The 144,179-nt window shown below is 39.3% G+C and overlaps 1 protein-coding gene, 2 long non-coding RNA genes and 1 pseudogene across 6 annotated transcripts; 3 read left to right on the forward strand and 1 right to left on the reverse strand.

Annotated features, from left to right (window-relative positions):
• Positions 1-10,726: 10,726 nt before the first annotated feature.
• Positions 10,727-83,920, reverse strand: PRRX1 (paired related homeobox 1). 2 transcript variants are annotated; one of them, XM_038542570.1, is made up of 5 exons: positions 82,459-83,920; positions 28,021-28,196; positions 23,617-23,798; positions 19,787-19,858; positions 13,977-14,114 (listed from the first exon to the last, which is right to left on the reverse strand). In XM_038542570.1, exons 1-4 carry the CDS (start codon positions 82,697-82,699, stop codon positions 19,804-19,806), a joined length of 654 nt encoding a protein of 217 aa, XP_038398498.1. In that variant the 5' UTR covers positions 82,700-83,920; the 3' UTR covers positions 13,977-14,114; positions 19,787-19,803. The 2 variants fall into 2 exon arrangements, with proteins under 2 accessions (XP_038398497.1, XP_038398498.1); XM_038542569.1 differs by lacking the exon at positions 19,787-19,858 and having other exon boundaries at positions 10,727-14,114.
• LOC102156399 lies at positions 33,770-61,872 on the forward strand. Of its 3 annotated transcripts, XR_005362098.1 has the most exons (4): positions 33,770-33,883; positions 34,763-34,989; positions 35,479-35,527; positions 61,623-61,872. It is a non-coding gene; the product is annotated as an uncharacterized LOC102156399 (long non-coding RNA). The 3 variants fall into 3 exon arrangements; XR_005362100.1 differs by lacking the exon at positions 35,479-35,527 and having other exon boundaries at positions 61,623-61,870; XR_005362099.1 differs by lacking the exons at positions 35,479-35,527; positions 61,623-61,872 and having other exon boundaries at positions 34,763-34,998.
• Positions 83,921-121,457: 37,537 nt separating the features above from the next.
• On the forward strand, positions 121,458-130,115 carry LOC111096665. The gene is made up of 3 exons (XR_005361648.1): positions 121,458-121,560; positions 122,346-122,698; positions 129,810-130,115. It is a non-coding gene; the product is annotated as an uncharacterized LOC111096665 (long non-coding RNA).
• Positions 127,083-127,902, forward strand: LOC611381 (annotated as a pseudogene).
• Positions 130,116-144,179: the final 14,064 nt, after the last annotated feature.

Below are 144,179 nucleotides of genomic sequence, written 5' to 3' on the forward strand. Positions count from 1 at the left end.
ACCCAATCCCCCCGCCCAGCTCCCCTTTTACTACCCCCTGTTCATTTCCCAGAGTTAGGAGTCTCTCATACTTTGTCACCCTCTCCGATTTTTCCTACTCATTTTCTCTCCTTTCCCCTCCAATCCTTTCACTATTTTTTAATATTCCCTGTATGGGTGAAACCATATAATGATTGTCCTTCTCCGATTGACTTACTTCACTCAGCATAATACCCTGCAGTTCTAACTACATGGAACCAAATGGTGGGTATTCATCGTTTCTAATGGCTGAGTGATATTGCATTGTGTATATATATATATATATATATATATATATATATATATATACACATATACCACATCTTCTTTATCCATTCATCTTTCGATGGACACTGAGGCTCCTTCCATAGTTTGGCCACTATGGACATTGCTGCTATAAACATTGGGGTGCAGGTATCTTGGCTTTTCACTGCATCTGTATCTTTGGGGTAAATCCCCAGTAGTAGAGGAATATTGAAAAAGAAAACCAGAGCCGGGGGGCATCACAATGCTGGATTTCAAGTTGTACTACAAAACTGTGATCATCAAGGCAGTGTGGTACTGGCACAAAAACAGACACATAGATTAATGGAACAGAATAGAGAACCCAGAAATGAGCCCTTAACTCTATGGCCAACTAATATTCAACAAAGCAGGAAAGACTATCGACTGGAAAAAAGACAATCTCTTCAATAAATGGTGCTGGGAAAATTGGACAGCCACATGCAGAAGAATGAAACTAGACCATTCTCTTACACCATACACAAAGATAAACTCAAAATGGATGAAAGATCTAAATGTGAGACAAGAATTCATCAAAATCCTAGAGGAGAACACAGGCAACACCCTTTTTGAACGTGGCCACAGCAACTTCTTGCAAGATAATCCTACCAATTTAAAGGAACATAAGCAATACATCCTATCCTCTTGTGGGCAAGTTCACTTTATTCTTTTTCTCAAAAAAGCATTGATTCAGTAGTTTTCTGGAACTCAAAGTAAAACAAAAGAATAAATTTTAGCTGGGGGTTTGGATTGACTGAAAGACCAAACACAGACATTACTTCAGTAAATCAAGTTAGGTTTACTTTTTGAAAGGATCCTTAAGGAGGTTAGTGCTGTCAGAATACATAGCGTGTTTTCCAGGACAGATGGATGGGCAAATTTCTACACCCTAAGATCCTGCACAGTTACAGATGATAACATCTTAATAAATGAGGGTCATATCAGCCTTCATGAAGCTCAGCTGCTCTGCTGCCTTAGTCTGCATAGGCCAGAGCAGGCCTGAGCATAGGCTAGCCCGAATACATGCCTGAGATCATCAAACTTATTATTATTTTTTTCATCAAACTTATTATTATACAATATATTATTACTAGGTACAGTTTCACATAGTCCATTTAGACATCTCCCTCAGCCTCCATTGGTCAACATGAGTTCAGTCCAGGTATGTTCCAGAACTCAATACAATGGAAAAAAAGGGTGATTTGCTGACATCTCCAAGAGCCAGACCAACAGGATCTTAGATTGCCTGTAGGGTTTTATCTCCTATACACATATAGGTATAATATCTGTTATCTCCTTTCCTTAAAACTTTGAAATATCTTCCTGAACTTACGCTTCTGTAATAACTTCTGCTGTCTATGGCTTTCATACATGGCTTGCGATGTTTCCCCACCATATTTTTTTTTTTTTGGTTAATGATATTGTATTTAATCAATTTCTAGTAAATAAACAAAAAGGTGGTCCATATAATGAGTTCTTTGATATTTAAAAAATATATTATCAATATTCATAAAGATCAAGCTTGTTAACTATCATGTTAACTCTTTATGAGCTTTCTAGTTTTTAACTTTATCATTTACTGAGGGAAGTATGTTAAAATTGTCATTGTGGATTTTTAAATTTCTTTTTGTAGTTCTGTCATTTTATATTCCATAAATTTTAAGGCTATATCATTAAATATTGTTAAGTGTTATTTAAAACTGTTATGACTTCATGTTGAATTGTTCCTTTTATCATTGTGTAATGATCCTCCCTATTCCTAATGGAGTCTTTGCCTTAATGTCTATGTTATCTCTTATTTATATGGAAAGACCAAGTTTCTTTGGTCTAATATTCATTCAATTTATATTCTCTTCAAAACATCCTTTTGTTTTATGCATCTTCTGTCAATAGCATATATTTGTAGGATGTTCAGTCCCATCCGACCACTAGCAATTTATTTGGTGTTGAGGTGAGATGGGGAAGGAGGCACATTCTTTCCCTTGTAGGGCAGAGCCTAGTTAGGAACCCAGTGATAGAAACAGCAGGTCATGTGAGAACCAGCCCAGACTTCATATTTTTGATGTTTGGAAAAGGACATTCTGCAATCATTCTTAGCCCTCCATGGTGACTGCTTTTTCCTTCACTGATCCAAAAACAGTTAATTCCAAAAAGACTCTTTGAAGTCTTCTCACATGGAGCCAATAATGGAGAGGTTGAGAGACAGGAGAAATAAGGAAATGCCATCCAGGCTGAGAGAAGTTCTCTAGCAGACTGGCATCAAACACCTCATCCCTGATGAAAAGTAAAACTGAAGTAAAACACAGGGCTTTGTCTTCACTCAAAAATTAACTCTGTGCCCTACTGCTTTGTGTCTGAGTTCTTTTGTGTTACCAAAGAGAAAAGAACAATTCATTGAAACTCCTCAATCAGGGACGCCTGGGTGGCTCAGCAGTTGAGCGTCTGCCTTTGGCTCAGGGAGTGATCACGGAGTGCCAGAATTGAGTCCCACATTGGGCTTACTGCATGGAGCCTGCTTCTTCCTCTGCCTGGGTCTCTGCCTCTCTCTCTCTCTTAGTCTCTGTCTCAAAACAAATAAACAAATAAAATCTTAAAAAAAAAAAAAAAGGAAAGAAACTCCTCAATCATTGTTCTGTAGAATTTCCACTGAGGTAGAAGAAAGGGCTTCTAAACTTTTGGTGCCATTTTTGTATTCAAGGCAAAAAAATCCAAAAAACAAAAACAAAACACACACAAACACACCTCAATTTTTAAAAAGTTTTTAAATTTCAGTTAGTTAGCATACAGTGTAATATTAATTTCAGATGTACAATACAAAGATTCAACACTTGCTTACATCACTCTGTGCTCATCACAAGCACACTCCTTAATCTCCATCACCTATCTAGCCCATCTCAACCCTCTCACTCACCTCCCCTCTGATAACCATCAGTTTGTTCTCTATAATTAAGAGTCTGGTTTTTGTTTGTCTCTCTCTCTTTTTTACCCTTTTGTGCATTTGTTTTGTTTCTTAAATTCCAATATAAGTGAAATCATAGGGTAATTGTCTTTTTCTGACTGACTTATTTCACTTAGCATAATACTCTCCAGCTCTATCCATGTCGATGCAAATGGCAAGATTTCATTCTTTTTTATGGCTGAGTAATATTCCATTGTATATACTTATACAGTGAAATATTTTATGTGTATATATGCATATATGTGTATATGTGTGTGCATGTATACATACCATATCTTTTTTATCCATTCATCAATTGATGGATACCTGGGCTGTTTCCATAATTTGACTGTTGTAGATAATGTTTCTATAAATATCAGGGTACATGTATCCCTTTGAATTAGTATTTTGTATTCTTTGAGTGTAATTGCTGGATTGTAGGGTCGTTCTATTTTTAAATTTTTTAGGGAACCTATATACTGTTTTCAAGAGTGGCTGCACCAGTTTTCATTCCCATTAACAGTGCAAGAGTGTTTCCCACTCTCCACAGCCTTACCTGTTGTTTCATGTATTGTTGATTTTAGCCACTTTGACAGGTGTAAGGTGATATCTCATTGTAGTTTTCATTTGCGTTGCCTGATGATGAGTGATGCTGAGCATCTTTTCATGTGTCTGTTGGCTATCTATATGTCTTCTTTGGAGAAATGTCTATTCATGTCTTCTGTCCACTTTTTTTTTCTGTCCACTTTTTTAATTGGATTATTTGTTTCTTGGATGTTGAGTTCTATAAGCTCTTTATATATTTTGTATACTAATCCTTTATCAGATATGTCATTTGCAAATATCTTCACTCATTCTGTAGGTTGCCTTTTAGTTTTATTGTTTCCTTCACTGTGCAGAAGCTTTTTATTTTGATATAGTCCCGATTGTTTATTTTTTATTTTGTTTCTCTTACCTCAGGAGACATATCTAGAAAGAAGTTGCTGCAGCCAATGTCAAAGTCGTTACTGCCTGTAAAGACACGTCAATTTTAAGAGTAGCTAGGCAACAGGAAAAACAGCTTGTGTATACTTTTAGGAAGAGAGAGGCAGTCACACACATTCTACATGTTCCCTCTTTTCCTTTCTGCATTTTTCCTCCTTCTCTTGCTGCCACACTTCCCTCATCTTTCTGTTTTAATCCCATGGGCTTCCTGACCAACACCCCAGGACTTTTTTCACTATATCTGAGTTGTTCCTTGATAGTATATAAGGAAAAGGAAATCCACAACATGATTCAAGTAGGATGTTAATGCTTTATGTATGTTGTCTTATTTAATCCCCCCACCAATCTATGGGTTAGGTTATTGTTTTACAAAAGAAGAAAAAATACACATAAGGCATAAGCAACTTCCTGAGATTATGCTGCAAATAAGTTACTAAGCAGGGACTGGAAACAAGGTCCATGCTTGTCTCATTACATCATGTTATCCCCTTAAATTCCCTTCCATATAGTTCTTGTCAGTTTGCTATTCTGCACTAGGACTCTCATACCTCACACACATACTATTCTTCCTCCATCACATGTATCAAAACTATGTCTTATTCTTTCAAGATCATGCAGAATGATAATAGCTAATAATAACTTCAAGGCATGGGTTACCTCATACAGCTCAGTTAACGGAAGTCTCCTGGAAACCTGTACTCTGAAGGTACAAATTAGATATAATAGTAAACTGAGGGAGATATTTTTGGTAGAAATCTTTCAGAGACATTGATACTTCTAGGCCTAGAAGCTTGATTGGGTGAATTAAGTTATATGCAAGATTCTTTTTTTTTTTTTTTTGTCTTCTAAAAAATGTATTATAACATCTTTCCTCTCCACTTGGCTACAACAAAATCTAGGATTACACAAGCACACCCACCTCAGTCTCCCATCTCCCTCCCTAACCCCCACCCCCAGCTGAGGTGGTAAGATATATATGCACATTCTTTTCTTCCCACATTTAACAAATTCTGAAATATAATATGCATAGAAAAGTACAGAGATCAATATCATGAGAATACTGTACTTACCACATAGTTTTGTCAAACTTTAGTACTTGTCATATTTGCTTCTCCTATTTTTTTAAGGAATTAGATATTTTAGATGTGTTTGAAGGACCCAGGGTGCCCTTTCCAATCCTCTCCCCTATATCCTTACTCAGAAGTTACTTTTTCTGAAATTATTATTCTGAAATTTTCATTCCTATGCATCTTTTTATATTTTTACCACATACATTCATTTTTACAAACAATAAATATTTTAGAGTGCATTTTTAAGCTTCATATAAATAGTGTCATACAGCCTTCTAGAACTTATTTATTTCCCCTCAAAGTTATGTTTCTGAGAGGTATCCAAGTGGATATGTATAGCCATGGTTCATTCATTCATTTTTTATTTCTGAATATATTCTGTTATGTGAATATATCACAATTTATTTACTTGCCCATTGATGGACATTTTGTTTCCAATATTTTGTTATGATAAACTATTCTGCTATGAACATTTTTGTTCATGTCTTCCTGTGCACTTGTGTGAGTTTCTCTAGCAGTCCAGTTTTGTTAGCCTGAATTTACCTCTTCTTAACTGAATGACACTAAGCAATAAATATATGACTCTAAGAAATTGTTTTCAGATGCCTTCAATTTGTAGATGATCTGGCTATCTTCCTTTCAGGAATGCTGCCTTTTTTTTCTTTATAACTAGAATAACATCTTGAGAGATCTTTTCCAGGAAGTCCAGAGTGTTAGGCATTAATTTACTGAAAGTGTTGTTTAGTGTATTAATTTACTATAACATTCAATTACTTTATTAGGGAGAATCCAAAAGATGCAAGATCCACAATATGGATATCCATATAATATCTAGCTTGGGAGAATTAGAATATGTGGTCATTGAGAGCTATAAATCTATAATATACAACAATTAGCTTGAAATGTAGATAGTATAGAAGAAAGGAAGGATGGAAGAAAGGAAGGAAGGAAGAAAGGAAAGAAGGAAGGAGGTGCATTAGTCAGGCTGAGCTAGGTTGCACAATAAATAGACCTTGTATAGTGGTTAAACATAATAGAACTTTATTTCTCTGTCATACAATAACACTCCAAGATGATTCCTGGTCAGCAAGAGTTGTAGTTTGCTTCCTGCAGTCATTTTTCATAGTTCAAGGTTGCCTGCTGCTTTACCATTTTTTAAATATGGCCTCCAAAGTTGAAATATCCTGGGGACTGAGTGCTACATTGTGCCTAGAACTAGAGATGGAAGAAAGAGGAATTGTGTTGTTGCCCAAGTGGTGCCTGATATAGGCAGGCACCCTCCTCTGGATGCTCTGTAACCCTCTACCTGCAGGACACAGCGTCTGGGTCATGGGCATCAACAAAACAAATCAGGACAATAGAGTCCTCTCCCAGGATGTTTGTAACAGGAGCTTGTTCCTCTGATCTTTTTTTCTAAAGTGAGATAGTGGAGGTATGCATCAATCAGTAACCACTTTCCCTGCTACCTGGAGAAAACTTGCCTGCAGAGATGAGAGGCAGACAGAGAGTTCTCGTGATGTCAAGTCTCAGTTCTATAGTTCTAGTGTCTGTGATTTTCAGAACCACTCTAATTCTTCTAGAATTAGAAGAATTCGAATTCTTTTCATTCTTTGACCTACCCCCTATCCATATAAAAAATCCCCTAATTAAACCATTTCAGCCTAATTTAAGTTGAGTTTCTGCCACTTGCAACTGAAATGTACCTGACAGTGTAGAAACTAATAGGTAAACATAAAGCATTGCTTCTTATAGACCTTGAAATCTAGAACCAGATGACCTGAGGTACTTTGTAGAACAGGGAGGATCTCTACCCAACGCCAAATGTCCAAGACTCCCAAGGGTCAGACAATAACAAACTCTGGAAAATATAAGATTTCCCCCTTTTCAAGTGGTATTGGGAGTTTGAGACACAGTGCTTAAAAGAAGCTAGAGAAATGACTAGGAATCTTAGCCCCTCCTCAAACTTCTCTGCTTTCCTTTCTCCCCTCAAGCCTGATGCAAAGTTTCCAAGCCCCATCCACTGTAAAGCACCTTACTGAGATGCTGCTGAGGAGAGGCGACAGGTTAACTTTGTTCAAAACTCTTCTGTGAGCATGTCCCAAGGGAGAAGACTAACTAAAACCTTTAAACCAAGGCCTTAGGGGTGAGCAGAGCTCTCAGCCCTGTTTCTACAAGAAAAAAACAAAACAAAACAAAAACAAAGTAGGGCCAGGATAGATCCACATTCAAGAATTATGTCTCAATAAGATTTCTGGCATGGATTTCTGTCTAATGGGATCTCCAGAAAGAAAGCCAAGTCAGATCTTAAAAGAGTTATATGGTGCTCATCCACTGGGCAGTGCCTGGGCAGGAGTACAAATGAAAGTCCACATGTTTATGTCCATACATTTCTGTTATAAATCAAGCTAACTATTCAACAAATTATATTCTACACTCTTATCTTATTGAATGTACTTTCATAATGACCTAGAAATTCAAGTTTACATGTAGAACTCTCAAACTTTTGGAGTTCCTTTCCAGCATATGGCAGTGTGGGAATGGTCAGACCCTGGAACCCCAGCCTGTGGCCTGCCTACTTCCCTTTTCACATCAGCCTATCCTGGCACCAAAAGTAGGTCAACATACGCAAAGGTGGCAACTGCATTGTGTATATCCAAGATCCATCTACATACCCTGATCCCCACAAACAGTGGTCTCAGGAAGAGAGGCCCATGGGGGCTTTGAAAATGGGCTCCAGATTATTGGGACAGGGAATTCTAAATCCCAAGTGTCTGAAAGATGGCCTACAATGAGGAGTGCAGGTTCCAGGTGAACACATCCTTTGGCCCTGCAAACTTGTTGTCCAGAGGAGGACATAGTCAGAAGAGTTCTAGAGGGCTCCAGGGCAGGGTGTATGGACCTTGTCAGGTCTAGGAGCCTCATGCCAGGGTCTAGCATCCTGGGAGCTGTTCTAACTCCAGCAAAGCAACTTCTTTGGGTTCAGGGGGCAATCCTAGTGGGTTTTAAATAAAAGCCCTTGTGGGATACCTGGGTGGCTCAATAGCTGAGTGTCTGCCTTCGGCTCAGGGTGTGATCCCAGGACCTGGGATTGAGTTCCGCATTGGGCTCCCTATGGGGAGCCTGCTTCTCCCTCTGCCTATGTCTCTGCCTCTCTGTGTGTGTCTCTCATGAATAAATAAATAAATCTTAAAAAATAAAAAATAAAAGCCGTTGTAATTTGAACCAGTTGGTGGGTCTCTGTCACCTGAAGCTGAAAGAATCCTCTTTAATAAACTTTCAATGCTGAAGTGTCTCAAACAAGTGGTCTATAAGCCACTGCTTCCATTTCCATTTTTTAAAGCACTCATTCTTACCATGACTTGTCAAAGTGTACCTTCTTCCTCCAGTACTGTAGTAAACTGTACTTGAAAAAAATCACACATCCAATGGCCTTTCCTACACCCCCAATTAAGCTGTCTACTCTACAGCATTGAGTATATTAAAAATTCCCTTCTCCTTGAAAACTCCTCTTCGCTTAACTCTGGGATAATAAAGAAGCTGATCTTCCTCCCTGGGCTGAAACTACAGTTGACCCTCTAAACAACATGGAGTTAGACACACCGCCCCCGGTGCAGTCAAAAATCCATGTAAAACTTTCAAATCCCCCAAAACGTGACCAGAGCCTTATCAATGACATAAGAAGTCTATTGAGACAAATTTTGCATATGTATTATATGCTGTATCTTTACAATAAAGTAAGCTAGAAAAAGGAAAATGTTATTAAGAAAATCATAAGGGGGTGCTAGGGTGGCTTAGTTGATTAAGCATCTGCTTTCAGCTCAGGTCCTGATCTCAGGGGCCTGAGATTGAGCCCTGTGTTGGGCTCCCTGCTCAGCAGGCAGTTTGGGTCTCCTTCTGCCTCTGCCACCTCCTTCCCGCTGCTTGTGCTCTCCCTCTTTCAAATAAATAAAGTCTTTTAAAAAAAAGAAAGAATAAGGAAGAGAAAATATTTTTACAGTACTGTACTGTAAAAAAATCCACATATTAGTAAACCTGCACAGTTCAAGGGTCAACTACACATCCAATGGAAGCACAATGATGCCCTCTCCTCTTGAGGAACTCATTCATCCTTGTTCCTCAAGGTAGGAACACCTTATCACCTCCCTATAGATGAGTCCCAAAGTTCTATCTCTGATCTCAACCTTGGTTTCAAGCTGAGATTTCATATTTTGACTTACATTTCGGTTTTCAAATTCAGTAACACTAAATAACTAAACTGCAATAATTGTCTTTTGTCACTGGGTCTCCCTGCTTCTGTTTATTTCTGTCAGTTTTGTCTGTGATTCATTCTCCTAGTTCCCAGATTTCAAACCAGGATTATCTAAGACTCATTCTCTTTTTCCTGCCATAAAGTCCTATTGATTCTTTCTTTATGAGATGTTTCCTATTCAACCTTTGCTTTTTGTCCCTCTTCTAACTGTTCTGCTTGTAGTTCCCGTTCTGCTCTGGCTTACCTTCCTTCTTTTACCACAATAATCCTGCTAAAGTAGTATTTTTTGCATGACCTTTTTTTTTTTTTTTTTTTTTTCCTGCTCAATGACTTTCAATGGATTTCTCTGGCCTGAGCAAAATTCCAAACTCCTATGTCCTGACACACCATACTCTGCAAGATGAAGGCTCAATTTCAATTTCCAGTGTTTTCTTCCACATGGCTTCAAAATAAACTCTCCAACCCATCTGGGCTTATATTGCTATGGTCCCTGAACACAAATTCTGCCTTCATCCCTTCTCTGCTCTCCGACTTGGAAGGCCAGCACCTCCTCTTCTCCCAGTCCTAGCTGGACTTCTCCTAGTCCAGTTCTTCTGTGAAACCTCTCCCACTTCAGCTCCATGTTTCTTTCTTCCTCTCTGGTCTCTCATCTACCTTATTTGTTTGACACATTCATTCATTGTCTTGAGCTGTTGCATACATTGGTTCATCATAGAGTTCTCTTATAAATCAGATCTTAATCTGTATGAAAACAGAATCCATATCTCCCAGTTTGGTTTTCTATTTCCTCCCCTATTACCATACACCCAGCACTAAATACAATAGGTACGTAAATTTAACTCTCTTTTTTATTCTAAAATAAAGTTCTGTGCTTTATATTTGGTCTGTTTTGCCATATATAGCTGGTATTGTGGATGTTAAAGATGTGGGTAAAAAAATAACTAAATTCTCATAAAAGTTCCACTTTATGTGTACCCGTTATACCAATAAATGCCCCCTCTACCTCCTACCATTGTCTTTGCTTTTGAGGCATGGATTACTTTCCTTTTTAGAAAATACTATCCCACTCCAATAAAAGTTCTATTCACAAATCCCTCTTACTTTCACTCTTTTCTGCATGTACCCTTAGGTCCTAGCAGATCTATTTTTGAAGTTCAAAGAGAAAAGAATCAGCAGACTCAAATGTGTATAACAAAAGACCGCATAGTAGTATCCTTCTTTTTATTGAAAAGGAATCATTTCTATTCTAACGCAAACAATGTATATTTTACATCATAAAGCAAGATATAATTTACATATTACATTTCTTATGAGATCTTTATACCCTAAGTGTCATTCCCTTTTTTATTCAATTACCTCTTCTGGTTTGACTTAACCTGCAAGTATCCTACAAATCAGCATCTTATTTGGGGAGGGATTGGGGTGACAGACAGTTTGCATGTATTCATCTGCATCTGGGTATAATGAAGGTGAGGAATAGGGGATATGCCTTGGAACTTTGTTGGCCTGAGGCCCTCTGTTGAGACTTGGCATAGAAGCCAAAAGTCTATTCCTCTAAATCATATATCAAACTTCTACTTTAAAAAAATCAATAATAAATGAACAATACTGAGTGCTTGTCTCATGTGTATATTTGATCAGGTGCTTAGATAATAAATGTTTGTAGTGTTGTTTAGCAATGAAAATTCCTATGGCTGACCAGCGCTGGCTACTCTCTGATTTTCCCAGACATTGCTTCCCATGCATCTGTGGCAAAATTGCCCAGTTTCATGTAGTGCTTAGGTTTTGGGTTCAGTCTTTTCTGTTCACTACTGAAAACGGATGTCAGGATGAAAGCTTCAAATGATTTTGTTTTATATGACCTTCTATCCCTTTCCTCCATCTTTGAAAATTCCTCCTTCCTAGCAACATCTTGTCATGTATGATTTCTGTTCCCTGTACCATAACCCAAACTCACTTTTAGCTATTCCTGGAAGTCCAAACTCCAAAAGTTCACCAATTCCTTAGATTGCACTCATTTTATGAAGAACATTTTAATCTGTTAGACTACACTGTTCCTTTGAATCTGGATAATCCACAGCAGCTAGTAGGACAAAAGAATTAGTCAAAGGACTCCTTAGGAAGCAAGTAATATGTGGTGTTCAGCCAGCCTACATAAAACATTGGTAAGAAATATTTTAATAGTATGTTAAAAGAAGAGAGAATCAGTGGATGAAAGCAAAATGCATAAGATGGGCTTTCTTCTTGTTATTAAAAGAAGTACAGATTCAACATTTAAAATATATTTTCAGAATGGTGGCTGTTTGGCTGAAAAAATACCACCGTTAGCTCAACTTGATAGGCCAAGGGGGGGGAACACAGGTGTGCTGAAAGTGCATCTTAAACTCAACAGTCCTTGCCTGTCACTCAGAGTTGGCATATTTGGCCAAAATCAATCTAAAGCTTTTTAATTACTGATAATTAAGTTCTTAGAACCAACCTGGACAGGATAAAAATATGTCAAAAATAGTCTGTTCTGTGTATCTTAAATTATTCTTTGGTCAAGTGATGTGATTTTTGAGAAGTCTGTTAATATAAACCTATTTCTCATTTCCAAATACAAGGCTATAAGTATTTACAGCAAGGTAACATTTCCTTGCTAGAAAACAAGGCCTCCAGGTAACGTATCCTTCCATTAATGTTGTATTCTTTTATAGTCCCTTTCCTCCCATGGCTACAAAGTGCTGCACAAACAGAGAATACAGGTAAAGAATGAAGGAGCAAATGAATAGAGCCTCACAACACCCCTGTGAGGTAGGTAAGTATTGTTAAACCCATTTTACAAAAAGGTAAACTGAGGCACAGCATGGTGGTGTGGTTTGGTCTAGTCCACCTGACAAGTTACAAAAGCACAGCTGGAGACAAAAAGAAAGAAACAAAGACAGGTCAGTCCTGGCTCACAGCCCTAGGTACTAAACTTTATTTCAAAATATTAGAATAGCCCACAGTTGCCTTTTAAATTTTTGGAATTTAGACAAGACTTTAAGTATTCCCTTTAAACACGTGTCTTTCAGATTTCTGTTAAGTGGAGGAGGGGCAGATGACGACATGGTTTTCCCTCCTCTAAGTGTAATTCCTATAATGTGTCACGATATATTCCCATTCCACCAGAGCTCAGTCTCCAAACTCAAGAACATTTTTACAGCCTCAAATAGGTTCCAATTTATTTAAAGTCCAAATGTGAAAATGAGACCTGTTCTCAAATAGATGTCCTATTAATTGCTCTGTGGCCTTAATGAGAATTTTGTGTTGAGAAAGAAAGGAAACAAAATCCCTAAAAACATCTCATCACTAGAGATTAAGGGCAGTGGTGATGCTGTGAAATTTGCTTTTTGTAGTGTTTGAGAAACTGCAAACTCAAGCTTGCAAGAATATTTTATATATATATATATAAAATATATAAATATATACAGTATATATATAAGTGTGCATCTGACTATCCTTAAGGCACTAAAGAGATGTAGGCCATGCCTTTCACAACTCAGTCTTTGTTTTCCTAAAGAAATTTCTCTCCCTCTCTCAAGTGAAATATATTTCTCTGTCAAATAGCCCGTGACAGCAAATCATTCAAAAACAACAAACATCTTTAACTTAAGATGGCAGATTGGTTGGATGGGGGTGAGGGGTGGTGGTGATGGTAATATTATCATCTACAGCTTAGAGCTTAAATCTATAGTTTATATGAAGAGCTTAGATCTACAGCTTAGAGCTTAGAATTAGCCAGACACAGCCAATCACATTGGATTAGACAACCCAGTCACCAGATGTTGTACACAATTGCTTTTTTTAACAGTAGCTGATGGAAAAACCTTACCATGACCAACAGACATGGAGACAGTGAGACAGGAAATCATGTCTGGCACAGATTCTTCAGAAAGACTTTGGCTTTTCAGAAGTTCCTAGAGCTTCTATACGGAGAATTGGGAAGAAGGATCGGGCAAGGCACTGAGGTTCAAACAGGTCACTGAGAGACATTAGACAATTATTCTGAATATATATATATATATATATATATATATATATATATATATGGTTTCTTTGGCTGCTGTAGGTTTTTTAAAACCCATACGATCATGGGGGTGGGTGGGCTGAACCTAACTGAAGAAGCTTGGAGTACATTAAAGCAAAGCGCATGAATAGAAGAAAAAAACAAAATTAACACACAGAAACAACTGGTGGTGGTATCCCAGAGGGAGGAGAAACATTGGTTAACTAATTTTCATTTTGCTCCTCTCCTGCTTTTCTCTGCCATGGTCCCAATATTTTTAGTTCAGGTTTTTTGTTTGTTTGTTTTTATTTATTTATTTTTTTCCAGCAGATGAAGAAATGACAGAGCAGGATAGGTGTCTTATGGTTTTTGATTTCTTCTTAGGCCTGTTTAATTTTTTTTTTTCCTCAGTTGACTGTTGGCACCTGGTTCCTCTGTAAACTATATTCCTTGGCCTTCAGTCTCAGGTTGGCAATGCTGTTGGCCATGTTGATGCCCTGTGCAGGGCTATTGTTGGCACATGTGGCAGAATAAGTAGCCATGGCGCTGTAGGGACAAAGGAGAAAGCAGGGAGAATAACAGGCATTAGTTTCACAAAGCTGCAAGTCTGTGCCCCAGATGGATGCAACTCTCAGCACGGGGCAGGTAGGGGCAGGTGGGTTGGATGGATGACCTCTGAGGTCCCTTTCAGCCCCAGATCTCCACTGGTCTAAGGCACTTGGGAAAAGATGGCAGTGCTTGGAAGGACAGGGGAAAGCACGGGAGAGTGATACAGGGCGGGCAGAGGTGTTTGCTGTGTTGGACACAGTGAATAATAATTTATTTCTAGGGTGAGAGAAGAAAGCTGCTTATGTTGAATAGCAGGATGTTTCATCAGCCGACCAACTGAAACACTATTTAATCTCTCTTCCTGCCTCCATCACCAGCCTGTGGGAGCAGTGAGCAAGAGAAGCAGGAATTTGAAAAGGAAACGGCATTTTGCCCTCTTCACACTAAATAGCTGACTTTAAGTCTAACACATTTTAGGTGATCAATGGATACCATACTAAATAGGGTACTTGAGAACCAGTTGAGCAACTCATTCTTGATTCAATGGTTGGTAGCACTAAGTACTGCCAAATCCAGAGCTTCCTATCCCGACTGGCCTTGAGTTTATAGCTTCTTCTCAAAAGTACTTGAGCAGCTCAAGATGCCTTTTGGGTTCACTTATTTGGGAAATGTTTAAATCCCTTAGATAAACTACCAAACGCTCCAGCCAGTTTCAGGATTTCAGACCTCAGAGGTAACCGTTTCTTTTTGTCCTTACTCCTGAGAAAAAATCTGAAGTTGTTTTTCATTGTCAGAGATTGTAATTAAGACCTAGAAATGCGGCCAGACAGAAATGGGCATTTGGTGGTTTTCTGTTAATCAAATCCATGAATTTCTTTTAAAGGAAAAAGTAATAGTCTCTTAGACTTGGATGCAAATTATTCATTACTGTCTACTAAACAGTTAAAAGGGAACCCATTTTAATTAAATGAAAATGTTTCTAGTTGTTTCTAAGATTAGCAAAATCCCTTTCAACTGAGGCCTGAAATGAGATAGACTTCTAAATGGAATGACATGTGCTCCGCTGTTGCCTGCATTCCAGTGCAATTTTACCAGCCACACAGGAGTTTGTGGTTCTGGGGATCAAGTGACAGACTAGAAAGAGAGAAAACTAAAGCTACTCTACAAATAGAGAGCCTGTGTCATGAATCCTTATTTGGGAGACCACAGAGTCGAGACTTATAGTCAAGACTCACAATAGCCTATTTCAGCTCAGTTACTAGCAATTAACCCAGGAAAATTAGGTTAATGAAATGTAATTAGTCCCAGATCACTAGGTCTTTCCAGAAATACACATCCTTAATTTAAAACCTTATAGCACTGGTGTGAGTGTGCCTGTGTGTGTGTCTTAAGGCAGAAGGAGGAAGAAGGGTTCCAAGAGAATCCTATGTTCTTCCATTTTATTTTTGCCCGCTTCACTCTTACCCATTTCTGGATAGATGCTCTTAACCATCTATGCAAAGTTAGGTTCTCATAGGGCACCCTGTAATTTTCCATTTAGCACTTATTTCAATTCCTCGACTGAAGGTCATAGATCAGACACCACACCTGACCCTGTTCACCACCATATCCCCAGGTAGAGCTAACATCATATCTGGCACGTATTTGACATTCAAGAAAGCATTTATTGAATAGATAACTGAGAAATATCTAGTATGATTAAATGGGTTCCTGCTCAGTGTCATTGATCTCTGTCATCCTGTTGTGAGTAATGATTTTTTTAAAAATGTTTTATCAATATGCTTTCATCCTTAGGAAGTAGTCCTTTGTATTAATTTTGGTCTCTTAACAGAATGAGCAAAATCAAAGGGCTAGGACAAAAGCAGGGGCTGATGACTACATATTCTTGACCCATCAAAATATCTTTTGGTAGTAAAAAATGAACAAATATTAGTGCAAATTAGATTTATACAACGGACTATCACTTCTACCACTGTCTACCAAAAGAGGAAGAAAAAGAGTCCCCAGTTAAGGTAAGTTTTAATTAGGAGTGAGATAAAGGATCAGAACAATCTTTTAAAATGGGACAAGGTTTTTGTCCGTTTGTTTTGTTCTGTTTTTGGTAATATATTAAAAAAAAGTCATTTATTTTCAAAACCCATATACATATCACCATTTAATTCCTATATGAATTACTTGCTTCCATTCAAGAAACTATCAGAAATATATGCAAACCTATAAATCCTACACTGAAGAAATTGCTAGGATATACTGAAATCTAAGATCTCAATAAAATCAAAGATGTAAATAGTTAAGAAAAGAGACATTTGGATTTAGGAAATGTTCCTAAGTTATAGATTATGAAATAAACCAAGTCAGCTTTTCTCAACCAGTTTTCGTGAGAGAATTAAGTTCTGAATATGGTACATAGTACCATTTAAAATGCATAAGAGAGAAGCTGAAATGGTGAGTTCTCTGTATTATTTGTTAAACACTGGGAGTAAAATTGAGTAGCTTCTGGAAACAGAAGGCTAAAACTTTATGAGAGAGCATAAAGAAAAAAAATTATCTGATGGTAAACTATAGAGTGTCATGGAGTACTCTTTTAAGTACTTGACCTAATTTTCCAAGGGGTCAAGTCTTTGAGACTTTAAACAAGCAAAATCTACTTAATAGAGATTCCTCGTTTTTTTGATAGTCCATTTTCCATAGTAGACAAAGGGGAATGTAACCTTGGGGTATTATTTTCATTTACTGAAGACAGTATCGCTGTTTTCTAGAAATGTCTACTCTAATTGTGACTTCAATATTATCTATTATACAGACTTTTTTTTTGCTATAGTTACCTCATAGTTTACTAACTTCATCTGATATTCTAGTCTGTTATTCATATGGTAACACGTCTCTTGGAGATCCTGAGATTCTCCCTTTAGTGCAGAACAGATATCTCTTCCCAAATGAGATAAATGTTGATCCATTTTCCATCTCAAACCCAAATCAATGTAAATTAGTTATATACTGCACAGAAAATTGGATTTTCACTGGGACACTCTCCCTTAAATGGTAGCCTGAGTTTCTAGAGTTGAGAAAGAATCCTTGTCCAATTGTACTGTGGTGCCATCATAAGAACACCACTGCATTAGTGACACTGTGACAATGCCTTATAGGTAGCGCTCAAGTTAATGGGACATAAAGATTAAAAAAGCAGCCGATCTTAATGAGTGAGTTTTGCAATTCTCTAGGAGCTCATTAAATGATAACATTTTCACCTGATAAATGTTTAGGAAAGTTATACATTTTCAAAAATGGATCTAACTTACTCCAGCACATTGCATAGCGATAAGAAGTAGGATAAAAGAACAGAGCCAGTCTTACTTCATAGCCTCTTAACCAATGTTTACAATATATAACCCTGCAAGTAGAGACCATAGGGATATTTTGTGCACATACTAAAGAATTATGAGTTTGTGCTCCTTCTGGTAGTTGGACATGGTTCTAGTTTCTCAGCTTGCACTAAAAGAGCCATAGAGGCATGCAGTGAGCAGTCCTTTGACATACCAGTGACAAGCAAGACTTGTGACAGGTCAGAGAAGGCAGGATTAATGAGTGGGTACTCTAGAGCAGCTTAGTCATGCTTTAAAAACAGCATGAAAAGTTGGAGAGGACCCATTTCCTAAAGTGACAACAGATGCAAGAGAGCCTTGACTGGCTGCCAATGCGAAAGATTGTTTGTGACCACCTGTTTTCCATGGCACCAAAGCTTATGAAGGTCTGTGTTAGGAAAGGAGAGAGAACCTTGAAACATTTTCTTACAAGATGAAACCAAGGAGGATTGATTAGCTGTTTTCGGCCAATTTTCTAGGGCCATTCAGAATGCAAAATGACCACTCATTCCTACACAGGATTAAGCTTACCAAGATCAGAACGTGAAACAGAAACTAAGTGATTTGTATCAATTAAGCACAGGATAACGCCAAGAGCCTGCTTACCAACACTAAGAGATCCTGCCCATTGGTCCTGCCTTCTGAGAACCACCTGCTCCTCTAACAGGAGGCAGACATGAGATGAGTTCAGGGACTGGGTTTATTGGATTTGGCAAAAGCATCATTTCTCTTGAGTTTTTAAGAATGTCTGTGTCCGAGAAACTGCACTGCCAAATAAAGTGCATTGAGGAATTGGAGATGGAAAAGAAAAGCTTGTATCCCATCTGTTGATTCAGCAGCTCTGCACGGGGACTTGTACAGAGCTGACACATTTAAGTAAGCTTGAAATTTTTCCATCTCCTTATTTGGAGATTCTTAACAGATGGAGCTTAGCCACAGACAGCAGAATGCTAACCACCGGCAGGGTTCGAGTTCCATTTGCACTGGGGACAAATCATTTTTGATCATTTCAACCTACCCGGAAGGTTGTCGGGAGGAGGAACATGTTCAGATGACTGCCAAACTCCAAGGAAGCATGGAAAATTCTATATACGGTATGAATTTAAAGCCAAGAAACTTATGGGCATCTGCCGCTCTGTTTTCGAATCACCCGTGGTGTATGTCCCACAAATCACAAAACAATCGAGGAACACTCAGGAAAAATAATGCCTGCCTCAGTTTTCAACTCTAACTTTGTTTTCTCTTTGGCCCTCTTGGACAAATGATGACAAGCTGTTGAAAATTTCCCCCCAAAGACAAATCTGTCAGCCCGAGAGTCTGTGTCATCCTGAGATCCTACGGTTTCACCAGCTTGGGATTTTTCCAAAGGCTGTTAAGGCTTTTGCGACTCTGCCTGTGATGTGCAGAGGTTGGAGACCATCTTTCTGGATTGTTCTTTTGTCCCTGTGAGAACAGAGGTATATCTGCTTCATCTAAGACAACCCCATCTCAGTTTTCCTCTGCACATTTACTTGTAAAGAGAGACTCCATAAATCCTTTTGGAAGTGATCTTTCATGAAGTAAATAAGTATTTCTGACTTCTGTTTTTCAAATGCAGAAGTCGATTTTTCAAATGCAGTTTAGCTTTTAAAGTAGATCCACTTGGACCACATTCCAGTTTACACTGTAGTTTCAGTGATCCTTCTGCTATATTTAACTTTTCTTTCTAGAAATGTTTTTATACACGGAGACTTGCATCTTTCTCTTTTCTCTAGGACTTTCCTATCTTTTTTTTTTTTTTTTGAAATGCACATTGACTGCCTGGAATCAAATGCCCCTGTGAGATATGTAGTGGGGAAACATTGCTAATTCAACCTTAGATGCAAGGCTACATAAGAGATTGATGCTCCAACCAGCCTGGGAAGCAGCAGGAGCCAGGACAAGAACACAGTTCTTCTGACCCCTGCCCTATGTCCTACAGTCATGTAATCCTGAGTGTCAGTAGCGTCAGCATCACAGGGAAGCAACTTAAAAATGCAGACCCCAAGTCCTGCTCCAGACTTACAGAATGAGTCTGCATTGCAACACAATCCCAAGTGATTCACATGCTCAGTAATCTCTGAGGAGTCCTGCTCTACCTTAGGGTATCATACTACCCTTAACTTTATGGGCACATATGCTTGCAGATCCGATTTCCCAGAGTATTCCCCACTTGAGGATTTCACTACTGGCATCACTAAAACTGCAAGACCCGCTTTCTTGAACACACTTAATTCCCACTTAAACCCTACCCCCAGCAGCCACCCTCTTCCCCCTCTGACAAGTTACCTTTTCAGTGTCTTCCGTTAGAATCCGTTATGAAGCCCCTCGTGTAAACAACATCTTGGGAGGGACGAGGATCTATTTTTGAAAGCGTGAAAGGGAGAAATGAGCCAAATGCGTTCAGTGGATGTCAGGCAGCACCGTGACCACGATCAAATGGGGGAGGAGGAGAAGGATGGGGAGGGGAGCTGTGGACAAGGACAGCTGGCTGCTCTTTTGCCTGTCACTAGTTTTCTTTGAAGCCCAGTCCTCCCTCTGGAATTGGCACTGCAGACCAACAGTGCAGATCCAGGCCATTTCCTAGCTCCCATAGGAACGGATGTCTCTAGGGAGAGGCTTCTTGACTACTTCATCTAGAATAACAGTTAAAAGCCTGGGATTTGGTTGATCACCACTCCCCAAGAGGCAAAGCACCACAAGATCCGTGAGTCTTAATACCTCTGGTGCTGTGCGTGTTCTCCTTTGTCTATGGAAAACAGTTGAGCTAAGCAATGGGCATATGTGCCAGAAACGAGCTTCCCTCAACTGGCTATGGGTAGATGAAGAGGGCACCTGCCAGGACAGTAGTGTCTGTGAGAGAATGTTTACTCCTCCTGGTGACTCAGTTGCCTGCCTGACGTCATCACCTACAAGATGCTCAAGGGAACAGACGAGGCCATGTCATGCTATAAACAGGATGAACCATATGTCCCCAGTTACGCCTGTTGTTCTGGTGTCATTATTAATAGCACCCCCCTTTCACTCTTAAACGTGTTCCAGCTTGAATGATAAATTATACAGCCACCACTCTGGATATAAAAGACACCCAGCAAAAAATGTGTTGGCTAATATCCCATCTCATAATTCTGACCATATGCAAACAATTGCTTTGAGTCTTGGTTTCCTCCTCTCCTCTTCCAGGGGAGAGCTGTGGAAGTCAGCAAACTGTCCTCTCTGGCAAAACTGTTTGCTCACTGTCCCTGGGTTGTATGACCAAGCCACATCAGTCATCCCAGGGGGTGAAACACCCCAGAAGGTGACTCTTAGCCACAGGCGTGCTTCACTGATCTGAGATAGACAGTGAATCCAAAGGGCATGTTTACATAGGTTCCAAGTCTTACACTTTTTACTATGTTCAATGGAATGCAAGTTTAATTTGAATGAAAATATGGTGATGTGGCCTAATTGCTGAACAGAAACAAGGATCACGAGCACTGGGTCTCATTCTGCTTGCTGAAGGCTTAGTGTTCAGTTTCTTCTTTGAAACCAGAGCAAGGACGGAGCTAGCACACAGGAGCGTTCCAAGGATTAACCAAAAGAAATGCCTTTTAATGAATGTCACATGTGAGATAACTAACTTGACATCAATGTACCAAAAGAAATAGCCAGTTATTATTTTTTTTATAACACAGAAGGTCTATCATTTCCTTTGCTTTTCATCACTTGTTTCTCTTTTATGTTTCCTAAACAAGACATGTTTCCTACCAAGCTTCAAAATGTGAAACCGTAATGTATTCTGGTTCTAAACATAGCAGAAAAATCTCCGGGTAACAGAAGAGCTTGCCACTTTTAGAAATTAACCAAAATATAAACACTTCAGTAAACATTGGGTCAAAAACATTGATATTGATTAAATTACTGCTTTAAACCATCATTCTTCTACTTCTATCTGGAGATTAATTTATTCCTCATACAGAATATGAACAATCAGATTCTATGCGACTTTTAATTATTTTTTTTACAAACTCTGTATCTAAGAGAAAAAATTATATAAAAGTATATACCATGAAATGCATAAAAAGCACTAGTTTATATGACTTTTAAATGAAAACAGCAGAATACAAAATATGTACACTAAAGCTACACTATATAAAATACTGAACTCTAATTGCAAAAATAAACAAACTAGTTATGTCAAGATGGTGGCATTATGAATTTTTTTAAAGTATCTAGTATTTCTACATAATCTTTCAAAATAAAATAGAACATTTTCCAAAAAAGGCACACATAAACTGCATGTTAATAATTACAGTTAGATTCACACATACAAAATATGTGTGATGCAGGCACCAGGGCTTCACCTTTCGCTGAGATGCAGGCAGTCTGATCCAATATTAATCAGGGAGGATTTCAGCCCTACCCACACACTGTACCGCCCTCAGGCTTCCACTGGTAAAGACTATGTGGCAGCCATCTGGATGGTTTAGAGCTGGTGTGAAAAGTTCCTAATTGGGACCCAGGCAGGAAAAGGAGCAATACTTTCTGGTCATGACCAAATTCAAACCAGAGACCTTGAAACATCAAGCTTTGAACCACATCCATTTCCCAAGCCATTTAGTGAGTCTGTGAGCTACCAATATTTATCGAGAAACAGAGCAGTCTTCTACGTATTGAAAATATTAAAGAATATGTGATTTCACAATGGTCTCCAAAGTGTGTTTTTGGTAAGTCCTATGGGAAAAGAGTCTAAATTTTAAATTAGATATTTAGATAGGACTGATCTTTTGAAATCAGCGAGGCTTACTATATCTGAGAGCTATAGAAATTTCCAATTTCTCAGGCATGGGGTCTCTAAGTACCAAAACCAATGTAATTCAGGCTAATTTCACAATGGGGGATTTAAAAGAAAAAATCCAAGTACATTCATGGCATTTCTTTCAAGGAATTGATTTGGAACAGAAAGAACATTTAGGTGAGGCCTTATGTTTTGATTAAAACCATTAATTTCTGTAAAATATTTGCATTTTACAAATGTGGTATTTCACATTAGGAGTTCAGCTTTAGCTGGAAGATAATCTCCTATAATTAGTTTTAGACCTTTCCTTAAAGCATTAATTAACTTTAGCAATAAAAAAGGCAAATAAAAGCATAATAAATGAATCTGTGAATACTTCCTCCACTGTGATTGGCCAGAGAGAGCACACAGCCTTGACCTGGTTTCTAAGAGTACTCAGGTTTAGGTTCAAAGAAAGGCACTTTCGAACAATGAGGATGCTTTAGGCACTTGGGTCTCAGCTTCCCCTGGACATTAACTTGTATTATCTGAACATCATAATAAATGGAGATTAAAAGCCTCTCCAAGATATTGAAATAGTACTCTGTTATTTGCTTCTTTAAAATTCTTCACCTTTTAATATAAAAATTTTGTGTAAATTATACATTGCTTTTATATTTTAAATGCCCCGCACAGACAAACTGACCCCAAAGAACTTCAGATGCATAGGTAAGAATTTACAATAGAACAGGAAGGTATTTTTGGATCATAAGACATCCCCACCTGCTAATAATGGACTGTGGCCATGAGCGTGATCAGAATGGTCGTGGATTTCCCTTCCTTCCCTCTCTGTCTGTCTGTCTCTCTCTCTCTCCTTCCTTCTTCCCTTCCTTTATCTTTCCTCCTTTTCTTCTTTTAATTCAAAATCAGTTTTACTGTAAAGTTTGCCTTCAAGCCTACACTTGGAGCCTTACAAGTTAAATTTCTACTTGAGCATGACAAAACACATCTATCTTAAATTTGGAAATGGAGTCAAGTTTTGTCCTGAATGGTTGCAAGAGGGACTTGGGACATAGCTTAATGATCTTTTCTTTTAGATTCTTCCCCATCTTTGAAACCTTTGCAAGAGTTCCTGAGTCCAAGAGAAGATTGCTGATGGCCTGCCCTCTATCTTCTGCCCCAAACCCTGCTCCTGGGGCAACTAGTGATCTCCCGTGAAAATCTGGGGGTGTCAGCAAGTTGAATGTCTCTGAAGAGGTTAACCCAGTAAGAAATGTCAGCCAGCCGCACCAGCAGCTTTGAATGTGACCGACCGCTGAGAAACGTGTGGAAGTGGAGCAAGGGGGTTGGGCCAGTCATTCACCTGTACGGAGAGGCCGTCCCCCAGGAGAGATAATCGGTGGGTCGTGGAGCAGGACGAGGTACGATGGGCTGCTCCACAGCAGTCACGTCCCCTGAGTAGGATTTGAGGAGGGAAGCGTTTTTATTGGCCAGCATGGCTCTCTCATTCCTGCGGAATTTGGCTCTTCGGTTCTGAAACCACACCTGGAAGAGTGTCAGGAGGGCAGCAGGGCACAAGGAGGAAGAGGAAAACAAAGATGAAGAGGTTACACAAATAAGGAACAATGCCCTGGCCAATGTTACTGTATAACCCCTCCCCAAGGAAGATGCAGGTACAGAATTCTTCCCACAACAATACAAAGATGCCACAGTCCTTCCCTGCTGGGCCACAGTAGTGAGTTATTCTATCAGCAGAGAAGACTATGAAACAGAACCTAGAGGGACTTCCATAATCATGCCTCCAGAGATGAGATCCACCACTAACCCACAGAGCAGCAAAATATGGGTTAAGATCCTGTTGTTTTGTCATCAAGGAAAAGAGAGAAACCTTATTAGACTTCTGCCATGGATACCATGACTTAAAATGTTTTTGTTTGTTTGTTTTTCAAAATTCTTCAAAAGGTGAAAATATCATCTACTTTCAAAAAACTTATCACACATTAAAAGAAAATTCCTCATCTCACAAATGGTGCCTGCGGCAAGAATTGACAAAGCAAGTGGCTCATTTGGAAGATGCAAGGAGCACCAGGGGAAGAGCAAAGAGATAACAGGGAAGAGCAGCTAGAGACCGTGTCAGCTATAGCTCATAACACATATAGCATTTATCAAGTGCTACTAGGGCCAGGAACTCCCATAAGCACATTGCATACATTATTACTTCTACTTGTCATGGCCATTCCATACATTAGGTTTTATTTGTTCTATTTCAGAGTTGAAGAAACAAGGTTTGATGAGATTAAGTAATCTGGAAGTTCACTCAAATAATAAATGGCTGAGTTTCTGTGCTCAAGGACATCTGACTCATGGTCATACAAGTCTTCCAAAATGCCATGGAATTTTATACTACCGTTTACTCATTCAAGAAATCTTTATGGGGTCCCTGTCCTGTTCCAGACTGTGCTAATTGCCAGGAATAGAGAGATGAGACTTAGTCTTTCTTCATAAGCAGCTCACAGTCTATTAAAAGAAGACAGACATGTAAGTTTGAAAAACTACAGAACAAGTCTTTTAGGTACAATTACAGAAATGCATAACAAGGCATGGGAGAAAGGAATTGTATGGTTTGGAGTTGAGGATAGTTGCAGGACTCCTGGGAGCAACATTGGTATAAAATACCATGAGGCTGGTACCCCTTGGAGTTGAGTCCATGGAAGGGCCCAGGCAGAAAACAGGAAAGGAGAGTTTGGACCTCGATTTCAGGCTTCACACATGCCCAGCTCTTTTGTTTCTCACATGTTCCTGGCATTACTATTACATTTATCATTTTAAATTCAAAGGGATCATGTTCACACCTGCTGTATATCATCCACTGGCTCTCCATCACTCACAGGATAAAGTCAAAACTTCTTACCATAGAACACAGGCTGTTCAGGAATTAGTTCTTGGTCCACCAACCCAGCCACATTCTGCATCACTTGGACCTCATGCACTGGCCCTCCATCACTTCAGCTCCTCCCGTGGGCTCGAGACTACCAGATGTATTCAGTTATTCCCCCCTTTCGTACTCACACCGAATGTTCCCTCTGCCTGTGGTAGTCTCCCACTCCCCCCGCTCTCCGCTCAGGTGTTCAAAGACTTGCTTGTCAATATTGGACTTTAATATTGCCTCCTCTGTAAAGAGTTGTAGTGGAAAGAACGTGACTTTAAAGTCTAACAGAGTTGGATTGAAATACTGGCCCCACTACTTAAAAAATTTGTCATTGAATAGTTATTTAATGCCTCTGATCCTTTGTCTCCTAACCACATGGAGAAAATAATACTCACAGGGCTGTCATGAGAGTTGGCACAGAATGGGTGCTTAATATATGTGTATTTTCTCCCCTTTTCCCTGGGCATATTCCCGCCTCTGGTCTATCGCCAATTCTCATATATTCCTTTAGTGTAGGAATCATCTTACTATATCATAACAGTATGGCAGGTGCATCCATCTTCTCTGCCTCCAGTCTACAATACCCTTAAGGAGAGGGCCAGTGTCTTACTCACCCCCAGTAAATCAGAACAGTTCCAAGAGTCTAATAGATGCTTGATAGATGTTTGGGGGTGAGAGGCAAGAAAGGAGAGGAAAAAGAAAGAGAGGAAAAAAAATGAACTTTGCAAAAATGATAAGATATGGCCTCCATCCAAGAGGATTCTAGTTGGGGAAGTTGGCTCACATACAACTCAATATAATAGGTGTCCTGTTGTGATAAATGCCATAAAGAAGGCCAGGGCCAGAAGAGAGCAATGCAGACTAGGGGAAGGTGAACTTCATGGAGGAGGAATAGAGTTGTGGAGGGAGAACTCTGTCCTGCTCACATACAAAATGTCCACAGGTCCGAGGGATTAGAACATAGTAGGGTGAGAAACGAGGAGAAAATAGTTTCCACATATAAGAAAGCATTTGTTTATCGTTGTAATGTAGGGTAAGACCAGCTCACAAACTGCTCTTTCACATTAAAAAAAAAAAAAAAAAAGATTCCAGCACTGCCCAGTCCAGGTATCTGTATTTACAATTCAAATCATCAGGGTAAAAGTGGTGCTTCTAGGTACTGTGGGTTATTGGTCTAAAATTACTCATTGCACTGCAGCAGGCCAGACTTGGGGCATAGAAGATATGGGGGGTTTGAAGGGAGAGGAAGGGATTTAAGAGTGGAAATCCAGAGCATGTTTGGAGAGCTGTGGTTAGCAGCATGGGAGAAGAGGATGTGGGAAGGCAAACCTCAGGGTTTTGCTTTGGATGGCGGAATCCAGACAGCAAAACTGAGTCTTGTCCCTGCAGATCCTGTGGGTCATTCTCACCTGAGCCGTGAGGGATTGCCAAACAGTGCTGAGTGCCTCACACTTTCTCCTAACCCATGTGGGTTAGGAGTCTAGGCAACTTTCCCTTTTGTTGCTGACCTCTTGTTTTCCCCTACAGAGCACTTCTAGGTGAGGTCATTGCTTCCCTATGGGCAGAACCCCCACAAACTTTCTCAACAGGCTGAAGGGATCTTCAGGCCCCTCTCCATCAACTCAACAAGTGTCCCTTATTGTATGCCCCATCTCATGGCACAGACATGGTTCCCACCCCAATGCCCACGGGGTCTAGCTTAGGTCCCTGTTGGCCAAGAGATTTGTCAGTTGCAGAAAGAAGTCCCTCAAGTCCAGACTGAGCACAAATATACAAAAAAATAATTTCATCAAGAAGACAAGACAGATTGGCCTAATCCACCCCTCCCCTATCATAATGGCAGCCTACCACCAGCTCTATAGAAGACAATGAATCTCTCTCTCTACTTTCAGCAGGGAGAGGAAGGCACTTCTTGAGGAAGTACTGAGCCAAGAGACTCTTACTTATCCAAAGTCTCTCTAGTGCTTAAAAGGGTGAACTTTGCATATCTGCAATCAAATCCCAGCTGAGCTTCTTGCTGGCTATGTGACACTGGGCAGAACACTGGAAACTCATTGGGCCTCAGTTTCCACATTTGCAAGATGAAGAATACCATCCACTTCACTGAACTGGCATGATGATTAAACAGACTACCTCATGTAGAGCTCTTGGCATATAAGGGTTCAAGTAGTGCTAGTTAATTCTATGATTATCATCATTATAACTCATCCCAGGTTGTATTGTTTCTAGATATCTGTATTGAAGTTGATGTGTCATGGCATGAATGTTGGAAAGAAAGGCTGTTCTCTTTCTACACTGTCCTATATGCCCTTGTCCTTCTTCACTTCACAGAAACACAAAACCATCTACTGGAAGGAGGTCTTCACGCAGTTCCCAAATGTGAGGTCTTTGATGTACTCATTTCCATTCCCACCCGCGTCCACGATTATATGCATTTATAATAAATTTCTTGCAGGTTTGTACACTCCCAAAGTCAGGGAAGGAAAACTGAGGTGGGAGCAGAGAATTCATCTCTGTGGCCATCCTAAAGGTCAAATCGAAAGCTGGGGTGGAAGATGCAGAGTCAAATGCTCAGAAGGACAATGTCTGCACCGGGAATGTGCAAGGGCAGGTAGCTACGAGGGGGGAGACTCGTAGCAGGGCCTATTCTGCCCACCTAAGGGCTTAGAGTTGATTTTTAAAAATACTATGCTGCCCAAAGAAACCCAGTTAGGGTCTGATTCTGTCCTCATGCTGACTCTTTGTCATCTTTCTTAGTAGGAGCACCTGCCTGAAACCAATGACTGGTGGTTGTGAGCAGTCTGCAGAGACACGCCCCTGATACGGTACTTGGGTTACCTGCACTCTGGCCTCGGTGAGGTTCACCCGGCGGGCAAGGTCCTCTCGCACGAAGGCGTCTGGGTAGTGTGTTCTCTCAAAGACGCGCTCCAGAGCCTGCAGCTGGCTGCTGTTGAAGGTTGTCCTATTCCTCCGCTGCTTTCTCTTCTTCTTCTCCTCAGAGTTCAGCTGATCATCTGGAGCAAGAGAAATAGATGCTAAGGAGCGAAAGTCACGTCAGGGGTCCCCGTTTACACTCATTTGCTGAACATCTACAGTAAGAGGTTGTTTCTTTTGCTCACATTCTTAATAAAGTGTTAGAGCAAATGTCACTTTCAGTGTTCAGATGGGGGCATTGGTGCTTTTGACATCACAGGCCAAGGACCCCCCCCATCTCCGGCTGCTGCTTCTAAATCTGGGAGCAGGTCTGAGTTGATAGGGAGACATTTCTTGCATGACTCTTGAGGCTTGTTTTTGCAAAGATGGCTAAAGGAAATTTTTACTCCTAACCACGTTCTCTGGAAGAAGAAGGGGAAGACGAGTAAATTGCTTTGGACCTTATTTGTTTTATGTTATATTATGTTCATTTATAGTTTCATAAGCAAAGAAACCAACTATTTCCTGGTTCCTTCTCCTCAACATACCCACATAAACACAAAGGCAGAGTTAGAGAGGAAAAAATGTGTTCAAACTGATTAGAGGGACTCCTATTTTATCACGCATTTCCCTGGAAACACCAAGTCATTCCTAGCTACATTTGCTCAAGGCTCCATGCTCTTGCTAAGGCATGCTTCAGAGGCCCCAGCCTAGATCAGGGATCGTGCTCCGACACCATCAGCCCAAGCCAGCACTGGCCTGGGACTTGCCCTGTGAGAACACAAGTACAGGGAACAGTACTGAAAGGTCTCTGAAACACTTTTACCCAGAACCTTTGGAGAATCATGAACCCAAGTTTTCACCTGTGAAGTTCCCCTCCTTGCTTTCCTCTCAGTTCCCCCAAAGACACCTTGGCAAGCTGCTCATCTAGCCTGCCCACAGAAGTAAGAGGGTAGCATGCTCTAGTCCTGCTGCCCGTGTCAGTGTTGGTAGGAATGATGGTGGTGTGAAGCTGAGCGGAACACCAACTGTGCTACCACCCACATCAAACCATCCCCATGAGGTCTCAGCCACTACAGAGGCCATGCAGTGCCCAGAGATTTAGAGCAGGGAAGTGCCGAGGCCCAAGACACATGCTCTACCTGATGAACTGAACTTCTACTTCCGATGGCCCTCCCTTCAGACTCTGTGCTCAAAGCAAAACAGGGAAATGAGAGTGAGGACAGGGAAAAGCAGGGCTTGGTCCCTTGCTCCACATTCAATAGAGAGTAGGTCTCAGCCATTTTTTTCAAACATGTGAGGCATTCTGATCCCCTCTAACTATAAATGCAAAACACACTCAAGAAAGCAACTGGGGGTGCCTTGGTGCTCAGTTGGTTAAGCATCCGACTCTTGATTTCAGTTTGGGTCTTGATCTTAGTTCAAGCCCCACATTGGGCTCTATGCAAGGCGTAGAGCTATCCTAAGGAAAAGTAATACCTACCTGAGCTGTAATATTATTCTTATCACAAATTGAGGGCATGTTCCAAATTTGGGTGGGGATTCAAAGTGCAGCTTAAATCCAGGAGCTCGTGGCCCAGATCTCTTAGTGCCTGACAATGAGGCCTCTAAGTGCTTTTGATCAGAGACTCCTTCTTTATGAATACTGCCTTTCCAGAATAGAAGTTTAGAATGGACGTTTCCTCTGGATATTTAAAATACCCAGATATAGTAAGTGCTTGTTGAATGTGAAATTTTTCTTGTCATTTTTGTTGAAAAATCCCATATGATTCCAATTCCATTCCTCCAGCTAAGAAAGTGCTGACACTCATTCTTTCAGTTTTAGTGTTGTGTTCACAGTTGACCATCTCAACCAGGAGCATTGCTTTGAAGAAGTTGCTATGACACTTTTAGTAAGAATGTCAGGTCTGTGGCATCCTGAGAATGGAGCCAATTTAATTATCATGATTTCTGGGATCTATCAAAGCCTGGAATATTCCAGCCGATATCCTGGTTATACCACTATTCACCTATCAGAAAAATTCATTTACAATTACATCCACACTAGAATTCAAACACCTGGGGTCAAACAACACTCAGCAGTTGCCTTACGTCTGAGTTCTCCTTCCAATTTAAATATTTGGAGGCTTTCATGTTGTTCTCACTCCCTTTCCCAAATCTTTTTGTCTAGAGTTCTACCTGCCTTGACCTGAGGTCTCTCTAGGTCATCCAGGCCTTTTTGATAGCACTACAACCTGCATTTTATGCACCTATTAAACAGAGAAGAGCTCTGGAAAAAAATCCATAGATTCCATACCTGCCCAGGACTGAGACCAATTAGACAGAACCTAGGCTATTATGTTTATTCATATAAAGGAAACACTTTATTAAACCAATCCTATGATTTGTTTTCTTCCCTCAAGAAAAGTCTTTCTCAGGTATAACCACAAATTCCAAAGCCTTTATGCTGTTTTATGAGCCTTTTCTTATTGTACGGCCAAACTGTGATCAAGAACAAGAGTGTTTTATGTTTTGTTCTCAGTACTACAACCTGCTACACAGTCTCTTGGTAGTTCTTTGAAATCTTCCACCGTTCACTCAGATCCCACCAACTGTCCACTATAAACCACCAGCTCCCCTGACGTGGGAGTAAGGGAAATGGAGAATTATAGTTTATGACACAGAATAAATAGCTATGATGACCTGAAACGAGGCCAGCAAAAGTTTCCCAGTGACTGTTCTTGTTGTTTTTAAGAAATGAAAACACCAGTCCGGATCATGTTGAAGGTGAGAAAAGACACACAAATAACAGGGGTTCAAGGAGTCTGGATCTGGCAAATGTCCTCCAAAGTGCAAGTATAATGGGAGGAGACAATGAGCGGGCAACTGAGACAGTTTGAGCAGCAGCCCTTGGGCTCGGCTGTCTTTGCTTGCTAACCACAAATTGTGCACTCTCTGTTTTCCTCCAAGAACACAGAAGACGGGACCCAACACAGTCTCCTGGGCTGCATGAGAGGAGACATAAACATTGCAGAGGTTTACAAATGTGGGGCGTATGAAGGGCCTGTGATAAGCACTTTTAGCAGATTCTAGAGTCTGGTTGAATAGAGGGGAGAGAATTCAGTGTGTTTTTATTATTGCAGGCGGGTCATCTTTTTTGTAAAATCAATTACGGAGAAGGCTGATTTTAACACATGCTGTCCAAGAATACTGATATCCAATTGGACATCAGGAAGCATCTCATACTTTGGAATTCTGAAGTGGGTAGGAGTCACCAAGCTGCAAAATAACCAGAAGATGTGGATGTATTTTTATCAAAATTGTAATATTTCTAATCCAAGGTGTTTATGGATTTTATGAATGATTATGTATTTTTATGTATGTCATGGATGATTGAGTAAATTGCAAGTATATAGTTACGGCCACGATTTCTAATAAAAACCAGCAAAATGGCCTTGTGAACACAGGTGTATTTTCACTTGGAATCATGCGTCATAAAACACTGGCATCAAATGAAGCCAGAGAAATTGTCTAATTCCACCCTCTTATTTTATAGATGAGGTAAATGAAACCTCAAAGAATGAAGTGACTTCTCCCCAAATCACAATACCAGCTATGCCTGAGCCAGAGCTAGAAGCCAGCACTCCTAATTCCACTCCAGTCTCAAGTGCAAATGACAATAGTCATGCTGTATGAAGCATCAGAGATACAAATAAAAAACAACTACCCTGGGGAAATTTTATGGGAAATACAAGTTTTTCCAAACGAGCTATATAAAGAGGGTCTAAGATGGAGGGTCTGTGTGTATCACATGCTGTCATTCCTACCAGAATAGTCTTTTAAAAAATGTAAACATTCTCATCTAGAATAGCTACTTTGATCCAGATGTTCTTGAATTTTCTTTTTCAGTGGCCTCCATAAGTCTCTGCTTCATCAATTAAATATGTGCAGGGTGATTTTTGCACAGTAGCAAACCCCATCTTCCATCTTCTTTCCACATCACCATATTAGTCCTTCACTTTCTTTCATTTTAGGACACAGTTCATAATCTCTGTTTTCTGTGACACATCCCAAATGTTACCTCCTCTAAGACTTTGCTAATAATTTCTATCCATATTGATCTTTTAGTCTCTTGATCCCTGCATATGTTTTAGTGTATAATCAAATACTTTTAAAAATTATGGTTCAGTTCTATCTGTGCAAATGTTTGTCACCTCAGTGGACTCATCTATTCCTATAGAAAAGATTTAGTTCTTTGAAATCTTCCACCGTTCACTCATATCCCACCAACTGTCCACTACAAACCACCAGCTCCCCTGATGGGTCCCTTGATAAATTACATGACAATAAAATCTTGAAAGAGTCATGATAGTACTGTGGCATAGGAGCAGTCCTAGAAAATTAGAACTTTGGTGATTCATCTGAAGTTTTAAGGGGCTGAATAATTTCTGAATTCCAATTATGCTTTCTAACAGTCCACAGTAAATAATTAGGTTAACAGTATCTTTTTTGACTGGAAAACTTTACTTGTAGAAGAAAGAACTTTCACCGTTTCTTTTTCAAATATGTTAGTACTCAGATTTACAGATGGGAGAAGCTGTGTGGTTCTGATTCCCTTGTAAATGCAGGAATTGGTCCTTCATTTTTATTCCTTAGTAGAAAAGCAGCTCCAAGATAAAGGAACAGTTTAAAGAAGCAGAAACACAGGTGAGAAAGAGATGCTACAGAGAATGTGTCTGTGATGGATTGGGATATTAGGACACATGTGAGCACTGCTCCAGGAAAAGGAGCCTGAATCTTCTTTTCAGGGATGTGCAGGATGACCCTTGCGCATTCAAATACAAGTTAAGGGGAACAATAGCTCTGTCCTTGGCTCTGGGCTGGAATTCACTATGGACTCCACATCTGGCTGCCAAAACTGCACTGAAGGGTGGGTGGAGAAGACAATATGAGGAGGGCCATCCTCAAATGGCAGGACCAGGCAGCACATGAGACCCCTTACTCACTGCAGCTTTGCACTCGCCAGACAGGCTCCAGTTAACTCCCAAAGACCCCAACCCTCTTCTGCTCTGCATATGGTGGGAGAAGCCTTGGAGATTCCAAATAGGTCAGCCAAATATAATTTAAAGGTACAGAAGAACATATTTTAGGAATAAAATCTGAAGAAAAATGTGTTTCGTATGCCTGAGTCACATCAATTTGGAAAGAAATCTGATGCAAGAAGATAAAACGCCAGCTTCGGTAGCAGAGACCAACCACCACATCAAAGCTTGCCTTCTTCCTTTTGGTTGAAAACATGGCAGGCAAGCGGATCTAAAGAGCAGCCCGCTGATCATTTTATGGGCATTGAAGAATGTTTTCAAAGGGACTTACATTGCACAACAACTACTTACTTTAATGGGATTTGTGTGGTTCGGGCCCTGCAACTTTTGGAAAATTGAAGGGAAGTATAATTGCAAAAGCCACTAAAAACTGTTTAGCTTTTATTGCAAGGCCTATGAAAAGCAGCAAGATACAACTGTGGCATGCATTTGAGTTTCTTTGGTTACACTAAGCTCCAATTGCAATTAGGACAGCATCCTTTTAATATGTGCCCTGATAAATGGCACATGGGTCATTTCACTGGCAACACTGTTGCCATGTAGACTGAGCCTAGCGCATCACAATGACAAAAGCCAAGTTTAACAGCACATCCGCACCTTCTCAACAGCATACCTGGGATCCTCCAGCACTGAATCCCAGCAACTGTCAAGACTGACCAGGTCTCTGCCAAACAGATGCCCAGCTATGCAGCTACATCCACCTCCAGGTACATCGGCACACTGCAGCTGCCAGACCTTCAACTTCACACGATGGTTCTTGATGTGCATATTTTTTCTTTACTGTTAACTTGGCAAGTAACACTACTTATTCTTAGTTGAGTATCAGTCCTAAACCTTAGAAAAAGCATGAAAATACCTCAAATGTAATTTTGGGGACATACATCTTTTGGAGAATGAAATGCTCTTATGAGGTAATATTATTTTTAATAGTTTTGACCCAAAAGCTGAGCCAGTAGTTCTGTGTAAAGCTACAGCAGCTTTCTGTAGAGGTAGCTCAATGTTGATCTCTCTCATGATAGCTGACTCTTCTTTGAAAGACAGAACACCGAAGAGTCTGAGGTTTCCTCATGGGACTTGTACTACTTTTGACTCTTCATCTGGCATAGTTCCTTGCACCTCCCCAGGACAGATACTTTCCCAGAGAGCCAAAACTCTGAATCACCTTATCTTAACTTTAACTCTCTTGAGACATATTTTTGAAAGGATTCCTAATCAGAACCCCCATGGAGACCCAATACAAAGTGAGCATCTTCATGCAGTTCCATGCTGGAACCCTCACTCTCTTTTGGAACTATATGCATAATTTTCCCCATGCTGGTATCTTCCAGGTGACTCTGGGTCTATTTTCGACTATAACCTTGGGGTACAAAGTTTATGTGTGCATTTGATGCTCAATAATACAAATTAGTGATCAGATGTAAAATATTCATATATTGGAATTATTATTATTATAGGAATTCAATTGCTGAACAAATACCTTCTCTTTGATGAAAAATAAAATAAAATTTTGGCTTCAAATATGTAACCTACTCCCAATTTCCCTGTGGATGAATCACTTACTTACCTATTTTTCAATTCATTTCTAGATGTCAAAAAAAAAGAAAAAAAAAACAGAAAATGAGAATGTTCCCATCAGACCCAACTGAACTGCCACTGGGAAGTGGGCATAGTGGAGGAGGGAGTAGAAGATGAATTGGCTTGGAAATCACGATGACCTGTGCTCTCCCACAGGCCCTGCTACCTACTGGCTGTGTGGCCCTAGATAAGGCACCTTCCTTCTCTGAGACTCCGTTTACAAAACAGTAAAACAGAAGTAAGATTACTTACTTACTTCCTAGGGTCATTTGACAATGTAATGAACACATCGTAGGCATATAGTCTGGCACATAGTAGGCATTTGGTAAGTGTTGGGTTTCACACCCACCACTGCTTTCAGTTTCTTTTCAGAGACAGACTGCTCAAAACCACTGCTGTTATTTCTTTTTTTTTTCCTGCTGTTTCGCTGTTTGTTGGTATTTAATCAGTAAGATTTCTATCACAGTATAACTATAGAGAAAGTGAGAGAACCACTCTCATGTGTGATATGACTTCATTAGTACGATGGAGTGCAGGATTGAAACCTCAGGAGCTTGACAAATAAATAAAAGCTTTAAAAGTCAAGATCTGAGACACGGTGGTTGATCCAAAATTGTGCCATGGAAGTCAGGCACAGATGTTTGTCTGAAAAGTCCCATTTGGGACATTTTTTGCTCCTAGTCAACCCCTGGCTTTCTAACAAGACAATTTTCCTTTCTCAATTCAGATTTTGAGGAAACATTCAGAAAGCAGGCAGATTCTACACTCACAGACAGGTAAAGACGCTGGCACCTTTAACAAGTAACCTCACTAGAAATGAATTAAAAAAAAAAAAAAAGACAAGAAAAAGGAAGAAGGCCAAGGGCTAAAGTCAGGCTATGAAAATTCAGTGATTTCCCAGTCTGTGTGCCTTGGGTTGACTAATTCAGTTGCCACATGTCTAAAAACACAAAACTTAGGTCATGTTACTCAATATTTATTCAGTGACTTTTTTTTCTAAATGTCTGAGCACGTTGGTAAATGCCAAAGGGATAAAAAGAAAACCAAGAAAGGCAAAGTTCTGGGAAAAGAGTGAGTTCTGACTGAGATTTTAAAAGCTTTCTAAATTTGCCATATTCCAGGTGTGTGGTCCCTGTGAAAGTACTGGTATTTGAGTAGGATTACAAACAGAGCTCTAGATGAGCCATAAGCTTCTGCCTTCTGCTGGTGGCATTTTTCCTTTGTAGTGGGACTGTTGTCATTTTGTAAGAGACACAACATCAATCTTGACATTAGCAGCAGAAATTGGTGTCTTCATGGGAGGTATGCACTCTAAATTGTCTTTTTTTAATTTTTTTTTTGTAATAAACTTTAATGTTCTAAAGAAAAATCTGGGGGAAAAAAGGTTTTAAAAAAAGCACAACTGAAAGCAGAGAGCAATGAAAGAGATGTACATCATTAATGAGGAAGCTCAGCTCCTGGAAGGACAGCAATGAAGAACATGACTCTTAGTTGGGTAAAAGACAATTAAGAGGCTATCTTGAGGCATTTAAGTACTCAAGAAGAGAGGTATGACCTCACTCCTTACCTTTTTCATCTCAAGTTATTTTTTCTCTTTTTTTTTCATCTCAAGTTTTAGCTGTAGGACAGGAAGCTTACAACACAGAAAGCCACAAGGAACAGAATTTTCATTGCAATAAGAGGCAGAGTCAAGATAATTCTGTAACAACACCATATAGAGTAAAAGAGGGGGCCTGAAGAGAAAGGTAAAGCCCCTCTGAGATGTTGCTCTAGTCATTGACAACAGACCTATACAAAGACTCAAATATGTTAAAATGGTCAACATAAGAAGCTTGATATTTTTAAATGATGTTTAAGTGAAAGGAAATTAAAATTCTCTCTTTTTTAAGGTTTATATATTTATTTCAGAGACGGCACACACATGAATGGGAGGAGAGGCAGAGGGAGAGAGGGAGGGAGAGAGAAAGAGAAAGAGAGAGAGAGAGAGAGAGAGAGAGAGAATCTCAAGCAGACTCCCCACTGAGTGTGGATTCCAATGCTGGGTTCAATCCCAGGACCATAAGATCAAGACTTGAGCTAAAACCAAGAGTTGGACACTTACCCGACTGTGCTATCCAGGCACCCATAAAATTCTTCTTTAGGAGTAAGAAAAGCCAAATGTAAACAGTGATCTAAAGCTTAATATGTTTTGGAGGAATATGCCACACTATAACATCTTTTCATTTCAATCCTGTCTGTAAAATGGGTAGTAAGATGTAAGATATAAACAATACATGCTTTAAAAATTGCAACAATTATGCATACACATTTCCTTCTATTGTGTTTTAAATTCTATTATAGAACAATTATATTAAGGGCTTTGGATCAACAATCAGGAGGCCTAGATTCTAACTCAGCATGATTGCTGGTCACATCTATGATGTTAAGGCCTCAGTGTCCTCACTGGCAAAATTACAGGTTGGACTAGATGACTAAGATCTCTTTCAAATCCAGCATTGTGGACTTTTAGGATTGTTTTATTTATTTATTTATTTTTTGTATCTAGCCGAATAGAAAACTTTCAATAATTGCTTAAGGCAATAATCTGAGTCTTGTCCTTTTGTTATTATTGTTGTGTTTTTTGTTTTGTTTTGTTTTGTCTTTGTTTTAGAACACCTTTGGCTAGATGATATATTGGATGAGAACTATACTGTAATTACCCATGACTGGAGAAAACCCAGACTGACTGACCCAGTCAGAAGACTGACTTCTTCCACCATACTCAGAGCACTCTACAGAGATCAGTCTCAAACTGGAATGTGACTCTTTAGTTTAAAGAAATTAGTTCACCTGTCAGCACAGATGAAAGAGGAAACCTGAATGTTTCTAAGAGACTTTAAATTTAGCAAACAGAAATGAGATTGCTATTTCTTTTCTTTCTTCTAATAGTTTTGACCCCCTAACCACGGGTTAGCTGACAGTAGCCATACTGAAAATAGTGTTTTTATCAACCAGCTTAGGCTACTCCCCAAAGGGTCATCACTAACAATGGTCACACTCCTGACCTATCACCTTATTCATTCATTTGAATAAATATTTATTGAGCATGTGCTACATACATGCCGGGCAAACACTCTGAGATATACAAGGAAATATTATGTGTAGTCTGACTTCAAGAACTCTATAACCAGTTTGAGGAAAGAAGTCACACAAAGTAAAGTTACAGCAATAAAAAGATATTCCAGTAGGGGGGCAGACATCAGAGCCTGTAACAGGCAAGGGGGGAGGGCAGAGATCACAGAATGGGTGGTAGGTCAAAACACAGTCTGCAGAGGCTTTCTCTGTCCTATTGAAGTCCAGCATCCCTCTCTCAGCCACACTGTGACATGTCACTCCATTCACCCAACTCTGGTTGCATTACAGATGGTGGTGACAGTTTCCTTGTCCTTTGTTTTTGTTCTTTGGCTTTGATTTTTTGTAAAAATGTCTAGGCCTTTACTGTTTCCATGGACTCTTTTTTTTTTTTAATTTTTTTAAATTTTTATTTATTTACTTATGATAGTCACAGAGAGAGAGAGAGGCAGAGACACAGGCAGAGGGAGAAGCAGGCTCCATGCACCGGGAGCCTGATATGGGATTCGATCCCGGGTCTCCAGGATCGTGCCCTGGGCCAAAGGCAGGCGCCAAACCGCTGCGCCACCCAGGGATCCCTCTTTTTTTTTTTAAAGGTGTTTATTTTTATTTATTTTTAAGATTTTATTTATTTATTCATGAGACACACACACACACACACACACAGAGAGAGAGAGGCAGAGAGAGAATCAGGCTCCATTCAGGGAGCCTGATATGGGACTTGATCCTGGAACTCTGGGATCACACCCTGAGCTGAAGGCAGATGCTCAACTGCTGAGTCACCCAGGTGTCCCTCCACTGACTCTTTATATCAATGGCGGCTTGTCCTCCTCCAAGCCTCAGTTTACTTGTCAGCAGTTTACAGGACCTTCTCTGATCACCAACCGGAAGCAGCCTTGCCCTCATTATTCTCTTCCAGCATCTGAACCATTTGCCTTCTAACAGCATTTCTGACCAAATATAATTATTCCTGCTGTTTGCCTCACTAGAATATGAGCTCCATAAGGAATCTTATCTGACTTGTTAACTATATGTCTCAGCACCCAGCATTAGTGCCTAGTACATTTTAGGTACTTTTCTTGGAATGACAGAAAATTTGTTAATGGTGCTTGGTGAAAATGCCTATTTAAGGGGCACCTGGGCGGCTCAGTTGGTTAAGAATCTGCTTTCAACTCAGGTCATGATCCTGAGATCCTGTGATTGAGCCCCACACCAAGCTCCTTGCTTGATAGGAAGCCTGTTTTTCCCACTCTCTGCCCTTCCCCCTGGTTCATGCTTGCTTTCTCTCAAATAAATAAATAAAATCTAAAGCAAAAGAAAAAAGAAAATGCCTATTTGGCATAACCTGGTCAACTCACATTCAGCCACCAAACCTGACAGCCTTTTCCAGGATGAGTTTCTGGAAAATCTTGGCACACAAATTTTCCTGAAATGAAGGTTTACTGCATTGTTTACAATGCATGTAAATTCCAGGAGATGTGTTATCAGGCTTTTCACTCACTTTCTCTGTAGAGGACTTTTCATCAGTAATTATCTCCCCAAATAAGAAGGCAAGCCTCGAAGGCAGTTGAGCCAATCCTGTAAGGCAGAGTCCCTACCTCTCAGCAGCACCAATAAATGTTGGGCTTTGATAATGATGACACATATGGAATTACTGACCACTTTAGACATGCCCTGGCGTGGTCATTTCTTTGTGCCAAAAATTATGTTTAGCTTCAGGTTATATTTTCTTCTAATTCGTCATTTCTAGTCACTGTGTTTTCTGTTCCCTTTCATTGGCAAAAGAGCTGGGGCAAAAACCTAGCTGCTTCATTCTCCACCGTACAGCAACATGACCACTTGCCAACCACACCTAAACCTTAATTATATGGTGATTTCCTCTTCAAGGATGTGTGACTGTTTTAACGAGTAAGGAAGCCGATGCACTAAGGTCACATGAGCAGAAAAAAAAAAAGGTTTTGGGCAAAATACTCAAAGACCCAAGTGGAATAATCTTATTCCACTGAATCATGTCCCTTGTTGTTGAACAGCCCTAAAGAACCCCTTGTCAATAGGTGATTCTGTCCGCCTGGAGTGGAAACCTATGAGTAATCTATGTGTCACTATGACTCATGTCATGGCCACCACTTCCAATTCCCCATCATCTGAAAGTTGGCAGGAAGAGTTCATACTGCTCAACAGGCAGAAGCCAGGATGGAGGAAAGACCTAATAACAAATTTTATTGATTAAAAGGAAAGATAACCAGGGGTGCCTTGGTGGCTCAGTCCCTTGAGCTTCTGACTCTTGATCTCAGCTCAGGTCTAATCTCAAAGATGTTGTTCAACCCCCTAGTTGGGCTCCACACTAGACTTGGAACCTACTTAAAAAAAAAAAACAAAAAAAAACAGAAAAGGAGGATAACCAAGGTTAAGGACAATGGTTTCCTAGTCACTACCCAAATTATTCTCGTCCTTGGCATCTGTTTCTAATGTACTTTCAGAGCCAGTGCAGACATTCTTCCTTCTACCTCCTGGAGTCTTTTTATTTATTTATTAATTTTCAGATTTCCCTCATTTTTAAATTTTTTCCAAATTTGTAAATTATTTTCTTTAAAGGACTTTGATAGCAATATGCTGAAGCAAGAGGAAGGACACACAGGAGCAGGCTGGTGTGTCATTCCAGGACAGAGCCACTCCCCAAACACTGATAGAAATTCCGTTTGCCAGCTTTCTTCTTAGTCTCTATTCCTTTGCAATTCCAATTCAAATGGTATAGAGTTCAGTGACCTGATTAACTTACTGGGAAGCCAACACTTTTAAAATAAAGTATCTTGGGCAGCCCAGATAGCTCAGGAGTTTAGCGCCGCCTTCAGCCCAGGGTGTGATCCTGGAGACCCGGGATTGAGTCCCACATCGGGCTCCCTGCATGGAGCCTGCTTCTTGCTCTGCCTGTGTCTCTGCCTCTCTCTCTGTGTCTCTGCCTCTCTCTCTGTGTCTCTCATGAATAAATAAATAAAATCTTTAAAAAAATAAATAAAATAAAGTATCTTAGGAATAAACCGTAAGATTTTATGAACTCAGGGGACCCCTATAAAAACATAAACTGATCAGGTGGGAGAAGAGATTTTGGAAAATCAGATTTTATAAATAAAATGTTTGCCATAAATTGGTTAAAGGAAATTAAATGTGTGATAGTGGATTTAGGCAGAAGTGGGGAGGGACATCCTAAACTACAGATTACAATTTTTTTATCTAATCAAATAAGTTATTTACAAGGAAATCTGCCCCTTTTTGGCTACTCAGCATGTTTTGCAGACTCTTGTTGGGTTCCTCCTTCACTTTATCCATTTGGTTATTTCTAAAATCTTCCAGGGATAGTGATCACACCTCCTTTGATAGTAATTTTCTTCCTCTATTACAGATCTGTTAGTTGGTGGGTGATTTATTAGGATTATGATTTTCCTTCCTGGAGACTTCAGCTTTAGAATTAGTCCCAGCTCTTCCCAAGGCCCAGGGACCCTAGCTTTGTCAGTCACTGCAGATGGGTGGTCAAATAATATTAGATAGTTAACTTCTTGATTGGAGACAGCCCCCCCCCCCTTTTTTAAATAGCAAATCTTTTCTCTAATTAGTCATAGCCCCAGACCAGATTTATACAATAGTGACTTTATACTTTCTCCACATGTTCCACAATTCAATATTTTAAGAAGTTTTTTCATAGAATTGTATCATTAAGACAACTTTATATAATGGGGGGTAGCTCCAGTGGATTAGAAATCAGACAATGTGGTTTTTCATCCTTTCTGTCCCTAAAAAGTCACATGATCTGCCCCCCTCCAGTCATGTAATCTTAAGAATGTAACTTTGCCTGGGGTGCCTGGGTATGCATTCTGTTAAACATGAGACTCTTGGTTTCAGCTCAGGTCATGATCTCAGGGTTGGGAGATTGAGCCCTGAGTTGAACCCTGAATCAGGCTCTACACTCAGCATGGAGTCTGCCTGAAATTCTCTCTCGCTCTCCCATTCTTGCTCATGTGCTCTCTCTCTCTATCTCTCTCTCTCAAATAAATAAATAAACCTTAAAAAAAGGTAACTTTGCCAAACGGGTTTCCATTTCTATTGCTGTCAAATAGGGCATTGCATTAGACTTAAATATCTCTTCTTACAAAGTCCTCTTCAAATACTTGATGAATGGATAAATCTGTACTCTTGTAGAGTAAATAACAATATATTTATTTATGAATTATCTCCATTTTTATAATCTATTAATTTAACAATGGATTGACTAGAGTTTATATAACTCCATGGATACAGATTTCTATAGTCAAATGTGTAATGTTCTTAGTGTTTTAAGTTACATTACTGATTATTTTTGTGGATATCAGAGTTATTTGAACATCATATGGATGCTTATTTTTATTTTCAGTAATTTTTAAAGAAAATGATCAGATTTGGCAGTTATATAAACAATTGAGAAGACAGCAAGATTGAAAAACAGTTTTGACAAGTTGTAGAATTTTAAAATAATTTTATACCTAAAGATGGAGGACATATTTCTCATAAAATGTATGTGTGCGTGTGTGTGTACATGGTATGTGTGGGTGTCTGCATGGGTGTATGTGTGACTCAGCTCAGAGAATCCTGGGTTGAACTATAACAGTGCTATAAACATGAGAACTAGAAGCAGATCCAATTGCTCACAGTGTAAAGGACAAACCTGTGGCATTGTGAAAGATCTTACTCGTTTGGGCTTTCTGTAGAGCCCACTAAAACTGCTGAGAGCTATCACCATTACCTAGTCTCATGCCAACTATATCTGGTAACTCACTTTGACATATCAGTTTCTAGGTAGAAGCTCCAAGACAATGGCTCATGTGATATCAATGCCAGTTGGAGTTAGCTGCAAGCAAAAATCTCCACAGTATTTTAAATAGATATTTCAGATGTTTAAAATTTAAATAAAACAAGGCAGAGTGTGTAACGTTCCAAGTGAAGTCAATTGCCAAGTTGTGTTGGTTGGTACAACCACGTACTGTATCAATGGAGTCATAAATTGCTGCATAATGCAGACATGTAGGAGGAGGGAAAGGTGACAAAAAAATAAAAAGAGTGAGAGTGCATTAAAGGTGAATCCCTAAGGATACTCTTCCATTAAACTCTGAGAGCTTACAAAGTGACACCATCCCACTCCAACCCAAGTAGTTGGAGCCATATGCAATATATGTTTCAAAGTCCAGACCAAAGCTACTAGGTAAGTTTTATTGGTCCCTCTAGAAAGCAGTTTTTTTGACAGGGCTGGAAAAATAATGTTACAAAGGATCCAGTAACAACAGAATCTAGGCCTGTTAGTTAGATTCCAAGTTGATGCCTCTTCCAAAAGGAAAGCATCCAGAAAAACAATATATTCCCTAGACTAGGTGAGCAAGTCCAATGTTTAGAATTAGGAAAAGTTTGGTATATAACTCAATTATATCAGGGTTAAGATCTGTTGATGCAAATCTGTTTACCATTTTATTTCCTTCAACAAATACAATCATAAAGGTAAGTTTCTCCAAGATCATCCCTTGTGGGAGCTTAAAACAAAAAATAGGAAGATATATGTCCCTGGCTTTCCAAAGCCTATGCTGCCTTTAAAGGTTCATTTAAGAATACAGTACAGCTGAAAAGGCAAGTTTGCATACATACAGTCCCTGTACAATGACCGTGGTGACCGATGACCAATGAATCAATTACATCTTGTGCACCCTACATAACCTTTGGAGATGATGAATATTTGGAGTGTGTTTTTGTGGTCTCAAGCCAAAAGTTAACCGCAGCCTAGAGATCATTGAACCTCAGGAAAATAACAAGAAATCTATGTTCCCAACTCTATTTTCAATGTATTTGGAGAGAACAGAATTCCATTAGAGAGAGACAATGTAATTGTGTTCATAACTTCAGAGTTGAAAGGTTGCATTTATATGATTCCTTTCTTCCAAAGATCATAAAATACCTCACATATGCTATTTCATTTATATTTCAAATCTCTTTATGGTATAAGAAAAGAATGCAATACAGTTTTAACAAAAAAAAAAACTAACAATTTAATAGTGGTTAGCAAAACTAAGCAAAGTAACCTTTATCTAATTTCATATATAGGGGAAACTAACATCTAATAACATTTAAAATAAGTGTGTCTTAAAGGATTGTGAGGTTCAGATAAGATGACTTTTCTAAAAATACTAGACATATATGAAAGGCATTATCGTTGTAAACTTTGTGAAGGCAGAGACAATATTTTGTACCTCTTTCGCATACTTTCTAGGATCTAACACTGGATGAATATTAAGTGCTTAATAAACATTCCTTGATAACAATTAGAGTACTTATTGCTTGCCAGGAACCATTGTTAGGTGCATTACATGGAATATTTCATATTTCATTCCCCTAAGAGGTCATGTTATAGCTATCCTCATGCTACAGATGAAGAGGCTGAGGTTGAGAGAGGATGAGCAACCTGACCAAAGACATGTAGCAAAGGCTCCCTGACTCCTGGCATTTTGGCTACAAAGCCCAACTTCTGAAACTCTTTACTCCTCTTGCTTTTCATAGAATCAGAGATCCCGAAAGGATGTAGAGGTTATTAAATCTGCTTCTTAAACTATTAAAAAGGGGAAGAACTTTTAAGGAGTGGATAGGAATTTGAGAGTGTGTGTTGGGTATCATTTTAATCCAGAAATTGAAATAGATAAAGAGACCAATTTCTTGACATGATTGGGTTGCAATTGTATGATTTTTATAAGAGGTGTTTCATTCAGAGAAATGCTTCTAAGCATTTGATTTGGCAACAAATTGAGAATTGAAGTTACAGTCTGCAAACTATTTCTATTCTTCTCCTGATCATCTAGTTACAGATCCCTACCCTAATCGTGGGAGCATAAATCCGATTATGCACAAGGCCAATGGGAACAAGATAATTGCATAGATCTAGTACCCATCCATTACATGCGGCATCATAAATCACTGAACTGCCACAACCTCAGCTTTCTGGAATCCCCAAGTTGTTTGAATCACTCTACGACTGCCATTTATGGAAGAACCATATTATACTGTCTTTGCCTTAGGGCTATCGAAATAAAATGTAAAATTTGAGTGTTTACCCTTCAGAGGGTGCTCATGTGATAGAACACTGGCAACATGAGAAAACAAATCAAAATTTGGTATCTTTTGATGTGAACTTGAGCAAGCACCTCAATCTAAGGATCTGGTTAAGAAATTAGGAAACTAAGTGGGTAATTCTCTTTTTAGTCCTTTTGTGATGAACATTACATTTGTTAGCAGAAATGTGGGTCTGCTTTTCCCTCACACACACCTCACACACATGCCAACTCCGTAGGGGGGAGTCTGACAAATGTGTAATTCTTGAACAAAGTAAGCAAAGCATTTGGCCTGAGTAGAGACAGAATGATCAGATGGCCACAGATTAAAATGAGTTCATGCCCAAGGCTTATTTGAGCCTTTAAGCCCTGGAATTGAAATTAAATTGCATTGATGAATCCATTCAGATTCCTTATCTAGTGTTTTCTTTCTATTCAACACAATGTATGTTTACTGCTCCCCTACTGGCTGGTGGGTATGAAAGGTCAGTGGCCTCCACCTCCACAAGGAGCTCGCAGTTTAGTGAGAAAAACAGATATATAAACAAGTAAGTTCTTTAAATGGACTAACTAAAATAATGGAGGCATATATTGTCAAGTTGTGGCACAATGGATGGCTCAACTGTATCTTACTTTGTGAGAAAAGAGTCACAGAAAAAGAAGAAGTAATTGCACTGAGTTTTGAAGGAAAAATACACATTTTGACCAAGGGGGAAAGTCTGGAATGGATGGAGCAGAGCGATAAAAGCAGTATGACTCATTCCTAATAGTGGATTGTCACCTCATTCATTCCTCACTACAGCACCATGTAGAAGGATGTCATTGTCCTAATTTTAGAGGCTCACAGAAGTCGATGTCTCAAGAATGTAGGGCTGGTAAGTGATACGATCTTGACTGTCCCGTGTTGCCACAGCTGAGCATTTGGGAGCTCTGGGGAGAGAGGAGACAGCCGAAGCTGCTGGGGAAGCAGGGCCAGATGGTGGCGGGCCTCTTACATTGTGCCTTTGGACTTCATTTTTTAGTGCAAGGGAGTCAGTAATGGATTTTTCAGCAGGGGAGTGGGTGACAGGAATCTTTTTGCCTTTCAGAGAGCATCCTGGTAATTGCATGAAGCTTGGTTTTGACTGGGTATGAGACAAATTTCAGCATTGTACAGATTCAGAAGGTCAGCACAAATAATGTGGACCATCCTGTTATTTTTTGTGGTCAGGATGCTTGATCCTTCTCTGATTCTTAAGCTTCCACCATCATATCTGTCCATGATCTTCCACTATCTCCCCGACCTGGGCCTGTTTTTAACTCTTCTGCTCAACTTTCTTTCTACCTATGAAGTACCTATGTATGTAATTACTAAGGATACAAAGTACAAATTCAAGACATGAAGAAGTATAACTTTTTAGCACATGGGAGTGCTCTAAAGGTCTTTCCAAATAGTCCAAATATATATCTGAAAATTCCATGCACCTCTATGTCAGAAACTTGCAGAACACAACCCACTAAAGACTCTATCCCTGGTGGAAGTACCTCCTATCTTCCAACCTTCCACCTGAGACCTGATGAACTTTCCAGGATCCTGAGGAGCCTCACTTGAAGCCACTTGATTCATCAAAAAGGAGTATTTCCAAAACCACAGTATCAGATACTACAAAAATTGGCCTTAGGATATTTTTAAATTGCTAACTCCACTGGTGCATTTAAAATATAATTGCATATATATGAAAGCCCTAGAAACACATCCATTTGTACTTTGAGGCAAACTGGTATTTTTCATTGTATTTTTGTGTTGCTTTGCTTCATTTTTAAACATAGTAATCCCCATTCAAATCTAGGCAAGGCTGTCTCCTTTAGAGCCCACAGGAACCTTCTTTCTCTCTTCTTTGCCACTCTGAAGCCCCTTTTACTATAATTTTCCTTCCGGTCTTGTGATGAACAGACTCCCTGAGATTCCCTTCCCCATGGCCATGCTCATAATAACAGTTTTCTGCAAACTGACCATGGTCTCCTCCTTGCCATTTATCTGGAGGAGCTGTGTGCAAGCCAGAGCTCCAGAAACGGAACAGAGAAAGAAGCAGGATACACTGAAGAACTCAAAGAATCTTTCTCATTTCAAGGAACCAAACATTTACCTCTCTGTAAGAGTTTTGTGGAAGAATAAAAATTAAAAGTGAAAAAAAAAAAAACACAAAACCTTATTAATGTTTGCCTGGGGAACAGAAAAGCTTTCTCCACAAGAAAAGTCCTTTCTGTACTGAAATTGGCAGCCAGACGGCCTGAACATTTATCTCCTGCACAGAAAGTGCTCTGTCAGGCAAGCTGTGACTAACAATACGCTGAAAAACACGCCACAGACTTCCACTGTATTTTATTTGGCAGAGAGGAATTATTCCTCGGCACAAAGTATTTGCAACTGGCATTGGTTAAACAAGAAATTACAACCTTTAAAAGCCCTATTTATCATTAGCTGCAAAAGTGCAGACTTCACCGTCAATTACTCTGACAAAAGATTACAGACCATCAACACCGCACACAGGAGAACAACAGTCTTGGGGGCCAGTGGGCCTCTCAGAAGGGACGATTAGAAAGTTAACGGCCAGGAGCCCCTTCTCCAGGGACCCCCGCCCCCAACCCTTCCTTGCCCACCCTGCTCCCCTCTGCAGGCTAACTCTCCTGCCTCTAGCACTCACTCTCCCTTCACATCTGCCAGCAGAGGCTGGTAGACCAGCAAGCTTTCCCCAGAAAGATGCCATAGTTACAGAAGTTGGTGCTTAAGAATCATTGGCCAAGTCAGGTCAGTAGCGACTTTGCTCCAATTCTGTTCTGAATGTGTTCTGTTGATAAAAATGGAAATTACAAGTTTGATTTTTGAAAGCTAAAGAAATAATATGGTGTTATTCCTCTCAGCTGCTTCATTTGGAGGCTCAATGGTCAGAAAAATAGTGGATTTTAATAAGCCAAAGGCCTCCAATGTGACGCTAAAAAACCCTCCTAAACACTGAATGGTGCTATGTATTCTTGGAAGAAGGTTTTTTGCATTTCACTGAGGCATCAGCCCATCTTTAAATGATTTCATCCCCTAGGAACAGAAAAACAAAGAGATGCTTTGTTCTCCAGACCTTAAAATTAAAGAAAAAATTATTCTCAAGTACTTATATAAGTGGCAAGAGATCTTTCCTTTTTAAAAAGATTTTATTTATTTATTTTAGCGGTGGGGGGGGAGTGGGGCAGAAGGGGAGAGAGAGACTCTCACACAGATTCTGTGCTGAGCACAGAGCCCAATGGCTCAATGGAGGACTCAATCCCAGGATCCTGACATGACTTGAGCCGTAATCAAGAGTCGGTCGCTTAATCAACTGAATCATCCAGGTGCCCCTAAGTGGCAAGAAATACATGTTTATATCCTTACTTGGCTTTAACTTTCCAAAGTGTGAGGGCATTACCAGCGTTACTATCCTCTTGCTGCCAGTTGAATTAGTTTAAAGCATCCTGGAGTTTTTCTCAGAGGCTTACAGCTTAATATTATTATTCTCTTCCATATTTTGTCTTTATTGGCTATATCAATATTTCATGAGTATGAAATAAAATAAGAATATATGTAAACGACTTACAGTTTGGTACAGAATGCTCAATAAATGATATTGGAGATGTTTATAGAGATGAGGAGGGGAGAATATGCTGTATGAAAAGTTGTTTATAAAGGCTTTTAATGATATTAAAGAACACTTGTGAATATATGTATAATGTATACATGTATCCATATACATGAATACAAGTTACAGATATGTCATATTCTTAACTATATAAAACCAGATTAGGAAAAAAAAAAAAAAAACAGAAGGAAATAAAACCAAAGGTGAAGAGTATTCACTTCTGAGCAATGCAATCATGGAAAGTAACTGAGAGTCTAAGAGAGTAAATGATTTGCCCAGTGCCACAGCCAAACCTGAGACCTAGCTTAGCTTATTTTACTTCTGGGCCTGTGTGCTTTTTTTCTCCTTGCTGCTTGCTGCCTCCTGGACTGATGAGTGTGTGTGTGTGTGTGTGTGTGTGTGTGTGTATGTGCGCATGCACTAACACGTGTGCACTCACACACACTTGCCTGTTCACATTCCATATCTTTTCCAGGTGATGTGTGTTTAAGGAGTGGGTCTATTCATATATGAAGCTCCTCATCTCTCCAATAAGAGCATGTTCCTCCACATTTCGTGTGCTCTGTGCATAAAAACTATCACAAGGCTATTGCTTGTGGGTGACCTCCTTTAAAAATCACAGGAGTTTGGATAGCTTTATTTAGTTCTATTAGGTTCAAAGAATGTGCCAGGCAGATTCTCAGTCCAAAAATAATCTCCTTTTATTGGTGCTCTAAATTAACTCATGGAGGAGTGGGCTGAGCTAAATTAAAGCTTTCATACGGGGGAAACCCAGGGATTTTTACTGAGTGGTAAAAGTTTTCTCTCTCTGTGAGAACTTTACTGTTTCCTTCCTCTAAGAGAGGCTGTGCTTAGATGCAAAGAAAGTAGCTCAAAGCAGATCTTGGAGAATTCATTTTATTTGACAAAGACTCTTAGTTTAAGCCCCTGGTGTGGGACATTTAAAATTTTATAGGTTTTCCTAGCTTTTAAAGTAATTTGCATGTAAATAAAGATAGTAATCTCTCGCACAAATGGCAAAATGTGTTCTTTGCCCTTTTTAAACTGGAAAATTGGATTCGTAAGAGTCATTAGGGGCAGTATTTTTACTTATAAAGAATTTCAAATGGCTTGACAAATCTTAACCACATCCCTTCTGGACTGCCAGCTGCACCTCGTGTTATCTTTTCATAACTAGGAATACCGTGGTTCATTCCTCTCTGGGAACTGCACACTAGGGGACGGGCAACCAAAGGCTTAAAATATGATATTGAGATTCAAGGTCGCCTCTTTTTCTCTAATATGGACATGTCACTGCTGGTCATGGCTAATGATGCATTTACCCCCACTTCTCCATTGTGGAACTAACACCCACTGAGTTTCTAAATAGCCACAGACAGGCATGCCAGGCTTGTCTTACTGCCATATGGCCCTGGGACTTTTCATGTGTCACTCTCTCCTCTGCTTCTGCCTACCTTGTACTGTGAATGAGTGACCAGTCCAGGTGTGAGGTGTTGATCTTCTGTCTTTCTTTTGCACTGGATTTTGGACATGCACACCACTGCCAACGAAGCAAACTAAAATGCCAAAGCCTTCTATGCTAAAGTCTAGAGGACAGTATATCTACATTTTGTCCTCCATGCTGCACATCTAGAAGGTCCCAGAAAAATTATCCTAAGCGAGTCTAAGCCTGTGCTGGGTTCAACTGAGGTTTGTGACAGTCCTAGAGAATAGAGAGTAAAAGAGTATACCCAGAGAAAGAAGTGAGAAGGGAAGATGGGGTCAGGATAGTTGAGGGGAAAGATGCAAGTTCATACCTCTGATGGATGTCTTGGGCTTTTTGTTTGGTTGGATTTTTTATGGATTTCTTGTTGACCAGAGAAACGAGTTTGAGGTGATGTGAACTAACAGAAACTACCATTGGTTGGGAGCTGATATGTCCAAGTGAAAAGAACTCAAGCACAACGGGCAGCTTCTGGTCCTGACTCAGAAACACTCTCCTCTACCTAACTGTGGCTGTGACTCTCATGCATTTACACATTCCCAGTATGAAAGAGTGACCTTTCCACTCAAGAACACTATATGTCCATATATGGCCAGACAGATGAGACTAGCATCAAATGAGACAGACAGATGAGACTAGCCTATAAAGGCTTTGCCAAAAGAAGGGAGAGGATGGGGGCATGAAAGCATAGGTATGTAATATTGATATAGCATCTCATTCCGAGTGGTTACAACCATTGCTATGGGAAGCCATCAGTGGAACACAGCAGGCATTGAACAGGAGCTCACTTTCCAGTTCCAGTTCTGCAACTAGCTAGCTGATCTTGTGTAAATAACCTCAGTTTCCTTGTTCTGCAAATAAAAGGTTTGGAAGGACAGCCTCTCTGGCCCCTTCTCAGCTCTGCCAGTCCATCAGGTGCAATTAATGCAGTTAGCCGTTCTAAAATCAGAAATCTTATAAATCAGGCCTCCAAAGACATCCCAGTGGGTGAACTAGACCCTTCTATTGCAGGTTCTTATAACCGCATGCCAGTTCAGAGCACTTCAGCCTCTTTCCCAATGCAATGGATTCTCAGGCCCTGCCAGTTTCTTCATTTATTGCATGAAGAGCCCTGAAGGACAAATTAGAAGAGCTGATGCCTTTAGCTACCCTTTAATTCCTATACCTGTTGTTACTCCAACCACAAAAAAAATCTTAGATGTTACTCTACTTTAATTTTTATCTATAGAAACACTTGAACCATAGCCATTATTCATTAGACCCCAGTCGCTGAGCATTTGGTTACTACAGGAAAAGGAAAAAAGAAAATCAGTTAAGTTTTATTTATAGTCTGCTTTCATTGTGAAATAGTAGAAGTCCCTGAGTCAATAAAAAGATGTGCTTGTTTCTAAAAGTATAAATATGCTTTCTTAAAACACTGGTAAATATTATGGGCACATTTCCCAGATTTGAAGTACTATTACAATCCTCTTATTTTCCCCATAAATATGCTCACACTTCTTAGCTCATGTGACTGGCTTTTGAAAGAGAAAATGAGTTACATTAAAAATATATCTCTTAGAGGGCATATGCATTATACAAGCACACAAGCATATATACACACACAACCTTCATATAAACTTCAAAAAAATAATTTGTACCCTACAAAGAGAACAGCTGTTCTGTGAGATGATATACTCCCTATCTGTGAAGATCTTTAAGCAAGCCTGGATTGTTTGCCAGTAGGACAGAGAAGGAATTTCCAGATCCCAGAACAGATTTGATTTGACAACTTATAAATTCTCTCAGTTCTGAATTCAGAGACTCTCTGAAGTTACTATTTTTTCCCTAACTTCGTTTAAAATCTGATCTAACCTTTCTCCTGTGTTTCATGCATTGGCCTCCACTATAATAAATCCAAGTGAGAAACTGAAACTCTGTGGTACTGAAATTTGGATTTTAGACACTTGCACATGAAAACCATAGTGTGTGGAATACAGTCCTTCATGGTAGTAGCCTTCCTCCAAGAAAACTGCTAAGTGCTTTAGAAAACTAAAATTGTATTTGCCTCATGGAATCTCTGTGTGCTGGATGATACTATTCCCACTTTTCTCAAGCAGAAAACATAAAAATTAAGAATCAAATAAGATTGAATTATAACTCCCAATCATTTTACTTCATGGGCAAAAACGCACCTGAGTTCTACACTATATAGAAGCATTGCTTTGCCATTACATCTTGCCTTCAGTATGGTCAGATTTCTGAGAGAAAACATTTTCCTTGATCGCTCATCTCACCTTGAAATTTAATCCAATTCGAGATTTGAGTTTCTAAACAGTTTAATTCAGTCTCTAAGAAATTGCAAGTAATAAATTGACCCACCAACCTTATTACCCATCTTCCATCATACTATCCATTCTATTGAACTTCGTATTTCAAAAAGTTTTCCTTTTAAGAGTCTGGCTGAGCAAGTTTTACCCAGCAACAAACATTTTCAGATTATTTATGATGGAGATTGTTGAGTTTAGTGGGTGTGGGGGATGGGAGATGTAGGGGATCGCAGCCCAGCAAGAAAGTCAACTGTTATTCTTTCCTGGTCCCTTCATAAGTAAGGCAGCACTGCCATATCAAATATCCTGTTTCCTGAAAGCCTGCCTCTGAGATTGGTATGTGCAGGAAATTACATCATTGCAGAATTCGGTCACACTGACCCTAAGTGCACCCATATTCCAGCATTTGCCCTCTGACCCCACATCCTTAATCACATTTGCATGCTGTCTCCACTCTTTATAGTAATATTTAGAACCTTTCTACAGCATATTCTATTTTGCAAGTCATTTATCAATGCTAATTCATCTCTTCTCACCTTCATTCCTCTGAGGCAGAGCCCTGTGATTAGTAATAATAACAAAACCATGGTATTTGGCTTTTCTGTAGCTTCTGTCTCCTGAGAACTCTACATATATTAACAACACGCACATCGGTCTCCCAGAATGGCTCAGGTCACAGGAGGAGTAGGGAAGAATGCTGTGACTAGCCAAAGTGGAATAAATTGAAGGTTGGGTTGGAACTGAATCAAGATGCCGGTGTTAATATGCCCAACTATTTAGGAAAAGTTCCAGGATCAGTTAATGATGAAAAGCAATAAGGCTGTCAAAATTTGCCTGGAATATATATAGGATTAGGCCAGCTCCTAAAATTTCCCAAGGTACCTCAGGGTCAAGGGCTTTGTGCAGAAGGTAAGCCTTCTTGATGATATAAAGATTTCAAAAGCCCCAGATGCAGAAAAATGTAAGAGAGGTAAGTGTGTGTGGGGTGTGTGTGTGTGTGTGTGTGTGTGTGTGTAGAGAGAGAGAGAGAGAGAGAGAGGGAGAGAAACAGGGAGAGAGGGAAGGAGGGAATGGGAATTAAGGGTTTTTTTCACTTATTTCCACAAAAATTCTTTTTTGGACCCATATCAATCCTCATTACTTGATGTAGATTATCATTTCTTATCTTGAAAAAAATGATTCTACATCTAGGACAAATCTATTAAGTAATAAGAGAATGCTAGTGGTCTGAAATAAAAAGTTTTAGTTTTTCATTAAATACATGTAATACAGCAACTTCATAATAAGGTAGGGTTACAATGCTTATTATAATACAAGGTTATACTCAATAATAATGCAAGGTCTTCCTTTAATTACCTTCTAAAGAGTTAGCTATATCCCAAGATACAGTTCAACAGTGACTCCAGGAAGGATATTCCAACGCATTTACTAACCCTCACTTATTAAGATTGTTAAGGCTCATCTCTGGAGTTAAATGCTTCAAAATAGTAATTTAATCAAAAGTGTTAAAACTATGGAAAAATAAGAAACTAATTCTTAACCCATAAGGATTAATTTTAGCTATTGGAAGGATTTTCTGATTATGGACAATTATTACTATAAACACATATTCTTTCCTGGAAATACATAGAAATATTTTTTCTAGAGATGTGCTTCCTGAATAGTTCCTACTCCAATTTTTAACTGCCAAGATAAAGATAACTACTGTATCATATAATCTATTCCTCTCTGCAGTATCTCTTTCCATTTGATACTGCATTTATTTGATTATATAGCTAATCTAGAGTCCAGATTCTAGACCCATCAACCAACTCTTAAATTTCCTGGAGAACAAAGGATTTTAAACCCCTCGAAGTGCTTAACATAGTACCACGTAAACACAGATGTACAATAAATATTTCTTGAATAAATGTTGCAATAAGGTAGGCTCAAGTGTTGTACTGAGGCACTGTGCCCCCCATTGCAACAGAAGGTCCCACAGTCCCTTGAAACCTACTGCTAGAACACTGTGAGCCACCGAGGGCACAAGGGTTAAAGTTTTCCCACTTTATGTTAAACCCTTGGGACTATGCTCCTTTACTTTATTTATTTTCAATACTATACTTGTCACTCACAGGAGAACAGGGGAGGGACAAGAGGGGGAAGGGGGAAGGAGGGAGGGGAAAGTAGGGAGTTGGATGCAGGATGCAGAAGGGGGAGAAATAGAAGAAAGGAGAGGGAAAAGGAAAGGGAGAGAAGGAGGAAAGAGGAAAGCTGAGGAAAATATAATTCAATATACCTGAAATAAAAACAAAAACATGAAAAAGAAAAAAAGAGAGAGGAAGGACAAGAGGAAGAAAGGAAGGAAAGGAGGGAGGAAATTTCTTCTCAGTGATGTCAGAATCCATTTGAGTGGCAACTCAATAAAGACAAGTTGGTTCTCACTATTTATGTTTGACCTGATTAAATCCATCAGCAATCTCTAAGAGACGGTACTTTATATTTCACTCCTTGATTGATAAACATTTTAACCCAATCTTTGCTTGCTGGCTGACACTCAACCCATCTGCTTAATTTCACTATTCATTCAACAAACACTTTTTGAGCAACAATTTTCCAGGTGTGGATTAGCCCTGAAGAAACAATGGTGAATAAAATATGTCTCTCACTTGAAAGGCTTACCTGCTTTCTCCACAGCCACCCGAAACCCAGATTAGTGCTATCATCCATTCCCAAATTTTGTCAAGCAAACACCTTTTCATCACATTATCTTCACTAGACTCATTTTGTCTACCTAGACAAAAACTTCTCCCTGCAATCAAGCCTTTTCTAAAGGATTTCCTCTGAGCATTTTATGCAGCCCTTTGTTCTGCTGCCAAAGGCACTACTCTACTCACATCAAATCAACTTACTCTTCTCTCTCCAGCCTCTTATATTTTCTGAAATTTCCATCTGTTTGAATAGTTTCTAAATTTTTTATTCGTACTCTTCCTGGAAGCATAATTCTAGGACCTCTCTGGAACATAATCTAGCTAGCTCATGTATATCTATCCTGACTCATAAAAATATTTGAATAGTTAAAGCTCAATTTATATTATAACTACTCTTATCGAACAAATTCTCATATCTGAGGGGTAGTGGGGAAGTCAAGTTTTGCCAAACATGTATTCTCTCCCATTTTCAAAACCAAAAACTAGTCTACTAATAGTAACTACTGATTGTGCTTTCAAATACAATTGTTTTTTTTAAAAGATTTTATGTATGTATTTGAGAGAGAGAGAGCATGAGAGAGAGACAGAGAATGCACATGAGTAGGGGGAGCAACAGAGGGAGAGGGAAAAGGAAACTCCTCCCTGAGCAAAGAGTCCTAAATGGGGCTCGATCCCAGGACCCTGGGATCATGACCTAAGCCAAAGGCAGATGCTTAACCGACTGAGCCACCCAGGCATCCCTCTAATATAATTATGAATAAATACTAAGAACCAATTAACTTTTCTCATACATACCACACACACTTGAACTGTTCATGGTGGCAAAATTGACTATTATAATAATCTCCCTTCCCTGATCTATTCTAAGTGATGGACATCTATTCATCTCTCACTTTCAAGCTCAAAGTTTATATCTTCCATGAAGGTTTTCCTTGGCCACTGGATGACAACTCCATCCTTTGCAATCCTTTTTGATCATGCCCTGATTGTGACTCCACTCTAGAACTCAAAACATACTGCTGACTTAGGATTCACAGGTCTGCTTCTTTTAAACTATGAGCTTATAGGGGTCAGGGACCAGACCTTACATGACCCAGTATTTCTAGCGTTGTGAATGGAAAAATTATAGATGCTCTGCAATTGAATGAATGGAAGGGAAGAGAGGAGGGAACATCTTATATATAATGAAACATTTAAAAAAGATGGCTATCAGGAGCTAGAGACTTTTTGGTAGCTCCTGAATTTTCCAAGTGGAATATCGTCTGGAATCTCATGAGAAAAGTGTTTCATAACAGATGATGAATGCCAACCTCATCTTTCTCAGTCAAAAGATAACCAAATCCTTAAAAAGTTTTCCTTTTTTGATATAGTTGTCTGTCAAACACACGCTCAATCTGCTCTCCAAATCTCCATCCACATGCTTCCCCTTTCATATGACATGATCCAATCTCAGTGCCCCAAGCTCCCCACACTTCACCCCATATCGCCACCTGGTGTCCTAAAGCAAGAAAAATACCTAAGAAATTTTTTTTTTTAAAATTTAAGCTGATAAATATCAGGACCCTGGAACTATATACTGAATGTTAAAAAAAACAAAAACAAAAACAAAACAAACAAAAAAAACCTCCCATGTCCCTCTTGACATAGACTTCTGGTCACAAACATAAAGATTAAGTGCACAAACCTCCCTCAAAGTACAGCCTTGTTTCCACTCTTATCTTCATAAAAAAAATATAAATGCTGTTCATCTTTTCAGCTCCATGGACTTCCTTCTCCCCATAGATTCCACGTTTTACAACTTCTACCAAGTACACTATATTTTGTCATTTGGATTAAGTAAATTCAAAATTGTCTGGCTATGGTACAACTTAGCCTGTGACAGCCAAGAATTATCATCATTCATTCTTGCATTCATTCAGCTCTTTAATGAGTCCCTACTATATTCTAAGAACTGTACAAGGCTCCACAAAGTCACTTTAAATTCAAATTGATGGAATAAACAATCTTAAAGTTTTTATTGTTGTTGTTTGTAGAGTACAAACATATTTTATTATTAGGTGCCTTGAAATACTGAAAATTAGTAAAGACTTCCTTTATTGCCCCCAAGGAATTTGGAAATATGAAATTGGATACAAGTTGATTAGGAAAAAATATGTCCTGATGGATTCAGTACAACTCCAAATTAATAATTCATGTCTCAAATGTCTACTTTTAGCTCAGATTATCTTTCATCTCGTTTTAACTGTGCAGTTGGTCATTAATGTACATTAATGATAATTTTACTGTCATGGAACTAGGAACCAAAAGATGTATAGCTAAAGAATAATACAATTTACTTGAACTTGTGTCACCACTAAATCATCAAATGTGTTTCATTAGTGAAATCAGCAATGAAAGTAAAGTATAGGAAGCAAAAAAATGCCTCAATCAGAGATTCCCAGTCAACAATTTTCAGGATGAAGACAAAGTTTTCAAGACTCCAAAATAAAATGGGCAGGAGGAATAAGAACAACATAATGAGTTTCTTCTTGAGTTAAATGCACCCATTTTTTAAAGATTACAGTCATTTTGTTATTTGGGGGCCATAATGTCCTTTCTTTTCTAAAACAATATACACAGAAAATGGTAGGAAGTTTATTTAATATCCTTACTTGGCTAAACAAATAAGGATACCTAGATTTAAAAAAAAAAATTTACTGGGTAAAAAAATATTTTTAAAGACTGGATAACTCTGAGCATAAATTTGAAATTAATTTTGAAGAGCTAAAAGTTGGAACCCTTGTAACATACCTGACTTTATGTTATTGTTAGATCAAATTTAAAAATCTAATTGCTTTTTCAAATGGATTGTCAAATGAAAACAATTTTTAAGAAAAATACAAAAAAAAATCAGATATCTTAATTTTGCCACAAGTATAGGCCAATTCCAGAGATACTTACTAACGCTATGTAACATCACATTTTCCTGATCCACACTGTAGCTTGAGTGCTAGTGTTTTCTCAAGTTATTTTCTATGGCTTTCTGGGTTCAAAGTTAGTAGGGGGTTCGAGGTTTTACTTTCCAAGATTTCCTGGTTAATAGGTAAAATAATAATAACTACACAAACTTTTAGAGAAGTGTGACAACAGACTTAAAAGTCACTCCGCAAATACATGAAGGTATAGCATAGATACTCTGACTTCTGCATGACAGTGAACGCCACATTGCTTCTCAACATGTTGCTTAGCTTTAAGCAAAATCTATTTCTCTCCCACCTCTTCTCTTTCACCCTCTTTCTCTCCCCCTTTCTCTCACCACAAAACTTTCTGGGTTGAGTAAAAGTATTTGGTCACTTGCTCTTTGACCCCAGAGTCTCCTGAGACTATATATTCATTTTAAGAATGAGTCCCTTTAGTTACCTAAAGTGTCCTCAGACTAAATTGTTTCCAGATGTTTGCGAATATTTCAAGGAAATATCCACACAGTTTTTATGGCTGAGTGATAAAGGACTCCACAGTGTCTGCTCAATTGTAAAATAAGAATCAAGTACTTATTATAAAATAACTTCCATTCGGTAAGTATTTGCTACATGCCAGGCACAATGATAACCATGTTCAATACAATATCCCACTGAATGCTCACAGCAACCCCATATAGGAGGCAGTGTGATCCTCATTTCAGAGAAAAGAAAGGTGAGGCTTAAGAGAAACTGCACAGAACAAGCAAGTGAAAGAGATGACTTGCTCCAGAGTCCAGCCCTGGGGGTCTCACTGCTCCCTCAGAGCAAAACTCCAGTAGCTTAGAACAGAAAAGGACAGAAAGAATTCATGAAAGTCATAGGGTATTGCTGAGCATCCAAAGAAATTTCCTGGTGCACCTGGGTGGCTCAGTAGGTTAAGCATCTGCCTTTGGCTTAGGTCAGAATCCCAGGGTTCTAGAACCAAGTCTGTCCTGGGGTCCTGGGATTGAGCCCTGCATTGAGGTGCCTGCTCAGCTCTCCCTCTGCCTCTCCCCCCTCATACTCTCTCACCCTCGCTCACTCTCTCTCTCAAATAAATAAATAAATCTTTTTTTTTTTTTTAAAGAAATTCCCTGTAAGACACTGCAGAAGAAAGTTTGTAGGCCAAGAGTTCTTGTTCAGTTGTCAGTACCTCCAACAGAATTGTTCACCAAATAGAACTTCAGTAGATGGCAAATGTATGATGCCAAAAGCTTCTCATTATTTAAGAACCAGCTTTCACATATGGGGTTTAAAAGTTGCCTGTTTAGTGTTTATATTGTTCTTCACTCAATATTTTGAGTTGTAAAAACCAAAGCACAATTCTAAACGGTCAAGGTGACCCTTTTTTAAAAAAGCCCTTAATAGCATAGAAATCTTGCTTTCTGTTTAATCTTGTGCTACTCTTAAAACAGGCTGTCATTAGTAGGAAAACTTAAATGACTTGGATTTGGGATGGAGACGGGGGAAGTGGCCAATCAATTCTTGATTATTCTAATTAATGGAAAGAAGCAAAGTACAACCATTTACAAGGTACCTGATGAATGTTAGCTCTATTTCCCAAAACAAAAGGTGGTGCAAAAGCCTATATTTATGCTTAGAAAATTATATGGTCTCCTTGCTTTCATTTACCTAGGAGTTATACACTTCCAACAAGTTTTACCTAAGTTGAATTTCCAGATGACCTTGGATTCTCCAAGTGTAGCCTCTCTCTCTCTCTCTCTCTCTCTGATAATGAAGTAACTCTGGAGCGAGCATGAGTCTTAGAAACATCAACTGCAGATTTTAAAGAGAATCCACCAAGTGGGAAATCCATATGCAGGCAATTAAGAGGTGACTCTGTTTGTTCTGGAAATGCCTCCCAAGGCATTGAGTGCACAAGCTGCTGCAGCAGCCTGTCTCCTACCGATGTTAAATGTCATCTATTCATGCCACCTCTTCCTCTGCTCTCATCAAACAGCTACCCCCCTAAGGCTAGAATTTGAATGAGTGTCAGAAATTGCTGACCTTGGCAAATCACATTTTCCTTAGTCCTACTCCCCGAGGCACCACAGAACTCTAAGACTTTTGACCTTGCTGAAAATCATGGGATTATTTGAATGAGGAATTCTTTTCTCCACCTCTGTTCCTTCCCCTTCTGCTTCCCCCACTCCAAGGCCACCATATATCCTTTTAAAGAAAAACTGGAGTATGAAAAGCCTTAGACTTTTGCTCCCCTAAGCTAGCCTGTTTTCCAAACTGCCATCTTCCACTAGGCAGATGATGTTTTAAAAAAAAAAAATCTCTGGAACTCAAACAGCAACTTGTTTTTGGTACTCTTGACTATAAAAATCTATCAGGCTTTTTTTTTCTTTTTCTTTTTTTTTGTAATGTTTCAGATCATTTTTAAATGAGTTTTAAAAAAAATAAATGAGTTTAATGCTGGTGAAAGGTAACAGATTGACAGCCTGGAGGCGGAGTTTTTAACTATCAGGGAGAGGAGTGTCAACTACTGGCAAGGCAACTCCCCGGCCTCGCCCTTCTGCTGGGAGGGGTTCTTGTGAGATTGAACAGGTATACACACATCCATTTGAAATGTCCTTGCTTAGTGTTTATATTGTTCTTAACTCACAATACTCTGACTGGCAAAAAAAAAAAAAAAAAAATCTAATAAACTTAAGTCCTGTTCAATGTCACATCTTCCATGAAATCTTTCCTCACGTGTCCCTGCCAGGTGTGAAAAATCTGCCCTCTGAATTCCTAGCAGAGTATCACCCAGTTGATATACTAGAGCGTTAGAGTAGTACTGCTTGGATCCGGGACCATATGCATTCTTTCTTCCACACTATACCCCCAAGATTCCATGATAATAAAAATAAGCAGACATTTTATAGACAGGTGATAGAGTCCAAAAGTGTTGCATGTAGGCAGAAATAAAAGCAGACTTGAAAGGATCCCTGCGTGGCGCAGCGGTTTGGCGCCTGCCTTTGGCCCAGGGCGCGATCCTGGAGACCTGGGATCGAATCCCACGTCGGGCTTCCTGTGCATGGAGCCTGCTTCTCCCTCTGCCTTTGTTGTGTCTCTGCCTCTCTCTCTCTCTCTCTCTCTGTGACTATCATAAATAAATTAAAAAAAAAAAAAAAGCAGACTTGAAATCTAGATTTTTCTGATTCCAAATTCTTTATTCTTCATTGATTGAAACAAATATTTCTGTAAACTTCCTAGTCTGAGTGAAAGTACAGTAATTCTCAAATCATCTTCCCTCTAAATGTGTCTTGCAGATTGCCTTCATAAACCCCCTGGCGGGGAGTCAGGCTTTTGAGGGCTGCTGAGTTGTTCTTAGTCAGCTGCTCATCCAGACTTGAATCATCCTTTGACAGCACTTCCCACGCCTGAGCTGACTCTGACCAGCCTCCCCAGACCACAGGCCTTCCTCACCTCGCACTGTCTTGTGTGTCCCTTGGTATCAGGAGGTATGCAAGGCTGCTGGTTTCAGCCACATCCGGTGTAAACTGGTCTATCCTGACTCGATTTTCTCTGCTTTAATTTTTTTTTCCAGAACATTGATGAAGATAATAGTGGAAGCTCAGAAGAGATAAGCCTAATAAAACCTCAAATAAACCCAATTATAAAGCCAATATTTCAGCCTCAGGAAAAATATTGATTCCATACCCTGTGAGAAGAAATTAAGAAACTGATTGCCTCTGAGTTCTAGTGTGGAAGTCGGGGGGCCTGCTGTCTTATTCCAAGGTCCAGTTTCTATGAAGACCAGTTTTTCTGCTCAAATACCGAGCTTTCCTGCATGGTCTGCTTAATCAATTGCATAATTATAAGTTTATGCTGACTATAACTTGTCATTTGCCAAATTACTTGAAACCGCATGAGAAGTGTTGGCAGACAGAACACTCTGGAAGATAAGCCAGAAGACATTTCTCAACTCTCAGGGTGCTACAAGCTGCAGAATGCTTAAACTACTTGGGATTCAAAATCTTCTTTAAAAGCAAGATGGATCTATTCAAAATTTCTCCTGATAGTTTTCCAACTAGTGGTGTCTTACAGGTTTGAAATTCCTCCTCTAGGTCAGAGAAACTTCCATCTGTGAGGAACGACCAGGAAAAGATCTCATTCAGGCCCCATGACACAAAATGTCTGCCCTGAGAAACAGGCACGAAGAATGAAAGATAAGAAGGGGGTGGCACTGCTGTTGAGATTTTGAGCTGGTTCCCCCCACCCCCTTTCCAGCCAGGCTTGAGGTCTATTGAATAATAGGGAAAAGAGGAGGAGCTGTTTGCAAGATTGATGATTTCAGGATTGGACAGGTTAAAATTACATGGAGGTGAGCCATGTGAGAGCCAGTATTAGACTCATCTCACCAATTAGATGACTGGCTCTGTTTCTTTAGTATCCTCAGTGCTTGGCACAGTGTTGAACACCATAAAAATTTGTTAGATGAATGACTGGTGGTAGGTAAAATGCTCTGACTGCAGCTCATTGGAACTGTGATTACTATTCCATTGTTTGGAGAAAAGACCTGACTGATTTCTGACCTTTGGCGGCATTAACACAGACACGCTAAAGGGGAGGAACTCTGACCTAGGAAATACAAATCACTTCTTGAGGCATTTCAGCTACACAAGCCTTCACATCTCTGAATTGTAGTTGTTAGCAATGTTGCCTTCTGATGTTTTGCTAAATTACAAAGAGGTTGCTTTTGCAGAACTTAAAACAGAACCCTTCCTTTCTGGGAAAATTATAGACAGTACCTGAATTACAGGCTCTAACTTTTCAAATAACAAACTCAAGAAAAAATTGCTCCCATTTCACACCCCGCTGCACCCAACCACTCCTTCTCCTGTCAACTGCTTCCAGGGATCCCTCACGGAAAGGCTTGCAAGTTTGAGAGAAAACCTGGGTATGGAAACGCAGAAAAGACAAGGCTAAGAAAAGTAAGTGCCCTGGGTGAATCTTCTAGGCAAGGCATCTACAAAGCCAGCTGGCTCATCAGCCTACTTAGCCCCTATAGCAAGCCCAGTCTGGGTGCCCACCACCACTGCTCAGCGCCTCACCCATAAGGTTATTCAAAATAACATAACCCCTCACCTGGCCCATCGCAAGAACCTTTTAACCACATCTCCTTTCTCTTCCAATTTATATATATTCTCAATATAGCAAATCATCCTTTTAACTACATAAGTCAGATCCCCAGTTTAAATCTCTCCCATGGCTACCCACGGCCATCATTCTAGGCTGTAAGCCCAACTCCTCACTATGATCTACAAAGTCCCTATTATCTGACCCCTTCATAGTCTCTGACCTCATCCACCAACTTCCATCACTTGCTATCTTCCAGCCACACTGTACTTCATTCTGTTCCTTGGAATTCCCAAGTTTGTTATTGCCTAGTGGCCCTCACACTAGTTCACTTCAGCTGCCTGATTTTGCTTGGTAGGTAAAATACTCCAATAGCCGTTACTCTGATGTCCACATCATTAGCACCTCCTTTTCATTCCTATCTCTGCTCAAATAAGCCTGGTTAATTTCCTTTATCAGACTTATCATTATTTATAATTAAATTATTTATGTAGTTGTTTATTTACTTGTTTATTGCCTCTCTTTCTCTGGAAAAAGTAAGTTTAATGAGAAGGAGCAAGTTGTGTTTTTCACTGCTGAATCCCCAGCACCTAGAATAGTGACTGGGGCACAGCCAGTACTCCATACAGATTTGCTGGATGTATGAGAAACTGAGTGAGAGAAAGAGTAGAGTGGGAGTATGTTTTGCAATCATAATGGACTTAAACAAAGCCTCCAACTTCGTTTTATCAGCAAATCCCAGAGGATGGGGCCTTGGAGTGCCCAAGGCTTATTGTGTGTTTGCCCAGATGATGACAATTCAGCACCTTATTTCCCATTCAACTATTGCTCTATGTGTTTATTTTCCTCACTGGGAACTCCAAAGAAGAGGGGTGAATGGGATCACAGAGACACCAAGACCTCAGTGGCATTCTTAAAGAAGCCATGTAATGTGTCTATGCCATGAAGGATGACATGAAAGCACACAGGAGGAGTACCAAATTCAGACACTGGTGGCCAGGAGTGGGTGTTGCAGAAGGCTGCCCAGAGATTAAATTCATTTGGTTCTAAATTTTGCCCAGCACTGGTCCTACACCAATAAAGAGGGCAAGACATCCCACTAAGCCACTTCCTTCCAGAAACAACACACTGGCTGCCTCCATTGTCACTATATTTCAATCTGTCTCATACATTTACCAGTCTTTTGGAGGCTTCCAGGGAACCTTTATAACATTGCATCTGGAAAATGAATTTCCAGCCCCAAACAACCAAATCAGACTGTCTGAATATTTCAAATAAAATCCTATTCTTAACGTAAAAAACAACCAAACACAACTCATTCTCATAGAAGGAGGAAATTTAACCAGAAATTTTAGATTTGGGGTTTTTTCCCCCTCAATATTCTAATCCAGTATTAGAACTGACACAATTTAGAAGCTTTGTACCACCTGTGAGGTAAGGTAAGGAATATGCGCATATACCTGATTTAATCTTCAACAGACTTGTCAAAAATACATTGCTATTCTTCCAGTTTCTCAGAGAGGCTTGGTGGCATGTTCAAGGTCAAAACCATGATCAAAGATAATTCTTCACCTTCAGAAAAGCTCTCTGGCTCACCTAGTTTCTTCTTTAGTACTATCTTCCAATTCATTCTTTCATTCAAGTTCACTGAGCCCCATAATTAATCTCAATTTTGCAGTTCAACTGGTATTAAAGTATCCGGTGCCATCAGGGGATTTTCTTTACAAAGATATAATTTCCTGATGGATTATTTGCATTTTTCCATTTGCAATCCCAATACCCAGTCCAGGACTATAGTTACTGGAGTTCTGTGTTCCACTAAATAAATGTGGCAGAAAAGCCATTCAGCATTCCAATTTTCTAGCCACTGGAAGGTAAATGAGAGGATAATGGAATACAGAGTTCCAGAGGGGTCAAGACTAGTTCTGGTTTCATCAAGACCAACTTTGAGGCTTCAGGCAAGTCGATAAGCCTCCTTGGAGTCTCAAAGCCCTATTTGTAAATTGAGGGTGACAATATCTACCACTCAACATTATTGCGAGAATTTAAACAACATAAGTAGTATAAATCATCCAGCACATTACCTGGTCATGTTGGGTGCTCAATAAATCTTAATTTTTTTCCTCTAGGTAAGATTGAGGAAAATTTAATTTCCTTCCCTTTCTCCCTTCTCCCATTGAAAGACCCAAAGGCACTAGATAAAGTAGGGTCATTTCTGAGCAGCAGGGGCCAAACACAAAGAAATATGGAGACTAATCCCCATTCCCTTTGGTAACCCAGAAACCTTCTTTGTTAATTTGATTGATTCATTTTATATCCTTATGGGATAATAGAAATAAAACCACATTTTACAGTTACATTATAGAAGTCAATATCACATCCGGGATTATCTTTCTATGGAAGCATTATGCCTGCTACTCAGAAAATTGTATTTACACCCGGAAACCCAGCTGTCTGGTAACTGCTCCTCCAAAAGGAAAACTCATTGAGAAGGTAAGTCAGCCAGGATAACTTTCAGGACAATCACAACCAAGGCCAGCATCTGCAAGTCTGAAATATGGGATGTTATGACACTTGGTGAATTACTTCTGACGTACTTAATTATGCAACAACAAGATTTGCAGGAGCATAACCACATAGTTCCCCTGGGTATGCTGCCAGTGTGCTCCACAAATGATTAAATATAAAATAAACAACAGCTAACTGTGAATTATGAAGTTGTAATTCCACCAAGGGGGTTCCAGTGATGTCATAAACCACTAGAGCAAAGTTCATGTCACCAAAGGATCCCAGATGGGCTTAGAGGCCTGTTACTCAGCAGTGGTCTCTGCTGCAGATACGGTTCCAGAAAAGCCTTCCCCTCTTAGTTTGTGGCCCTTCTCATCTCTGTAAGGGCCTTCCATTTCTATTCTTTGTCTTTGAGCTTTCTAAAGTCACAATAACCCTGCTTTACCAAATGATGTTTAATGAGTTAAATCGTCTGTCATTTAAGATGCTATTTCTATCCCCACCCCAGACACACACTCTTTGGACAACAATCTATGAATTTCATATACATCATTACGGGAAAAAAAAACATGATATTTAATAGAAAATCCATTTAGGACAAAAGCCTTTTAGTATACCATAAAAGGAGATATTTCAGATATACCTTGAGTATGTGCCAAGCTTAGTACCCCACTAAAGGAATAAATTTGTCTTTAAACATGGCAAAGTTGGAAAAGTTATGTTGAAATTTCAAATACAACTTTCTGACAGCCAGTATCTGAAAAAGTATATTAAAACTTGGTGTCCCCACCCAAAAGCTCCTGAATTAAAGTTCTGGGAGTGGAGTCCAGCAACTTGTGCTTTTACAACCCTCTAGGTGATTCTGATGCATGTTAATGTTTGAGAACCACTGGTCTATAATTAATGCAACCCAAGGTTGAGTCTGAACTTTGCTTTCATTTGGTAATGCAGGACCTTATCCATCTACCCCTTATCCGTTCTACCCCATGAGTTTCTGCAGGCCCTGGGGGGGGGAGGTGGCCTTCCCACATGACAATGAATAGTCTATGTGTCACCATGTGACATCCAACAACGTTTTTCCTCTGTAGTATGAGTTTATGAAGTTATGCAGAACCTTATAAACATGTTTCAGTCAGGGTTTTGTTTAGAAAACACTGAGATGCATCCTACTCATTGAATGGTTTTGAATAAAATTCTATATGCTGGCAAAAAAACCCAAACAACTTTGCCTTTTCAAACATGTAGAAAATAAGTAGGCAAAATTGCATAAGTAAAAAAAAACTGTGCTTTACCAACCATTAGACAGTAAGGAAGGACTTAGTAAAAAAAAAGAAATGCAAAATACTGAACTATAACTTCTACATGTGGTATACCTTCATCTGAAAACATACTTAAAACTAAAGTTAAATTGCAAATATTAGCATCTGTGTGATAGATTGCCCTCTCTTTGGCACATGTTTTTTCTTCCAGAATAAGAGCTGAGATAACAGTCACTGAAAATTAGTCATAGTTAGGATTTTTGCAACCTTCAATAATTGTCTTACATTGTTTTTTTTTCCTTTAAAAAAAATACAAAGCACTTAAAACAGTGCCAGGCACCTAGTGAGCGCTCCATGCATTCTTTACTCAGTAACTGCTTATTAAATCATTTACAATATGAAAAGCATCATCAGTGCTCTGAAGCATAAAATATCTGCCTCTCTGCCCTTGTCTTCAAAACTGTATTTACCTGGTTGCAGAGATCAGACTAATGCTTATTTGGGGGAGAGGTTTTTTTTTTTTTTTTAAGATTTTATTTATTTATTCATGAGAGACACAGAAAGAGAGAGGCAGAGACATAGGCAGAGGGAGAAGAGGCTCTTGGTGGAGAGCCTAATGTGGACTTGATCCCAGGACCCTCAGAATCAAGATGTGAGCCAAAGGCAGATGCTCAACCGCTGAGCCATTCAAGTGCCCCATCAGGGGAGAGTTTAACAACAATGGACCACAAAGGACACAGTGGATGGCACACAAAAATACATCATTCGATGCCAATCACTCTAAAAGAACATGGTCTGCATCTATGTTTGCAAACGACGGTATATGAAAATCGTGTGCAATAAAAATGCACATGTTTGGGAGATTCTGATTCACTAGGTATAAGTGGGGTCCTGGAATCTGTATTTCAAGACATTTCAGTTCATTCTGATGAAGACGAACGAGGCATCACACTTTAAGATATACAGGATTCGACTGTAAGCCCGGTAGAGAAAGAATCAGATGAGTCATTATTTCTCTTTATCGCTTTCCCCTCAGTTGTTAGAAATGAACTGCACATGGGAGACCCGTAGAAGGAGGAAAGGAACAAAGTAAGTAAACAAGAACTAAAGGAACGTTTTCCTACATGAGGAAGGATTCCATAGTCTCTAACGGAGAACAGTAATCCAGCCACCTACACCCCCAGAGATTATACAATCCTGTAAAGTACACACAGCATTTTTATCAAACACACAAACACTTTTCCATATGTCAGAACTGATGTTGCTGACAGATCTGTGTTCCTAATCTCCAACAGCCCCTGAGCATGCTTAGGAGATGTTTTGATTCTCTTTTGCATAAGGCGCATGGTAAACTGCTTCTTTAGACCAGCACAGAATCATGCAACAAATTTGTCCAATTGCCTCACCCACGGTGACCTATTTTCTCCACATGTACCACAGGTGATGCTCATCTGCTATCAAAGAATGCCAAGGAGATTTAATCGTCAATTGCTTAGCAACAAAATAAAGAGTCTCGGATGCTTTATGATATAGAAATGCAGTCTGTATGTCTTCTAGGTTTATCAGATTTCAAAGCAATACATATGAAAGCAGGTCACATATCAAACTGGGAGACAGAATGTTTATCTTACTCAACTGGTTAGGAGACCCAAGTTCACACAAGAATGGCAACTTTATGTATGACCACAGTTAGCATGGTAAGTATTATTCATGTATAAAAAATTAAATAGACCTCAAAGAAATCTCAGAGAAGTGGTAAGGCAGTGCTATGTCAGAGCCACTATACTACGTAGAAAATTCAACATGGTTGGTGTCCAGGAAACTTAGTGGCTGTGTGAGGTCTGGGATAAGAAATCTTGACACCTAAAAAAAACAAAAAAAACAAAAAAAAAAAAATCTTGACACCTGATGTCCTAAACATATGTCATCTATTCGCCATTAAATTCAGTGTCTAAATTGAAGAAGGGCATTTGTCTTCTTCAGTCATTGCACAGTCCGTAGTAATGGATGGAGTAAGTGGAAATATGAAAGGTTGATGCCATCTCAAAGTTTAAGAAGATTCAGATTACTGGTTCATGCTAACAAGGAGAAGGGTGGCCTGAAGGAGATGACCACAGTCAGGAACTTCTGAGCCAGATTCCCAGCTCTGCCAGGCACTCATGGGGTGACTTATGCACGTCACTAAAAATCATAAGGCATCAGTTCCTGACTGTAGATCAAAAACATGTGTCTACTTAGTCACTTGGTAAATGACATGCTGTAAGAGCGTGACTTTTGGAGTATGGGAATATTCCTAGTTTTAGTGACATTAAATGGCCTCCAACATTGACTGGGAAACCACATTGGATACATAGCCAAGGCTGGCATAAGTGACATTTGTCAGAGATGTTATGGAAGTGGTAGCAGGAAAAGAACAAACATTTCATTTGAGTGTCTTCAATGGGGGCAAGTAGGGTATTAGAGCCTTTGTTCACATTATCTCTTATTCCAAGCTAAAGATATTAATGTGCCAGTTTTTTTAGGTGAGAAAATGGAGACCTAGAGATTTATCTAAAGTTAACTAGTAAGTTGTAGAATCATAACTTAGCATAGAATTGTCTAAATACAAAGCAAATGCTTTGAATCCCCTGATACTCTTAAATCTAAATTAAAGATTTTTGCTTTTTGCAGGCTGGCATAAATTTATTGAAACACATTCTTAGCTTTAAATTTTTGCTTGATAACATAATTTAGAAAAGTTTCCACTTGATTCCTATGGAATAATAATAAATTTTGCCCCAAATTCCTTAAGTATTTTAAATAAGGCAGTATCTTTTTTGGCCTGCTGTGTTCCCACAAGGAAGACAGGTACAGCAGGTACATGTCCACTTTACAACAAAGACAAAGAGCCAAAGGAAATAAAAAAGATTTGGGCAGCATGGTAATGTGTTGTGAAGTGGCATGCTGGTCTCCCTATTCTTAATTCAGCATTGTTTCATTAGACTATAATGTACTCATAAGAATTTGGTTAACATCAAAGATGATGGGATAGAATGAAAAATAGATAAATAAAATGGGATCAGGAGAGAAATATTCAAGTCACTTAACAGTAGCTCCCTAAAAATCTCTAAGCCTGTTTTCTTCTCTGTAAGATGAAAATATTTATGCTATCCCCACCTATTTCTTAGAACTGGTTTTATAAACTATAATAGCACTGGTATATGTTCTTACAGTTTGTGAAGCAGTTTCATATTTTATGTCACTTTATTATTCATATTATTAATTCTTTAAGACAAATAAGACATTAATTTATATAAGTAATCAGGGGAAAGAGTTAAATCCACCAGGAGTTTGAGTATATATAGTAATTCAGTTAAAATGATTGACTTTAAGGCCTACCCAGATACAGCTGGAATTTCCTGGCTGTTCAAGGTAGCTCTGATTCTCCAAACCAAAAAAAAAAAATCCAACACAGGGCAGAAAAAAAGATATCCTTACCACCTGAGGAAGGAGACTGTTGGGGTAAAAGAGAGGTAAAAAGGCATAAATTTAAACAGTGTTTCATATATTCTGAGTCAAAATGATCACACTCAGAAAAATCTCTTCTTCCCTGAGGGCAGCTAAGAACAGACTCCTAACAGTCAAGTGTGCAGTGATATTATGTTCTGTTCCTCTTGTCAGAAGGGATTCAGCCTTTGAAATATGTGTAGCAAAACTGCAGATTTCAGTTTCATGATTAATGAACTAAATTACGTTTTATTTCTTAAATGTGTTGAGGATTCATCCTGTGGTCTTCCCTCAAACTTGAGTAGAGCTGCTGAACAGCACATCTGGTTATAGGCAAAGAGCTCTCTGGGTGGTTCTTCTTTCTTCCCTCAGAAATCGACAATGTGGGGAACTGCAGAAACTTTTATTGGGCAAGTGTGGTTTTTTAATCCTTGAAAATTATGATTATTCTCTCTGTTCCCCCTTTCCCATGAGAGGAAGATTAGTTATTTAGATATATCTAATTCATAAGTCAAAAATTTTGTTCTACATGATTTTACATCATTTGATAATACTTTCCTTAAAGAAAATATTTACATTCATCAGGCAAATATTTTAACATCAGTTTGCCGGGGAATAATTTTTAAATACACTTCATAATAACAATTTATATTTTCTCTGCAATTATCACTTTATTTTATTTTTTTTTTCAATTATCACTTTAAATAGGGCTGTGGTACCATAGATTTTCACATATAGATAAATGCATTACTTTTTTTTTTTATAAGTGCTTTTCTTATCAAAATATACTACTGTGTCCCAGAATATGTCATTATCATACCTGATCATTGTTCTACAAGGTACAGAGCAGTACATGTCGCTTTCATCCTCCTTTTTTTACAAAAGCATTGTATGAGTTTTAAAGCGTTTTTTATAAAGAAAGAAAAAACACTTAAAAAACAAAAAGTCAAGGTTGAGAGATCTGTAATAACAGAAAACGTACAGTCCCTTAAGATATTTTCTCCCCAACAGTTTTGTGGAGCTCTTCCCTGCTCAACCATGTAAAAACTAATTTTTTGAGCAGTAGTAGTTCTCCAACTGTGGTCTTGGAATGTCCTTTAAGTATTATGCAGGCTTTTCCAATTTCAAAAAGAGACATGTGCTCATGTCTAGGGAAGGTTACCAGCTAGAACAAGCAGAAAAGAAAAAGAAACTGTTTACTCTGAAGGAGTAGGACCCACTGGAACCTGAGAACTCTGGGAAACGGCTGTGACGTCAAAGCTCCCACAATCCTTGGGGAGCTGTTATTTATTGTTTGTGTGTGTTTCATTTTTCTGATGAAAGCAAATGGGCTACATGTTCGCATATTTTCTTAATTTGGGGTGAAACGCAATCTTTGAAAATATGATTAAAAATTCCTCCATTGACTTAAAAATCAGTAACGAAGAATGTTAATATAAAAACTGTGTAAAAAATAAATAAAAAGGAAATATTTTAACAACAAATCATGAACTGTGTCTAGTTCAGGGTGGTGAAATATAGGTGACTTTACCTTCTCATTTAAACTTTTTAATGTAAAATAATATGTTTTTTAAAATAAGCATGTATTGTACTTTGGCATTATGCTATTATTTTTTTAAAAAAATTACTCGCAGCTAGAAATTGCAAAAACAGCAGAACCACACTATGCAAAAAGAAAAAAAAATCTATATAAGTTGTTTACTGCAGCTTTACTATATGCTGTGGAATATGCCTCTCCCCTGCTCACCTCCCCCTGCCAAATCTCTAATATTAAGAAAATATTTAAGGTAAATTAACAACCATAATACATTTAAAAAATAATTAAGCAATACTTGTAAAAAGTGCTGATTATTTCATTGTAAGCATCTATTGAAAGGGGTTTGCTTGGTCTAAAATGAAGCTGTCAAGAAAGGTGTCATAAGGAGGTGAGATAGGAGCAGAACCATGAAAGGTAGCATAAGTGGGTTTGCAAAAAGAGTTACAGAGCAAGGACATTTCCTATCAGAAGTCAGAAAAGAAGACTAGAGGACATGGGGAAATGTCCCAGCCTAACTAGCATGCTAGGGAGACGTATTACAGTTCTGATTTGTGTGTGAATGGGCAGGTGGCTGGGACATGAATGGAAATATAGACTATAAAAGGTGGTTAAAAAAACAAACAAATAAAAAAAAAAAACAACCAAACAGGACAAATAATTTGGTCCTGATGTATAATAAAATAAGACAAAAACAGAGAGAGAGAGAGAGAGAGAGGCAAATCATGAAAGACTCTTAATGGAACAAACTGAGGATTGCTGGAGGGGAGGTGGGTGGGGGACGGGGTAACTGGGTGATGGGCATTAAGGAGGGCATTTGAAGTAATGAGCACTGGGAATTGCAACTGAGGAATCATTAAATTCTACCTCCAAAACTAATAATACTGTATATATTAACTGAATTTAAATTAAAAAAGTTTTTAAAAGAATAAAAAGCTATTGTGAGTTCTAATGGGAGAGAGCCATGATGTTTTTAAAAATATGTTTGTCAGGCAGCCCTGGTGGTGCAGTGGTTTAGCGCCGCCTGCAGCCCAGGGTGTGATCCTGGAGTACCCGGATCGAGTCCCACGTCGGGGTCCCTGCATGGAGCCTGCTTTTTCCTCTGCCTGTGTCTCTGCCTCTCTCTCTGTATCTCTCATGAATAAGTAAATTAAAAAAAATCTTAAAAAAATGTGTTTGTCAAAGAATGCATTAGCATGCTTTTTATTCATTCAGCAAAAATTTCTTTAGGATCTATCATTCATATCCCCCTGTGCACCACCTACAGATAGGAAGACAAGTGTGGATTCAGGGAGACTCAGTTAGTTAGGAGGCTGGTACAGCACTGCAGGTGAGATATCATAGATTTTTAAGGGAAGATGGATTCAGGTGATTGTAGAAGGTAAACTTGTTGAGATTTGAATGTGGACTGGACAGAGGAGGAAAGGAAGGAGTCCGGGTGAGTCTGAAATTTCTGAGTTTTGCATCCCCATGTTGTGATACAGAAAAACAGGAAAAGCTGTAAGAGGATCAGATTGGGGAAAGAGAGCTCATTAGTGCCCTGTTTCACTATTTCTGAGTTTGAAGCATTTAACTGTGACGTTCACATGGGAATGCTGAATAGGTCGCTGCATATATGGACCTGCAGTTCCAAGGGGGGGCCTTGAAGCTGTAACCTGGGAGTCTTCACTATGCAGATGGTTGCTGAAATGGTGAGCCTGGAGGACATCTCCTAGGCAAATAGTAAAAAGTAGGAAGGGGAGTGGAGAGAGAGCCTAGTTGGATTAGAAAGGGGATCCACTAAAGATGGGGAGGTTGTTCTATCACTTAAGCATTCACTGAGCCCAGGCAACAGGCTAGCAGCTATCCGCAGCTAGCTAGCGGCTAGCTAGCAGGCTAACAGGTAGGTACTGGACTACCGTGATCCAGACAGGTGCTTAGGGAAGTCGCCCCAGTGGAAAATGAAGTCACAATGTACACAATTATGGAGCATCACCTCCCAGGCTGGATTAATGACAATATGTCAATGCCCAGGTATAAAGAATTAGATCCAATGTCTACTTCCACTGGAACTTTCAACTTATAGGTATTTATGAGTTACCTGAAAGAGAAATAGAACAGTTACCAGTTCCCCCAAACCTCTACTCCCAAGGAGTGGGCTAAAACGAATTATCAGAGAGGAAAAAAATACATGAAAATGGTTGGTTATGCTATACACCATTGAGCTCAACAGCTTTCTCCTTTTCTAGATTCTAGAAAATAGCATTTAGGAGGCTTCCGTGGCATCTAAGTACCAGTTTTCTCTGTAGACACATATCTTGGACAGCCAGTTGAGGCAAAGAAGACAAGCAAGGCTGACAAGAGCAGGAGGCTGGACACTGATTCCCTGACCACCCACCAGGCCCAGGCCAATTCCTCCAAGCCCCTTGCACACTACCATGGACGTATGTGGATACATACAATGGAAACTTGAGAAAATGGGGTTGTCTATATATAACTGAAGTGCTGGCTAGGCCTTCCACTTTGCCCCTGAGTCAAGCTGATTAAACTTAGCATATCCTGGCTCCAATTTTGATTGAGTTGGGCCCCTTGGCCTTTATGTTGTATATCTGAATCCTCTTTGAAAAGATTTGGCCTCCCCATATATATTTAGAGTACTGGGAGAGTGCCCATCTGTTTTTATGCTTATTTATAACTACACCACCTTCCAGCACTGTGAGGTCCTTTAAAATATAATGACATGACTGATGATGAGAAATTAAGTGAATGGGGTGAATGTTCTTACGCTCAGACAAACGTTTGTGGGAATGCAATTTCCCTTGCAGCGCTGGCCTGGCACTTCTGTTTCTCATGAACACCCCGAGCTCAGATTATCTTGGAAGGTGTGTATTAACCACCATTTCTACTGAGAAGACAGAGTATTCATTCTGCCAGTTTGTTGTTCCCACTGTTGCCTTGCCTTGTGGACCTCGAAATTCAGGGTGTGGGTAGGGAGAGAAGCAGAAAATCCTAAGATTTACAGAAGGGGGTTAAGAATCTGCCTCATATAAATCTTCCTCATGTAAATCACTTGAAACTCTTGCCCAAAAAGCAGGAGTCGAGTGGGAGCCAGGAGTTAGATCTGGGGACACACACAAGACTTGGGGCAGTTCTTGTCCTGCTTTGAGGGAAAGAGGGGGTTCCCCTAGCCCCGGGGCCTACCTCTGGGACGGCCAGTGCCTGCCCTCTGTGAAGACTGGGAGAGTGGGGGGTCTGTGGCAGCTTTGCAGCAGCTCCCTAACACGCCAGCGACCCAGGGTCATCTAGCTCCACTTGGGAGCCCTGGGAGAGCGCCCCTCTCCCCTCCTGCTCACCTTGGAATCCTGACCACCTTCATTTCAAAGGCAAGAGGGGCGGGACGCCTACCAGCTCTCTCCGTGTTTCTGCGAAAATGCATGTCTATAGCATGTATTTCTGCAGTCCCTGGCGTGTCTTCATGACATTGATAGGTCCTATCTTTTGCTACTTGTGTAGAAGGGTCTTCCAGCGTGTCGCTCTCCTGCTGAGTCCAAGGTTTTCTGAAGCCAGAGCAGGTCCCGCCCCGGCTTAGAAAGAACGCGCCCCCTTTCGGCAGGAGAAGGCAAGGCTCGAGGGTACATTGCACCCCGCGAAGAGCTGCGCCTCACGGGCCTGGGACCTGGGAGCACGCGAGCCGAGGTGCGCTGGGGCTGTTTGCACCTCTGCTCCAGCCGGGATGGAGGACGCTAAAATCTAAGATACTGTCGAGCTCTGTTTTAAAAGTTAACGTTGTATTTTTCACTCAACTTCTGTATTAACACTCCCTTGCTCCATCTCCTCCCTCCCTCCTCTATCCCCCCAAAGTGGTGAGATTCCACAAAGCCAGCTCCCCAGGCCGGGTGAGATCTCCATTTCTGCATAGAAGCTTCGGTAGTCTCTTCTCTCCCGTCCGCCCGCCCGTTAAGAAAACTTCCAATCGCTTGCAAAAAGGTCCAAGCAGACAAAATAGGAACCAGAGGACCTGTCCTTGTTCTTTCTAATAACTCGAATCTTGGGGATCCGAATTAATACACATTTTTCAAATTCATTCCTCACTTATAATGGCAAAAATAAGCCTCAAAGTGCTTGGGAATTAGAGTTCTGTCATTACTGGGGCAGCAAAGGGACTGGCACATCCATTACCCGAGGACTGAATTCTGGTCATGACTTTGTTCCTATATTTGAGAACTGCAGGAGCAGCAGAATCGTTAAGATTCTGATTGTCCTTAGACTCTTCTGAGACATCACTTGTGTGTGCGATTGATTTGTTCTGACGACTTTTCTTTATTTTCTTTCATAAAATTTTCTCCACCAACCGCTGTTTGTGCCTTTCGTCCTCATCCAGCCCTTAAATTGACTACTACCCCTGTATTCAGCTTCACAGATATTTTTTCAAGCAAAGTGGTTCCAGGACAAGTAAAATGTGATTTTTTTCAGTCGAAACCTAAAATCCATAGTTCATAATTTTCTGTACAACTACTTCCTTAAGGCTGCCTCACTAAATTAGACAAAATACCACACCAAGAATCTACTAATATTCGGACCAAGGTGAAGACATCTTACTCAAAAACTTCTCCAGGTAGAAAACAAACGCTCTGACCCCAAACACCAATGACTGTCTCTCCTCAGAATTCTTGACAATGTATCTCCGCATTTATTGATTTAATTAAAAAAAAAAAAAAACAGCACTTAGAGAAAAAGAGGTGGTGGCAGTTTGTCAATATTGTTATTACTGTTTGAAATTAGTTTTAACTGAGTGTTGTTAGCCTGTTCATCAAACTATTTGAATTTATAAGAATCAAAATTCTTGTGGATGAATATTAATACTGTTGACACACAAATCCTCTTTGTATTGTTGCAAAGGGAGTTAAAGGACACCAACCTATGGGGGTGGGGTGGTACTGGGCCCTGCATCAAATTAAAACAGAAGTCCAAGCAGAGCACCTAATCAGATTACAATGGGGTGGACTTACAGGTAGTTCTGTAAACGTTTGGACACGAAGTGGACACAGGAAGTTAGCCTCTTATCCAAGTATTTCCTGTAAATGTCTAATCTGTAGCTCAGAGAAATACTCAAAGCATCCTCTTGATTGACCTTACAAATTGACTTAAATAGAGGTTGCTGAGCCCCCAAGTTTACTCTCTCTTCGGGGTGAAGTTCTTCCCCACAAAACTCTTCCACCTTCTGCAAAAAGAAAGAAAGAAAGGAAGGAAGGAAGGAAGGAAGGAAGGAAGGAAGGAAGGAAGGAAGGAAGGAAGGAAGGAAGGAAGGAAAGAAAGAAAGAAAGAAAGAAAGAAAGAAAGAAAGAAAGAAAGAAAGAAAGAAAGAAAGAAAAAGAAAGAAAAGCAAAATGCAAGCCTTATCTCCTTCTCTATAAATACTACTTCCCCTCTCCCCATTAAAAAAAAAAAAAGAAAAGAAAAAGAAAACTTCCTTTGGCTTCTACTAACTCCATCTCTCAAAGAATAAAAAGCAAATACCTATTCTCAGAACTATTGAAAGCTGGCACCACCAGGAACAGGAGGCACGCAGGAATCGCCCGCACACACAGGCGCGCACAGACTTGCAACATCCCTGTACTGGAGTCCTCTGGGCGCCCCTATGGAGGAGCAGAGTTCTCCTTGAGCGAGTGGCCTGCGTGGGTGCTGAAGGAGGGAGCAGGCAAACAGGGTATTATAGGAGAGGAATTGTAAAAGCAACACATCTTCCAAAAAAAATCAAATGGACCTCTAATTGAAAATCCACAGATACCATTTAAAAGTGAAAAAGGGTCTGGGAGGTGGCTGCTGGATGGAAGCGGGGTTCAAAACTCCGATCAGAGTGGATCAGAGCCAGTGGGGTAGGAAGGTATCCTTGGTTCTGAAGTCGCTGGGGTTTTTCTCGCAGGGGAGGGGTGTGGGTGACATCTTGTTGGTTTGGAGATGACTTACGCACTCCTGCTGTAAAATCTAAAATGACGCCCCTGGGAAGATGAAGGAAGTGCAGCGTCCCGGGTGATCCACGGCTGTCCGCTTGGCGCTCCTACGTTCTGACCTAAGCAAGTGGGGGGACCGCCAAAGTCACTGTGCCAAAATGCACGGCTGCATGACACCTAAGGTGCCGCAGAGGTACCAGAATCTTGGAAAGAGCTCCATCAGAGAAATGAACGGTGGAGGCAGGGGCTCACCGTTTAACGGAGTTGGGGGATCTGGAGCCCCAGCGAGGATTGGATGCCTGGGGCCTCGGACTATACAGGCCCAGATCCCTGACCTTCACACTCCAAGCTGCCCTCCTCTCTCAGACGGTGGGGGGAGTTACCAGACTGTCAGTTTTTCCAAAATATTAAGAGGAGGCCATCCAGTGCCCTGCTCCTGCTTGTAGGATAAACAAGATTTACCACCTCTTCTCTGAACTTGACTTGCGACCGTGGGGACTCAGTGACCTACCTTGATCCTGGATTTCACTGCCTTCCATAAAGAGAAAAAATTTCCAGGCTACCCTTAAAATGATATATTTCATTGACTCCCCTTTGAATCAAGATAATTGAGGCCCAAATTCAGAGTACCGGCTCCAGGGCCCCCAGGGTGGTGCCGGCAAAAGTTTCTGGAGCCCTAGATGTTACAAATGCTGAAACTCCAGGGAACTTTATATTCTGAGGCATGTTCCAACTAGGAGCACCCTAGAGAATGCTCCCGCTCCCCCTGGGCTTACCACTGGTTGGGGGGGCGGGGGGGGTTGGGGGAGGTGGGGGATTTGGTGGAGTTGGGCTGGGGGAGTGTGGCAGGAGGATTGGGCAGGCGTTTCTATCCCGCCGCGTTTACACCTCTCCCTTTGTGACAAATCGATTTCCCGCGCCGCTGTTCTGCATTTGCATCCCGCCGAGGCCCGGGGCCCAGCTGCGCCAAGCGCACACTTACCACCGGCTTCGGAGTGTGTGCGTGTGTGCACGCGTGTCTAATTGACTTTCCGTCTACCTTTTTATGACTACATGTGTTTCCAACAAAAGGTCTTATTAGGACAATCTGGTTTCACTAATTTAGAGGTTGGGAACGTGGAAGGCAGGCGCTTTTTTTTTTTTTTTTTAAGAGTTTGCAGAAGTTCGGATTAAGAAATGACAGCGGGATGCACCATCCTCCTAAGAGTAGGTCTGCCTATTTTTATGACCTGTTCCTCTTTCCTCTCCCTGGCTTCCCCTGTTCTACCCCCCTTTGCACTCCACACTCCTCCATTAGCCACCGGATTCCTAACTGTTAAAGAACCGTTTCTTTAAACACTTAAGACATCTGAACCCACAAGTCTGAGACATTTACTGGGCTGGGAAAATCAGAAAAAGGGAAAAGAAATCATTCTACAGAGAGGAAAGTGCAATGAACATCAACCAAGGGGGAATAGTATTGTGGCGAGGAGTGAGGGAGATAAGAGAGAAGCTCTCACTTTGGACTCAACTTAGTTCCTCCATGCTAAGGTCAGCCCAGATGGTAAGTGAAAATTTGCAATATTAGTGTAAACGGAACCTGTTTTACTAATTTCAGCTGAAAAGAAAATTTAGGAAGGACATGTTTCTATAGAGCTGGAAGAGTAAACCCTGTCTTTTACGTTTCCATGCCTCTGAAGGAGATTATGCTTTCCCACTCTGGGGTAGACTCCCCGAAGGCTGCGAGGGGCATTTTATTCTCAGTGTGGTTTTCTGTCTTTTAGGCTCAGAGCCTTGCTTTGACTCCTCTCTTCCCTGATTCAGTCTGAGCCTCACTATCCACTGCACACTGGAAGCCCAGCAGGGCCCACCGGTCCTGACTCAATGAGTTCACAACAGCGTCCTCGGCAACTCCTGATGGGGGACCCGAGGACTAAGGACACGAGTCCTCCTAGACAGTATCGCCCCACTTACCAGACCTTCCTATTCTTATCTCAGAGATGAGTGAGGGGGTTGAGGAAACTTTGCTTCTAAAAGCAACAACTATTTGTTAGAAGAATAGGCCCCAGCCATCTCAAGAAAGCAAGGCCTTATCCTGTTTCTCTGCTACTTTCAGAAACCCCAGTGTCAGTCACTTTGTCCCCATCACCTGGGTCTGCATTTCTGCTACCTCCCTCTGACCTGTCTGTGGACCATCCTTCCTTAAGCATCCATTTCCTGGCTGGCATCCTAACCTCAATTTCCTTCCGGGGCCCACTCCCCATTAGGCCTCCTTGCTCCTGGAAACTCGGAGGTGTGTGTCCTCAAGAATATAGTGGCAGGTTCCTGGAGGTTTCACCCCCTTCCCTCAGGATGCACAGTTCCCAACATCGCTGCTGCCCTTTTTATGTCCTCGGCAGACCCCAGGCGGGGTGCGCAGCGCGATCTTGGCTACGCCAGGCCTGGGTCTCACAGGAGCCAACCTGGACAGCTTCCCCACCACCGCAGACCACCTCCGCCTCAGCTTCGAGGGGCTTCCCAGCTGGCCTCCAAGCCCAGTCTCCTTGTTCACACTAGAAACCCACCAAGAACCCGAGCTCCCTTCTCAGAGGCATCTCCTCAGAGCCAAAGGGCAGGAACGGTGGGCATCCCTCCAGCCCTGGACTATCCCGCGCCCGGCGCGGCCAGCACAGCCCCGGGCTTGCTGAGGCCACTGGCCCTGGGCCTGCTTTTCATCTCCCTCTGCTTGTTTTAGGGGTAAAGCACCAGTGGCTGGTCTCTCTTGCCCCACCCTCATCTTTTACGTGATCCTGTTTTCTGTTGTGAGTTCATCCTCCCGCTCCAAATAGTGATAAATGTTGGGGTGAATAATTAACCGTGGCGAAAGAAGACCAGCAGAAGGTGCAGAATCAGTGAAGCTGGGTGATAGGCACTTGGAGATTCGGGATACTATACTCCCTATGCTTTGCATATTTACATTGTCCCTAGTTGAACGTTGAAAAATAATCGTTATTTCACCGTGCAGTTTCTCGAAGTTCATAGTATCTACACAAGCAATTAACTCACACTGGGGACAGTACAGCAAGAGCAACCCTCCTCTCTCCCTCCCTCTCCAGGCACCGATATCTTCAACAAGGAAGCCTCTGCATACTTGCCCACCCGTTACTCAGGACTTGGGGACATCGGGTCTTCATTCCTCAGAGCTGGCCACCTCTCTCTAGAGACAGACCAGGCCAGATTATGTTCAGTCCAAATTCCCTATAGCCTTCCGCCTCTGAGAATACTAGAGGGGATCGAGCCCAGTTCGATTTTATCTAAAAAACACTGAGGAGATTCTAGGCTTGGACTAAGGAAGCTGGGCAAGGGGCAGGCAGCCTGCCAAAGAGAGGGGGGCTGTCCTTGCCCCCTGCTTCACTGTGGCATGCGGGACTCCTACCACTTTGCCAGGCCTTGCTTCCAGCTGTTTTGGGTCCTGTTTGCTTTGTCTATCTATTTCCTGAGAGTCTGATACTGGCAGGGTTTATTTATTTATTTCAATGATGGCATGGCAGTGGGTCTCTTGTTTTCACAGATTCCAAATTCGGAGACAAAATAAGTCAACAAATAATGAAATGTGAAAGAATTTGCCTCGTTTAAAAAACTTCCAGCCAAGTTCAGGCTCTTGAAATCTCTGGGAGGAAATATCACGCCCCAGTGTCACCTGTGGTGATTCAGGTGACAGGTCTGTTCCAGACTCCAGAACGGACAGATACACTTGGAGTCACATTTTAAGGCACGGTTAATAACACCAGGCCAGATTTCCATGGGGGCGCGATTGGCCGCCGGGAAGGACGGCAAAGGGAGACTGCGTGGACTTTTCTGGAGGTGTTAGGGCCAATCGGGAGAGCTCCTTGAATGGGACACCAGGCTCGGCTGGCTCTGGGGCCCGCGCTGCTCCTGCGCATCTCTCCTGTGCGGGATCGAGCGGGGCGGGAGCTCGGGTTTCACCCCAAAGGACACTCCCTTTGCTTCGCCCCCGAGTCTCCCCGAAGCACAGGCCTTTGATTCTGCCGGGGGGGGGGGGGGGGTCTCAAAGCCTTGCGCAGGTGAAGGGCGGCAAGAGCAGAGAACAGAGCGCAGCGCGGCCCTGGGAACCCACGCGGGGTACGCAGCCCAAGCCGCGCGGGTCTCGAGGCTGCGCGCTGCGCCCTCCGCCGCTCCGCCCCGCCTACCCCCGAACCCACGCTCGAGGCCCGGGAGAAGCCCTCCCGGCCCACCTCGGCATCTAATCCGCCGCCTTCCCCAACAGGGCAGGCTCCCCGGCTTGCACCCCTCCGGGACCCCGTCCCAGCCAGCCCGCTTGCCCCGCGTGCTGGAGGACCTAGCAGCCGTGCTCGCTCGGGACCGAAGGGCAGCCCGGTCGGCTTCAGCGAGGTTCCGCGACCTCCGGGCCTCCGGGCCTCCCTGCAGCGCCCGCCCCGGCTGCCCCCTCGGCAGATCCCCCCTTGCATCATCCAGCCTCCCTGCCTGTGACTGGCCCTTCCTCGGGCTACCGCCACCACCTCTCCTCGCCCCCGACTTTCTCCCCCTGGACTGGGTGGGACCCCGGTCCCGGACACACACTCCCGCGGGGATGAGTCCCTCACTCACTGTCTTGCTGGGGGGTGTCGCTGCCGCTGGTGAGTCCCGGCGACTCCAGGAGGCTTCGGCCGGCCTCGCCCACGCTCTCGTCCGCCTGCGCCGCCACCATGTCCCCGGCTTCCTCCAGGTCTAGCAGGTGACTGACGGAGAAGTTCTTTTTCGCCTGCAGGGTGTCGAGGTTGCCGGGGCTGTCCAAGCGGCCGCCCAGCGCCGGTTGCCGCTCCAGAACGTGCCCGTAGCTGGAGGTCATGGTCTCCCCCTCCGATCCCACCCACCCCCCTCTTCCCGCTCGAATCAACACCAAACGCTGTGGGCGCGAGGGGGGAGAGGAGCCGAGTGGGGAAGAGAGAGGGGGGAGTGGAGAGAGAGAGGGAGAGAGAGAGAGAGAGGGAGAGAGAGAGAGAGAGAGAGAAGGAGGGGAAGGACAAAAAATTGGAAAGGGGGGGGACCCCCTTCTGCAGAGCAGAGCGTTCTACACCAACAGCCTTCGACAGCCTCGGCTGCTTTCCTGAGGCCAAGTCCGGCGCGATCCAAGGAGATAATCCACACCAAAAAATAAAATTAAAAAGTCACCCTATGTTCAAGTCAGGAGAAAAAAATTCCTTCCAGCTATCCAAAAGCGTCCACACGCACACACTAAAAATAATAATAAGGGGGAGAAAGGAAAGGGGAGGCCAGCAGGGCGGGGGAGTTAGACACACAGAAGAAGAGAGAAGAAGGGGTGGGAGAGAAGAATCAAAGTGTTTTTTTTTTTTTTCAAGGTTAAAAAAGTTATTCCCAGGCAAGAGTTCAAGCACCAACAGAAGAAGGCTTGTTCCAGCTTTAAAACATCTTCAAGAAAACGTGTTCCCCCTCTCTGCACTCCTGTGGATTCTCAGGAGTGACTAAAGTTTCAGGAGGAGAGGGTGATGTCTTGCAGATGTATTGGAGAGCAGGATTCTCACTTTACTTTTCGTAAGAAGAAGAAGAAGAAGAAGAAAAAAAAAAGGGCTTCAAGAGTCCGAAAGAGGGTGGTGGTGGGTTTCCCCCCTTTCCCTTCTCTCTCTCCCCCTCTTCTTGCTGAGCTCCTTTTTCCTTCTCAGTTGGATCAAGAAGCTCTCTGGCACTTCAAAAGGCACAAACTGGCATGCAGAGGAGGCTTTGTAGGGAATACAAGAAAATTGGAGACCCCTGGGAGGGCAGATCTCGACTTAATAGGAGCCTGTAATTACGTGGCAAAGCCTTTGTGCGGTGCCTGACGTTTTACAGACCCCCTTTCTCCATCACAATCTCCTTCTTCCTCCTTTCCCTCGGACCAAAAAACAGTCTGATTAAGAAAACCCCCTTTGCCAACATCTGAGCCAAAGAGAAAGAGAGAGGGAGGGAGCGAGTGAGGGAGGAGGGAGCAAAAAGGGAGGGAAGAGAAAGGGAGAGAGCCCCTTTGGATTTTTTAAGTAAAGGTCTAATTATCATTCCCCTGCAATAGTATCACGGGGAGAAAAGACAAACTGAAACCCACAGTCACTTCAAACGGGCGATTATTTTGCTTGGGCATTAACTCCTCCAGATTTGTTTAAGATCCTGTTGGAAAATCTCATTTGCATGTTTTGGTAACAGCTGTGGGGAAACTTGTTGGAAAAAATCCACAACTATCTCAATCAAATTTTCTTCTCTTTCGGCTTTTTTTTTTTTTTTTTCTCCCAAGCGTTTCCTGCAATTCTAACAGTTTTGGGGGGTGGGGGTGGGGGAGTGTCTGAGAGAGAACGAAGGAGAGAGCAAGCAAATTAAGGCTACATTTGGCTCCGTAGAGACAGCCTATTAAATAATGTAATAAAATAACAGGAGCGATAATAATGAGAGGCTCTCCCACGCTTCTTCCGCGAACCAAAGGCAGGTTAGGGGAGATCTAGAAGGCGCAGAATCGATTCGAGTCTCTCGCGCCGCTAGGAATCCCGGGGCCAGGGCAGTGGGAAATTTACATATTTATTTAGCTGGAGGAAAGGACTCTAGGAGTGTAGCATAATTGCTCCCTCCTCCCCCCCACCCTGGCCAATTTCGTAACCTCTTTGGAGCGGCCAAGGTCGCTTCCCCAGGCGACAACGCTAAGCCAGAGGGTCGCGTTGCCCAGATGCGCAGGAGGCAGGGGCATTCCTGGGGCGAGTGGCCGGGCTAGGGTCCTGCGCAGTTCAGGGTCCTACCCGGGTGCCTGGGCGGGAGGGGGAGGGCGCGTAGGAGGAAAGACAGGAAGGAATAGAGGAACCCCTAAGTCTACGGATAATGCTCTGCCATCCGTCTGCTGAGCCCTAACTTGACAAGGAACAGAGAGGTGCTGAGGGATTTTTTCATGACCTGTTGGAATTTGGTAACAGCTTTAATAGTCTCATTAGAAATGAGTTACTATATGACGAGTAAGTAAAATATTAAGTGCTTATTTGTGGCATTTTATGGTCTCCAAACATAAATACACACACATATACATACTTTCCCACTGGCTTGATTACTAGACTTTTTTTTTCCCTTTTTATTTTTTAATTTATTTATTTTTTTCCCCGTCCTGTAGCCGAGAGGCTCGACTGGAGAGAAAGAAGGGTCCGAATGTGTGTAAATGGTTTCTGGGCTCCAAACGGCCATAGTTAGCCCAGAACTCCCAGCCCTGATCTGGGAAAAGAACATTTGATGCCATCAAAGGGCTGCAGATTGAAACCAGATGTGCTCGCCTCGGTTCTTTCCATGCATTTAATTAAGGAGCCGGGATGGAGGAGACTTTTTCATCATTAGTCCACCCACTCCCCCCTTCCTATTTCCATCCCCTCGCCCTCCACCCCCCACCCCCCGCAGCCCCCCTCCCGTCCTCTCGCACCCCTGACCGGGAGCCCAAAGCCCCGCCAGCGCCGCGCGGTGCGCCGCGCCCGTAGCTCCGTCTCCGCAGCGGTCGGGGCTCTAAGCAGCTAACATCTGTCCGCGTCTGGGCCGGTGCAAGCCGCGCTGCAGGGCTAGCGGGACGCTGGTGGGAGGCGGACGCGCACCCGGGTGGGCCCGCACCGCGTGCGAGCGCCAGGGCCGATGCCTTCCGCCGGGATTGCCGACGCCGCAGCCTCCGCTAGCCTCCGCTGGGTGCCACGCGTGGCAGTGCCACCAGCTCGCTCGAATGGACGCGACTGACAGAGAGGTCTTCCCCCAGACGTCCTGCTGGATGAGCCTGGGTGAGAGGGCCGCGGGGCCCTCCCGTCCCTGCTCACCTAGCGAGGCACTGCTGGGTTTGTCCCCGCAGCCCCGGTCAGCCTCCTCCAGCCTCCCGGAGCCGCTCAGACCTGGAACAGGCCCTAGCCTCTCTCTTCTTCTCCATCCCCATCTACAGTTGAATTTAACGTTTCTTCTCGACACTGACCGAACTGCCCTTTGTGACAAAGGTCTGGTGGGTAAGAGGCCGGGGTCTGACACGCCCGGGGGCATGGAGACCCAGCGATCTCCGTCAGTGGAGGAAGATCGTCCTTGGGAGAGAAAGTTGCCTTGCCCCTGATGTGCCGTCAGTCTGGTTAGTGACCCAGAGGGAGCGACAGGGAAGAGAGATCAGAGATGGGCCCTTGGAAACATAGTCGGACGTCTCCACTTATATTCCGCCGTGTTCTCGGGAGGAATCAGGCACTCCCTTAACATCACCCACTTGTCATTCGTGTAATAATATCGACCAATCCTACCAATACCAACAAGGATGCTAACGGTTTCAACAAAAACATCAGACACATTTGCTTAACATTTGTCGACCAAATATGTATATGTGTGTATATATATTATATAAAATTTTCTACGCACGCTTCCCCAAAATATCTCCGGGACCGAGAGCTCAGATACCGCCAACTGTGTGGGGCTAGTTCAGCCCCCGGCAGCGCAGCTCCCGCGGCTGCTCCAGAGGCCCGAGCCTGGGAGTCCTGCTCCAGCAGTTGGGGTGGCTGTTGAGGACCTTGGGGAGGGAGAGGCGGGCAGATGCCTTGCAAGCCCAGCAGCTGGAACTTAGGGTCAGCTAACAGAGTGTCCAGGGAAAGAGAGAGGCCCCTGGTGGGACAATCTTGAGGCAGGAGGCAGGGCCCCCCTCTGCGGACCCGGAGCGCTTTTTCTGGAATCCTACGGATGCTGCGGGAGAGCCAGAGGCTCGCCGGGTCCTTCAGCACTCCGCAAGGCGTCCCGTAAGCCTCCGCTGCTGCGGCCAAGGCCCAGAGCACCCCCAGCCTCAGCCCCAAAGCACCGCATGGGGGTGGGGGTGGGGGCGGCGGGGTGGACTGGAGGAACCCGCTGGGAGGGTCCTCGAGCAAATCCCAAAGACATAGGCCCTGCAGGTTTTTTTTTTTTTCTTGCTTAGACCTTTTTAGATTTTTTTCTTATCCTTTTTTTCTTCCCTCCATTAACAATTAGTAGTGGATTGGATCTACACTTGATTATGTTTACACAACATTTGTAGTTTTCTGAGATTCTGGATTTGCTGGATTGTAATTAAAAGCCATCGGGATAACCCTACAGGGAGACTCAAGACCGATTGGAGAGCGGGGTTCATCCAGTAAATGGTGAAAAGGATAGTTTCTTGCTGCCAGCTGGCCAGGCGGAAAAAAGCTCTCTGCGGCCCTCTGAGCCAGCGCGGTGCTCTACTTGGGGCGCACAGAGGCGGGCGGGAGAGGCCTTCTCAGAGCACCCTACGTCTTCACGGCCTGGCCTCTCCTTGCTGTCCCAGGCGCCAGGTCTCTCTTGCTAGAAGGGTGGAGGGGGGGGGGGATCAAAGTTCTCTCGGCTCAGGTTGCAGGAACCAGGAGGGCCAAGCACCTCTAGAATTCAAGAAGGACCATCTGGCAGAAAGATGTCAAGAGAAGGGAAGCTGTGGCTGGGAGCATATGCTCATCTCCGCAAGCAGGCAGCAGGCCTGGCCTGGGAACTTAGAAGGCCCCAGAGAACGCTGTGGCCTGTTTAGTTCCTTAATCACTACTTTGCTTTCCCCATGTGATTTCCTTTTGGGAAGAGTTGGAAGGAGAGCATTTCTAACTCAAAATCTCTGAACATGTGTAGATCTTTCCTTGGCTTTCACTTTGACTTCCATCCATCAATCAATATTTATTAAAAATCTGAAGCTCTGGGTGATGTAACACAACCAGAACTCTCTTCCTCATGATCCTTCCAGCATCTGAGAGTGCCTTTCCAACCCTTCTTTCTGCCCTACCCTTTTTAAAAATAACTCCTGTTTTTGGATTCCTCCAGGAGTAAGTGGGAGCAAAGCTGGGACTCGAAAGGAAACTTGCCAAGAGATCAGACCAAGGTAGGAAGGAGGTTTGGTTTCCAGCCATGTGCCCTTGGGTGGTCCTATTCATAGTTAGGTTTGGTATTGATTACTGTCCAGGGTTTCCCTGGCACTGGAAGCTGGCAAAACTCTGCCTCATCTGGCTAGCAGAATGTCCCCCACCCTAAGCAGCTTCCCCTCTGAGGTGGAAACCAGGAGTTGTACTCCCTGACATGTTAGTAAGCTGACATGATAATCACATGTGACAGGTCACAGGTTCCATGACACATAAACAAGACAATACCACCCTCAGGCAAATAATATGCGTTGGGGGTAGAAATGCTTTTCTGCTCATGGTTGACAATCTAATATATATTCACTAATGATGAAACAGGGGAAAAGAGAGAGGAATGCAAGATAGTTTCTGCAGGGTTGCCACATTTTAATGTTTCTGAGGAGACTCTATGCCAGACCTGAAAGAAACCCTCCTTTGCTCTTCCAATTCTAGTTCTTGTAATCATAAGTGACATTTTAGGAACATTCCTCCCATGCATGGGTGAATGTTCTCCATTGACCACCACCTCCATCCAATAGCCCTATTGAGTTATTTTGAAATTTTGCAACAATGAAAGAGAGTAGGACTATAAAAACACATTTCCAAGTAGTACGCTGGTAATGTGCCCATCCTATGATAGGCTGGGAGGCCCAACGTACTTGGTTGGGAACTAGTGCAGTTTCACAGGGGCTATCTGCTCCTCAAACCACTGGACACTAACTTTGCATACACCACTGCGCCAGCTTTAGCAAAAGACATCTGTAATCCGCACATTGGCAAATGCAATGAATACTCTTAGACCTTATTTTGCTAAATGCTTTAGCTGTTATTGAAAGTATCGAACATTCTCTTTTTGAAATTTCTTCTCCTGATCCTCTATTGCTCTGAGCACTTCTTCTTGGTCTTCATAGAATATTCTTTTTCTTCACTTTTTTATATATTGGTATTCTCCAGAGTTCTTTCATTCTCCCTATCCTTTCCAATAAACAGGTATTACTCTAAGATCGCATAGATTTTCATGGGTTAACCACCACTTGTTTGGCAATGAGTCTAGTATCTAAATCTTAAGCTTTGTCACCTACGGACAAAGCGAGCAAGGCAGTTACCTCTCTAAGCCTCAGTTTGCTCATCTTTCCAATGGGGCTCATCATGGCCCCTGACAACATATATTTGTGAGAATTAAATGAGAATGTATGTAAGCTGTTTAACACAGGGCTCAGCATATAGTAAGCTGTGAAAGAGAAAATAGCTTTCTTTTTGCTGACATTCATTCACTCATCAAAGAACCTTAAACTCAACATGTCCAAAGCTGAACTCATCTAATCTCTCCATGCTTCTCTTCTTTCCCCAGTAGGAAACCTATGAGTCACTCCAAATTCCTCCCTCTCTGACACCGACCAACTGTAGCATATCCACATTATCACTAAGGTCTGCCTATTTTATCTCGCTGGCATCAAATCTGTCACTACATAGTCAGTAAGGGACTGTTGCATTAGAATTGAAGGCTAAGTAATACCAGAGTGAGTGAACAGGTGACATGATTTGTGAATGCATAGCTATGATGTTACCTGTATGTTCACATTATATAAAACATAACAATTAGTCAAGATGTCTTGCCAAATGCCCTCGGAGGAAATATGAATGTGCAGGACTACACCTTCTTTCTCTTGAGGCACTTAAGCCTTTTGCATCAGGAAAATTCAGATGCAGCACAAATGGCTGTTGGAAGGATTAAGAAAACAAAAGAAAGATGCCTTACCATAGTCGTTACTCAACAAATGTTCATTTCCTTCTTCTGCTCTTTCCCTTAGGATCGATGGCCCAGGCTCAGGTTCCTCTGGGCACCACAGAGACACAGGAGGCTAAATTCTTGCTATCTTTCTATTTTAGAAAAATCCTTCAAGGGTAGGCATATGCATGTTACTAAGAAGCTTAAAACTGGGAATGGTTCTAAGCAAGCGGCAGCACACGGAGCTGCCAGGGAAACCATTGCTGACCCTTCACTCCTGAGCCAGAACAATTAAAATCTGGTGGTTTTTTGTATCACACTCTGAGAATTGGAGAACCTGCATGCTCACTGGATTCTTGGCCCCGCACAGGACATTTGAGCTGAGGTTACAGGCTGGCTTTCTGCCTCTGCAAGCCCCCCAACTTTTGGGCTCTGGAACTTTGTTTCTAAGCCAAGCAAAAGTGGGTGGAATCTTCCAGGATAGGTACAAAATGCTTTGGGCCTGTGTACCTTTGGCTGATTTGAAACCCATAAGGTCCTTCAGCTGACTTTAGTGCTTATTTATAGCATACCCAGTGGGTGTGTCACTTTGGATAACCTTCTTTGGCTTGCTGCTTTCATAAATCTGGAGCCAAGCATAGTCCATTCTCCACCTGCTTTTTTCTCTGAAGTCCCTACACAAATCTCTAATTCCAAACAGGGCTCACTCTTCTCCCAGTTCTCCTCTTTTCCTTTAAAACCAGCACACAGGTAAACAAACAGGCTGACTACATCTTCTTATAGGCCAGTTATAATTTTAGGTTGGGTATATAGATACTATTCCCCCTTTTTCCTATTTTTATAATGTTAAACCCATCCAGATCTGCCTTATTTTAAGTTTTGCTCCACAAGAAATAGTAGTAACAAATTTCAGCAACATTTTTTTCTTGCTCACCTCAAAAGGATGCTGTGAGATAATATGTATAAGGAACTTAGTATAAAAGGCATGACTGCATATAAGACCAGTTCTTTTCTTGCTTTTCACCACTACAGAAGAAAGAAGAATTGATATAATGGGATCTATGCATTTTTACATTTTTAAAGTCTGAAATTATTATTTCAACACTTTGCAGCTCATGAACTACTAACTTCAACACTCTAAGTCACCATTGACCTCTTTTATATGATATATACCTTTGCTTTTCATTAACCTGGTATCCAGCTTCACATTTCAAACACCAGAACCATCTCTTGCAACATGCATGTTTGTGTTTTTTAAACTTCCTTTTGCCACTCACCTTTTGATTCTTTCCTCTTTCTGGAATTTTTCTTTTGAGTATCTTCTGTTCCTTTAAGCCAGAAGTCTGAATTATTTCCTTCAGAATTTGAAGGATGTGATTTATTGATCTCTCTAATTTGTCTGGTGTCTCAGTTTATCCATTAAAAATTATTATACAGGATCTCAGATATCCAGTTTTATGTTATTTTGGACCAAATTACCATTAATCTTTAACTATTACCAGACAAACTATTATGTATATTCCTTGGTTCTCTCTTAAAAATTTCAATCGTTACTTATACTGCTGAAAAAATGTAAGATAACATAGGTAAGGATCCATCAGAGTGCCTGCCAAATAGTAAATACTTAATAACGGTTCAGAATTTCCTCTTTGGGCTATGATGCAGAGGCTTGTAGCAGACCAACAATATTCCTTCTGAGAGCAACTGGAAAAATCTGAAATATTTATATCCTCCTCACCCCAGATATCAGTGGGCTTCTAAGGCAACCAGGATTCAAATAATCATGTTTCAGAGAAGAATGCTTTTTGAGTAAACCAAATTGTGTTCATTATCCCTTTATCCTTGGGTTATCTGCCACATTTTGGCATAGAGCAACAACAAGAATAAAGTACCTGCTATGAAGTAGAAAATCCAGCAGACTCTTATCAATGGTACAGCCTTGAAGGAAGATAAATTTGAGTTTGAGACTGCTGAGATTTCATAAAGGAGGGAGGCTGAGACAAATAAAGCCAATATTCACAAGCTTTTCCCCTCAAGGTATTTACCAATTAAGCTGAACAAGGCAAAAGGCTAAAAGGCACAGCAAAATGTAAATAAAAAGCAGATTGGAGATTTTGGTAACCTGACAAGGGGCAGGAAGATCAAAATTGTAGTTCATGCCATCCTGAGGAGGAGAATCCACAAGAAACACTTTGGGGTCTCTGTTAGGAGATCTAGCAAACTATACCCTAAGAATGAAAACAAATTAGATGTAGACTGAATCTTACCAAGATTGAGTTCAGTGCCAGGTTGAATTGAGCTGATTTGCTTCTGTTGCCTTCAAAGACGGATTGAATCCTCTACAAAGGAATATAACATCCAGAGTCACTATAATTTTCATACAAAATGTCCAGCGTTTTATTCGTCCAAAAAGAAAAGACATATTAAGGAACAAGACCAAGAGAAACAATACACAACACAGGTAGGTAGCCCAGATATTAGGGAAAGCAGACATGGAATTAAAAAATTAATAATTAATATAACCAAAGTAATGTATCATAAGATGAGAATTTCACCATTAGAATTTTAAAAATCAAATTGAATTTCTAGAACTGAAAAATACAACTGAACTTGACAATCCAATAGATAGATTTAAATGGATATTTGACACAATTAGAAAGAGAATTAGTGAGTCAAAAAATAGACCAGAAGAAAATATCCAGACTGAAGCACAGAGGGAAATAAATAGTGGGAAGCAGAGAGGATTCTGGGAAGCTGGAGGAGTAGGAAGCACCAGAAATGGTCTTCCCACTAGGCAACAATTACGCAGGTAGAATCTGTTTAACATAATTAATGTAAAACCCCGGACACTATTGAAAGCTTGCAACTTCCAGGGGGAAGGCTTGCATGGTAAATTGAGGTGAATTTCAGTTACTCAGCCCCCTGGCAGGCAGCTATGCACATGTTTCTGGAGCAGCTATGAGCAGCTTATTAGACCCAGGGTGGGCAAAAAGGACCCTATTCAGGCAGCCCCTTTGGCTCAGCAGTTTAGTGCTGCCTTCGGCCTGGGGTGTGATCCTGGAGACCTAGGGATCGAGTCTCACGAGTCTCACGTCGGGCCCCCTGCATGGAGCCTGCTTCTGCCTCTGCCTGTGTCTCTGCCTCTCTCTCTCTGTGTCTCTCATGAATAAATGAATAAAATCTTTTTTTTTTTTTTAAAAAAGGACCCTATTCTCCAACATTGGGGATCTGTGCTCTAATTATTGGTTGCTGCTTCTGAGCACAGTGGTGCAAACAGGAGGGGGACAATTATTTATACTTTTCCTTTTGCTGCAAGCTCCTCTCTTCAAGCTAAAGTGATTTCTAGGAGTTTCAAGTGGCCAGTGCCTTTCCTTCTCCTTCATTTTTCTCTTTTTCCCCATTTGGGAGATAGACATTAAAGATTATGACATTCAGGGAGCCTGAGTGGCTCATCTGGTTAAGTATCTAGCTCTTGATTTCAGCTGAGGTCATGATCTCAGGGTCATGAGATCAAGCTCCACAGCAGGTTCCATGCTGGGTGTGGAGGCTGCTTAAGATTCTCTCTTTCCCTTTCCCCCTGCCCTCTTTCCTACCTACCCCCTGACCCACTCATGCCCTCTTTCTCTCTCAAAAACAACAACAATAAAATAAAGATAAAAAGATTAGAACATCCAAAAGCAACTGCATATGTGAGGAAAATTAGAAAGTGCCTATGCATGCCCAAGTAAAGGTGCAGGCTCAGGAAATAGCTGAGAAGATCTTAAATTTGCACCTCAGGCTGATCTTTGGAACAGAGATAGTCTGCAACAATAATAAACAACCAACCAAACAAACAAATAAATAAATACAATAATTGAAACTTTGAGGAAGGGAAAAATATCTGATTTCCAGGTTACCACATTATTATTAGATTCAAATGTCTGGCTTTCAACAACAAATCCTAAGGCATACAAAGAAACAAGAAAGTAAAGCCTATTCAAAGTAAAAAATAAATAAACAAAATATTCCTGAAAAAGATCTGATAGAAGATCTATTAGAAAAGGCATTAAAACTGTCATTGTCTTATAGATGTTCAAAGAACTACAGGAAGATGTGGAGAAAAAAAATGATGTATGAATACAGTGGAAATATCAGCAAAGAGTTAGAAAATACAAAAAGGAACCAAAAATAAATTCTGGAGATGAAAAGTACAGTAACTAAAATGACAAATTCACTAGACAAATTCCAAGGGAGGCTTGTGCAGGCAGAGGAAAGAAACCACACACTTGAAGGTAGGATGGTAGAAATTATCCAATGTAAAGAAGACACACAAAAAAAAAGATCAAAGGAAACCGAACACAGCCTAAGTAACCTGTGGGTTACTATCAAGTGTACCATTTACATGTTGTGAGAGTTCTAGGAGAAGAGAGTTCCAGAGAGAATATCTGAAGAAATAATGGCTGGAAACCTCACTCTAATTTGAGGAAAGACATGAATATATATATATCTAAGAAGTTCAACATTCTCCAAATAGGATGAACTCAAAGAGACTTACACTGGGACATATTATAATCAAACTTTCAAAAGCCAAAGCTAAAACGATAATCTTGAAGCAGCACAAGAGAAGCAACTAATCACATACAAAGGATCCTCAATACAAGGATCAGTAAATTTTTTCATCAGAAATTTTGGAGGTCAGAAGGCAGTGGGTCAGCATATTCAAAGTGCTCAAAGGGGAAAGCAAAAACACTGTCAACCATGGATCCTACACCTAGCAAAACTATCCTTCAAAAGTGAGGGAGAAATTAAGACATTTCCAAATAAGTTAAAGCTGAAGGAGTTCACTAGAACTGCCTTATAAGAAATGCTCACAGGAATCCTGCAGGGTGAAATGAAAAGAAACTGGACAGTAAATTGAAGCCATTTGCAGAAATAAATATCTTTATGAAGTTAAATACAAAGGCAGTTATAAAACTAGTATTATTGTAATGGTGGTTTGCAATTTCACTTTTCCTGTTCCACATTATTTAAAAGACTAATGTATTTTTAAAGATTATTGTCTAAAAGCTAGTATCACTGTAACTTTAGTTTGTAACTCCACATGCTGTTTTATATATAATTTATGAGACTAATGCATTTAAAATAATTATCAGTTTAACTTTTGGGGCACACAATGTAAATGATCTAATTTTGTGACATCCACCACCAGGAGAGGTAGTGACAGAATTGTAAAGGAACAATGTTTGTCTATGTTACTGAAGTTAAGCTGGTATAAATTCAGATTAAAGTGTGATAACTTTAGGATGTCAGATGTGATCCCTATGGTCACCACAAAGAAAATAGCTACAGAATATATACAAAAAGAAATGAGAAGTAAACTTAAATGTTTCACTACAAAAAAAAAATCAATTAAACACAAAAGAAGATAGTAATGGAAGAAATGAGAGATGAAAAGCTGTAGAGTCTATAGAAAAAACAATATTAAAATGACAGAAGTAAGTCCCTCCCTATCAGTAAACAGATTACACTCTCCAATCAAAAAGATGGAATTTGGAGCAAAGGATGTAAACATGTTCAAACCATATGCTGTCTACAAGAGACTCACTTTAAATCCAAAGACATAGGGCATCCCTGGGTGGCTCAGTGGTTTGGCGCCTGCCTTTGGCCCAGGGTATGATCCTGGAGTCCCAGGATTGAGTCCCACATTGGGCTTCCTGCGTGAAGCCTGCTTCTCCCTCTGCCTGTGTCTCTGCCTCTCTGTGTGTGTGTCTCTCTCATGAATAAATAAATACAATATTTAAAAAAAATAAATCCAAAGACACAGACTGAAAGCAAAAGGACCGAAGAAGATATTCCAGCAATTAGTAAAAAGAGAGCAAAGTGGCTATAGGAATATTAGACTAAATAGGCTTTATATCAATATAGGTTAAAAGAGATGAAGAAAGACACTGTATATTAAGAGTTTCAACACAGCAAGAATATATAACAATTATAAATATTTATATACCTACTGACAGACCAGCAAAATACAGGAAGCAACAATTGACAGTTAGAGAGAGACATAGACAGCCCTTCAATAGTAGGAGACTTTAATACTTAACTCTCAATAACAGATAGAAAAAGGAGACAGAGATAACAGAGGTCTTAAACAATATCATAGAGCAGCTAGATCTAACAAACATCACAGAACACTCTACTTGACCACAACAGCACTCACATGCTTCTCAAGTGCACATAGGGCATTTTCCAGGTTAGACCATGTGTTAACCACAAATTCAGTCTCAGTAGATTGAAAAGACAGATATCATACAAATAAATTTCTCTGACCACAACAGGATGAAATTAGCAATCAATAACAGAAGTAAAACAAAAATACACAAATTAAACAGACTCTTTATAGATCTTGGAAACTAGCTCTTTATCTGATATGTCATTTGCAAATATCTTCTCCCATTCTGCAGGTTGTCTTAGTTTTGCTGACTGTATCCTTTGCTGTGCAAAAGCCTCTCATCTTGATGAAGTCCCAATAGTTCATTTTTGCTTTTGTTTCTTTTGCCTTCATGGATGTATCTTGCAAGAAGTTACTGTGGCCGAGTTCAAAAAGGGTGTTGCCTGTGTTCTCCTCTAGGATTTTGATGGAATCTTGTCTCACATTTAGAGGGGCGGTGGAAGGGGAGGAGGGTGGGGGGTGGGGGTGAATGGGTGACGGGCACAGAGGGGGGCACTTGACGGGATGAGCACTGGGTGTTATTCTGTATCTTGGCAAATTGAACACCAATAAAAAAATAAATTTATTATTAAAAAATAAACAGACTCTTAAATAAGCAATACTATTTGTAACAAAATTATAGTGCAAACAACTCAACTATTCAACAATATTCTGAATAAATGGTGTTATGTTGATATAATTGAATATTACTTGCTGATACTTGCAATAATATAATTGAGTCTCACAGAGATACTCTTGATATAAAAATGTCAGACACAAAGAACACATTTTCTTTCTTTGATTTAAAAAAAAATAGTTCCCTTCATATTCCACTTCCCACACTGAAGACATCTCATAATATGATTCTTTTTTTTTGGATTTTTATTTATTTATTGATGACACACACACACACACACACACACACACACACACACACAGAGGCAGAGACATAGGCAGAGGGAGAAACAGGCTCCATGCAGGTAGCCTGATGTGGGACTTGATCCTGGAACTCCGGGATCATGCCATGAGCTAAAGGCAGATGTTCAATTGCTGAGCCACCCAGGCGTCCCCTCATAATATATTTCTTATAGAAACTATAATTGAAGCAAGATATTGGAGGCTCAGTTCTTGCCATTTATCTGCCATTTGCCTTCCACAGAGAATTTATGTGAGGATGAATAGCAGCATGTTAAAAAAATATTTAGAATGTTACTTGCTTTAACAATATCAAATATTTTTACAAATTGCCTTCTGCTATGTAGCAGGATCTTACCTATACTTTTGTGTGTTCAGTTAAGTGTTATACTAAGTATATAGCACTGAACACAGATGTCTGAAATATACAGGCCATGAAATTTTCTCCTAGCTATATAGCTATTCACATCAACCTCAATGTCGTAACTTTGGAACTGCAATAATAGTAATAATTGCTATCATTTGATGAGTATATGTGTCAAATACTTTTAAGGGTTTTGTATCCATTGCCTCATTTAATCTTCACAATAATCCCAGAAAGTAGGTTTTATTATCCCCTTTTGTTAATAAGGTTAAGTGATTTCCCCAGGGTAGGAGAGGGCACTCAGCCATGATTAGAATCTGATTCTCTTTGACCACAATTAGGCATGTGCTGTCAATGACCTTGATAGATAGTGTATCATGCTGGTGTGCATCAGTGACAGAAGTGCCAATTCAATAATCTGAAGCTGTAAATGTAAGTTTTAGTACAAATTTAGCCCCAAGAGCCCCTGTTTACCTTCCCTTGGCCTCTACTTTACTCTCACTTGACCCTTTTGCGTATTCTATAGCAGCAATTAAAAAACTAGGAACATCGTAAGGAAGAAGAGAACATTAATCCCTTTGCTTATCTCCATATCCCAAAATAGAGTTGCTATTAAGTATTTTGAACTCTGTCTTTCCTTTCTTCCCCTGGGAATGGAGTAAAGAGAAGAATCGTACAGTAGCATTCAGACTTACTATTTGTCTTGGTGGAACAATGGAAAAGAATTATAAAGCATATGCTTAGATATCCTTTAAACCAAGGCACACCTGTACTTAGATTTTTTCTTTTTATTTTTTTACCCAGACCTTGTTTGAAAGGCTCCATTTTTTTTTTTTTTTGTATGTAATGAAAGATTCCTTTGCCATGTCACATTGGCATAAATGTTATCAGAAGCATGATCCCCGGTCATGACTACGAGTCAGACTCCTCTTCTTAGACCATAGGAAACACTTGTTATCATGACCTTGGACTATGACGGTGAAATATGTTCTTCCTGAAGATAAGTTTCATTGAAAAATGAATCTATACTTCCACAGGTTGAAGAAGAATTTCAGCTACTGCACCCTGCTGTAGCAAGAGGACTAATAAAAACCTTGAACCCATTACTCATGTATGAGAACAAAGAGAGCTTTATTGAAGATCAAATAAAAAGCATGAATAGTGAGTCAGACAGCACATTAAGTGAAGATTCCAGCATTCTTTTTTGCTCATATTGCTTTTAATGGTATTTGAGATTAAAGGTTCAATAGAATTCAACACAGTGACCTTGCAAGGCTTGATTTTCTGTATTTGCGGATTCTATTTTCCTCTCCATTCAGAACTTCACCTCTCAACAAGGCGTCTGTCTTCATTGTACTTTTCATGCCTGTCTTTCTCAGTCTTAACTAGCAAAATATGCACTTTTTATCTCTCAGGGCTTTCTGCATCAGATACTCATTCATTCACTTACTCACTCAATATGTATTGAGTGCCTACTGACCATGATTAAAACAAACAAGCAAGCAAGCATGCAGGCAAACAATAAACCAGGTCTTTCCATGGTGTGCTCACTGTCTAAGAGAGGAGATAAACAAACTGAAATTTAGAAAATGATTTTGCAGAGTCAATGATTGAAACATATTTTTCAAATAAAAAAAGTAATTTCTTTAATTTCTAAAATCAATCTGTTCCCCAGCCCTTCACCCAGCAGGGCAAAGAAAAACTCAGATTAATATTTAATGGTATCCCAGACTCCTGCTGAACAAATAGTCTCTCCAAGATAACTCAGTCTCTTTGGGGATGCTGGTGCTCCTCTTTCCACTAGTTTTCCATCTCCCTGGCTTCCCTCTAGGATAGCATCTGAGCACATCAGGGAGGGGTTTCAAGTCTCAAAGAGACTGGGGAGAGAGATTCTAAGACCCACAAATAAGATCCACAATCCATAAATAGGTCCTGTTTTGATTTCTAGGTCCTCTGTGATAAGGCTTCTGGTTGGGACCAATTTCTGGTCTCCCTTTGGCAAGTATTACTGGTGAAGGTATGCTTTCTTTCTATTAGATGGTTAGGCCAATGTTCACCCTGGTTCCCCAAGCCCCACTTTGACTCTATCCAGTATACCCCTCTCAGTTTCAGCCCCCTGGGTTCAGCTCTCCAGTACTGGGATCCTTTTTACAAGTCTCCTCATCCCTTGCCATAGCAATACCATACAGGTCCAATGGTTCAACTCAACTACTTTCTTTACTTCCTACTCCCCACACAATGGAGCATGTGAATTTCTGGAGCTCTTCTACACACTAAAGGAGAGGAAGGAGTCTTCAGAGGGCTCACTCAGGCCTCATAAGCAAACCAAGCCTTTCCATCTTGTGGCTATTTGTTTTTTCTTTTTATTAAGATTTATTTATTTATTTATTTATTTATTTATTTATTTATTTATTTGAGAGAGAGAGAGAGAGAGAGAGAGAGAGGAGTGTGTGTGTGTATGGGAGCAGAAAGAGAGGAGAGAGAGAATTTCAAACAGATTCCTCACTGAGTGTGGAGCCTGACCCAGGGCTCAATCCCACAACCATGAGATTATGACTTGAGCCTAAATCAAGAGTTGGACTCCCAACTGACCAAGCCACCCAAATGCCCTTGTTTTCTTCTTGATATAGGATAAAACTCTGTGAGGTCAACTCCTTCTGGAGTTCTAGGGCGCTCAATGGGAGAATGCCTGAGAAACTGATTCTGACCATTTACCTTTCCCAGTCTCTTTTGTTTTCCTTTTCTTTCCACAGTCTCTTACTTCAAAAGGTTGGCTTTTTCACTTCCCTATGTGGAAAGGACATATGTCTTCTGAATTTTCTCTGTCCATAGGAATTTGATGCCCAGATCAGCCTGCCCTGACTCTTGATCTTTTTAAAAGAGTAGAAAAAGTTAGAGATTTATTTTGCTCTCTCCACAATGGCTGGCTTCTAAGAATATTAGCATAAAAGTCACTCAAAAATCCCATTTTTGGTGACCAGTGGTTGAATGTCATCTACTTTCTTTTCCATTCCCATTTGCCATCTCTGTCAGATGGATATTTCTAAATAACTAGAAAGTCACATTTATAGAAGTGTATAAGAAAGGTTTACATTTTTATAATTATTATATATTATGTGTATTTATTATATATCCTGACATCTGAAATAGATTACATATTTGTAGTTTTATAATATATTACATGCTATTATATAACATTTTAAATATATTATCTCCATTTTAAATCCATAAGCAACAATGGAAATACCAGGAAGGAACACATAACTGTATAGATGATTAGGGTGAAAGAAGCAGAAAGAGCATTAATTAAATTGTTAGAATTGATTTTCTTTTGGGAAACTAGAACAAGAGATACAATTAAGTTTCTTGCTATTATTATTTCTCAGGATTTTCACTGACAGAACACAGGTTTTCCACAGAAAATGTCTAGAGTCTATTCTAATAAACCATTCAAACTGAAGGAAAACCAGATGGGGACGTAAATGCAAATTTAATTAAATTAATGAAGACCCTTTAGTGGCTATGGGACAAAGTTTTTATCACCCATAAAGTCAACACAAATCAAATAGTATTATTAACATTGAATATTTTGGAATATATTTAGAAGCACATTTGTGTTTGCATGTGCATGCACACATGTAGGCACACACATTCATAAAGGGCCTAGGGAAGGATTACAGACTGGTATTCCAGGTAGGGCCTAGTGGCCCATTCAGTCTTTGATTCCCTGTACACCTCATCCTATGCCCAGCTGACAATGTTCTCCCTTTTGGTGCAAGAAGCAATTCGACCATACTGCCCTGAAAGAAGTTTGACTAATAAAGTTAGATGGTTAAACATTGTTGCATGAATAGATTTTCAATTTTCAATTCTCTTTGATGCTATCTCTTTGATAAAACAAGTTGAGTATCCAAAAGGTAGACAATATTTCTGAAACTTATGGATACTGTAGACAGACACAATGTTGCCTATTTTTCTTTTAGTTTAGCTGCCTCTGTATTTCAGGCAGGAGTGAACTAGTTAATAAGCCTATATTATTCTGTTAACAAAAGACAGATGAGTCTTAGATGGTCAAAGACTATTCCATTGGCTTCTGTCATTGGTTGAACAAACAAAAGTTTGGACTAGTTGTGGTTATTACAATCAGGAATTATTTATTACATAGTTTATGCAAAACAGAAAGTCACAGAAAAGCAGAAGAAAACAAATCTTTTCTGACAATAAGACAGCACAGGTAAAAATTACCTTTTTTAAAAGTATGAAAATAAACTACAACTATTAGAAAATTAATATTTTAAATTTATAAGGATATATGACCCTAATTACAAAATATTTAGAAATTTATAGAGACTTGTGGCAAACGTGGCAGTCTGAGCAGGGAAACCCCACACCAAGTAAAAGGAATGCCTGAGCCAGAAAGGAGGTCCTAAGGAGTCCCATGAAAAATAACTTGCACTGAGTTTTCCTCTGGAGCTTTGATCCTCTCTGCTGTAAATTTTCTAAATTTCATTATGGGTTGAGTAAGTGTGCCCTTATTTTTTGCACCTGCTAAGAATTTGATACGTTCCTTTTCATATCTTTGTCAGTTCTGAAAAGTTTTAGTTATTATCTCTACCATTGTCTTTCTCCCATTCTTTATGTGATCTCTGTCTAGAATTTTTTTAAACAACATATATTGGAATTGGTGATTCTATCCTTCATGTTTCTAACTTCTATATCCTATATTGTATCTATCTCCATGTATTGTGTTTTTGGGTGACTTGACTTCCTCAGATCTATTTTCCACTTTGTGAGTTCTTTCTTCAGCAAGATCTGATCTGTTGTCCAACCTATCTACTGAGTGATTTCATTTCAATGACTACCTATGCTAACTGATTCTTTCTCACTGTCTCTTGTCCTTGTCTAATGATTTCTATCACCTCTTTTATTTTTTTTAAATACTCTGAACATATTTATTTAATCTCCCTTAGATTGCTTTATTATCTTTCTTTATGGTAAAAAAAAATTTCCCATTGTGCACCCAATGACTTCTGTAAAGTTAGTTTGCTCATTTTTGATGTTTGCGATGTTATTATGAATAAATACAAAAATAATCACTAAATTGTAATTAAAAATCAAGCCTTGACCAAAAATCTAGACAAAAATTACCTGGAAAATCAGAGTCTGGAGTTCAATCATCCAATGTTTTTGCACTGTTTGGTAGGATGATATAGTTAATGATTAATTTTAAACTGCTAAATTGAGTTTACATGTTATAAATTTGAGGTTAACCATTAAAAGAATACAAATAGATGTATAATTCCAAAACCGCTAGAGGAAAATAAAGAATTAAGAAAATTCAATAACATAATAGAAAGCAAAAACAAAAACAAAACCCAAGAAAATGTAGAGAAGCATGGTAAATAAAAACACAAAACCAAGTATATAGTACTCCAAATATTACAAACAGATTTAAATTAATTATTAAAAGTCAGAATTGGTCAGACAATATTTAAAGGAAAACTCCAGAAATACAATAACAACAAAAGATACACTTTTTAATTTTTGGTTTAGGTTTATTTTAATTTATTTTTTATTTTTTAATATTTATTTATTTATTTATTTTTGTAATAATAAATTTATTTTTTATTGGTGTTCAATTTGCCAACATACAGAATAACACCCAGTGCTCATCCCGTCAAGTGCCCTCCTCAGTGCCTGCCACCCACTTAAAGCAAACTATACCAACAAGATAAATAAGTCCTGAGGACAGAATGTAGCAAGATGACTATAGCTAATTATATTATATGTTGTATTTGAAAGTTGCTGAAAGAGTAAATTTCAAAAGTTCCCATCAGAAGAAAAAAATTGTAACTGAAGTATGGTAATGAATGTTAATTAAATTTAGTTTGATCATTCACAGTATATACCTATATCAAATCATTATGTTTTATTTCTAAAATGAATACAGTGTTATGTGTCAATTGTATCTCAGTTTAACAAAGAGTAAATTATAACTAAAGACTAAAAATCAAGAGGATGGAAATATTACTATAGGAAGGGATTTAATAAAATCTGGCTAGTCACATGACAAAATACCACACAGCTGCTAAAAACAAATGCATATCAAGATGTATAAGTATATCCATCTAGCTATAGGTCCATTAGCATAGTTTTTGAAAATTGAGTATAAAAACTTTTCAAACAGTTTTTGTAAGAGACTTGTGGCAAACGTGGCAGTCTGAGCAGGGTATCAGTAAGTGCTTCAATAAGTGCTTTAAAAACATAAAATAATACTGTATATTGTTCATTAGCTTGTAGATTTGTAAGATTTAAAAATGTAGAATTGACAGAGTCACATCAGATTCACAATAATGGTTGCCCCAGTGAAAGGAAGGAGATACAGTATCATGAAACAAGAAACAAAGATAACTTCAACTTTGTGTTTTATTTTTTGTCAAAAAATAAGAAAATGTAAAAAATATAATTAGAAAAACACCATTTAATAAATAGTAATAATAATAGGTATGTTATTATTAAATAGTACATTCTATGTGCCAGACATATATAATATCAATTATATAATTTATTTAAAAAAAAGAACAATAAAAGGAACTTATAGTAATTGATAAGAAAAATGTAAAAGGTAAGATAAGATAATTCATCCTATAATTCTACACAAATAACTAGAAGTAAACAATGTTTCAGGAAAATAAAAATAAAATATATCAATCCTAAAAGAGGTAGAAATATTTACTAGATCAAAATTCATGCAATAAACAAAAAATTTATTAAATAGTTGTCCCAAACATGCAGAACGTAAAAAAAGAGAGAATATTTCCAATTTCTTTTATTATATTGATAGCTAACTGTGTCACCAAAGTTTTACAAAGAGAGCACAAAAACCAAAGGACTAATCAATTTCCTAAATAAATATTAACTAAACAACCTAAAATATTTCTTAAAAGACTAAGCTATAATGACTAAGCAAGATTTGTTCTAAGAAAGGAGGGGTTTGATATCAGGATATGCATTACTATTAGTCTTCAAAATAAAAGCATCAGAAGAGATAATGAAGAGATATTTAATAAAATTTGGCATCTATTCTCAATAAAGCTTTAAAAATAGGATTAAAGAGTAACTTTTTCACATGATAATATGCACAGCTTAAAATATTTGAACAATATTATTTCATGCCTCATGATGTAACACCACAGAAATCCCCATCAAAGTCAGGAATAATGAAAAGAGCCTATCATCACAAAGATTGTGTAAGACTGTCCAGGAAATGCCAGCTAACACAACTAAATAAGAAAACTATGTAATGATTTAATCATATTGGAAAGAGGAAGCAAATTTATCAAATGTTATAAAATGATATGATTGTCCACCTGAATAGCCTGTGAAAATCAACAGAAAAAAACCCCTTAGAATTAATGAGTTCAATAATATAGCCAGTTAGAAATTAAATATTAAAAGTTCCATAGTTTTCCTACATTTCATATATAGTCAAGGGTGCTTGGCTGGTATCAGGGTGATACTGGCCTCCTAGAATGAATTTGGAACTTTTCCTTCTTCTGTTTTTTGGAATAGTTTGAGTAGAATAGGTATCATCTTTTTTACAAATATTTGGTAGAATTTGCCAGTGAAGCCATCTGGTCTTGGATTTTTGTTTTTTTGGGGAGTCTTTTGATTACTGATTGAATTTCACTGCTGAAAACTGGTCTGTTCAAATTCTTTCTGCTTCAGTTTTGGTAGATTATATAGATTTCTAGGAATTTATAGTCATTTCTTCTAGGTTGTCCAATTTGTTGATATATAATTTTTTAAAAAGATTTTATTTATTTATGCATGAGAGACACACACACAGAGAGGCAGAGATATAGGCAGAGGGAGAAGCAGGCTCCATGCAGGGAGCCTGACGTGGGACTCAATCCCAGGTCTCCAGGATCAGGCCCTGGACTAAAGGTGGTGCTAAACTGCTGAGCCACCTGGGCTGCCCCATTGCTATATAATTTTTAATAATATTCTCTAGCAATACTTTGTATTACTGTGGTGTTGGTTATTTCTCCTCTTTCATTGGTGATTTTGTTTGAGTCATCTCTCTCTCTCTCTTTATGAGTCTGGCTAGAGGTTTATCAATTTTGTGATCTTTTCAAACAACCAGCTCCTGGTTTCATTAATCTGTTCTATTGGTTTTTTTACTTTCTGTATCATTTATTTCTGCTCTACTCTTCCTTCTGTTTGTTTGGGGTTTGTTTATTGTTCCTTTTTAGCTCTTACATGTGTAAAGTTAGGTTGTTTGAGATTTTTCTTGCTTCCTGAGTTAGGCCTGTATTGCTATAAACTTCCCTCCTAGAACTGCTTTTGCTATGTTCCAAAGGTTTTGGACCATTGAATTTTCATTTTCATTTGTTTCCATGTACTTTTTTGATTTCTTTGATTTCCTGGCTCATCCATTCATTGTTTAGTAGCATGTTATTTAATCTCCATGTATATGTGGCTTTTCCAGATTTTTTCTTGTGGGTGATTACTAATTTCATAATGTGGTCAGAAAAGATGCATGGTATGACTTTAATCTTTTTGAATTTGTTAAAGCTTGCTTTGTGGCCTAACATGTGATCTATTCTGGAGAATGTTCCATGTGCACCTGAAAATAATGTGTATTCTGCTGTTTTAGGATGGAATGTTCTGAATATATCTGTTAAATCCATATGGTCCAACATGTCATTCAAAGACACCATTTCCTTGTTGATTTTCTGTTTGGATTAACTGTCCCTTGATGTAAGTGGGGTATAATGTCCTCTACTACTATTGTATTATTATTGATTAGTTCTGTTATGTTTGTTAGTAACTATTTTATGTATTTAGGTGCTCCCATGTTGGGTGCATATATATTTACCATTATTAACTTCTTGTTGGATTGTCCCCTTTATTATTATGTAGTGTCCTTCTTTGTCTCTTTTTATGACCTTTGTCTTAAAGTCTGTTTTGTTCAATATAAGTACTGCTACTCCAGCTTTCTTCTGACACCCATTTGCATGATAGATGTTTCTTCATCCCCTCCCTTTCAATCTGCAGATGTCTTTAGGTATGAAATTAGTCTCTTGTAGGCATCATGTAGGTCTATCTTGTTTTTTAATCCACTATCACCCTATGTTTTTTGATTGGAGCATTTAGTCCATTTATATTCAAAGTAATTATTGATAGATATATATTATTGCCACTTTGTTATTTGTTTTGTGGCTGTTTTCAGATAATAAATTATCTGTCTTGTGGCTGTTACTTGTTTTGTGGCTGTTTTCTCTGATCCTTTCATCTCTTTTTCTCTTTCATGGTTTGCTAGTTTTCTTTAATGATATGCTTGGATTCCTTACTCTTTTTTTGTGCATATCTGTTATTGATTTTTGATTTGTGGTTATCATTTAGTTTGTATATAACATCAAAAGTATATGATGCATATAACTGCATTTAGCAGTCTATAGTAAGCTGATGGTGGCTTAATTTTGAACTCATTCTTTACTCTTCTACCCTCCACATTTCAGATATTCAGGTATCATATTTTATATTCTTTTATTTTATGCTTCTCTTGATATGTTTTTACAGATATACTTATTGTATTGTTACTTTTGAAAATATTTTATTTTTCATTCATTTGAGATTGAGATTCAGAGAGAAAGATAATGGGGTGGGGGGAGGGACAAGCAGACTCTGCTGAGCAGGAAGCCACAGGCAGGGCTTATCTCAGGACCCGGGTGTCATAACCTGAGCCAAAGGCAGATGCTTACTTAGCTGACTGATCCATCCAGGCACCCCTATTATTACTTTTGTGCTTCCTATTTTTCTCTTACTTATGGTTTGTTTTCTACTCACAAACTCCCCCTTAACATTTCTTGTAGGGTTGGTTTAGTTGTCATTAATTCTTTTGTTTTGTCTGGAAAACTCTTTATCTTTCCTTCTAGTCTGAATGATAGCCTTGCTGGATAAAATATTCTTGGTTGCTGATATTTTCCTTTCTGTACTTAGAATACATCATACCACTCTCCTCTGGTCTACAAAGTTTCTGCTGAAAAATCAGCTGATAGCCTTATGGAGTTTCCCTTTTATGTAACTATCTTCTTTTCTCTTATAACCTTCCAAATCCTTTATCACTAATTTTTTCCCATTTAATTACTCTATGTCTTGGTGTGGACCTTCTTGGGTTGTATTTGTTTGTAGATCGTTGTGCCTCCTGAATCTAGATCTGTTTCTCTCCCTAGATTTGGCAAGTTTTCAGCTAGTATTCCTTCAAATACATTTTTCCTCCCTTTCTCTTTCTTCATCTTTCAGGATCTATATAACACAAATGTTATTACCATTCATAGAGTCACTGAGTTCTCTGTGTCTATCATCATTATGCAATATTTCTTTGTCTCTCATCTGTTCAGCTTGCTTTCCACTACTCCAACTTCCAGGTCACTGATATGTTCCTTTGCTTCTTGTAGCTCACAATGTATTCCACCTATTGTACCTTTAATTTCATTTATTGAGTTCTTCATCTCTTATATGATTTTTTTATCACTTTGTCAAGGATATCAGTGAAGTCCTCCACCCTTTTATGAAGTCCAGTGAGTATCTTTATGATCATTACTTTAAATTCTGTGTCAGACATATTACTTATTTCTGTTTTGCTTAGATCTCCTGGTTTGATTTTGTCCTGTTCTTTCATTTGGAACATATTTGTCCATCTCCTCATTTTGTCTACTTCTCTGTATCTATTTCTCTGTGTTAGGAAATTCAGCTATGTCTTTTGCTCTTGAAAGTAGTGGTTTCATAAAGAAGAGTCCCTGTAGTGCCCTGCAGTGCAGTGTTCCCTGTTCATCAGAACCTGGCACGTCAGGGGTGTCTCATATGTGTGTTACTCATGTCCACTCTGAGTCACTTTTCCTTTCAGTCCAGACATCTGCCTATTGTGGGATGTGCTTGCTTTCTGTGTTGTGAAGCCCAGGCAGACTGGCTCAGGGGAGGGGGGGTTGGGAGGTGTGGAGTGACACCAGAAGGGCCCAGGGGCAGGGTAGCAGTGTAACAAAAACTGTACTGAGCCCCTAGTCCTAGGTCAGATACCTCACAGGCTGGTGGTTTCCAGGGGCTCAGTATGCAGCAGCAATGTTGGCAGTCAGGGCCACTGGTGCTGGGATATGTGCAGTATCTGTCTGTACACCCAGTGGCTGAGCAAAGTGCATGTAGTGAGCTAGCAAAATTTGCACTTAGCCACTAGTTCTAGGCTGGATTCCCTGAAGGAAGGTGGCCACCACAGGCATGATGTAGAGGCAGCAGCTTGGCAGGGCATATACAACATTAACAAAATTTGTGTTGAGCCCAGGGCCAAGGCAAATAAGCTTGAAGTGGGCAAGTCCTCGGGAGAACTCACAAATGGGGTGCACTGTTAGCAGGTTACTAGTGTTTATGTAACATGACCTCCCACAGACAGCTCTGTGTTTATGTTGGGAGTGGGGGGAGAAACTGACACGTGCCAGCTCCTTTGTTCCTGGAGAAGTTCCCTAAGTCAGTCCAAAATCAGTATAAACAGATCTTTCTCATATTATGCAAACTGTGGCTTCCATGTTGCTTCTCCTCAAACTGTTGCCTCTTTATGGGCAGGACCCAGTTATCACCCTCCTGGCTCACCCAGGGCTAGGTCAGCTGACTTATAGAAGCTCCGGGCTCCAAGTCCCACTGGATATACAAACTCACAAAATTCAACCCCTCTGGTTTCCAAGGCGAAATGTTATAGGGATTCATTCTCTGCATTTGGGCTCCCTGGTGCTTCCCTCCCTCCACACTTGTGGCTCCCTTCCTCTTGCAGGTAACTCCCAACTACCACTTCTGTCTTTCTTAAACTCTTTGATGCAACTTCTTCTCTACATTTAGTTGTGGCATTTGTTCTTCCAGTCTTCAGATCACTCTCTGGTTTATCTATTCAGATGTGAGTGGTATCTAATTCACATCATGGGAAGAAATGAGGTTAGGGCCCTCCCACTCTGCTATCTTCCCAAGCCTCTCTCCATCATGTAGTAGTTTTAGAAAAAAATTAGGCAAAAATATTTATAAACTATATATTTTCTTGCATAAAAATGAGACCAGAAGAAAGCACACAAAATATTGAATCACCATCTTTATATTTTGGTATCTTTTAGCAATTTTAATTGTCTTATTTTTTTGTTTGGTTGTTGTTTATTTCTTCAAAATTACATATATTTCTTGTATTATAAACTATAAATAAAAGTCAAATAAAGTAAATAAAAAGAAATAATTCTATAGCAATAGGAAACTAAGTAGTGTCAGTTTTCCTTTCTTGCCTTAATATCACTTGCCTCCATTTTTCTCTACTCCCTGGACCCCTGCAGCAATTTCCAAACTGGTTATTTTGTGACCAATACCTCTCTATTCTGCCAAGAAAGTGGATTTCCTAAATTGCAAATATGATCATATTTGCCCTTTTTAATATTATCAGTGGTTCTTTATTGCCTACGAGAGAGGATAAACACCTTAGTAAAGTGATAGCATGCACTTCGTTTCATGAACTAGATTAACCTTACCTTCCACCTTCTGCTTCACATATCAGGACCTATGCCATTTACTTGCCTAAAATGGTGATAGCATCTACTTTGCTTAAGATTAGCTTTTGCTCATTCTTCAGGTATCAGTTTCAAAGTCACCTCTCACAAGAGCACTTCCTGAAATTTAAAAATATTTCTGTTCTTCATCTCCTTTTCTCTACTCTCCATCTAGCCCTCACTCTTTTTCTTTATAAGCACTTATAATTAGTAATTATTTTATATATTGGTTTACCCAGTACTTTGAAAATCTGTCTCCATCACTATAAAGTAGTCTTTGGGCAGGTATGCACTGAGCATACCTCATTCACTATTCTAAGGAGTTTGTTTAATAAATTAATATATGAATGAACCCTTATTCCAAATGGTACTAGCTTGAGCTTTCTGAATGTACCAAGCTATTTCACTCTCTACCTTCACATGTTTGGCTTCCTCTCTCTGAAGCATTCATGTTCTTCTCTGGAAATGTGGTGAATATGCTATTTCATGACTCAGTTCAAGTTTACTTATTTTAGAAAGCCTGGTAGAGTTGACTGCACATATCTTTGTGCCCTGCTGAGTCAGAGTTCACACTCTTATCAGAATCTGTTATTTGATTGCTTTTAGTAGCTCACATGTCAATTGCCCTACTAGAATGTACATTTCTATTGAGTGGGGGTTGGCTCTTACTCACTTCTATTTTCCCAGTGTTTAGCACAACATGTAGTTGGCCCTTGGAAATTGATTGGAACTGAATGGATGAATGCATAAATTAGTTTCTCTGAAATGCTTTGTAGAACTTGTGATTCACACTTTCATTTTATGTGAAATGATTCTTATTAAAAATGACTGCAAGATTATTTAGTTTATAGTAGGAAAAAAACACAAGAGCTTTCCAAAGGAATCTTTAGAGGACATTTCATCTCTCCAAATCAATGGGATTTGTTAAAATAACATCCATGGTCTTTGGCCAATATCACCAAAAATGACAATTAGAAAGAACAGTCAAAATAAAGGTTAATTTATTGACATCACCAACCTCAGGCAAGTACCATACCATATCGTAGTTGTATGATCCTTTGAAAGTTTTTAAATTGGGCATAGTCTGGAATTCCCAAATCTTTGGCTTATATTTATTTTTTTAAAAGCTGTACTTATTTAATCTCTGCCCACTACCACTGAACTGTAGACACTCTTGGCACACCTTTTTCTTTTAGTTTTGGGATCATCATTGTGCTATGCTCCAGGCCCACAGTAGTGATGTTATTTCCTCAGCATCAAGCTCACACAGTTATGCAAGGATAGCTTCTGCTGCACAAATGAACATGAAACAGCCATCACTGCAGGTGCAGAGATTCTTTTATAATGAATTACTGCCTCCTTACTGGGAACCAGGAGAGACCTGCTGTTTTTGTCACTTTTTAGTTATTAGGCAATGTCTGCAGGCACTCAAGATTTCTATTCCACATTTACCCTTTTCTGGAGCAGAAAGCAAGTGCTATAACAGCTGTGTGTGTATTTGTTTTCTTTGGGGCAGACAGAGGCCAAAGAAACCACAAAACAGTCTAAATCACAGCTCTTCCCTCACTTATGTAAGGATTACAGAAGCAGGTGCACGCTATTTGTTTGTTCTGGGTGTTTAATAAGGCTTCTGAGTTTTCATATTAATAATTCATAAGAAGCCTATCATTACTGTCATATGTATGGGTGAGTGTTGTCTTAGCTACACTATAAAACTATTTTAAAACATACACCTGATAGGTGTCTGGGCCTTGGATAGTTGATTCCTATCAGCAACATCATCCTTCCTCTCATGTTTGAGGATCCACAAAGTGAAGGGTCACAGCCTCATGGTATGGGTGTTCCAGTCTTCTCCTTGGCTCATGGCATCTTCTCCCTGTATCTTCTCCTTGTATCTCTTGGCATCTTCCCACTTCCTTCTACAGCTTCTGGACTAAAGGTGGTGTCACCTTTAGACACCTCTGTGTCCCAGTTTCCCCTTTTTACAGGAACCCTAGTCATATTCAACCCCAGTCATTTTGACTTGATTACGTCTCTAAAGACTTTCTTTCCAAGTAAAGTCATTGTCTGAGGTACTGGGAGGTAAGATTCCAATCTAACTTTGGGAGGGGGCAACATTGAGACACAATTCAACCCATAACAGTCAGAATGGTTTGAGGTTGGATCACCAACAGACCAGAAATCCAAGATCCAAAGGGAGGGGAGATTTGAGATTTAAGATGACCAATTTGTGAGGGGGCTCAAGGATTTCAGAATGATCAAGAATTTGGAATAATTCCTAAGTTGAAATGTCAGATTACAACAACTTCTAATGTGATTCACATAGCAGCTGTAACGTCTGAATCAAGAGCATTTGAAAGGGCAGAGAGAGACACTAGACTAGAGGAGGAAATGCGATAATAGTGATATAAGCAAGGCCAAGGTTGTGGTGCTATTCATAGTTAGGAGACCACAATACTGTTCAGTATTAGCATGTTTGACCTTTCTCAGTTCCTTGTTATAATTTTGTCATTTTTTCTCTTGTTCCTTTTGAGTTCCTATAGTTTCATACTGAGTTAATTTAGGTTGAGTTAAATCCAAAGGGGATTTTGCAGCAAGAAGGTCTATTTGGCTGAAGGCTTCTGTGCTCCATATTTATTACTACTCTGAAAAATGGTGAATCCTATTCAAAGAAAGTTAGAGAAACAATTTTCTGAAATCATTTGCAACATGCTAGATGTGTACCTTATATTTTAAAGAAGAGCATAAGGACATAATAAAAGTATGAATATGTCTATAAATTCGGGTCAGAAATAAATGTTGCAATTTCCTTCTCTCCCCAACATAAATTAGTTTAATTAATGTTTTAAACTTCTAATCCATGAAGCAGAAAACACAAGCCCCTGTCCTTCCTAGACTTCTCCATCCTTGGTTATATTAGTCCTTAAATTTTATATAGAGTGGAGGGGTATCTTGTCTTCAATCTTTCTGCCTCACTGATAGCCACTGAAAAATGTCTGCATGACCTTTTCAGAAAGTACCAACATATTTCTACTGTGTCCACACATATTTGGGGCATACCCTTTCTTGGTGAGATTGGCTGTGCTTTTGTCGTCCATGACTTGTTCTTTCACTCAGCCATTTCCTCTTGGTGATATCAGCAAATTCCCTGTACTGCTACTGAGAAGCAGGATGTAGGTCTCTTCTCTGTGAGCTCATACATCTCTATCTTCTTTTCAATCCCCTAGCTTACAGGGGGTGGGCTGGGTGGAAGATAATTTTCCATTTGGTGAAAATCATATTCATTGTTCCATGATGTTCCATGCCATTGAATTTCCTTCTTTCAATCTCTTCAGCAAACTCCACAACCAATTAATTCTGCTGAAGTGTAGGCTTTTAGAAAACGATAGGCAAAATGCCTTTTGGTTTATTTTTGGTTCCTTCCCTGCCCTGTGTCATCTCCCCTAAACTAATATGAACAGGACTAGCAACATTGAATGTAGGAAAGGAATGTTGGAAAATGGAAAGAGAAAAAAACTTAGTTAATACCACAAAATATTAGTCCAGGTACATAATTAAGGCATAGGTTATTTGATCCAGTTATGTTGTCACATGCATTGACAACCAAGACTAATACTAAAGCTAACATCATGCAAGGAGACCACATTCAAAGTTAGCCAACAAGTTCTTTATTGTCTTGCTGGGGTAAGAACCAATGAACTCTGACCTGATTAAAACCTACCAATAGCTATTTTCATCTTCTAAGACTAGTGTGAGCCAACCTCCTTCAGTTTAGAATCTTGTGCCTCCAGAATTTCCCAATGCTTTTTAGAATCCATGAGTATCTATGAGTAGCTTGTATATCACTGAAATCCTGGTCATAGCGTCTGCAAAGGATGGGCCGATGGAATACTCTCCATTCTATCAAAGCATTGGATTTTCCAGTAAGAAGAGAAGTAAATTGGAAACTATAGTTTCTTTTCAGGGACCTGCATGTCTCAGTATGTATTGTAGTCACTCTGTGAAAGGTGTGCCTATTCAAAGATATTATTTTTTAAGGAAAAAATGCCAGCATTATAAGGACACTCATTTCTTCCATACTTTTCCCCATAAAAGCCACACCTTCCTTAGCTGCTTCATTACCTACCAGAAAGTCATCCCATGGCATTTGACTCACCAGAATGAAAACCATTTTTAGATTGTTAAGAAGTTACTGACTTTAGAATCTCTGTTACGACATCACAATGAATATAAGCATGGATGCTATAAGACAATGCTCATCTGACATAGTAAATTGATATTAAGCAAGAAATTACAGATAACATTAGACTATTATCTATTCACATCTCAGAAACAATGTCATCTAGCCACAGATGGACAAATAAGTGCTCACTTTTATCTTAGGGGACAGTTAGCCAGCTGCAACAAGCATGTATTTACACTTTTGTGTATCACAAATTAGACTTCCAGTTTCTGGTCCAACATGTAAGAAGCTTGGAGATCATGATTCCCATCCTCTCAGCAAGAAGAAAACTGAACAAACTAGAAAAAAACAACTCTTTTTAGGTCCATCAGAAAACTGACATCACAGGGCAAACCACTGTGCCCCACATTGGAAAAACAGGTATATACAGAGAATCACAGCTTACCAGAACAGAAGCCCAGAAACATAAAACCTCTGTGAGAACAAGTAGGGTAAGAAGATTTAAGTTGTAATTGACAAACTGCTGAAGGCTCAGTGTTGGAGGACAAGTCTGAGCATTAAAAACTCCAGCGGACTTGATCTTAGGAGATTCCCCATACTTCATGAGGTTTTACCTCCAGGAGCCCCACCAGGTTTTCACAGTGAAGATCCAGTAAAAATGTCTTTGTTTTTTTAGGAGGGGGAGCAGAAAATTGACCATTTTGAAATTTACCCAGAGTACTCTATACTTCTCAAAAAGGCTTGCTCTCAAAATAAACCATTTTACCAGAACCTAATTGACTGGGGTTTTATCAGAGCCTAAATGACCTGGGAGAAAGGAAATAGCCTAACCCCAGTCCACTTTTATTTCCTGACTTACCTAAGTAGAGTGAGGGTTTGACTAAGAAACACTTATGAAGGTAACAGCCCAAGGGCATAGCCTCACTAAAAGGCTGAGACCTAATCACAGGACTACAAGACCCTTCCACTCTCCCCACAACTTACTACCACATCAGTAGGTTCATGCATAATAACTGGGGAATACAACTGAAAGAAAGCATTCCTCAGACCTTATTTAAGAAAAGATCTATAAGGAAAACCCAAGGTCAGCAGCAGAGACCAACACAAGGATGCCAGAGGAAATTTTAGCTTCTGACAACTACAGATACAGCAAACACAACCTAACTCTAGTAAGGTAAATGTAAAACCTCACATAAAAGGCCTATTTACTTCAGTTCCTTTTACCCACTATATTATGTCTTGCATTCAGTAAAAAAATTTTGAGGCATACTGAAAGACAAAAAACACAGTTTGAAGAGACAGAGCAAGCATCACAATCAGAGTCAGACATGGCAAGGATATTAGAATTCATCAGACTGAAAATTCAAAACTATGGTTACTATGTAAAGAGCTCTATAGTAAAAGGTAGACAACATGCAAGAACAGCTGGGTGATGTAACCAGGGAAATGGTAATTCTATTGGGAAGAAAGGAAGAACGGGAAGAAAGAATCAAAAGAAAATACTAGAAGGCAAACACACTATACCAGGAATGAATAATGTCTTCGATGGGCTCTTCAATATACTGTACATAACCAAGGAAAGAATCAATGAGATTGAAGAAATGTCAAAAGAAATTTCTAAAACTGAAATGCAAAGAGAAAAAAGAATGAAAACCACAACAGAATACCCAAGAACCATGGGGCAACTGTAAAAGATATAATATATGATAATGGGAATACCAGAAGGAAAATAAAGACAGAAAGGAATAGAGAAACTTTTGAAGTGATGGTGACTGATAATTTCCTAAAATTAAAAATAGACATCGAACTTAGATCCAGAAAGCTCAGAGAACACCAAACAAGATAAAAAACAAGAATTTATACAGGAGCACTTAATACAAACTGTAGAAAATCATAGACAAAGATAAAATCTTGAAAGAAACCAGAGGGGGAAAAAACCCACCTTACCTACAGAGGAGCAATGGTAGGAATTAAATCAAATTTCTCTTCAGAAGTCATGCAAGCAAGAAGAAAGTAGAGTGGAAGTGGATATTTAATGTGTTGAAAGAAAAGATCTACAAATCTTACCCAGTAAAATTATCCTTCAAAAGTGAAAGAGAAATAAAGATTTTCTGATATAAACAAAAAATTGAGGGAATTTGTTGCCAGGAGACTTGCCTTTTAAGAAGTATTAAAATAAATTCTTCAGAAAAAAAGAAAATAATGTAGGTCAGAAACAGACATAAAGAAAAGTGTTAGAGAAGAAATATACGGAGGTAAACTACATCATAAATATGAGATTCTTCAAAGGATGCAGATATATTCTTAACTCACTAAATGTGCAGAACTGGAGTTTGTTTCAGCAGAGAATCATGAATGATTATAGTAGATTTTTCCCTTTGTTTAAAATATTATTTCCTATCAATACTATAGGTCATTCCTGGAGATTTATTTGTTTCTTCAACAAATAATTATTGAACATATACTAAATGTCATACCCTAGTACTAGAGAAAAGGAAAAAAGATCAAAAGAACTATTTCTGCCTGAAAGAAGTATACAATTTAATGAAGATAGAGAAATACTACTTAAAATTTAATAATACAGTAAGATAATAACTATAAGTGGCATATTCACAAAGTTAAGTGGTACTTTCTGGGAAGCGCTTGACTTTTTCTAGAGTTGTCCAGCAAGGTTCATGAGAGGACACAGCATTAAAGCTGAAACTTTAATGGTAAGAGGATTTTGCAAAGGGATGACAATAGTGTGTGCGGTTACAAAGATTGCACTAAATGTATAGAGAAAGTAAAGTGATTTGGTATTACTAGAATTCAGAATGAGGAGAAAAATGGGAAATGAGGCTAGACCAGAGGGCAGTGTCAGATAGGAAAGGTCTTGCCTGCCTGGCAAAGGGGTTTTATGTTGTTTTGTTTTTGTTTTTCTACAGGTAATGCAAGTTCATTACAGAATACTGAATTATAATAACCAAAATACTAGGTAACATTTACTGACTATTATAGTATTTGATGCTCAGTTCTAAATGGTTTATACCTATTAATTCATTTAAGCCCCACAACATCCCACAAGGCACAATGTGGTAAATGACTTGCCCATGGTCATGTAGCTCAGTGTCAGAGCTGGGTAGAAGTGTGACACAGTAACACTTATGTTTAGAATTACCAGTCTGACAGCCATGCAGAAGATGAAGGGGGTGGCAATGTAATGGAGATGGGAAGGAAGGGCAGATATTCATATTCAGAAAACAGAATTGACAGAATTGATCATCAATTGTAGGACAAGGAGAAGAGGATGATTTAGAATACTCTTAGGTTCTTGGCTTGGGAAAATTGAATGAGATGATGACTCCGTTCTGAAAACAGGGAAAATTGGGACAGAGACTGTTTTGAGAATATTTCATTCATTCAATTGTTCAGTCAATATTGACAATCTACCCTGGATCAGAGATTCTATTGAGTGCTGCATATACAATGCTGAGCAAATTAGACAAAGTTTTCATACACCTTATAGTCTAAAAGCAAATTCAGTTTTTGGAAGTTTTGAAGTACCCATAGATCATGAATATAAATGTTTCCAGGAAGAAACTTTGTACATAGGTTTTTTTTCCCTGCTGATTCTCCCAAAATTTATTGGAGGATTATCCTCTTTTTAGATGCCCAGTCAAGTCCAGAATTGAGCGCTGAAATAAGCCTCAGACTCCATTCACCATCCCTACGGTCTAGGCAAGTTCATACACAGAGCCAGATGTTGGCTAGAACTTGGACTCTGGTCTCTGACCAGTAACCATGCAGCGAGTCACTCCTAGGGTAGAGATTCTATCCTTAGGAGAATAGACCCAGAATTGGATTATGTATCTGACTTAAAGAAGAATCTGAATTGGATGTGTAGAAAAGTGAAGTCCATCAGCATAAAGGAGGTAAATTAAGCTACTCATGTGAATGACCTTATGAAAAACAGAAGGCTGAGAATAGTGCTTGGAGTAGACATTGGAGGCTTGGAGTAGGAAGGAGTTTCCCATAGAAGACTTAAAATAACCCAGATAGGTAGCAGGAAAACCTGAATATTGGTTCATATATACTGACTCTTCATTCATTTATATATTAAGGAAATTTTCTGAGAATTTTTAATGTCGATAAACAGTGAGTTTCTATCATTATAATGAGTTCTTATCCCTAAATTATGTAAGCTTTAGTGTGCTTTTGGACTGGAGGGTATAGTCAGGTCGATCAAATCGATGAAGTATTATTCCAGGGTGATTTGTTTAAATCAGGAATCTTAGAAGCAGACCTAGATCTCCTGGAGTCTTCTCAGTTTTTTTGTTTTTTGTTTTAAAATATTTTTTCCTTTTATACCTCCTGAAGTAGGATAATAGAAAAAAAAAGTATTGAATGCAATATTTCTTCTTTGGATGATTGATCTATTGGGGTGGAGTTTTTATTTGTGGTAAATTGACATGATCATCAACTTGGTTAGAAATCTTCATTTAAGATGTTGTTTATCTGGTCTATCCACTTTAAAAACAGAATGTTGACCTCAAGAACTAATTTGGTATCCCTCTTATCCAGGTATCTTTTGACATTGAGGCAGAGCACAGTGGATATGGCTTGTCTCTGCTCCATAGTATATGTGGCTTCGACTGAAGACATTCAAAATGACTGGGAATGACTTGAATGACAGGGGACATAATCATGTAGAGGCTTCTTACATGTCTGGCAACTCATCTGGGATAATTCAAAGGCTGGACTCAGTTGAGGCTGTCAACTAGAACTCCTCTAGGTGACCATATGACCTGGGTTTCCTCACAGCATGGGTAGCAGGGCTTCTTGATGTTTCAGGATTCCATGAGCAAGTGTTCCATCAAGCAAGGTAAGAACTTCATACCTAGCCTGAGAAGTCATGTACATCATGAGTTCACTCAAATCAAGGGGAGGAAACATAGACTCCTTATGGGAGAAGTACCGAAGGCTTTACAGCCATGTTTTCAAAAGTGCCATACTTATTAAAGGTGTTGTGAGAATAAAATAATAAAAATGATTAACTAACATTGCCTAGCTATACATTATGGTGTAAGAATGATATAAAGCTTTAATTAGAAAGACTGATGGCTTTCCAAAATTCAGAAGTAGGGCAAAGAACATCTGGATTCATTTATTCATTCCACAAATAATGAGAATATGGTTGTGAAAAGACTAAATCCTTGATCTCATGAAGTTTATATGGTGGTAGAAGAATGGAGAGTAATAAAACATAATAAAGAAGCAAAATAATACATGGACAAGATGATTTAGGATAGTGATACATCTCTAAAGAAAACAAACCAGGTTGATAAACATTTAGCATTTTCTAGAAGTTCAATGCTAGACCAAAGGATTTGGCTTACCACAATCATGAAAGCATGGTACACGGGTTACAGAAGATCCAGAAAGTTTGTAATGGGGAAAAGAATTGAGATGACAGGGGCCCCTGGGTGGCTCAGTGGTTGAGCATCTGCCTTCAGCTCAGGGCGTGATCCTGGAGTCCCTGGATTGAGTCCCACATCGGATTCCCTGCATGGAGCCTGCTTCTTCTCCATCTCCCTATACCTCTGCTTCTCTGCGTCCCTTATGAATAAATAAATAAAACCTTAAAAAAAAAGAATTGAGATGACAAAGTTTAAGTGCTGGAAAACATTTTTAGGGGGTATAGAATATCAAAATATTTTTCTAATGTCAAACAAAAGATCAGATTGAGGCCCAGAGAAAGTAAATGGAGCCAAGAGTCAAAAGCAAGATGTAACTGGAATTGAACAAGAATGGAGTTGACAGGAAAGCAAAGTGAAATTGCTACATTTCTTTTTGGTGGATGGGGCTGTCTTAAAGAATAGAGGTGGGGCATGCCAATATTTAAACATTATGTACAGAAAAAGGCATAGTAGAAGGAAATTATTTTCAAGGCACATACTTGTTAAAGAACTGATACCTAGAATATATTAAGAACTCCTAAGAATTGATTTCAAAGAATCAAACAATCTAGTGGAAAAATGGACAAAGGATATGAACAGAAAAATCACAGAAAGCAGCATAATTATGATCAGGGAAACACGAAGTAAAAGAGAAAAATAAAATGTACAATACAGAAGAAAAGTAACAATAGCTAATCATTAAATGGTATCTCCCTGCCCCCATCCCTACGGATACATAAGTAGACCAGTTGTAATGGCTGTAATGGTTAAACTGTATATATATATCTCAACTTGGAAAAATGTTAAAAAAAAAAACGGGGAAGGTAAAAAAAGAAAAGTAGGAAAGAACATAAACATTATAGTATTTAGTATATAGTATATAGTATAGTAAAGTTAAAAATGTGCAAATGAAAAAAAGTGCAAATGATACTGTATAATAATTTTTGATGCATCCAAATAAAGTATGAGAACAACCACAAAAATACACACCAATTTCAGGTTACTGCTAAGGAGAGAGAAGAATAAATTGAGTTGTAGGGTGGTGTGAGGAGAGTGGTATTCCATTATGGGGTTCAAATGTATCTTCTATGTCCTCTTCCTTATAAAAAAATTACATCTAAAGCAAATGTGTCAAGATGCTAAGGTTTGTAAAAGGCAGCTGATGACAGTGTACCATTTTCTATATACTATTTGAAATATTTAATAGGCAATTTGTAAAAATAATAGAAACACAAACTGTATGGAATATTAACATTTGGACAAGACAAGACAACTGGAGAAAGCTGCTTGTCAGATATGGTCAAGAAAGAGGAGTTTATCATCCAATTTGAGTCATATCTTCCTGTAGTAGACTTTTTCTGTATCCAATGAACTTCTTGTCCTGTTCCTTATAATTTAAATGTTTATTTCCATAATCAGAATTTTAATATTAATAGAAAATTTTTGTTTTCCCACTTTAAACATTTAGTTCATATAGGAAGTGCAGTTTTTATATCAACTATATTTATAAAGAGATTTACTTACCTAACAACAGTTTCTTTTAGGCACTTTCCGAACAATAATGACTATAAGGCTCTTTATGTTTCTCTCATTTGGATTTGCAATCTTACTCTATTCTATGTTGTGTGGGAGATTTGGGAGGTTTTTGTTTGTTTTTGTTGTTGTTTTCCTGGGGATTTTTTTTTTAATTTAAGGTTTTTGCTAGGAAAATAACAGCTATGAGTTTTGGTAAGATTTGAAAAAAAGGCTCATTCACCATTCAGAAATTATGAACTTCACATTTCCCTTCTAAAACTAAACATCTAGTCCCTACTGTTAAGGGGCATTTTAAGAGTGAAGTTTTGGTTTATCCTATAGTCATGTGGACTACACAAGTAGCCCATTGGAGAGTCTCAGGAAAGAGATCCCACCCTTACAAGAGTTAATGTAACAATTTTGCAGAGGGTAGTTGTTAGATAAGAGTAGATTTTGTAGCAATTTAAATGACAGATCAAATGCCCCAATTTTAAAGGGCAGTTATCCTTTCCCAGTCTTATTTCTGATGCTTCACAATGGTAATTTTGGAAATTGTTCCCAATGAGATTTTGCTCAAGTTATTACTACTAAAATATGATTTCTTCTTCTTGGTGACATCACATCCATATCAAGCAGTCATGTTTCTGAGTAAACTCAAAGCTTTGGCTGGGGCAACCTGAGCATTGCTTTCTGCCAGGGACCCTGGAATGTGCAATTCACAATGGTTTCCAGATATATCAGTTCCCTTCCTGTCTAGGACATTGCATTGCCACGTGACCTTTGCCAAGTCACTTCTTTCTGCTCTCCCATAAGGTTGTAATTATGATGATCTCCCTCATAGAAATGTGATGAGAAGCTACTCATAACAAAGACTGTAAAAATTGTGAACATGATGAGAGATGCAGATATTAAAGGTATGAAAAAGTTCTTAATTGAATATCCATTTCCTCCCTGGCTCCATGTGTCCTTAAAATTTATTTGTAAGGACAACAGTAGCAAGAGAGTCTCATTAGGCTCTTCTGATAATGCCATCCATTAAATATGTGTTTTTTGGGATGCCTGGGTGGCTCAACAGTTGAGCATCTGCCTTCAGCTCAGGGCACGATCCCGAGTCTCGGGATCAAGTCCCACATCAGGCTCTCTGCAAGGAGCCCGCTTCTCCCTCTGTTGATGTCTCTGCCTCTGTCTCTCATGAATAAATAAATAAAATCTTTAAAATGAATAAATAAATATTTTCCAACCACAGATATGGCCTTGATTTTTCAGATAAATAATCTTTGTATGTGTTTAAGATATCTTTTCATTATTCTCTCATCAGCCACATGGTCTTTTTCTTTCCCAAGAAAACTGAGGTCATTTAGGTTGGTTTTAAATTGGCAATGTGATCTTATTCAGTGCCAGACACATGACATGTTCTAGTAGCTGTCTGGACTTGGGTCTGGGATCATATTCCCTTCCATTCCCAATATATGTTCCAAACACTTGTGAGCACACTGGAGGGCAGAAGGCTTAAAGAGGTGAGATCAGGCCAGGCTGGCATCCACTCTCTAGGATTCAGGGACAGAGTCGTACTTCAAAGTGGAGCAAAGGAGTGATTGACAATGCACCAGGGCTGCTCATGGTAGGTGGAAGGACAACGGGAGAAAAATAAGCTGCCTTAGTACATTTTTTCAAGTTTCTGTTTATCTTCCATCTGTAGACTCTTTAAACTGCCTTCATATTTGGATGTGGACATTGAAGTATTGCTGACCAATGCCAGAGTCACAGGAATATCCTGCTGTGCTTTTGATCTTCCCATATGACTGGATTTCCTGAATCATCATGTTACTGTGTGTGCACATATGTGCACACGTGAATCTTCTGGCACATCTCCCAGAAGCGTTAGTCCTGGGACAAAGGGTCCATTGGTGCTTTCAGAATGTAATATTGATCACTTTGGCTTTCCTTGGCTCAGAGCCAGATACTTTGTCTTTCACTGCACAAGATGGCTGCCAACCCCATAAGCTTGTGTCTCATCATGACAGGGCTCAGCAGAGCTTCATGAAGAGTAGGGTAAGTTTTTAGAAGCTTTGAAAAAAGTTGTTTAAAAATGGAACTTTGTGTTTTACCAACTATGGGCAGTGCTCAGAATTTGTCTCTTGTCTTTTAACCCTTACGGCCTGTGGTACATTCTATGTTTAGTTACATTGTACTCAAAGTTCAGTTGAGTAGGAAAGTCAGTGAGACAAAAAAAGTTGTTGTAGTTTTACATAATTTGCTATGTAGTACCTGTCTTAGTCAAATTCATAATTTGTGCTTCAAACTTAATGACTGTTCAAAGGTCAAATTCACAAGGCTGAGGAGAAGAAACTTCAGTTTTCACAGTGTACAGGATTATAAAAATTATAAAGGCAAATAATTCATAAAAAAATCTAGATGCCAGTGTTTGACCTTTAAAATGATGCAAATCATCAGTGAATACTAGAATAGAATAAAAATTATGATTATCTTCCAGCAGGCTTCCTTAAAATAAAGGACATAGCTAAACATTTCAAACCCATTACAAGTTTTTAGATCACCCAAAGAAAAATACACCAGAATCTTATTTTCTCCTTTTTCCCAAGTACTCTGAGATTTGACCTCAGCAGGAGATAAAATGGTGTTCTCTCATTTCAGGATTCCCATTCTTCTTTTCTGCCCCTACTGCCTTCTACACACCAAATATGTTGACTGAATTTTCTTCTCCTCTCACAGAAGGCATATTTGACACCTGAGAGCAAACACCAGAATGTGAATTTATTTCATGTATAAGCCTTTCCTGTTTTTCAGAGAAATACTGAGGTTGCGTGTGTGTGTGTGTGTGTGTGTGTGTGTATGTGTGTTAAAGAGGGCATAAGGAAGGAAAACTCACAGTGGACATTTAGGTATCATGGCCTCTATGGAAGGGATAGCTGAGAGAGTTTTCATTCCTGCATAATTTTATGTCAGTGGTGAGACCCTGTCCCTTGCTACTGTGGTGTGTTATGCTTTGCTGGGAGATGAATCAGCTATTTTCATTAGCTTCTATTTTATTCAGTTCCTGAGAGATGCCACAGAGCAGGTCTTTAATTCAGGCCCAAACAGAATTTAATTTGAATTCCAAGCATTCCAATTGTAATGGGAAGAGCACATGCTTTGGAATCAGGTAGACATGGGCAAGCTTCCTCACTCTGTCACTTACCAGCTGTGTGATCTCGGAGAAGGTATTTAACCTCTTCAAACCTCCAGTTGCTCATGTATAGAATAAGGATAATAATGTACTTAGTTAATAGGGTTATGATGAGGCTAAATGAGATCATGGATTTGAAAAGGCTAGCACAGAATTTGACACAGCAGATTCTTTAATAAAGTAAATTCTCTTCATTGTATATCCTTGAATGTCAGTAGTCTCTATACGGAGCTCACTTCTTAATGACAATTTATGAAACCTAAAAACTGAGCTGTAATATTTTTAAAAAATTATTTTCTGTGCTTATTATATCATCAGTGTCAAATTTAAACTTGTGATGACAGCACAGCTGTGAACTCTTTGGGTATCACAGTCTTTGGAAGTACAGCAGTGTGACAGTCCTGGAGAAAACTGCCATGTTTGGTATCCTTTGGGTACACTCAGATTCTCAAATTCCCAGACAGAAAGGGCTGATTGAATCTCTTTCATTCACTCTGAATAGCACACCTCAAGTACTTTCTTTGAAAGTAGATAGGTTATAAATCAATGTGTAGTAGTATTATGATACATTCTACATTCCTTATCATGTATAAGTGGACCCAATACTCTCTGAGGTTAATAATAATATGTTTTGAAACTCATGTTTCAAACTTGGAGAGAAAATTAACAAAGAAATTTAAAATTAAAGAGTAAAATGAGATGGGTTCAATGATAAGTCCGGGACAAGTTTACTAACTCAATAGAATGACACTTTTTTTTTTTTTTCCAGAACAGTAACAGCAGCCTTGAAAGTCTAGACATTAATATTTTGACCTCTCTCCCTACTCTTAAGGGAAATGGTATTTTGTCACAAATGTTACTCAGCATTCATGGTACTCTCTATTAATCCCATACATTTTGATGTTGTCTAAGAACACCAAAAGCAGGTTATAACTAGGAATAAGGCTCAGGTTATTATAGACAGCCCTGTGGTGAAGAGATGGATCATCAGAGCCCAATTAGAGGTTAAGTAGGATTGAAATTCAAAACTTGATTTTTGGCCTTCCTCCCTTAAATTTTGAAATCATGTTTGAGTCCTCATCTCAGACAATAATTTTTTCAGCATTATAAGAGATTCCTCACAATGACTTCATTGTTTTTCTTTCCCTTAAAGAAGTATAGCAGATAGATAGACAAAAATAAAAATCTACTGTTCTGAGTTCATCCCTCAGACTCTATCTTTCAGATAAGACTTCACATTTAGGTGGTCATGGACTATGAAATCTTCAAATTCACATGGCTGGAACAAAACTTCCTGTCTTTTTCATTAAGTAGTATTCACTGTCCAGCTAACTCTTTGCCACAGAAAAATTGAACAGTTGAGATTTCAAAAAACATCAAGTCTAGACAATTCATAAGCGTATGTTCTACTTACCTCCACTAAAAGTAATTTCAGAGAATTTTTTTTCATGACCCATGTCTCAACTCTCTTTCATTTCAAATGCCAACATTAGCAGCTTCTTTTACTGTATATTGCTTGCATTCACAAAAGCCAGACCAATGATTCACTAGTTCCTGACAGTGACATCATGATTGTCTTTCTTCATTCCATAAATATATATTGTGTCCCCTGTATACCTTATGCTGTACTTGGAACCTTGGGGAATACAATACAAAACTAAGCAGAGGACATGGCTCTGTCTGCAAGAAGCTTGCCTAAAGAGAAGACATGATTGTTATCCTCATGAGCAGAACTTCAAAGTTCAAGATGGCCATCTATCATCCAGAGATCTACCATCTGCTCCAGAAAATCCTAAACTAGGAGCCTACAGGCTAAATTCAACCTAAAGACATAGTTGATTTGTCTCATAAAATATTTATCAAAAAATTAACAAATCATCAATATTTTAAATGGAAAGATGATACATAAAATTCTGGATTTATGATTTCTCTTTTAAAAATAAGATGTCGCAACACAGGGCCTTCCTTCTTACTTGGCAATAATTGGATGGAGTGCCCAGTTTCTCAGAATCTGCATCATACTGTTATTGTGTTCTTCCAGTTGCAACAATTTTTTCAGAAAATGATAGGAAGTTTCTAGGAAGGTGGTAACCTGAATGTATTCTGTTTCCCTTTTATTTTAACCTCAGTCTGTTCTGCTTTCAGTCTTCAGACCCCTGAAGCTGATGGATGTACACTCATGTGCTAATTAAACCCAAGTTTCGTGGGACACCTAGAAGAGAAATCTCACACAGGGTTTTTTGTTTTGTTTTGTTTTGTTTTGTTTTCTGCATCATAGTCTCTCAACAGGACTCAACCTCTTATTTGTAAAGTCTGCTTCACCTTCTACAATTCAAGTGCCTATAGTCACTTGACATACTCCAATAACTAGGCAATGAGTTCATAATGAAAAATAATCAGTTGAGGAGAACCCAACTATTCACAAGAACATGATAGATTGTAATACATAGTACACTCCACACAGGTGTTGATGGAGAGATAACAAGCCATGAAGATTTAGGTAGCCCTCAAATATCTCCTGTGTGTAAAATCGTAATTTCTCAACTAGGCAATTTAGTAAATGAGTTGATGGAATGGTTCGTTACCATTGAGATGCAAATTAGGCCTGAAAAATCAAGTAAAGATAATATCTCAAAGCACAAAATAGTATCTCCAAAATATGGAAAGTGCACATACACACATACACGCACACAAGAGTCTTGGAGGATAGAGCAGGAGCCCCACATGTGAATGATAGAAGTTCTGGAAGAAGAAGGCACAAAAAGAGGAGATGCAATAAAAACAAAATAATAGAAGATTTCCCTCAAGTTCAAGTAAAGTCTATTTTGCAAATTAAAAAGACTGATAAGAAAAGTCATTAAGTCAATAGATTTTTTAAAAAGAAAAATAATAGTGATATGACTATATCATAGGGGGTCGAGCCTCCACATCAGGTTCCATACTCAGTGGGGGAGTCTACTTCTGCTTATCCTTCTCTCCCTCTGTTCCTCCCCCTGATTGTGCTCTCTCACTCTCTCAAATAAAGAAATAAAATATTTTTTAAAAAACCGTATAATTAAATCTCTAGATGTTCAGAAGTCATTTAATAAATTTGGCAGTATTTCCCAATTTTGAAAAAGTGTATTTATCCAAACCTAGCAGCTAAGGTTATCCTAAATGACAAAGCACTAGAGCAATTTCAATAAAATCAAGAAAAAGATAGTGGTGGGTACAAACTTGGTTAACAATGGAATATTAGAGAGCAGCGCCATGGCGGTCGGCAAGAACAAGTGCCTTACAAAAGGCGGCAAAAAAGGGAGCCAAGAAGAAAGTGGTTGATCCATTTTCTAAGAAAGATTGGCATGATGTGTAAGTGCCAGCTATGTTCAATATAAGAAATATTGGAAAAACACTAGTCACAAGAACTCAAGGAACCAAAATTGCATCTAATGGTCTCAAGGGTCGCGTTTTTGAAGTTAGCCTTGCTGATCTGCAGAATGATGAAGTTGCATTTAGGAAATTCAAGCTAATCACTGAGGATGTGCAGGGCAAAAACTGCCTGACTAATTTCCATGGCATGGATCTTATCTGTGACAAAATGTGCTCCATGGTCAAAAAATGGCAGACCATGATTGAAGCTCATGTGGATGTAAAGACTACCGATGGTTATTTGCTTCGTCTATTTTGTGTTGGTTTTACTAAAAAATGCAATAATCAGATTCGGAAGACCTCTTACGCTCAGCACCAACAGGTCCGCCAAATCCGGAAAAAGATGATGGAAATCATGACCTGAGAGGCGCAGACAAACGACTTGAAAAAAGTGGTAAATAAATTGATTCCAGACAGCATCAGAAAAGATATAGAAAAAGCTTGCCAGTCTATTATCCACTCCATGATGTCTTTGTTAGAAAAGTAAAAATGCTGAAGAAGCCCAAGTTTGAATTGGGAAAACTCACGAAGCTTCATGGTGAAGGTAGTAGTTCTGGAAAAGCTACAGGGGATGAGACCGGTGCTAAAATTGAACGAGCTGATGGATATGAACCACCAGTCCAAGAATCTGTTTAAAATTCAGACATTTAATGGTAACAAATAAGAACATATTTGTAATGTTTAAAAAAAATGGAATATTATTGTAGACGTAGGCTTTAGTAAGTAAATCAGTTAGAAAAAACCATTAAATATGTGTAGATAATTTTTTAAAGGAATAGAACCTACATGAAGAAAACAAAATCAATTGAAAGAAAATAAAATTTTCACAAATGAAGTCTTTCCACATTTTATGATTAAAAGATCTGGTATAATAAAAATGTCAACTTGCCAAAAATTATTGCTTACATTTAATATAATATCAGTTTTAACATTTCAGAAATTTTGGGGAAATGAACAGAAAAATTTCAAACTTTGCAAGGAAGCAAACATTTTAGAGAATAGACAAGCAAGTTTTGACAAAGATGAATCATGAATAGGGACTTGCCTTATCAGAACATACTATTAAAACAGTTGAAATTGAATTAGTATGGATATAGGCATGGGAAGAAACAAATAAACCAATAGAACAGAATAGATAATCCCAGAAAATACACAATTTGATATATGAAAAGGGAGAAAACTAATGGATTATTTCATAAATAGTGCTGGCATAAAAAACTACCCGAAAAAAATGGAACAACTTTATACAAAAATTAAGTCCATATGGATTAAAACCCTTAAGTATACAAAAAATAATAACACAAAGAAGAAAATCTAGTATATAACAAGAACAATCCAGGGGCAGGAGAGATTCTGCAGCATAAAAATCATTTTGACAATACAAAAATTAAACTTTTTGAATGATAAAATATTATCTATCATCTATTGTATATTATAATATTAAATATTTACACATAAATATATCCAACACATTTATAGAATTTATTTGGGAAAAACTTGCAATTCAGAAGATCACCAGAAGTTTACTAACTACAATAATAAAAAGCTCTTACTTATTGACAAAAATGAGACATGAATCCCAATAGCAAAGGAAAAGTCAACAAAATGTCCAACCATCATATGAAGATATTCTTACTTTAATTTATATTTCCTAACTCTCTTTCTCATTTAATTTATATTTCCTAAATCTCTTTATTTCTCATTAAAATTAAAAAGTGTCAAAATATTTATTGTTGTCAAGTTCATGGAGACATAGGTTCTCCTACATTGCAGGTGGAAATGTGAATACGTTCAGCTTTCTGGACATTAATCTGGCAAAATCTTAAAATTAACAAGACATGTATACTTTAGTCTAGTAAATCCCATTCCTGGATATCTATCCCACAGAAGAAAAAAAGGTCAATTTTTAAAAGTGGATTTTATATGATTGGTTATATATTGAAGCACAATTGATACAAAGAAAAATAAAAAATTAAATAAATATACCTGACCAAATAAACAGTAAATTATGGTATAAATATACCATGGGATATAATGGAGGGAGTCACTAAAAAGAATGAATTAGGGGTGCCTGGGTGCTCAGTCCTTTAAGTGTCTGCCTCTTGGCTCAGGTCATGATCTCAGGGTTGCAGGATTGAGTCCTGTGTAGGGCTCTGAGCTCAGTGGGGAGTCTTCTTGAGATTCTCTCTCTCCTTACCTTTCCATCTGCTCCTCCCTCTACTCACAAGCTCTCCCCCACTCTCAATAAATAATTTTTTTAAAGAATGAATTAGAGGTTTAGAAGTTAATTTGGAGAGATATCCAGTAGATATTTTGAATGTTTTGATGTTTTGAATAAAAGGAAAGATAAAGAAAAGTATATGATTCCATTTATAAAACAAACAATGATAAGATGCTATATATATGGATATCTATGAATATGTATACTTATATATAGGAAGACATGACCATAGGGAAGATGCAAATGATACTGTACTAAGTTATTAGAATGGTATGGCGGAGTTAGTAAATAATTGTGTCTCTGTTGTTTCTCCCAATTTCTTCCTTGTGTCTCCCCAAATTTCCCAGCTATCTTTGCACTTAGGTTGGGACCATATGACAAGTTCTGGCCAATGGATTGTGAGTAAAAATGAAGCAGTTAAGAAATGATGTACCTCCTACATTTCTCTCTTCCCTTGCCTTGGAAAACTTGGAGGCCACATGTTCCAGATGGCATAGATACAAGTTAGAGGAAGACTGCCAATCTACATTAAGATTTGTATGAGAAAATTAAACCCATTTCACTAAGCCTTTGAGATTTTGGCATTTCTCCCTTATGGCAGCTATATTAATTATCCTAATCCAGAGATTAATATTTTGAAATGAGGTATTGCTGAAATGAAAAATCTAAAATATGTGCCTTCTGTTAGTATGAAGCAAGCAGTAAGAAAACTGACATCAAGGGAAAAAAAGAGAAATGGATATTATGCAGTGGGAAAGAAAAGAAAGAAGAAAGAAAGAAAGAAAGAAAGAAAGAAAGAAAGAAAGAAAGAAAGAAAGAAAGAAAGAGAAAGAAAGAAAGAGAGGAAGAAAGAAAAGAAAATGTAAGACTATCATCTGTGATAACTTGAGCATTAGACCAGACCACATGCATAGCTGAAGAGATTAGAAAACATAATAATTAGAAATGAATATTGCTATTGCTAATTGCCTTTGTCAAAAAAGCAAGAAAGTGATGAACTCAGAATAAAATTGGCCAATTTGAAAGTATAAATTAAAAGAATTACAGAGAGAAGAGAGATTTTAGATCATGCAGGGTTGGAAAACTGACTTTTTATCAACTCAAAGAGTAGTAACTCAATGAGATAGTAAAAACAAAAAAATTTAAGAGTAAATCTCCCATAAAACCTCCCTGTTGGCAAAAGTGATCACATTCTAGCATCTCACCTTCAAGCCTGAAAGGCTCCAGGTGGCTACTGTTAATCTGAAAAAGACAAGTGTAGAGATAAGAAAGCAAAACATAAAGCAGATCTGAAAACTATGCCTAAAAAGATTTAGAATATGGTTATTGGCACATATAGTTGTGCAAGTAGATGAGAACCCCACTACATTTTTTAAAATGTTAACCCTAACAAGATTTTAAGGAACTACATTGCCAAAGAAACTAGCAGCTTTAGACCATTGTAATATTTTGCTCAAGATAAGGAGATTTCTATTTCTTATCAAAATGGATTACCATCCCACATAAAATAACTAAGTAACCAAAGAAAATATATGAAAATTGCTTTTCAAGACACCAGGCATGAGGCAATGAAGGAAAATTATTCTTAAAAGATGGCAGACAAACAAGGTGAGTCCTACGATTGTCCTAGCTTACAATCCAAAGTTTCCAGCCAGGGCACAGATGGAGCAATTTGGGTGGATAGTGGCAGTCTCCCTAAGCTGAGGAAGCAGAACCGGGATCCTGGGAGTACAGTATGGCTAGATTTTACAGGCAGAGTACTACAGAAATGATACCTGCACAGAGAAAATTCTAGACATCTAGGGGTGCCTGGGTGGCTCCAGTGGTTGAGCGTCCAACTTGGTTTCAGCTCCGGTCACGATCTCAGGGTCATGAGATGGAGGCCCCAGTTGGACACTCTGCTCAGGGTGAAGTCTACTTGAGAGTCCCTCTATCTCTCTCTCCCCCTCTGCCCCTCTTCCTGCTTTTTCTCTTTCTAATAAATAAGTAAAATCTTAAAAAAAAAAAAAAGAAAATTCTAGACACCCATGAACATTCTTCTCAAGAATGTAGCTAAATACTGATAAGCACATCCATTTAATGAAATACCCAAGACAGAGAGGGGGAAAAAAAAAACCTGAAAAGATCAGAGAAAACAATCCCACCAATCAGAATGGAAAGCTTTATAATGCATGGAGCTTTAATTATTCTAAAGGGTGTTGTCTCAAGGTAAGGAAAATCAGTCCTTGACTCAATGTTGCCAGGTTCTAGTATAATGAAACTTAAAAGCAAGATCCTCAGAGAAGGACAAACTTTATATGGTCTCATTCATTTGGGGAATATAAAAAATAGTGAAAGGGAATAAAGGGGAAAGGAGAAAAATGAGTGGGAAATAACAGAAAGGGAGACAGAACATGAAAGACTCCTAACTCTGGGAAACGAACTAGGGGCGGGGCGGTGGAAGGGGAGGTGGGCGGGGGATGGGGGTCACTGGGTGACAGGCACTGAGGTGGGCACTTGATGGGATGAGCACTGGGTGTTAATCTATATGTTGGCAAATTGAACACCAATAAAAAATAAATTTATAAGAAAAAAAGAAAAGCAAGATCCAAAATATCAATTTCCAAATAACTTAATAATGTCCCAGAATAAAGCTCAAGATTATTTATAGAAGTAAAAACAATCAAAGGAAACAAACAAAAAACTCTTGAGCCACTAACAATGTAAAATTCACAACATCTGTCATCCAATCGAAAATTATCAAGCAGGCAACTACTATGATTGATAATATGGAAAAAATTAATAAGTTCAAATCATAAATGATACATGATAGAATTAATAGATGAGGACATTAAAACAATTATAACTACATTATATATGTTCAAGAAGTTAAAGGAAAGATTGAATATGTTAAGTAGAGACATGAAAGATGTGAAAGAGAACCAAACTGCACTTATAAAAATGAAAAGTACAATGTCAAAAATGAAAAATACACTGGACAAGATTAAGTGCAGATTAGATGTCACATAGGAAAGAAGTAGTGAACTTGAAGACAGCAATAGAAACTATCCACAATTCATCACAGGGAGGAAAATAGGGTACTGAGGAAAGAACAAACAGATCTTCAGGAAGTTGTGGTGTAACTTTAAGCAACTTAATTGATACATAATCCTAGTACCCAAAGAAGAGGAGGGAAGAGACAGAAAAACATTTTGAAGAAATAATTCTGAAATAATGGTCAAAACATTTCAAGTTTGATGAACGATGTAAATCCATAGATCCAAGAGATCAAAGAATCCAAAACAAGAATAAAACTATGAAGATCATGACACCAATGAACATCATGATAAAATTTTCTTAAAATTAATAAAGAGAAAATTCTTACAAGCAGTGAAAGAAAACACATTTTAAACAGAGGGACAAAGATAAGAATGATAGTATATTTTTATTTAGAAATAATAAAAGAAGGTTGACTACTGTTTTTGACCTATCCACCCTCTTTTTCTATGCTTCAACTTGAACTCCAAAACATATCTAGTACTTGGTACTTCTGGAATCCACTTTCCTATCTTAAAGCCTCAATCTGAAGGCATTGAACAAGCTTTTTATTTTTTATTTTTTTAACTACTAAACTCTCCACTGTTTTTTTTTTTTTTTAAGATTTTTTTTTAATTTATTCATGTGAGACACAGAGAGAGAGAGAGAGAGAGAGATACAGAGACACAGGCAGAGGAGAAGCAGGCTTCATGCAGGGAACCCGACATGGGACTTGGTCCCAGGACTCCAGGATCATGCCCTGGGCCAAAGGCAAGTGCCAAACTGCTGAGCCATCCAGGGATTCCCCCCTAAACTCTCCACTGTTTAAAGAAAAACATATCACTTCCTTAAAGAAGACATACTATATGCCATCAGCTAAAAGATACTTTAAAAGAAATTTATATTCTACCAAGAAAAGAAGGGATAAGAAATAGATTTTTCAAGTGGAGAATAAGCGAGTTTACTGAAGAAGTCTTCCTGAAGGACATAACCTTGATCTACATTATACATCCTGGCCCTAACACATTGAGAAGAATAGGATAAGCAACCAGATGCATCTAAGGTCTTTTCTTTCCATGTACTCTGTTTGGCACTTGCCAAGTTAAGAGATGCTGGTTAATGAGTGAATTGGAACAGAATGGCAGGGCAGAGGGTCCGATTGTTCAAGTTTACGTTCCTGACTGTCACTTACTAGCTTGGAAACTTGGACCATTGCCTAAGCACTAGTTTCCTCATCTACAAACCAGGAATAACGAAATGAACTTCATATGGTTATAGTAAGAAGTAAAGAGTTTACATCTGTAAATCACCGTGCTCATAGTCAACAGCAAGGATGGCAGCATATCAAAGTCCTGCTCCCAGTGTAACACAGACTGCATATGGGAGGAAGAAATGCTTGTTGAATATCAGTAGTTTATCAGATTTATCATCCATTATGAGGAATCGCTGAATGAATTAAATTAGGTCAAGACTGAAATAAATGGAGCTTAACTCATCAGTTTGTCAAAGATATTGACAAAGTCACCAGCCTCCACTAACAGTTTTTAAGGGAATGCTAGACTTTTTCTTAGTGGCTATATGAAAAGAGTGGAGTTGAATTCATGGTTATTTTGTATTTCTTTGTTTTAACAAAAGGGAGGATAATGCAGCAAATTTTCCAAGGGTTTAAAAAAAAAAAAAAACAGGCACAAAGGAAATGATTTCAAGAGTAACTATCACAAATCACTTTTTAACCACCAGATGCCAACTGCATAGTCATTAATGATGCACTTTGGGCCTCTGATTTTACCTTTGTAAGGATTGTGGCTTGGTATGAAAATGATCAAGGCTGTGGACCACTGCAGCACTAAAAAAAACCACTCAGCAGTTTGGAAGTTTGTCATTTGGACATTAGGAATGTCAAGAGCTCTGAGCAGACTCTGAATCTGATCCAGCTTGAGGGTCACTGAAATGAGGACCTGACCAGAGAAAAACTGTCCTTCTCTGGTCTCCGTGGATCTCTACTGTGGTTAGTTGGACAGCCACCAGGGGCTAATGGTGCATCAGATCTTCATCCTGTTGCCTGTCAGGCAACAAGTAGCAACTTACTTTCCTCATCTGCACACTGAAGATGGACTTCTCAGCAAACTTCCAGACTGGATCCTTCTCTGGCTTAAGGATCAGAACCAACCCTGCCAATTTATTTTCAGACTTTGCAAATGGGAATGGAATTTAAAACATTTTTTAAAAATTTCCAAATGCTAAATTGGATTTCACACACACATACATATGTACATTTAGTTTACCATCAGAGAAAGCCTAGGGCTTCGTGGCTTTTGATTCCCAGAAGCCACCATTCTCCTTTCACCTGCCTACTTCCCTACCTCTCCCACCAGCATTGCCATGCCTTATCACTGCCACAGAAGTGCCAACCAAGCAGGATTGTGAATGTTATAGATTTTGTCTTTCTTCACCTCCTCGCAGCCCATAAAAACAAATAGCTAACCTGAGCCTAACTCTAGGTTAGTTCTTACTAAGCCAACAATACATATTTTTACCTGGATATAGGAGGTACATAAATATATAAAGCTTTCTAGCCACTTCATGTTGCTTTCCAAAAGCTGCATAAGTGTTTTCCTGGGATTCATTTTAGGAGGGTTATGTTTTCAGATGTGCCATATGCTAACCTATGTTACTTATGCTTTGCTTTCACCTTGTAAACTCTTTCAGTGTTGTACCTCATTTTAGGAAAGGAACAAAACACCGAAGGGTTTTAATTTTCCTCTCTTTCCATGTTTCGACTTTTCCATGCCCCATCCATACTAGTATTAAGCGGATTTCCTCCAGAAGCCTTGAAAGTGTCTGTCTTCTTTCTAAGTTTCTCCTTTCCCTCTGCTGGGTGGCTCCCTGGTATTGACAGAGTCTGTGTTCTAGCCTTCTCTGCCCTTCCTCGGTGTGCTTGTTTGTATTTTCCCTGAGGTTGGGCTGACTGTGGGGCTTTCCACAGAAGAGGCAGGAGTTTGGATAAGCCAGCAGTTTAAGCAGGTTTTATGACCAGCCAGTGTAATAAAATGCATTCAGGGGTCACCCAAGAAACTTTAATCAGCACCAGGGGTCACTGGATAGCACTTCTAGACAGGAGAGACAGAAATGAGGAACAGAGATTCAAAAGAGAGGAAGAAGAGTTGGGGGAAGGGGTTAGGGATCGAAGGTTCTCAAGTTATCAGAAATAACTTTAAAAAAATCAATGTGTCTTGCAATCAGAAATGGCAAAAAGCGCTATAATTGCCCAGCGGAAATGAGAGATCTGCTGCAAATTTAGATGAGAATTTTACCCAAAGACTTAATTTTTTCCCCTTGTGCAGTTTTGCATGAAAGTTTAGCCTTATGATTGGTCTCGAGATGGATATCAGATATCTCACCCCGAAGGGAGAAACATTCCCACCAAATCCTTCTCCCCTGAAAGAAAAAAAAAAAATTTCTGCATCCAATAATCAGAGCCTGGGCAGACAAATTGGCACCACTTTTTTGCTTTCCAGCCTCCTTTTTATTTTCTGCTAGAAATAAGACTGCAGACTTGAGTCACAACTCACAAATATTTGGTAGTATTATGTTGCAAGGAACTGGGGGGGAGGGACCCAGAAGAAGGTAATTCTTAAAAGCTTTGCCTTCACTCATGCAAACAAACTTTATGCTTCTCAATAAATCTCCTGTTTTGTAAGTGGCCATTAAAATAACAGATCATTTGATTAAAATTCTGTTTTCTTTTCACAACGGTCATTTGGAGTTTTGGGGAACCTCCAAATGTGGTCTTGGCCATGATGTCATTAGCATTTTATTAATGCATTCAAAAGGTTAAAAGCTCTTACTTTTTATAGGGCTTTTAAAAGCAAACATTTGATTGTCTCTTGCATAAACTGACTCTGAACCCATTAAAATGTGACAACAACTTCAGAACTGACCCTGTTTAAGGGTAAGAAAATTGATCAAGGATTTGCCACATTTTTAATTGCTTTGGATGAAATGGAAACTGAACTGAGGCCAATATTTGGGAATGGAAAGAATTAAATCCAGTCCAACACCTTTCAATATAATAATGATATTTTTTAAATTAGGGTTTTTCCTTTTTAGAGTTGAATGATTCTTTATGGCACAAAAAATAGTTTATAGTTTGAAAGATTTATTTTTTTCCTTTAGTCCAGTCACAATGTAGTCAGTTTGTCATTAAAAACAAGATGGAAATTAAAAAAAAAAAAATGTTTCAGGTATCCTAGCCTAAAAAGAAATGCTCAGGGCGGCAACTGTAAATGTGTCTTTGCTGTTTATTTGGATGGAAAAGCATGTGTGGCTGCGTAGATTTGAAATTTTACCAAACTTTTATTTTTAAGTTAGGCACTTTTGGGAATTATGTGATAAATCCACAGTAAAACAATAAAACCAGTGGTGCTTAGGTCTAGGCAGCCATTTATTGTTACTTTCCATTTTGTCTCATTCTCATCACATAATTTTAGGTTGGAAGGCTTCATTTCAATGAATATTTTGTATATAAAGAGAAAACTCCTGCCCCCTCTCCCTGGCTTCTACTCTAAATGAAAATATACACCCTCATTCTATTTTTTTCTATTCTTACATCACTGGTCATGAAGAGTTTTCAATCACGTTTATCGTTTTATTCCTTTAGTTTTTAGTGACTGATCACATTTCTCACTCTAGTACATTCTGGGTTTTTTTGGAGCACATTAAACCTTTATTTTTTTTATCCTTCACAAATGAACTACTGAAAAACCATCTCCCTGAGCCTTTCTTTTTTAATTGCTTCTGTGTTCTGAGGCATTGGGGGAGCTACATAACTAGCAGGAGCCGATCAGCAGATAAGCTTGCATAACACACACTTAATTATACAAACAAGTCTTTCTGGAGAAAGTCTTCTGACAATTACCTCCCGAAATAAATATACGTTGGTGACTGTCAATAGTAATAAAACCTGCACAATCATTTCTTAAAGCTTTTATTGTTTGCCTGTAATTAGCATGTTGATGTGATTAAAGCTACATTTGACTTCTGATAAACCCCAGACTCCTATAGATAACATTTCCAGCAGTTCAAAGCTGCTTTCATTAGAAGCGATATTTATCTGATTTGTAACCAATCAATTGGAAATAAAACTTTCCTGTGGCATGCCGTTAAAACAGCCAGCAGCAGCCCTGGTTTCCTCAAACCCCTCTTCTCGTCTATGTCCTTGGATGAGATGGATTCCATATGGTCAGGCGCAGGAGACCAGGCAGGGAATTGAAAAGGTAGAGAACACAGCTCTACGGAGGCCCCTCCACACTTACTGCCTTACTTCTACTTGCTGCTATTAGAAGGCACGGTCACTGCTGTAACCAATTTTCCTGAAAAATACACTTTTGTGTGGCAGTATAAAAGCCTGCAGAACTGGGGTTTGCTAAGGGCATATTTGCGATGTTTACTGTGCTTCCATATTTTTTAAGTTTACGTTTGATTCTTTTACCAGACCTTTTCAATTCTGTTTTTAACTTTATCCTTTTTGCCTTTCCCCAAAGTTCTTTCCTCCCTTTATTTCCATACTATTATTCTAATTTTATATCTCCTTTCTTTCCTCCCTTGAGTTTTGTTTTTTATGTGTCTGTTTTCTGTGACAGTATTTGCTTTGAAACTAGTTTAAATTTCCTTGTTCAAAAAATCACAAAGCTCTAAATTTTGAAATTTTGACAAACAGACAAATAATGATTTTCAAAAGTTTATCTGACCCAGCAAATATACTGAGAACATTCTAAATGTCCGTGAGCATTTGGGGAGCATGGAGCTAATAGTATCTCTTCATTATTACTGTAGTGACACTGCATCCTACACCTCAATTTCTGTATAATTTCACCTCTGCACAAATTTATTTATTTTTGTTCTCAGTAGGAAGAAAGAAGGAAAGAAAGCCAGCCCACTTTTAGAATCAGCATGTATTTATTCAGAGCATTTCTCCCCTCTTATCCTCCACACACTCCAAACATTTCATGTTTTTAGAAATGAAATAGAGAAAGGAAAACTATTTTCTACAATGGAACCAGTGTTGACATGCAAACCTTTATGGATTTCCAGCCATGGCTCATTAAAATCTGTCTTTAAATATATAGTAAACATGTGCATAAATGCCATATATGCCATGCTTTTTAAGTAGAGTTTTAAAAGTGAATGTACATAAACAGAATATTTTATTGCTGTTAAAATGAAAACATGAAATCTGTGTCTGTAAAGCCATTTATACTAATCTGGACATGTTCAAAGGTTTTCAATTTTTATTTAATTATATGGTTTCTCAGTGTCCAGGTCAAATGTTTTCTCAGGCACTGTAATTTATAACTTTACAGGTAATCCTATACATTCCCAAACTTATTTAAGCACACATATGTCTTTTGCACAGATTCAAGTGCATTATCTTGAAGACATTGATTCTTTCTAATTTTGAAATGACCTCAGTAAGGACATTTCATATCTTGGAAATGAATGTTATTTCATGTATTTATCACCTAGAAGCAGTTGCATTTAGAAATTTGAGGAAATAGGAGGAGGAATTATTTCTGGAAAGTGAACAACTAAGAAGATAGCGAGATTGGTTATGGTGAGTATGTCTTTCCTGGTCTGTTATTTATGAATATGCCTTATAGCCAGGAGAATTTCTGAAGAACTACAAGCTCAGGGAAAAGGTTAGTAGTATACTATATGCCTCTTGAAAGCAGCTATTATCAAAGAGTTTAAACATTTTTCTTTCCATTTTTTAAAGAAAACATTTTAGAAATCATTAAAAATCCATTTTAAGTAAGTCAACTGTAAAGTAGGTCTTCACTTCAAATGCATCCCCTCATTTATCCATCTCCTAATTATTATACACTAAGGTAAGTTTGTTGGCAAATATTTTATGCTACTAAAACACAAAATATAAAAAAAAACCAAAATATTTATTCTCATAATCTTGAATTTGGATTCCTTAATTTAAGATTATAAATTGTGTTCTTGGATAAAATTTTCATTTCTGCTGAAAATATGTTAGATATATTTTAGAAACTAAAGCTGGAAATTTTTTCCACATAAATTATCTTATATTTCAGCAACCATACAATCACTAAAATAACAGACAAGTTCAGAGCATTCTGGACTTGAGCAGTGCTTTTAAAATATACTCTGCACATAACTGAAACCACAGTGACAATATTTCAAGTAATAGAAGGAAAAATGGTTTGCAGATTTACAAAGAGAAATAACTTACTTCTGCAAAGTTTTACTCTCGTAGGAGTTGTCAGGTTTACAGACGAGTAAGATTAAGATAATATCACATCAAATAACTAAAGATAGAGGGGGAAATCTGGTTTAACTGGATTTTTTTTTTAAATTGATGCTTGAGTGTGTGTTTACATGTGTGTGTTTATGTTTTGTGTATAAATACAGGCACATAGGTGACCATGGTCACCATGATTGAGCTGTTTATTTTGTCTCTAAGATTTACTTCTCTTGAATTACCTTTCATAGAATTTTTAAACCTTGTTTCTTCCCCGATGGAGAAAACATATACTTATTTAGCCATTGATTATAGCTACACAATGACAAATATCAGAATGAAAACTGGAAAATCTGAATTGTTTCCCTTTACAGTGCCAAAGAGCTGAGTGTCTGAAAATCATCAAGGCACTGAACTAAGGTTTCAGTTTTTACCCAAGTGTTTGGCATCATGTAGACATGGCCACAGGCTCTGTTCCCTCCTGGCTGTGGGTTCTTATCATCTGTAGATACAGGATGTTTCTAAAGTACTCAGCAGAGCAATTGCAGAAGTGATTGAAATGACAATCCCCAGGCTACATACTTAAAGAGGGGAAGGTCTGACCACTCTTTTTTGCAGTTAGCCAAGCCAAATCATTCCAATTCACATGTCTCATCTGATATATCAGGTGATTTTTCTCCCACATTAGTCTTTGCACTTGTGTGTGTTAATTCCTTTATTTTTGTTTTCTAAAATTAACAAGACTATTTTTAATAATCCTACACCAAATGGAGATTTAAATTTTGTTCATAAATTCTATGCATATCATCAACAAGCAGTTCTGTTTCTGTGTCTTTTTGAGAAAAGCTCCTGATAGAGTAAAAGCAAAAGAATCTTATTTTAAATTTTACCTGAAGACATAGTGAGCTTCATTCTTCACAGGTGTAAGTCTTTCAAAAATACAGAAGTTCCATGAACTTGGGCAGGGTCTAAACAGGAAAAGATACTCTGATTCCACGGCCCCATTAAACTACAGAGTTGATTCAAATTTAAGTAACTCAATTTGTTAAAAGGAATTTATTTGTCCCTTTATTTATTTATTTATTTTAGCATTCTTGGTCTGAAGCACACTTAGGAATATGTTTTGATGTTAAATGCCCTTTCCAGTCTGATCACACATTGATAGAAACGATAACATGAGCCAAATCCACTCCAGCTTCCCAAACAATCTTTAAATAAATTAATATAGTAACTTCTACTCTCTGGGTCTCAAAAAACTAGTTATTCAAAGCAGCTTGGAAGATCCTTCTGAAGGAAGTCTTCCACACAAAATGGTGGTGTTGGGCAAGTCTGCTCACAAGGGAAGTTTTGGGGGAGCTACAAACCTTTGCAGAGAAGTGGGTCACAGGCAACATGCATTTGCATTTGTGAACATGTCTCTGCCACTCCTCAAGCCTGCTCTTTATATGTTGTATGAAGGCCTGATGGAGGTGGACAGAGTGGGCTCCAGAGGCATGCCTTGCATTTGCTCTCATTTTGGCAATTTTTGCAGAGTCACTGCAGATCCCCAAAGAAAGAACAATAAAAAAGAAAACTGAAAACACTAAAAAAGTTTTAAAAGGAAAGAAAAGAAAAATAAAGGGTGGGGGAGAAGAAAGAACAGGCCCTCTCAGCTCCAACGGAAGCTATGCCAAGAAGCAACTAACTAAAAACAGACTGAACAGAGAGGAGAAATGAGGAAAGAATAAAATGGCTTGGAATCAGGCTGACAAATGCACGAGAGAAAAATTCACATGGTTTTAGAGCAGTACTTGGCATGTATCTCAGAATTTCGTGTGTGTGTGCATGTGTGTGCGTGTGTATATATGTACAGTTTTTCATTTTTATTTCTGGAAGAATAGTTTGCAGTTTCCTTTTACTGAGAAAGATGAGTTATTTTCCTTCTTTAGGAATAGTGCAGAAGGCACCCCCAACTCCCCTCAAAAGTCTACCTCCTCTGACTTCATACAGTTTTAAATATGTTTTCTTGTGCTGAATCACTAGATCGCTTCCTACTATCTCTAACCGAATAGAGTCCTAAGACCGAAATGCTTGGGCCTACTGTCTTTCAACTAGTTTCCTAACACCCCCTTATGAGGAAATAGAGGACCACTGGCTTGTTTCAAAAGAAGGCAGGGTGCAGCGTGGGCCAATTTTGATTCTGCATTACTTTGGATAGTCTAAGCAGCCCCAGGGCTGCGGTCTGCAAGTATTTGGCTTATTAGATCTAATCCACTGATGGCTTGTGTGGTAACGAATGTCTGAAATGCTTGTCTATGATTAGAAATTTTTAATTCTGTCCTCATGGGCTCTGCTGGGCTCTCCTGCTTATAAATGGAGGCTTAACACACTCCAATCATCTGTGGAACTGTGCGAGGGAGCTGGCAACACCCAGGGAAAAACCTTGCCATTGTGATGCTAATTTCCCTCTCACCTTTGACCAGAAGGGGTAATTATATATAATTTGCAGAAACAGTTCTTCTGGAATGAGAAAACCTAAGGGAAACATGGAAGTTTGTTTAAACTAAATTGAATGCCTTTTAGATATAAATGCAGTTTGAACTGGATTATTCCTCTCTGTCCCATGATCAAAGTACTGGGGAATTCTGACAGCTCTGAAAGCCAGGAAACAGTGTGGACATTCTTATGTGGACCTCTCTCTGCAAGGCTGTAAAGACTAGACTTAATGAAGCCAAGATCCTGCAAACAGATGCCAGGGACTTTTGTTTTCTTTATGACTGACATGTTCTAAAGGCACTGATAATGACTAATCATAAATGACTGTCCAAAGCAGTAGTGCTCAAGCAGCCTTCTTCTGTGCTTCTCCCTTGCCACTTCACTCCCCCTCTCCTGCCTACCAGCCTTAACCAAGTTGTGTCGGTATAGACACACCTGGAAAGTCACTCGGGAGAAGTGTGTAGATGACTCCCACCTCAGGTGGCCACCATTGTTGCCCTGAGGCCATTTGTATAACATGTAAGTTTCCCGTGCCTCTTCAAGGAGTCTCTTGAAATATTTGCTCTATCTTATGTGTTCTAATTTCCAGCATTTTTTACATCGGAAGTGAGCTCATCTGAGTGGTAAACCTTTCAGTAGTGCAGAAGAAGGAGTCCAAGCAAACTGATGAGGATGATGGTCATGATTCCCAGGTACAGCAATAACTCCCTTTTCTGGGGTAGATGGTAGTAGCTGAGGCACATGTATTTTAACCACAGTCAGACAAGGATCCAGGAGGCTGGTACTTTAGTATTAACTGAAATATTATTTCTATCAATTTCTACTATTGATTGAAAGTTTCAAATAAGTGAAAGTCAAAGCTGGCTACTCCCATGTCTTGGAAATAGCATGAGGTTTAAAGTCAGACAGGTCTGGATTTACACATTAACTACACTACATATTAACTGTATGACCCTTGACTTCTCTGATCCTCAATATCTTCAATCCTAAAATGAACACCACCTCATGGGATTTTTAAGATAAGATACAGAAAATGCTTGGTATGTTAAAACAAACAAACAAAAATGAGAAAAAAAACTCTCAACACTCAGTGAAAGTTAGTTCTTTCTTCTCCCTAAAATTAAGAAAACAATTTTGAAGGGAACCATTTTGTTGCAAATCATTCTAAAGCCTAGTAATCATTTCTTCTAAAATAACTGATATCCTTGCTCTACCATGATAGATTAGCATGGCTGTAGAAATTAAAGAAGACATGATGACCAATGTCCTAAATGCTGAGTCTGCTCTGTAATCTGCCTTTGTACTAAATTTCTTTAGAGTTTTCTTATGCTATTATAATCATAATCATATCTTTTTGAAGATTGTAGTGAGAGCTATAAATTTTTTTCACTTATGTCACATAACAAGTCTACAAAGTAGTTATTCCTATTTTACAAATGAGAGAATTGAAGCTCAAAGTGGTAAAAATGTTTGCCACCACACAAATAGTGGAGATGGATTCAAATCCAGATCTATTTGGCTCTAAATCCTAAGGTCTTGAGTGCTGTGGATACTGCTTTACGCTATTGGAGAACACATAGAACAGAACTTCACCATGCAAACAGCGCAGATAATCATTTAGACTCTACTCCAATACTCTGATGACACAAAATTCACTGTGCCATCTAGGCAACTCATTCCACTTTTGGATAGTTCTGTCTTCCTATAGTTCTTTACTTTGAATCTGATGATCATTGCTGTGAAGCTGGGAGGGACACTTGAACAACTGTCTGAAAAGAAATATGCTGTAATAGGGAGTAAACAAGAGAAGAAGCTATTGAATTCTCTACAGGTCCCCTGGCCATTATCCAGTTTCTAGAAATATTCCCCAAGGTCAATAAGTGTTATTTTTCTTTTTTCTTTTTGGAACATTTTCATGGCCAATATTTTAGAATTGTCCTTGCTACATTTGGCTATTAAG

This window comes from Canis lupus, chromosome 7, assembly GCF_011100685.1.
Source record: "Canis lupus familiaris isolate Mischka breed German Shepherd chromosome 7, alternate assembly UU_Cfam_GSD_1.0, whole genome shotgun sequence".
NCBI classification, from domain to species: Eukaryota; Metazoa; Chordata; class Mammalia; order Carnivora; family Canidae; genus Canis; species Canis lupus.

Bases quoted from the DNA above. Each gene is read 5' to 3' on its own strand.
- PRRX1 (XM_038542569.1), bottom strand. From the start codon at position 82,699: ATGACCTCCAGCTACGGGCACGTTCTGGAGCGGCAACCGGCGCTGGGC. The intron at 23,799-28,020 runs GTAACCCAAGTA...ACACTCTTCCAG, and splicing joins TCACCGAGGCCAGAGTGCAG to GTGTGGTTTCAGAACCGAAG. The intron at 14,115-23,616 runs GTGAATGACTGG...TTGTCCCTACAG, and splicing joins GGGACGGCCTCTCCGTACAG to CGCCATGGCTACTTATTCTG.